We start from the raw sequence: 144,179 nt of genomic DNA on the forward strand, positions 1-144,179 counted from the left end.
ATGTAGTGCAGGTGGCTATGGTTTAGCCAAAACAACCTGGTGGGCCAAATGTACCCAGGGACCAGAGGTTCCCCACCGCAGTTGTAAACATTCAGATCTAAAGCGAGTGGAAGCGAGTCCTGCTGAGTTCAAAAAAAGTCCTGTGGCCTTAGGCTGCCTCCTATCCTATCATTGGTTGCAACTTAATGAATTGTTTCCAACTTAACCTGCATAGGATTGTTCTGTAAGGCTGCAGTTTTAGGCATACTGACTTTGCAGTCTCCTGCCAACCTAGCAGTTCGAAAGCACGTCAAAGTGCAAGTAGATAAATAGGTACCGCTCCAGCGGGAAGGTAAACGGCGTTTCCGTGTGCTGCTCTGGTTCGCCAGAAGCGGCTTAGTCATGCTGGCCACATGACCCAGAAGCTGTACACTGGCTCCCTCGGCCAATAATGCGAGATGAGCGCCACAACCCCAGAGTCGGCCACGACTGGACCTAATGGTCAGGGGTCCCTTTACCTTTACTTACTTTGCAGTAGGCTCCATTAAATTCAATTGTTATTTCTGAGAGAGCTAGGATAGGCTTGGATTGCATAGTGCCATATCTACAAATTTTACCATAGAGGGCAAAAGCCTTCACTGCCATCCCCTTCTCCTAGCCATAATTTTCCCCATACTTCATAATTTCCCTTCAAGATATGTCTTCTCTCTTCCCACCCTGAGTTCAGCATGAATAGCCCCACACCTTGCCCAGGGGGGTAGGTACCGACTGTGATGACTTAAGGCTCGTCTATACTGTTGCTTGTCCCATACCTAGAAAGCATGGCCCAAATGAATTTCTGTTTGCTTTGTCATTTTCCCCAGGAAAACTCACTCGAACGCTGAATCTGAGCAAATGTTTGCCCCGATTGATGTTTGCTCTGATTCAGTGGTAAATACCAAGTTTTCCCAGGGGAAAGCAGGACAAGTGGAAGTCTGGATGAGCCCTAAGTGATGTAGTGAGGACACACTGCATCACCCCTTTAATATATTTCTCAGAGTGATAACTGTATACAAATGTCTGCTATGTGAAATAGTTACATACCCTGGTCAGATGGATTCCAATCTCATTTCAAAATATACAGCCCTTTACTGAAAGCACACTCTCTTTCATGGCTTTGTTGTTCTTTTGCTTAACTAATCCTGCTACCCCAAATGCCCATAAAGGAGGATAATTGGAACTGCTAATTTTGTCTTTGAGGTCTCGACTATTGTTTTCCAGTTGCAAGCTTCCAACCAGACAGAGCTGAATGGCAGTGCTGATGTTATTAACAGCAGTTTGAGCTAGAGGCTACAAGCAATCTTCAGACTTTAAATGGGAATAAAGTTCCCCAAGGACAGCAATGCATTACAAGAACTTTTCCTTTGTGACTTTTAATCTCTAACAAACCCTGGTCTAGACAAGACCAGATTGAATCTCCGTATTATCACTCCAGCATGACTGCATTTGTCATCACCTTGGATGTAATACTAGCTCAAAGATTCCAGCCCTCTTGATTTCAAATAATGAATTGAGGTTGCTAAAGCTCTGCTGAGAGCTGTTTGGACTCCATTCAGTGCCTTGTCAACTTCTGGAAAAGCTTCATCTTCCCAGAGTGGGGTGGGGAGAGACGCAACACGCACTATTTCCTGAGCTCTGGTACATTTTGTTGGTAAATGAAAGAATGTCAGTATTTCATTTTCAATCCAGGTTTCTACATAGGAAAGTTCCATAAAGGGAGGGCTTAAATTTCAACAACATTTTTTTTATATAGTCATGTGACTTTGACAGATCAAGTAACGGCATTTGTTCAGGGGCACCGACTTATAAAAAATATTGGGAGGCGGGGGCCCATACTGACTTATAAAAAATATTGGGGGGGCCCAAGACCTCCAAACCGCTGCTGCTGGGGGAACGAAAGGGGCGAGCCCCGGGCTGCCCCGACCTTAAGTGAACCTGTGAGGGCCCGCCCTTTGCGGCAGCCGATTGGCTGCCGCCGTGGGCGGTGAATATTAATGAGCTAGGGGGAATCCCCGCTTCTCGCGGGGCTGACGCCAGCCCCGCGAGATTGTTGATGGGTCGAGAGCCCGCAACCCCACCCCCTCTCTAGATCGGGAGTGGCTTTGTTTTAACTCATTACTGAATGTATTTTAAAAGGTAACTATCGTCAAACAAGGAAAATAAAAAATACCAACATAATTTTGTGATTTTACAAAGCATAATATAACTAATAATTTTTTTTAATTATTGGGGGGGCGGAGCCCCCCCAAACGAATTTTTGAGGGGGCTCGGGCCCCCTCAGGCCCCATGGAGTCGGCGCCTATGCATTTGTTTCAAAAACAGTTCTTTGGTGTCTCTTTTTAGAATCCATACATTGTAAGGGCTTTTGAAATGATCAATCTGTTTTTTTTCTGTTTATTGGAAGATGCTGTCTGGTAAGTTAACTATCAGCCTCTTGCACTGAAATCTAATTCAAGTTCCTGTGTAGAAACAGTGCACAGTTTATGTAATATTGGGTTCGTCTTAAGGGGATGCTTTTGCTGCAACAGACTGCCATAAGAACATAAGAAAAGGCTGCTGGATCAGGCCAGTGGTCCAGCATCCTGTTTTCACAATGGCCAACGAGATGCCTGAGGGAAACCTGAGAACCGGATCCAAGCACAAGAGCACTCTCCCCTCCTGAGGTTTCCAGCAACTATTACTGCCTCCCACTGTGAAGGCTGAGCTGGATGCTCCATGAATTTGTCTAGTCCCCTTTTAAGGTCATTCAACATAGCTGCTTTTCTGGAATTAGGTCTTAAAATAAGTAAGATGGAAAAAAGAGGGAGAGAAAGAGAGAGAATTCTAAGGCCAAGCAACACATTTCATGGGAGATCCTGACATTCTTATTTTGACTCCAGCTTTGACCAGACCAGCAAAACTGGTGGATAAATTTAGTGCCATTTTTATAATATAAATTGCCTCCTGCAATGGAAAAAAAAACCACAGCAGTTTGGGTGGGAGATTGGGGAAATAGCGTTGGGAGTGATGGGTGAGGAGCAGGAGCAATTTAGATTGGGAGAATGGCTTGACCCTCCTGTTGCCCAACACTCAGATCAAAATCACTCATCCCCACCCCCCGGTTAATTTGAACTGAAAATAAAACCTTATTTCGAACCTTATTGGAAATTCAAAACCCAGCCTAACTTGCATTGCCTGATCATATGTGTCAGAAACTATGCCTATATTTGGGTATTTAATGTCTCTGATGGAGAAACAAGACTTTGCCATTTGCAAAATAAATGTGTGGTTTTCCCTAACCATGTGGGTGGAAACTGCAGGCGCTTACCTGGAGTAGAATGGCTCACAAATGCCGGATAGCCATTCTGAATGATGAGGCTTTCTTTCTCTCCTTCTGAATCTATTTACCTGACCGTGTTGTGAGTGAGACAATGCTGGCTGGTGTGCCTAAAAACAGGTTCCATGTTCGTTGCCCATAATAAACCAGAAAACCTGGGGCAGGGGGCAGGCAGAGAAAGGGGAGCTTTTGGTTACTTTGTTTCAAAATTTCAATCAAAATCTAAAGCAGACTTCAAAGGGTGTTTAAAGCTGACAGTATTATTTTCTCAGCAAGGAGGAGGGAAGATGAATAAGTATCAAGGCACATCATTCTCAAAATAATTGCAGACTTGACATATCTAAATTAGTTTCGAAAAGGAAATACTGCGGCAATGGAGCTTATTAATTAGGGGGATATGAGGACTGTAATAGTTCTAGTCCAAGACTGCCCGCAGTCGCAGCTAATAAAATAAAACTCCAGCCATCCTTCATAAACAAGAGTTCCCCAATCCATCCCAAGCATTTTGTGTGTGAATATGTGTAAAAATCTGCTCCTTTTGTTCAATATTTCATAAAGAAAACGCTGCACTTATCTTATCTTATGACAACTTAGAGGTGGTTGTGCACACATTATGGTAAGGAGTGACACTTTTTGCTAGTGAAGTCAGGGAGGCCTGCATCCCACTGCTATTCTGTATTTAAGAAAGTGTTGTGTTTCCCTATATGGTCCAGTATGTGAATTACAAGTACACACTTCTGTCTACTTCAGGTGCATTGTGTTCATGCATTGCAAATATCATTGGCCACTATTTGCCTACAATGATTAACCATCCCATAAAGCTATAAGCAGTGCATGCTGTAAACGTCCTGTGTGACTGTGACACAAAAATGGCATATATAATCAGGATTCCAAGATGGCGGCGCGCATAGACGCTGCGGCTTAGTGCTCTCCCTTTGTTTTTCAGCGTTTTGTTTTTGTTTTTATTATTTTTACTTGTTCTGAGTATGTCTGGTCGGGCAAGAAAGATTACAGCAGGCAGGAACTTCTGAAGGTCGGGTTACAGTGTGAACAAGCTGTAAGAGCTGATTATTTAGATCTATCATCTATCAACTGTCATCAACTGTCAGCCAAGATGGCGGTGCGCACAGACGCTGTGGCTTAGTGCTCTCCCTTTGTTTTTCAGCGTTTTGTTTTTGTTTATTTTTACTTGTTCTGAGTATGTCTGGCCGGGCAAGAAAGATTTACAGCAGGCAGGAACTTCTGAAGGTCGGGTTACAGTGTGAACAAGCTGTAAGAGCTGATTATTTTCGCCCAGATACCGTTCCTGTGGGAGTAGCCAGGCCACCGGGCTCTCCATGGATTACTATGCCTCCAGGGAGGAGGCGAAGGCGGCGTAGAGACAGGAGGCAAAGGAGGGGTTGTCGGGCCGGCGTCCTGGTAAGATTGCAGAGGAGTCCATCTAAACCACCACTCCCTAGCATATTTCTTGCTAATGTGAGATCTCTTGCTAACAAAATGGATGAATTGCGGCTGCAGGCAGCAAAGAACAGCCTTGTAAAAGATTGCTGCGTTTTATTTGTCATTGAAACATGGCTTCAACCGTCCATACCAGACATAGCTATTCAGTTGGAAGGCTGTGCGGTACATCGTCATGACCGAAGCATGGACTTCGGAAAAACCAAAGGAGGGGGGCTGTGTGTATATGTGAACAAGTGCTGGTCTAAAAATTCTAAGACTGTGGGCAGTCACTGTTCACCGGATTTGGAATATGTGGCTGTTAAATGTAGACCAGCCTATCTCCCTAGGGAGTTCACAGCTGTTATGCTAACTGGTGTGTACGTGCCACCAGATGCTAATGCCAACTTGGCTTTGGGATGTCTGCAGAGCCTTATCAGCAGCCAGCAAGACAAGTATCCTGAAGCTGTGCACATCATTGCGGGAGACTTCAACCATGTTGAACTTAAAACAGTGCTCCCAACGCTCTATCAGCATGTGAAATGTCCCACAAGAGGAGACAAGACACTGGATAAAGTTTATTCGAATGTAAATCACGGCTATAGGGCTTTACAGTTGCCACATTTGGGCCAGTCCGACCATATGTCTCTGTTCCTGGTACCAGCATATATCCCACTCAGGAAACGGGCTCCCACAATATCAAGGACTGTTAAAATCTGGCCTGAAGGTGCTATTCACCAGCTGCAGGACTGTTTTGAGAGAACCAATTGGGATATTTTCGATCGTTCAGACCTGGAGGAGCACACGGCGGCAGTTCTGTGCTATATCAATCACTGCACAGACACTGTCACAGTAAATAAATCCATCCGGTTTTACCCCAATCAGAAACCCTGGATGAATAGAGAGGTCCAGTGCCTGTTGCGGGAAAGAAACAGGGCTTTCAGGTCGGGCGAGGTGCAGCTTTACAGTGTGGCAAGAGCAAACTTGAAGAGGGGTATTCGACGGGCGAAACTGGATTATAGACAGAGGATTGAGGATAATTTAAGGAGCAACAACACAAGACAGATGTGGCAGGGGATTCAGCATATTACCAACTACAAACCTAACCTTGGTGCTGTCGACGGTGACCCTTTGCTGGCGGAGGAGCTTAACCTCTTCTTTGCTCGCTTCGAGAGGGAGCCACCTGAGACGTCGGTATTACAGCCACCAGCCCATAGGGGCCCCTCATTCACTGTAGAGGAGCACGAGGTGAGACAGGTATTGAGGATGGTGAATCCGAGGAAGGCTGCTGGACCTGATGGCATCACTGGAAAGGTGTTGAAGGGCTGTGCGGATCAGCTGGCGAGGGTCTTTACTAAGATCTTCAACAAGTCCTTACACCAGTCTATTGTCCCACCCTGCCTGAAGTCGTCAACTATTGTTCCTCTGCCTAAAAAACCCACTATCAGTAGTTTGAATGACTACAGACCAGTTGCACTGACTCCAATCATCATGAAGTGTTTTGAGAAACTGGTGCGCCGTCACATTATTTCCTGTCTTCCACCAATTTTTGACAACTACCAGTTTGCATACAGGGCAAATAGATCCACAGAAGACGCTATCACCACCACTCTCCATGCTGCTCTGTCCCATCTGGAGCAGCCGGGGAGTTATGTGAGGCTGCTGTTTGTGGATTTTAGCTCTGCTTTTAACACTATCCTCCCCCATAGACTGGTGTCCAAGCTAGAGGCGATTGGACTCTCCAACTCCACCTGTCTCTGGGTTTTGGATTTTTTGTCAGAACGTTCTCAGAGGGTTAGAGTAGGGTCACATATGTCCAAAGCCCTTAGCCTTAACACCGGCTCACCACAGGGTTGTGTGTTGAGTCCCCTGCTCTTTACTCTCTACACGTATGACTGTACAGCCATCTATTCCAGCAACAAAATCATCAAGTTTGCTGATGACACTACGGTGGTGGGGCTCATTTCAGGAGGAGATGAGTCCGCCTATCGGGACGAGGTGGAGCGGCTCTGTGTTTGGTGTGGAGAGAACAATCTGGCTCTTAATACAGCTAAGACCAAGGAATTGGTGGTGGATTACAGGACAAAAAAGGCGGTCATTCAGCCCTTGTATATCAACGGGGAACGGGTGGAGAGGGTGGCGGAATTCAGGTTTTTGGGAGTGACTATCGATCAGGGCATGACTTGGAGCGCAAATACCACTGCTCTGGTGAAGAAGGCTCAGCAGAGAATTTATTTCCTCAGACTTTTAAAGAAGAACAATCTGAGTGAGAAACTGCTGGTGTCCTTCTACCGAGGCTCCATAGAGAGCATTCTCACATACTGTATTTGTGCTTGGTTCTCCAGTTGTACAGCTAGGGAGAAGAAGGTGCTCCAGAAGGTCATAACCACAGCCCAAAGGATTATTGGTCATCCTCTCCCATCTTTGGAAGAACTGTACGGTTCCCGTTGTCTTAGGAAAGCAAACAACATCCTGCAGGATTCATCTCACCCGGGATACAGTCTGTTTGCACTACTGCCTTCTGGCAGGAGATATAGAAACATCAAGTCAAGGACAAATAGACTGAAAAATAGTTTCTATCCAAGAGCTGTGGCCTTTTTGAATGCTGTAACTCGATAGTGTGACCTGGAAGTTTGATGGGTGTGGGTGTGGGTGTGGCTGGAATGTGGTTTGTTTGGTTGTTGTTGCTGTTTTGCTTTTGTTGTTTTTTTAAGGGATGGCATCCAATTTCGTTGCACTGTGCAATGTTGCACTTGTGTAATGACAATAAAGAATCTATCTATCTATCTATCTATCTATGCTGTAAACGTCCTGTGTGACTGTGACACAAAAATGGCATATATAATCGGTTGGATTTCTAATGGCTAGTCAGTTTCTAATGCCTAGTCAAGTTAGCCTGACCAAATCCATCTCCTCTAGAGCCCAGTCTTAAGCCTGCTGCTAGGCAGAAGTATCCCTTGCTATAACTGACTCCTTTTTAAGCATATCCTGAAAAGCTGGTCATAAGTCCTCCCTTACATAGCATTTTCCAAAGGTTTCTCAGAAGTTCATTGCCCATGACACCAGGAGAGTTGGCCACACGCTTTGCCAATACTGGTCGTTTCCCTATAAACAGATATAATTCAAGCCTCCCAACCCATTAGGTTCTGTCTCAATCCCTAGCCATTTTCCTGCTTCTGAGGAGCTGCCAAAGCCCATGTAACAGGTGACCACTTTGAAAATGGCTGGAAACAAAGGACTTTGGGAGCCATTTTCGGGACCTTGCCAGGCAGCACAAGAATACTTTTACCTAAAGAGTCACATGTTCTGTTACTCTGCATGCCTTAGAAGTGTTTACAGTGGTACTTCAGGTTACATACGCTTCAGGTTACACACTCCGCTAACCCAGAAATAGTGCTTCAGGTTAAGAACTTTGCTTCAGGATGAGAACAGAAATCGTGCTCCGGCGGCGCGGCAGCAGCAGGAGGCCCCATTAGCTAAAGTGGTGCTTCAGGTTAAGAACAGTTTCACGTTAAGTACGGACCTCCGGAACGAATTAAGTACTTAACCCGAGGTACCACTGTACTTCCTCATGTTGAAGTGCTATGTGAATTCTGTTTTTGGAATCTTACTTTTTGTTGCAATACTATGCCTAGACGTGGGGGAGAGATTTGATTCAGTTTGCTTTCAAAGGCAAACCTTACCCAATTCTCACCTTTTGTAACAATAGATGAACTGAAACACAAGGATTGATTTGCTTTCCCCTCCCTCTTATCAGCAACCCAATTGGAGCCCGAGGTGCTTTAAGCTAATGTTGGCTGGTGGACATCAGTAGGAGAAGACTGGGAGAGAGGAATTCTGATTTAGCGTAATAATAATATAAAAAACAAGCAAACTGCTGTAGTTTAATCCTCTAAATTAACTGGGTGAAGGAAGGGTGGAGTGACTGAGGGAAGAAACAAAACCAAATCAAAAAGATATCCAGCATATTTTCTGCTAAGCTCCATCCAGTTAGTGTGGATGGCAAACAATAGAATTTCAATGAATATGGTGAGTGAAAAAAATGGGAGTGTTAAGACCCTCATGTGCCAATTGCACACACAGAAAAATAAGTTCTGAACAACCCATTTGTGAGATAATGCCCTCATCTGGACACAAGTGAGGATGCAGTCCATTTCAGAATAGATATTCAGAATAGAATTACAATGGTTAACATTTCCTTTTAGGTTTTTTAAATCTCTAAAATATGTGTTATTCCATTTCTGTCCACACTCCTTATTTTTCACATTGTTTAACACTTCCATATTAAAACTAAAAAGGTTATTTTCCATACAGTTGTATGGCTTGTCTGACTCAGCTTTTCAGTTTCATGTGCTATATGCTCCATGCATTCCCCTACCCAGTGCTCCCACTTCTTGTAACTTATAAGGCATTTTTTAAAAACAAAAACAAAAAAACTCCCTGCAGGGACTGACTCTAGTGACTGACTTTGCTACACAGTTGACACCTGTAGAAGAGTCTGTCTGGCAGAGTTCAAAGGACTTGCCAGCTGGAAATGACTTAAGAGAATGACCTCACGTATGAAGAGCTGATGGATGAAGCTTGTAAACAGGTCCTGGTTAACAATTTTCTTCTGATTCTCCAGAAAGGTACAACTTTCTAGTGCCAATGAACCCCAGATATTAGCGATATGAGAAGCAAGCCAGCAGATGTTAGCGAGATAGCCCAGTAATTATGAACGAGATCAGGCAACAGCAGCCTAGAGCCTCTGTCTAGGTCATGCCACTGCAGTTGGTGGAGTGCGGGAAGCAGATTTATTTAACAGCATGCTGCTGCCTACCAAATTATAAAAAAAAGGAATTCCAAAAAAGCTAGAACCAAATTAAATCATTTAAAAATCCACAAAGGCTAGAATTTAGTTTTCTGTGTGAAGGGCTGTATGTGTGTGCATTGAGTGTTCTTCAGCGTAACATCTTCCCCCCGCCAACACACATCTGTTGTCTAAATTGGTGCTGCTCCAGATTTACTTACTGAGGTTTAGGATGTAATGAGTACTCCAAGTAGAAAAAAAAAAGCAGGGAGCAGAGAAGGCAGCAATGTTTCAGAACCTTTCAGGGCCAGGTCACATGTGGGTGTCCCATTTAACTAATCCCGCTATCTAGTGGGAGCTAAACAGGAAAGCCAAGCAAACACGTGTGGGTGTATTGGAGCTGCCTCTGCTCATTTATGACTTATTCCCAGACACATCTTGTTAGCTCGCAAGCGAATCAGGACCCTGTCACGCCACCTCGTATTCTGTCACAGTTGAAGTGATTGATGTTAATGCCATTCTGAAGCTATTCACATAAAAAGGTCAACAGTGAAATCAGATCAGCGGGTATTAACATATTTGTCATGTGCCTCTCATCTTCCACAATGAAGAGCCTCATATGAAAGTCTGCACTTCCTCTTCCTTCTCATGTACTGATGCTTGCTGGGTTATATTAGATGCTTTTAAAGTAAAATAAAATATCATGCTTAATAACATGCATCTGTTTTCAAAAAGACCAGCAAGCTCCTCAGGTGCCAAAGATGTCCAGTCAGGATCTTGTAAGATAACTGTCTTCCTAGCAAGGGAGACAGTCGCCATGGCAACTTCCAGGCTTCACCCATCAACAGCTTTTAGAATTTTGACAATTCCGAAAGGGACTATGAAGGAATTTCAATTAGAGCCAGCACTTATATATTTAAAAGGCAAACTTTTTGAAACAGAAAAAAATAATCTGTTAAGATAATGCTAACCAACGTCACGTTGGAAATTTTAAAAATGTGTTTAGTGATACGAGAGGCATTTTTTTAAAAAGCTGTCAAAATATTAAAAGCAAACACTGAAACTGGTTAAAAAAAAGAGAAAAGAAAGCGAGAGAGAGCAGGAAACAAATAATTTATGCAAGCTTTTGCAATCACTATGTGTGGAAATCTGGCTGAGACAGATGTGCTCAAGCAAAACATGATGAACGTAACACAACACCATTTTAAGAGCAGCTTCTTGGATAATGGATGACTAGGGTTTTGCTCAATACCTCCCCACTTCACCACAAATGTTCTGTGAATATGTACCCCCTGCCAGTATCATACTCCTCCTCATCGCCAATGCCATTGTAGCTTGCTCTCACCACTGAAATACTCTGCACTCACTTGCAGCCAATTCTATGCAAGTTTACTTCAACGTTTGTCCTGCTGAGTTCAGTATGGCTTACACCCTTGTAAGTGGTGTGTGGGGACTTTTTCAGACCAAGGACTGTGTTTCCTCATGGGCACTTTTCCAGAAGCTGCAAGCCAGAGGCTGAATCTTTCAAAACCTTGAGCAGGACTAGGGATAGTGGAGGCATCTACAAACTTGGATTCCAGAAGATCTGATCAGGGCACATCAGGGCCTGCAGCAGATCATGAAGTACAATTTAAAATAGAGGGTTCTGTGGATCACTTTACCAGTCCAAGGCTTGCAGCACTGCCTGCTTCTGCTTGGGAGCAGCTGGAAAAGTTCTGCTAAAGCTTTATAACAGATTTTTTTTTTTTAAATAGATACTGTCTTATAAGTGCTTTTGTTAACATTTGAATTTCTGCACTAAAATCTGCACAGAAATGCAACAGGACGACCTTAGGCTGGGTGGGTCTGTTCATTCCTAAGTAGGACCCATAGTATGGTGAAAATAATACACATAGACAGTCCCAGATTTAGTTCTGGCATCTTCATCTGAAAGGATCTCAGGAAATAGTTTCCCTTGAGATCTTGGAGCAGCTGCCAGTGTGAGTTTATCAGAGTGGGCCTCATTGACTACAGTCTGGCTCATTATGAAGCATTGCTATTTCAAGGTAAATATTGGAAACCTCCAATGGGATCTGGAAACCAGGAGTCTACTTGCCCTGTTGTAACATCTGGAGAAAGTGAAGAAGTGAGGTTGCTATTTCCCCCTCATTTTCTCCCTGTTAACCCTAAGAGTTTTCAGTCAGAGAAAAGGTAAACAAATACTTAGAAAAACAGGAGAGAGAAAAGAAAACTCCCAGGGTTGTTCACAACATTTTTCAGTGTCAGTAAGGATATGCGTATTTATACATTTTGGTTTATCTCAGTTTCTCATTTTTCAATTCAGTTCTACACATAGCCACACCGGTTTGCAATTTTTGTAAGCTTTCGTGAAAATTCATCAGCATTGTATTGCAGATTTCTCCTAACATACACATGTGAGCAAAGCAGTTTCCCTATTGTAATGCACTTGGATACCTTTTTTTTAAAAAAGAGGTATATTTGCATTTATATGCACAATTTAATCTGGTTTATGAATTTTTCTACATTACTTGGCTAGAGAAGTGCATTGCAAAATTCAGAGAAGTGTGAATTTTGAAGGATGGCTGTGTTTCAGTCCCCATCTTGTTTTGGAAAATGTGAATTCAGGAAGTTCACCTGAATAGTGAGCCAGATCGAATTTCTCCCCATCCCTAAAAGGCTCATATTGAAACAGTTGCTTGTGGCACTAGCACAGGAAACAGTCACAAAAGCAAAAGACTTGAACAGTTGAGGTTGCTCACATCAGAATTGCCACTTTCCAGCTTCTCGGGTTGGTGCTTTGAGTTGTGACAAACAGTGATTTCTCCACAGTGGGAAGATTATAACCGGATGCTTCAGTCCCTCTGAAGAAACTACATCTGGAAAAGCCCTTAAATTGCACCATTTCCTGAAACTTAGTTTCTAACAATTATGATCTATCTTCCTCTTAATGAAAACCTGTTTTAAACTAATTATTTTAAAAGAAAAGGGGGGATGTCTTTGATCAGAGGGACTTCTTAAAAAGGGGAAATGTGTTTAATTATTACTTTTCATGCATAGTGCTCAAATACAAAACTGCAGTACATATTCTCTGTGGAAATGATGTACCTCACACAACAATATTTTGTGTCTTTTGAGCAAAGTTATACATTAACGCATTTCTAAAATGATTTCTGAGTAATTTAAATCACAAATAAAACTGCTGGATGCCTTCAACATTTCAAACCTAATAACTTTAGTATGATACTGTAGGGTACCTCATGCTGTGGAACGAAGAACTCTTAGATTGTTCAATCTTAGCTCCTGAATTTCTCCATTTTAACGTCATGTTGTGGTGAAAAGAGTCTTTCTTTTAATGAAATAAATATTTTCTGCTTCATATTTCAGCACTCAGTTTATCAAGTAAGCCTTAAGCTTTTTTACCAATGAATGCTACAGCCCAAATCACACAGATATGTTAGTTCCTGAGGCAGTATATTCATGCCTGTTACAATTTCCAGTCTAAATACTGACTAAGCCTAACTAGGGAATGAGATGATGGCTCCAGTCTAGGAAAAGCAGGGACTCATAAAAATGACAAATATATTATTTTTGGTTTTCTTTTTGTGTTTTTCAAGCAGCAGTTGAAGGATTCACAACTATCAGACATTGCGTACCTCCAGACTGTCACTATTTTTGGGTGGGATTCAATCACGTATCAGCAAATTCAGGTTAAAGCCAACTGGGAGGTTTTGCACAACAAACCCACTTCTGCAAAAAAATGGATTTATTTATTTATTTAGCAATAAGGAAAGTGTTTGGGGAAATGCATAAACTGTGGTAAAACACTTGCTTTGCCTGATCTGAAGGCAGCCCTGTATCAGTAAGTTTTTAATGTCTGCTGTCTCACTGTGTTTTTATATTATAGTATATTATGTATATTATTATTTAACATTGTCTAGCCTCCTTGCAAACAAATCAAGGTGCTCAATAGGTTCTCTGAAAATGTTTGTTCGGAGCATTATTTTACTGTCATATTTACAGCACACTTCTAAGCATATTTACTCATTAGTAAGCCCCAACATGTCCAGTGGGATTTGCTCCCCATTAACTGAATTTAGGATTGTAGCTCTAGTCCCAGATAATGGGAATCCTGATGTGGCAGGAAGTGACATCACATGCACCATGTGATGCTGCACGTCCATGTTGCAGCTGCAGGCTCCCACAATCCTTAGGGCGAGATGGGCACCCCTGGTGGGGTAAAAATAAAACAAGAGCACTTTGAAAATCCAAAGAGCTTTGTGTGCATTCATAAGTAATCCTCACAAAGTTAGTCAATGCAAAATTAGTCACTTTAGACAAGCTAATGACTTGTCTGATGCCACTCAGGGTGTCCATGCTTCATGAGGCCAGAACGTCTTAGTCAACGTGCTTATAAAAAATAACCAAGTCAGAATTAACCTGAATAACCTTATGTATTACATGTTTACCTCAACCTTCCTCCAAGGACTTCAAGGTGAAGTTGGTGGGTTCTTCCTCCTGCCACATTGTGTCCACACTGTGTGGTAGGTTAAGCCGAGAGATGGCAATGGCCCAACCAATGGCTCAATCATTGCGCGTTGTGGCCGCAAAGGAATTTGAACCTAGAGCATCCCACTCCCAGTCTAATAACACTCCAACTGGCTCTCCCCTCCTATGGCCAATTCCCTATACCTTTGAAGGGTGCAACTGGAAGCTATTTTGCACAACCCATGCATGGGTACATATACCACATCTCAAAATATTTCCGACTAAAAACTTGCATTTTAATCCATTTACCAGGCGAGCGGGAAATAGCAGTAACTTGGTTGCAACACAGCCTTGTTTTCCAGCATCAGCTCGCCTTTCTCGGCTTGCCTGGCCTCATTGTGTATGTGTGCCTGAAGCCAATTATCCTGGTGCCAAGGGAAAGTGTGCAAAACCGTATTGGAAGCTAATGCAGGACAAAGGGGTCCTTCATCCCGTTTATGCCTCTGGAATGTGGGGGGGGGGAGTGTGTGTGTGTGGGAATAAGGAGACAACTTGACTCATGGAGCCAAGTGTAAGTGAGTAAAGGTGTTGTGGCAGTGATCAGAAGAACATCTCATAATCTTTAAATGAGGTTTTGTGCAAAGCATTCCCAAGCCAACGAACTAGTCATGTTTATTCCGATAGAGAGCTGTGAGATGTATTTCATCCATACTATGTTTTGCATTAATGTTTTTTAAAACAGAGTGCTGATGGTAAGAGGTTCTGTTTCACATGCTACAGATTCATATTACCGATTCCAAATTCTCATTTTGTGTTGAGCCTAAAACATTGCATTGTGCAACATGCAATGTCTGGCATCCAAACACTTACAAGCCAAAGAATAATGAAAAAAAGCTCTCTGGATCCGAGCTCACAGGCTGCACCATCTGCCATAAATTTTAAGAAGTCAATTAAAAAGTTCTTTAGCCAATATCAGTAATGGGTAATGGGAGCATTTACGTGATTGCTAATGGCTGGATTTACATGATGCCTCAAAGTGTTGGTTATGAGGTTTGGCAGCAGTACAAAATTAGCCCTGTGATTATCACTACAAATTAAGTTTATGTTGATATAATTAGCAGTTGCAGGATAAAGAAATATTTATGCTGATACTAAAAAACAGTAACGTCTTGATGAAAATGTACTTTCAAAAAGACTAAGCAGCCTGTGTAATCTGACTCCAGATGTTTTATTGTCTTTTTCCCCTGTACATAAAACATCTCATAGCAGCCTTGGATGGACACCCTTCAATTCTTACTTTTCAGAAGTGGGGTGGTTGTTGATCCACATCCTTGCCCATGCTCAACTGTCTGATAACATCAGAATCAGGCAGATCATATGGGAGGGTCTAAAGCATGCCATGTGATTTTCCAGAATCACATATTGCCAAAGCGGCCTGGGATGCAACGGAAGACACATCTATCAAAGAATATTAGCCATGACACGCCAAATGGAGCATTCATGATTAGAGCATTACACCTTTCTGTGCTGGATGTTGGGGGTAAATATGCCCCGTCTGTGAGCTTTCCCCAGCATATAACTGGTCACTGCTGGAGTACTGGAATAGACTAACTCTTTATATGTTCTGGCAGGGCAATTATTATATTCCTGGCTGTGTACCTGTTCCCGGTTACTCTGGCTCACCGCCCCCCACTGGTGTTCAACACATGACATTAGCTACAATCCATAGGTATCCTGTAGATTCTTGAGAAGAACTCTTGCTTGTTGTGCTTTCCCTCATATCAACTTCCATCCAATTACAAAAGGAGGCAGCGGTTAAGCTGTGGTGTGTACATTTCAGGCAGCTGTAGCACATGCTCAGAGGACAGTCTTGGTGAATTGGGAGTTCATCGCAAGGAAACAAATCAGGTAATGAGCATCAGGCGAAGATATCCCCGAGGGAAGAGATACACATATTTTGTGCATACCTTTTCAGACGATTCCTTTGCCCAGCATGACATTTCCCCACCAAATAATTCTGAAGACATTTTGAACATAGATTTATTCAAATGCTGGGAAGTGCTTAGGAACATGCAAAAGATGGGGCATTGTTGTATCTTGCCTGCACCTGTGTTTAATTAAGTCGAGCTGAAAGTTCCTGAAACGGAATAGGTTGCTGTTCTGATTTCTGTCACCCCTAGGAATACTTTCTAGTGAACCTGAAATAGTTTCAAGAGCATCCAGGTGGAGAGCCACAACATGTCAATGATATGCGAGCTATTTGTTTTACTTTGGGCTCCCACAGCAGTGGTAGCATCACTTTATACAGGCTTAATTTATCTCTTCCCCACTCCTACCTCTAAGCTAAGTAACAAATGGTGTACAAAGTAAGGCTCTATATGGAGAAATTGGATAAAGAGAAGTTTTTCCTCCTTCTCGCATGACACGAGATCTCGGGGACATCCAGTGAAGCAGAATGGTGGAGGATAAACAGGGCAGACAAAGGGAAATTGCTTTTCATAAAGCACATAGTTGAATTATAGGATTTGCTGCCATGAGAGGCAGGGATGACCGCCATCTTGGATGGCTTTAAAAGACATTTGTAGAGGACAAGGCTATCAGTGGCTACTAACCTTGATGGTTATGTTTTGCTGTTGATGGCAGTATGTTTCTGAATACCAGTTGTTGGGAATCAGAAGTGGTGGTGGTGGGGAGTGCTGTTGCACCCAGGTCCTGCTTGCAGGCTTCCCACAGGCATCTGCAGGATCAGGCCACTGTGAGAACAGGATGCCACTGGCCTGATCCTGCAGACTCATCTTATGTCCTTACGGCTAAAATGTTTTTTCCTCGTCAAGTGTGCAACCCTTTGCTCACTTATTATTTGTTATGCGGCCTAGGACCGAGGTATCTAGGACCGCCTCTCCTGGTATGCCCCATGAAGGACCTTAAGGTCCACAAATAACAACACTTTGGAGGTCCCAAGACGCAAGAAGGTTAGACTGGGTTCAACTAGGGCCAGGGCCTTTTCAGCACTGGTCCCGACGTGGTGGAATGCTCTGTCACAAAAAACTAGGGCCCTGCGGGATTTGACATCTTTCCGCAGGGCCTGCAAGATAGAGCTGTTCCCACCTGGCCTTTGGTTTGGACTCAGTCTGACCCTTATGTTTCCCTTCCCTTATGGTCTTGAATTATCAGCTACTTTAAAATGAGGCTACATTTTAAATTGCATTTTAACCTATATTTTAAATTGCCCCTCCTCTTTCCCCCCTATTATGTTTTTACTGTGATTTTATTGGTGTTAGCCGTCCTGAGCCCCGCTCTGGCCGGGGAGGGCAGGGTATAAATAAAATTATTGATTGATTGATTGATTGATTGGGCTTATTACCTACCCTTCATCATAAAGGCCCTGGGCAGATTACAACAAAACAGTGGTACAGTTGAGAATCAAATAAAAAAAGCCACAAAACAACACAAAAATTTCTATTTAAAACGGAGAATAAAGGTAGAGCCTAAAACATATCTCAGCAGCTAAAAGCAAGGGAGAGGAGTAAGTAAGTCCCATGGAACGCAGTGGAATTTACTTTCAGTCAATTCGCATAGAAATGGGCTGTTAGTGTTAATGCTCTACCCATCCAATTTCACAACTGGTTCCTATTATGTTAACAGTCTTTGCAAATCTCAGGATGGGAAGCATCAGTAGCAGGGGAACTTAAAGGACGTGTTAAATTCTGCAGGAGCAAGAAACACTGTGAATAACAGGTCATTCTCTGTGAGTTGGGCTGAAATGGAGACGGCAAGAAATTGGGCAGCTGCACAAAGTTTTCTTTCTTTCTTTCTTTCTTTCTTTCTTTCTTTCTTTCTTTCTTTCTTTCTTATTTAAAATATGCTATGCCACCTCTGAACAGACTTGTGTGGCTAGCAAATCAATAATTTAGAAAACTCAGTAAAAACAAGTGAAATCCCCCAAACTCACTGTGCATTGGGCCCAGTCAGGAAGGGGGATCACTGTGGGCCTCTTTTCCAAATACCCCCCAACCTGTAGCCAGCAAGATATTCAAGACGCCCAATTCCTAGCTGGTGGAGATTCTGCATGACTCTATAACAGTATTCTGCCATTTATGCCTTAACTTTGTACTATTTTATTATCCTTGCTGAAAGCAATAAAAGCACTATCTGATTCAGACAGAAATTTCTCCACCAAACAAAGCAAAAAGAAAGGAAAAAGGACAGCCCGCTCAGCTGTTTCCGAGGTGCAAGAGCTCTAAAGGGAGCCAAGTCAGACTAGGTTGGCCATTAAAATGGCCAAACTAAACAAGCCACAATTAGAGAAACTGCTTCCAGATAGTCTCCCTCGGATTGCCCTGGTTGTGGAGTTAAGAATCTGAAGGGCTGAGTCATCATAATTGTCTCTTGTTTAACCTGGCCAGTTATAAACACTGGGTTGTATCCTGTGCTGTGCCAACAAGGTTCCACTGGAGCAACAGGGCTTCAGTTTCCTCTCCTCCCTCTACACACTCTCAAGGGGTGCTCCAGAAGATCCCCAAACTAGTGAAACTGGCTTTGAACTGCACCCAGGGCAGCTGGAGGAGACAGCAGAGGGAGAGGAAGTTACATCGCATGTGCAGAAGTTATTTGCGCCAATAGAACTAAAGGCAGAAACAATCATATTTCTCTACGGAAGTTGAGGGGCCAGCACTGTGAAGGCCCTGTCCTATGTAACTGTGGTGGTTGCCTAAAGGGCCACAATAAATATGATAATGTGAACCCCTATAAATCCTTCAGTGTGCTTCTAATAGAGAAGTTATGGTAACTTGTTGCTTTATGAAACTGAAGATTTTGCAAGTTGCTGCCCCCCATTGGGGCAGAAGTACAGCTAACATGTGAATCACAAAGATACAGCTCATAAGCTAGAACATGAATTGATACATGGTGCAAATGGCTACGCGTAACATAGGTTCCCAACATGCATACTAACACAATGTAACAGAAATTAGAAGTTTAACAGAAAGCGCTGGGAATCAGAGCTGAATCAGCAGAAATTGCTAACGCTTATTGCGCATTTGTATTATACATGAAATGAGGTAATGATGTACATGATTGGTGAAAATTGAAATCCTTTGTTTGAAATGTATAAATACCACCACCTTGGGCGGGGTTGCAGTTTTGCGAAACAATTCGACTGTAACCTACTGCCTAGCAATAAACAACAATAGACTCCTAACTCCTCTTGTCTCTGAGTTTTATTGGCGTAAACTGAGAAGATAAGTCATTTTTCTCTCATAACATAAGCACCCTCCTGCAAGCCACACCTTGTAGCAGCTCCGCAAATCCCCCCCATATGCAACCAAGTTTTGAATTTTGTCTTTCTGAAGCTGGGGGTTTCTGAGGGTTGTGATATATATAAAATGTGTAATATCACCCCTATGGTATATGAAGCCAGAGCCCATTTCCAGGTATGTGAAGAAACCAGCCTAAATGCAATATGCAAGAAGCTGTGGGTTACTGAAATCATGGGGTCCTAGCCAATGTTAATCCTACTCAGAGTAAACCCATTAAAATTAGTGGACATGACTAACTTAGGTTTATTAATTGCCATGAGTCTGTTCTAGATACCATTTAGCTGGATACAACCCACGGGCTGTTAATCCTGCTGTTAATTTGGTCCAGTTTAATTACCTGAGCAGTCTTAGTCTACTTAGATCACCTTGCATCAGGCCAGGGAGATGGAAATTGTTCATTTCCCTGGAGCAGCTATGTTTGCAAACAATTTGCTTTCTGCGAGAGAACCTCAACATTTCATTTGTCATGCTTCCAGTAAATATGACAGAGTTGCCAGACCTGCGTATGTAAATCCTAGCAAAGCTGTATTTCCAAATTGAGTGTTTTCAAAGGTGTGTGTGTGTGGGGGGGTGAGTAGGTGGGTGGAAACTGAAAGCACTTTTTAAAAACCTTGTTAACATGGCTCTTATTTAATTCCTTTTTGCAGCAGCGTGTATCTTGTAGACATTTGTATGACAGGATGTAATTAATGTTTTGTGGAATTAAATGATCTTTTTGGGGGGTGGGGGGTGGGGACAGGGAATAGGTTATACATAGGTTTTCAGTTAAATAACAATTAGGCCTCATTAGGAGACTTTCCACTTGCTGGTACTTGTTTTAATCTTGGTTCCAGAAGCCATCATTTGTTGTAAGATGAAAAAGCAGATCCTGTGAACATAAGTGCAAATTGGAAAAGGTGTGTGTGTGTGTGTGTGTGTGTGTGTGTGTGTGTGTGTAAAAAGAGGAGAGAGATAATGAGCAGTTCAATGTTCTACAGAGTCCAAGCACATTTATTCCTTGCAATTCCATATGCTCAAGCTGTTCCTATTTACCTTATTCTAGAAATATACTGTCTAGAATAGGTGGTGAGGTGCTCCTTAAAGATGTCATTAATGTGGGCACTCTGGTGCATGCAGCCCAATGTCTGAGCGGTGAGAGATTTTGGGGTTTCGGCACTTAGCCAGGGTTTCCTTGGAATTAAGGTCACTGCAGACTGTGGTGCCTTTCGGATATATGATTTTATTTACATATCTGTGCAACCTGCACATCATTTTATTTATTTAATTTCTCTACTGCCCACCACCCGAGGATCGCAGGGCGGTTTACAATATAAAAACACAAAAATGCGTAACATAATGACGAAAACAATAACCCACCCCACAGTTTAAAAGGCTGTAGATTGATTAATTAGCCAAAAACCTGGGGAGAAAAGGAATGTATTTGCCTACCGTAAGATTGCCATAGAGGTGCCAACTTGCGAGGGAGACGGGGGGAGGGGGGAGTTGTACAAGCAATGCATGCGATGCCAGGACATTGGGAGGAGCCAGGGGTTGAACCCTGTGAGAGCATGGCTTCGGTGGTTAACGAGAGGCCTTTTCTTGCAAAAATGAGCTCTGTATATGCCCTGGTGCTCCTGAAGAAAGTTGTCCCAGCTGTTAGAGCATTATGAAAACAATAATCAGAGGCAATATTCCAGATTGCAGGTTTGCCTTTTCTGGTTTCGTTCTAGTACATTTAGATTTCAAAGATAAACATGGTAAAACGAGCTGCAGCTGTCTGGAGTGTGTATGTAACACCCATCCTATGGGCTTCTAGGGAACTGTACTCTTTTAAACGGGGAGGTATATTCTGGTAATCAGAGACATCTTGGTACAGTACCTTTGATATATGTTACATACAATATAGGCTCTCCGGGTGTTGTGTGAGAGGCCACTGCAAAATTCCCTGGATTTAACAAAAGCCAAAGTAAGCTCTGTGTGCAGCACAGCAGCTGGGGAAATGCCTGGATCAGTTCCCAGCACCGGGGAAGCGGTGCAAATTATGCCTTTGTGCCAGTAGCAGGATTCTCTTTACACAGGATCCTATGAGCTGGTGTTGTTGAAAAGTAGCTCACAGGATTAAGTCTTAAGGTACAGCCACAGCTTCACTTTTCAGGGGAAAGGAACCTCTTTTCCTTTCCAAGGCACCATTCCTAACTCTGACGACTCAAGGATTAGCAGGAGAAAGAAAGCAGATTGCATAATGACATACATGCTGAGTCACCAGAATGCTATTACATTTTGGAAACAGGACCGGCCAGGCCAGTTTTTAAAGTGCAAATATGCTTATTTCTCTAAACAAGAGGACCGAGCAAAACATAATATCCATGCCTTTCTTTTGTGGTATCTGTTTGTTTTGCTCTGTCCTCTTGCATATATATTTTTTTCATAACTCCAAATGTGAAGCTGAGCTTCCAGGACCACCTAACTAGAGACTGAAATATGTGCCTTAAGTGCTTTTGGCCAAGATTTCAGAAAAAACTGGTAATAAATAACTTGGAGCTGGTGTAGCTAACAAATTTGCTCAGTGTCCTTGTAATTTTGTGTGTGTGTTACCTCTGGCACGGTGGTCCTGTGGTTGCATATTAGTTACAGCAATAAGCCTTTCTTTTGTTTTTCTCTCCCCATACACATTTGACCATTTCCTTTCGCAGAACAGGCCACACTCTTCAGTGTCCACAGGTGCTGTTCAGCAAACCATTACATCCTCTTTTCAATTTTGAAAAGCCAACATTTCTGGTTCAGCATACAAAATAGGCCATATTTAATTACTTTTTCAGTGTTCATACTGAGTTATATTTCAAATGTACTATGTGTATACACAAACACACACACACGCTGCCACTTTATATTTCTCTGGAGTATTTTGTTTGCTTGAATTCAGGATTTATTTTCCCATTCTGCTTATGTAAATTGTTTGTGCATCTGTGCATTCTGAATTCATTTTATTATCATATTCGAGTCATCTTTGTTTATTTGCTTCATGACAGGAGGAGTAAAATATTAAAGACCTATGCTGAAAACAACTGGTTTATCGTACTCCTGCACTTCTAGAGCAGATAAACCAATTATCAGAGCAGTCGCATGGGGCGGTATTTTTGCTAGGCTACACTATTTCAGACTATAGTTGAAGGCCTGCACATTTGAATGCTCTTCCCTGCCTATAATAAAGAACCTTCCTTGGGGAAGGTTGTAGGTGTCTCTCTCAGGGCCGGCTCTACCATTAGACTACGAGGTGGCTACCTCAAATGGCAGCTTCTAATGGCCCAGCCAAGAGCAGCAGCAACCTACTAACTCCTCCAGAACCCACTAAAGTAGTATGCTGCCTTCAGGTGCACTGTAGGCTGATGTTCCTACAGTGATTCAACTGACTGTACTTTTGACTTTTGTATTTTTTGGGGTGGAGGGGCACCTTGTCCTTTGCCTGTATGTGTATAGATATTGTGTATATAAGGGGCCATCAAATTTTCTAGGTCCATGGGCACATAGAGCTGAAAGAAGAAATGGAGAAGATGACCATTCTTTCTGCTGCCTCCTTCAACTCTACTTTTCAAGGGATGAAAGAATCATAGAATTGTATAGTTGGAGGGAACCACAAGGATCTTTTAGTCCAACCCCCTGCAATGCAGGAATCTTTCACCCAAGGTGGGGCTTGAACCCACAACACTGAGATTAGGAATCTCATGCTCTACTGACTGAACTGTCCCTCAGAGTAAGTACCATCACCAGTTCATGACCAAGAGGGCAGTGAGTGGTTGGGCTCATAGGCTTCTTGAGTGCTAGGAGAAGACTTCAATAGTGGCATGGAACTCATGGTACCCCTGCTGTATATCGGTGTGTGTTGGGGAAACCAAGGGGACACTAATCTTCCACTCCTATGCCTGTCACTTGAGACAAATGTCTCATTCCACTTCATTATAGGCTCAGCCCTGCTATTCAGAAGGGAGACTGGTATTGAAGCAGCATTCATCAGTGACAGCCCAGGTCTTGACCATCACTGGAATGAGGAAGGTAAAAAATGTTCTTTAAAGTTGGGAAAGAGCCTGCAAACGCAAAGTTCACAAGACATTGCCAAGTGAATAACCAATTTATTTATTTTTTTTAAAGAGAGTGTTTCAGTACAGCCCATTTTAGCCTTTAAAAACAAATCTTTACACTTTTGTTCAACCAACTGCTGCTACTTGTGTGTCAGGCAAGGTTCACCTCATTTGCAGATGACGTGGATGGGCTTGGCAGCAAGCCAGGACAGAAGTTGCCTCAACATTGTTATCACCATTAAAATGTCCAGAATAAAGTTCAAGTAGGTTTAGCTTGGAGAGCTGATTTCTAGTAACTTTGCAACAAATCTTTTTTATCCTCTTGATTAACAGTCTGTACTCCTCACCCTGCAAAGCAGCCTTTTCCATTTGCCCAAATTTGTTACAGGCACCCTATAGATCTGCTCCAAATTTTGACATTTGAACCATTTCTTAAAAGTGGCTTATGGGATCATTTGAATAAGAGGAATGAAATTACAAAGGATTAAAAAACACCCCCCCCAAAAAACGGCACAGCTCTGCTGGATTGCAGGCAGCACAAAAGGATTTCAAAGTCCCCTCTGCATTTTCTCACCTCATTTCTAATTATCTGACACTCAAACACCAGAAAATCTTCAAATAATTACAAGAGGTCTACAGAAATGTAGAAAGAGGCCAGAGGAGAATGGGCCCAATCCTTTAATAGGAACCTGAATTCTTACAGTGGCTGAAAAAATGCCCTTGGGAAGGCTACAAGCAGAACCTTAGGGCAACAGTGCTTTCCCCACTTGTGGCATCCCATTAACTGGTATTCAGAAGCTTTCTGTCTGTAACACTACAAGTAGAAAAAGAACTAATAGCCATTGATAGCTTTATCCTCCAGGACTTTGTCTAAGCTCCTTTTATAGCCGTCAAAGCTGGTGGCCATTACTATTTGTGGTTGCGAATTCCATAGTGTTATGTGAATAAATACTTCCGTTTGTCTGTCCTGAAACTTCCAACATTCAGTATCATTGGATGGTCTCAGGTCCTAGTATTATGAGAAAGGAAGAAAAACTTCTCTGTATCCACTTTTTCCATGCTTGAATGATTCTGAACAAGAAAGAGACCTTTGCATCCGCAGAGATGCTCGGGATGGGGAGGGGAATAATTATCTTATAGTCCAGATCATGACCATGCCACCATCTTAGATCTGAAAGAGACTTTGATTGATCAACATGTTTTATTAACAGTGGGATATTAATTAAATCAGATTTTAATGGGCTGTTGCGGTTGTGAAAGGACATTCAATGTTCATGATGTGACCTTTGAAAACAGAAAACAAAACAAAACCCTAAGTGCATTTCTTGATTCAGCCCTGTTCCAGAGTTAGGTGCATGTTGCATCAGTGTATAGAAATGGGTGCCCCAAATGGCTCCCTCCAGCCAGAGACATATACATGTCTCTGTATGTATAGGAGTTTTCTGCATACGATCACAACTCCAGGACATGCTATAAAGATGGATGGAAAATGTTCTCTTACTCTGTTGTACATGAATATTTCGCTTCCATTCCTGGTTGTCCTTAACACCTTGTCATTTTGCCCAAACCATCATTTCACTTAGTTTCTCACCAAGCTTTTTAATATCTTTGTTCTTTTACTTCTTCCCATATCTTGTGGGTTTGTTTGTTTGTTTTGTTTTGTTTTGATTCTCAGTCTGCTGCCTTCCAGCATCCTGAAACCAATTCAGAAGCAAGACGGAGCTCTACAGCTTCTATATATCATACGCTAAATTAAGAAAGGCCAAGACCTTCAAAAGCACATTATGGTGCTTGCATATTCTCTCTTTAAAATATATACTCTGAGAAGTTCCTAATTGCTAATTTAAACAGTAGCACTCTCTTTTTTTGTCAGTCTTTTTGCTTCTCCCACGCTCTTTAAATAATTAAATGGCTAATTCCTCTTCTCTCCATCCGCGCACAAAAGGAAAGAAAGAAAGGAAACTTTTTACTATTTATGTTACAAATGTCTTTGGCTGCCAAACAGTTTGCTATTAGGAAAGCACAGAGGGTTTTGCTGATAAAAGCCAGGAATTTCACAGTTCCATCTCACACTTCAGGTTGATAATAATTGGTTTTAATTTGCACCTTTTTATTTCTGTTTGTTGGCACAGCAGTCCCAGCTAAGGTCAGGGTGTCAAGCTAGACTTAAGCAATAACTGTCTCTTTGTTTTTGTGAATTCTTTACTGGAACCACCCAAGAATGAATGAGAATGCATGTTGCATTATTCACTGGGAAGGCTCTTCACCGTGAATGGACGCAACATTGAAAAATAAGCTGAGTGGTATTGATATACTGCACCCATTCCGAAACTGTGTGTCATAATCCATCCTCACAAAAGCAAGCGCTTCCTAGTTTGATGAAAGAACCTATTTCAGTGGTAAACGCTTTCCTGCAGAAGATCCCAAATTCAGTCCCTGGTAATTCCAGGAATGGGGAACCTGAGGCCCTCCATGTTAAGTACGGCAATTTAATTTACTGAAACTGAGAATGCTTACATGCATTACTCTGTGTTTAATTCTGGATTTTTCTCCAGTAACTCTGATGTGATTGGTTAAATTTGGTCACATGGGAGGTATCCTATTCCATTTGTTTCAAGGTTTAAGGAAGAAGCTGTAATCTTCAACTAAGAAAAAATAAGCCCATGCTTGGATAAGGATGTGAATGCAGATACTTTGCATATATTCTTCTTTAGTCATGTTATGCAAGGAAAGGTTTTTTGAATGTTTTAACAAGTGTTTGGACATTGTTTTAATTTCAAGAAGAGTCAGTATTGCACAGGGTGTTGGCTTCCTAGCTGCAATTTAGCTACCCTGCTAATACTTCAGAGGTTGTTGGATTACAGTTCCCATCATACCTGACTGTGGCCATGTTATCTGGGACTGATGGGAGTTGGAGTCCAACTATATCCTGAGAGCCACACATTCCCCAACCCTGAGTTAAAAGAATCAGGAAGGAGGTGATGAGGGGAAGCTGCTGGAGGTTATAATAGACAATACTGGGCTAAGTGGACAACAAATAGTCTAGCCTCAAATAAGGCACCTCTCAATTTAGCACAAGGGATCCAGGGAGGTATAAATGGTTTTCTCCCCCCGCCCTGCCCCACCCCTCATGGAAACTGTGTGAACCAGGCTGCTTCCAATCAGTCTTCAGCAGGGGATAGGATGTTCCTGTATCTGGTGTGAGGACTGGATCATTCACTTGCTTCCAATCCAGATATATATCACAGTAGAGACCCACACAAAACAGTTGGCTCCTCTGTCTGAGGGCAGGTAGTGCATCATTCTGCACACTCTGAGCCTTCAAATGTGCATCTCATGTTAATACAGTGGTACCTCGGGTTACATACGCTTCAGGTTACAGACTCCGCTAACCCAGAAATAGTACCTCTGGTTAAGAACTTTGCTTCAGGATGAGAACAGAAATTGTGCTCCGGCGGTGTGGCAGCAGCGGGAGGCCCCATTAGCTAAAGTGGTACCTCAGGTTAAGAACAATTTCAGGTTAAGAACAGACCTCCGGAACGAATTAAGTACTTAACCCGAGGTACCACTGTATAGGGAAAAGGGTGCATCAGAAGTCTGGGAAACACTTGACATTTCATGACAAACAGTGTTTTCAGGGAATCATATAAGAGTTTGGCAGAACTGTTAAGGCAATGTTGAGCCTGAGGGATTTTTTATTTGCTCTACATAGCCATTTGCTGGATCGAGGTTCACAGTGAACCACTTTGAATGAATGCTTCATCTGCTGACATTCCAATTCACACTGACCCACTTTTTTATTTTCACACAGACACAAACTATAGGTGTGTATGTTAGTCCGAAGGCATGCATTCTGAAATACCTGCTGGTCATTTTTTCATTGAATCAAGACTAACCAATGTTATGTTTATTGATTGCCTTCCAGTTCCTAAGTCCTTGTACGAAGGGCATTTTGCAAATGCAAATGTGATTGATGGACAGAGACATTTATATTCATGAAAGCTAAGCAGGTTAAGGTTATTGTACACTCTGATGTTGTCAATAATAATCAGGAAGAGGAGGGATTAATCAGAAAAAGTGTAAATGAACGAAGCCCTTAATCTGATTGTCTCACTTCAGTTCCACTAAGCAGACAATAAGGAGAAAAAGTTTTGTCCACAGGCAGAAGTAATCTTCTAATTGTTAATTTTACATTTCTTGCCAGAGTAACTCTGCATACAAGGCAGAAACCCTTGTTTGGTCACTGATAATAGGCATCATTTCCTCAGTTCAATTTTTATTAATTACAAAACACTATCAGGAAGAAATGAAAACAAATTGAATTTGCTTTTGTTACCTATTTATCACCCAGACGCTTTTCAGGGGACACTGTAGGTTCTCTTGGTGGCTTCATCCTGGCAACAGTCCTTTTATTTTTCCCAGGAAAGCCCACCACATGATTCAACAGCCTTCTGAAATTAGCTCAGGGGAAGTTAAAAAAAGAAAATGACACCCGTGAATTAATTTTATTTCATAGATGGTTTTATAAAATTTATATATGGAAACAAAAACAAATGTGAGTAATGAAATCAATGTGCTTCTGATGCATGGAGCAGTGAAACAAGCAAGGTCTCTAATAATGAAAATGAAAGTAAATGTGAAACACCCTCCTCCCCCACTTCCATATCCTAATGGTGCAGAAAAGTCATAGTTAGTCAGTGGTGGGGCAAGTGAATTCCACATGTAATCAGAGTCACCTTCTTTACTGTTGTTTCATATGTTCCAGAGTATGTAGTTCCTATGCCCTCCTAGCCAATGTTGTCCACATTGGCTAGCCATGATGGGAGTTGGAGTCCAACAACATCTGGAAGCTCACAGGTTCACCATCCCTATTCTAGAGCCAGACACATCTAGATTATTTTGCCCACCTGGCCAGTAGCATCTCTATGACTGGCAAGGGCTCTCTAGAAGAGAGCAGTGGTGGATTTATTGTCCGCAGAACCCTGCATACAACCTTTATTTTGGGGTCCTATTCATTCACCTAAATAAATGCACCTGTGTCCAAAAATATGACAGAGTGAAATGCATAAGAATGGTTTAGTTAACAACATGGCTTGACTTTTTTAAACATGGCTTATATTATTATTGTTTCTGGCTGGAACCTCCCACCACTCCTCATCGTCCAGCCTGGCCCTGTCACTATGTGGACAAAATATTTCTTCTACGAAGGCACCCTAAATGCTCAACCTGGGATCACCGAATGACAAGGATGGCTCTGCACATCAGGTTGAGCAGCTGAGTTGCCAACTGACCATAAAGAACCCAAACTACAGCCTGTGGATTAAGCTGTTGTTTGAAGCACTGGAGCAAGCTCCGACAAAGAATCTGGCAACCCCATTGAACAGTTACTCCACTACAAATGGAAGTTCTTCCACAGAGAAGAGGTGGAGCATCTGAGGTGCAGCAACAGCCTCTGTGGCTTTGTCTGCCTGAGCTCTTCTGAAGCTGCAGTCATTCTGAACTGTTACATGCCATTAAGGCCCATGTGAATTTCTAGCCCCGCTTCTGAGGAACAGTTTGCTCTAGTCTGGAAGGTGCTGCGTTAGCATTCCCAGGTGCCCTGCCTCATTTCAAGAGGAGCTTGGGGGTAAAAGGAAGGAAGAAGAAAAGGCAGGGAGCTTGGGGGAATAGAGGCTCTTGGCTTTCTTCAAACTCTGGTTCAGATCGGGTTAATTGTTTGTTAAATGAACAATGATACCCCAACCACTTAATTCATTGTTTAAAATTTGTTAACAAAGGAAATTTAACGATATCTTAATTGGGAAGGATTTCTAATTTGCATCAAGGGCATGTTAGACAAACAAGACACAATTCTCCCTTTTGTTTCCCAGCACTGCGGCAAGAAAGATTACATGATATGACACAACATGTTCCACATTTGCCATTTATCATTCTATAGTCTTTACACACTCGTGCTGTATAATTAGTGCCTTGGCTAATTTTACCTGTGTTGTTGTTTGCCCTGTAATTTAGAGAGAATAGGCTGCGCTGACGCTTTGTGATTTAGGCTGGGGCAATCAGCTGGCATTTTGCCACAGGCCTGCTGCTGATATCATGTGACTGCGATGAAGTACATATGCTGCAAAAACGCAGGGAGGCTTTAAGGGCCTTGATTTAGTGAATTACACTGTGCAAGTTGAGTAGCTCCCCTCAGTTTCCTTTTTCCCCCTTTCGCTTTTCACTTCTTTTTTACTAATAAGTGAGAATCTAACCCTCTCAGGCTCAGGCCTATCTCAAAAGCCATTGTACGTCACTGGAATAAAACCCTCACATTATCTATTACTTAATTATTTAAAAGCATCTACTCTGTTTTCATAAATTATCTATGTGTCACAGGCATTGGCATACAAGCATGTCAGGAAGGGGGAGAGAGGGGTGGCTGCAAAATGTCACCAGTCTCTCAAGGGACTCTGTGTGCGCACATGCTAAGAGACCATAATTTAAATCATATATATATATTTTTAAAGCCATTCAGCATTGCAAAGCACAGCCCCAAGCACTGGAAGTTTTCTCCTAGACATCCCACTGACTGAGTTGATACCAGACGTGGAGCACATAGCCCAGGCACCTCATAAAACAGAACTTATTGGGTAATACTGGCAAGAACAGCCTTACTGTGAAGGAACATAGAATCATAGAATTGTAGAGTTGGAAGGGACCACGAAGGTCATCTAGTCCAACCCCCGGCAATGCAGGGCTTGAACCTACAACCCTGAGATTAAGTCTCATGTTCTACCAACTGTGTTATCCTAGCAAACATGAAGCAACAGCTTCAAGCATCAAATACTGAAAGAAAACTCACTAATGTGCCTTCGCTTTCTGGGTGCTTCCAGACAACCTGATTTTTGAGGATTCGTCTAGGTTTGCTTTGCACAGAGGTTAGGCAAGGTTAGCTATTTAATGAGCATTTGTTTGCAGGGAAGCTAGATGACATCATGCCAAACCAAAATGCTTTCCAGAGCATTTCCCCCGTCACTTTTGTTATCACAAAAAGTTCAGTCTTCTTGGTGAAGTGAGTTTGTTGCACAAAACCTCCTATCAACTATAAGCTGAATTTGCAGGGATGTGATTGAATCTCATCCAAAAACAGTGACAGTCCAGAAGTACTCCCTCCCTCTCTCTAGATCCCTCTCCCAAACCCATTTGTGCTCCATTTCAGAGCAGTACTGTGCACTAGTGCTACTTGTGAACCGTCAGGGGAAAACATTTTGACTAAAAGGGTTGGAAGGGCACTTCCTTTAGGCAGGCAAACCCACGTATAGCAACTCAGAGCGGAAGAGAGGTCACTTTACCACAGTGAGCATACAAGCCCACCGGGTACCTGTTATCTATACTGCATGCCCATGCATGCAGTGAAGAAAAGTATACCTCTCTCCTTACCCGTTTCCCTACACATTTATCCCATATGTGGATATGGCCTAGCACTAGTTTTATTAAAATAAAAAAAACCCTGTAGTGCATTATTTTATGAAATGGAAATTTTTGAGGCAATATCTGTCTGCACAATTTGTTCCCTTTCACAGAGACAGAGAAAATTGGTCAGTGCCCATATTGGTAAATAATAGTTAACAACAGTTCATTTCAGTTGGTTAAATGCCTTCCCTTCCTCGGTCTGAGTTCAAGGGTTATAACCTCCTCCCTTTGCTCTCCTTTACAAAGCAGGTCCCAGAGCCTCTCTAGCATTTTCTACTTGTCTCCTCTAGTGTCCTCTTTCTCCTCCCTGGTAGTAGCTTTAAATCTCATGTGGGCTGTCTCAACATTTCATCCTTGGCTCTTTTCCTTCTGTCTGCTCATTTGCTTGCTCTAGGATACCTTTTCACTGCCTAGCCCAAGTAATGATCATGTCACTCATTTAATCTTCGTTCCCAATTCCAAATAGCATCATCAAGCATATAGGGTTCCCTGAGATACATTAGGACTGTCAAGAAGGATTCTTTGCTCTGCTTCTGATGTTACCATTTTCATTCATGGGAATGAGCCCATAAATGATTCCCATGGAGAAAAATGTAATGTTAAACAAACTCTTCCCCTCATGTCTGTTGCCAAGACAGAAAGTATGACTTTGCCTTGTGTTGCCTGTTCTTGGGACATTTACATGGACAATGTTAAATGCCTTCTTGCATATGCCGTTTGGGTGGATATGAGAATGTTTCTCATGCAAGATAAGTCACTCTAAATTTTATCTATTGGTTTTCCATTCAAATTGCAGGTACAAAACTTGTATTGAGCGTTTGGTGTGAAAATTGCACAGGGCCATGGGAAGTTGCCTTATGAAGAGTCAGATATTTGGTTCATCGAGTCCTGTATTGTTTACACTGACCAGAAACAGCTCTCCAAGATTTCAGGCAGGTCTCTCCCCATGCATACCTGGAGATGCCGGGGATTGAACTCCTGAATTTCTGCATGCTGTAGAGGCCCTTCCTCAAATAATAAGCAATAATGACCTTTTATTTATTTGGTACCATCAGCACTTTACAGAGTTTTCTGTGTAAAAGAAAAAAACATAACAATAGCAGACACGTTGCATACCTTCCAACATTTCTCCAATGAAAATAGGGATGTCCTATTCCAGGGGTCAACAACCTTTTCCAGCTGCAGGCCGGTCCACTGTCCCTCGGACCATGTGGTGGGCCGGACTACATTTTGAAGGGGGGGAAAAGAACAAATTCCTATGCCCCACAAATAACCTAGAGATGCATTTTAAATAAAAGGACACATTCTACTCATGTAAAAGCATGCTGATTTCCTGACAGTCCACAGGTCGGATTGAGAAGGCGATTGGGCTGGATCTGGCCCCCAGGCCTTAGGTTGCCTATTCTTGTCCTATTCCATAATAATAATAATTTTATTATTTATACCCCACCCATCTGACTGGCTTGCCCCAGCCACTCTGGGTGGCTTCCAACATATATAAAAACATGACAAAACATTAAAAATAAAAAACGACCCTGAACAGGACTGCTTTCAGATGTTTTCTAGAGGTTGTATAGTTACTTATCTCCTTGGCTTGAGGGTTGTATAACTCCATACCCTCTAACATTTCTCCAATGAAAATAGGGACATTCTAAGGGAAAATGAGACATTCAAGGATCAAATCAGAAACCAGTACAGCTTGTGTAAATCTGGGACTGTCCCTGGAAAATAGGGATACTTGGAGGGTCTGATGTTTCTCTTCTCCCAAGCAATTATGGTGGGTTTAAATTTTAATATAGCCCTGTCCTGGCCCAGATTGGCTCATGGCTCCCAGCTGGTTTAAGACGTGGCACTTACTGGATGAGCTGGGTCACATCCAGAAGAGCAGAGTCACATGTGTTAGAGCAAAGTCAAGACAGGCTATGTCAGATCACAATAGGCAAGGTATGGCACAACAGGCAGGACCAGATCACACCAGACACACCTTGGTATGTCAAGATGCTGAACAGGTGCTGGCTAGAACTCACCCAAGAGACCTGCTGTCTCAGCAGCACACTATGCCTTATGAGGGCTAGGTGGTCTGGACCTGCAGCCTACTCTGATCTCCCTTTAAAGGCCCATTGCCCAGTTCTGCATTTGCACTTTGAACAACATAACAAGCGATTTCCACAGGATCGTTGAACAAGGGGGATCTGCTGTGTGGAGCACTGATGGTTTTTCCTGTGGTGACAGAGCATACCAACTCAGAAGGCATTGTGGAGCAATGCTGGTGGGACAGAAAATAAACAAGAATAAGGACACAACTCTGGAGCAAAAGGGAGCCAAAGGCATGTAGAACATGTGCTGCAATCCAAAAGAGGTGCTTCTTTCCATACATCTGTTCACCAAATGACAGGAATCACTTCAATTTTTGAAATTCCAAAACTTGCATTCAAAACTGAAAGGGAAACAGTTGAAATTAGTGCCCATTTCAAATATTTGCAGGTATTTGCTTCTGGTTGTCTCACATAGTGTTGCCATATTTCAAACTGTTGCCAAAGTTGTTGAGCTTTTTATTCTCTTCCACCCAGACAGTGCTGCAGAGTGCAGTATTCTGGATATTTCTGGGAAAATCCAGACAACCCTATCTTACAAGTGCCCTGCTCTGTTCAAACCAAGTTTCCATGATCGTTCAATGTAGTAAAAGCAAGAACAGAACAGTGTTGTGCTTCTTGAAGCTATATGTAGTCGTATTTTCAGGCCATTGAGCTGTAGCGCAGGTCAGGTTGACCTTCATTGCCGCAGCAACTGTGAAGACATTCCAAGACATCTAGCCAGATACTTCGTTCCAATGGAAGCTGGAACTGAATGAAAGGGAGCAGCGAGTTTACTACCAAAGGACCCAGCCTTCACACTTTTATCAGCTGATGGCTGCTTCTAAATGGAAGCAAGAGGAATTTACCCTTGTAAACTCTTAAGTATCTGCTGCAAGGGAAAATATTGTGCTCTACACACATCCTCACAACTTTTGCCTTCAGAAGAAGAAAAAACTGTTCCTGATGAGGCAGCAAATGTTTTCTATAGGAGAAAGAAAATTATCAGCACTGTTTTGGAGAAAAGCAAGAGTGAAGAAATGCAGAAGAAAAATTGCTGGGGAGATAGTGATAGATAGATGATAGATAGATAGATAGATAGATAGATGATAGATAGATGATAGATAGATGATAGAGATAGAGAGATAGATAGATGATAGATAGATAGATAGATGCCCCCCCGTGTTTTACATGCCAAAAAGGACTGACTGTAAATTGTATTTCTGAGATTCATCCCAGAGCCACTTTAAAAGCAGCCCACAGCCTCATCAGGGAGACAGTAAACGCTAAGTCATAATTACCTCATAAAAGCAGGGAGCCTGTGTTTTCTGAATACACCAAATTTGGTGTCATCTCACTGAAATAAAGTCTGTTAAATCTATTATGTGCTACCCTGGTTTGTTTAAACCCAATTAGTGCTTGTGTTAAAAAGAAATTAAGCCAAGGGTAGGAATATCAAAGCTTCGCTTTTCTAACTTGATTGTCTTTTTAGCAGAGGTATGAAACGATGAACTTCAGCTCTCATTAAAAGGGCCGTTCATTCCAGGACAGCATGTCTTGTGGTAGTGAAGGCTTACACTAACTGTGAACTGTGGAAAAATCTCTCCCCTTTGGCAGCCTGCATTAACGTTTCTCCAGCAAAGGGATTTCTCTTGAACTCAACAGTGCTCTATGAGTTACTGTACAGTAAAAGAAAATATTTTTCAACACGATCTCACCTTGGTTTTAATATCCTACCAGGTGACATCTGACACCGTGCTGGGGAGAATAACGCCTCTCTAGGTAGTCTTTTCAGCATCGCCTGAAAATGAACAGTCTGTGCCATTAATATGGCCAATGTAATTAGCAGAAACAGTGCGAGCCATGTTTAAAAATAAAGATGCTGCCAATGTTTCCTAAAGCATTTCCAGCAGCTAACATTGCATCTCAACCATTGCGGCTGGTCTTATTAGTGGGCCAGAGAGGAAATGGAATGTGATGCGGAGATTTACGGAGTGAGGGGCACAGTCGGAAGAGTCCGTTCCATCTGAGATCTGGCAAAGAATGTTGATTCCTTCAGATGACAGCCCTGGTTTTAAAATCAAGTATTAAGCCCTCATGGTTACTAAGCCCAGCTTTGCAAAAGGAAAGAGCAGGGCTTTGCTTCCCTCTTCTTTTGTTCACAATCTCAAAATCATATACATTTGCCAATACACTCCTATTCCCCCTTCTTTACCTGTACCCTTTCTTATTTGGCTGTACTGACCCTCGATAATCATTTCTGTTTACATTTTTAAGCATACTAACTACTTTACCAATATTACTTCATTTATTTTCACAACCCCCCTTTCAGATAGGCCACTATTCTTCTCATTTTATGGATGAAGCTGTAGGGCTAAAAGAGAATGACTACTAGCCAAAGGTTTGAGTGTTTATGATTTTGAAGCTACCTACCCTGGGATTTAGCTGAACATATTACCTTTAGTCTGCAGTAAGAATCAAGTCATAACAGACTAAGAAATTACAGAAATCGGGTCCTCCCTTAAAGAGGGCACGTTTTGCGGTGAGACCTGGCAAACCAACACCCTGTGTTGTTCGTGGGTATGATTGGTCAGCCACAACACCCGATTGGTAGGTCCCTTGAAGCTGGGTACCATCTGGCCAATGGGACACAGTCCAAATGGTTTAAGGGACCTATTTATGCCCATGCATGTGACCCAGAGCTTCCTCTTTCGGCGCGTGCATTCAGAACACCCGCCCACCTCTCCCTACTTTTAGGGCTTTGTGCTTGACCTTGCTATGTTTTCGTGTGTCGTCTGTCATTGGGACAGGGGCACGGCAGGAATTTTCCCCACGTGGCTGATTGGCTGTTGCCATTTGGGTTTCGCCTGCCGCGTAGCAAATCGTCACAACTTGTAAGGTTGTGGATAGGCTCTGGTTCAGGTGATAGGGATGGGAGAACGCTTTCACCATCCCTATGTGAAGGGTATTCCGTTAAAGGAATCTAGGGACTCAATGGTTTGGTCAACCCCTGAGAGGGGGTTGTGCCCGTGTCTGAGTCCAGGGGGACATTTGGGTGGCGGACTTAACCCGTTCCTGGCTTTCCGCTTATCCAGGTGTTCACCCTTGGCTGACCTATGCTAGAACCCTGGGTCAGCGCTACCTGCATGGCAGGGAGCTAGTCGAACCAGAGCCTATGCAACCAGTCGCTTTCTGTAATCAATAAAGTTGTGGCCTAAATTTTGTCAAAAACCAAACCAAAATTTTGAGTCATGTGTGGATTTATTTAGGGGGGAGGTTTCAGGGTCTGAACACGCAACAACAGTTCTTTTCTTTTCTTTTCTTTTCTTGCAAGCAGATGGAATCACTCGTGAATGTAACATTCAAACAGAAACTCTGGGAGTTCCTGCCATTGTGCATTCCAATCGTAGCAAGTTTGGCCTGAGAACCGACTGTGAATGCACAATATATACAATACAGAATAAGTGGAGAACTCACTTAAAAGGAATTTTGCCAGATTAATTGGCCTGTGCTAGAGCAAGAGTCCCAGCTGCACATAAATACGCATGGAGTCAGAAAACAAGTGCCATAAATTAAGACAAGAAAACTGACATGATGGGACTATTTTGGAGAGTGGCTGTGGACATATTTTTGCCTATAATAGGACTGAATTTGGCAGCGACATAGTGAATTCATTATGGAGCACTGAAAGGAACTAGATTTTGATGACAATTCCCGCATGTGCACTGTGTTTGACCTAGCTTGCTTCTAGCAAAGGGAATCGCCGAGGTCACGGTGCAACGTACAAAGAAAGTCTCTGAAAAAAGCTGGTGCAATCCAGAAGAGATGGTAATTAGTGCTGAAATAGATTTGCACTCGCAGATGTTTCCAGGCTTGGGTGTCAGCTCTCCGACACATATTTGAAATTCAGTATTTGGCATCTGATACCTGATATCCAGTATTTGTTAATCCTGTGAAAGAGGAACCTGCTCCCAACAGCAATGTTACACCACTTTGGGGCAAGCGCAGCCAGGACACCCTTGTTCTGCCTACGAAATGGTACTGCCGTGGAAGTGCTACAATAGCAAAAGCCCTCGAGGCAGGCCTATGTAACCAAGTGGCAATTTTAGGCTGTGTGTTTTGTGAGTGAAGAAGAAGAGTTTGGATTTGATAGCCCGCTTTATCACTACCCTAAGGAGTCTCAAAGCGGCTAACATTCTCCTTTCCCTTCCTCCCCCACAACAAACACTCTGTGAGGTGGGTGGGGCTGAGAGACTTCAAAGAAGTGTGACTGGCCCAAGGTCACCCAGCAGCTGCATGTGGAGCGGAGACACGAACCCAGTTCACCAGATTACGAGTCTACCGCTCTTAACCACCACACCACGCTGACCAGGACTGAAATAACCATTGTGTTGTGTACATAGAGGAGGGCAGGGGAAGGGACTGCAGCCCAGTGGCAGAACATCTGCTTTACACAGAGAAGACTCTGGGTCCAATCCCTGGCATCTCCCAACAAGTCTGGGAAAGGCTCCTGGCTGAAAACCTGGAGAGCCACTGCCAGTTAGCTGGATGGTCCAATGGTACAGTTCTGTACCAAGGAGCCGCCTGTGTTCCCTAACCAAACTGAGTCCCTGGCCTTGTGTGTGTGTTTTTTTCAATCCTCCAGTGGGAAAAGTATGCCTACCATACAACCTTGACCCCAAATTCTTTCAAATTCCTGAAGCTCATAAAATAAGGGTCGCCCACTTATTTTTTTAAAAACCAGGAGAGTGCTGACCACCACACCCCATTCTAGGAGAAAGAGATACTCAGACTCTGTGCCATACCAGACATGATGCTAGTCACATAACCAGCAATTCCATGGTTGTTTGGTTTTTTAAAGTGAACAGCGGGTATTGGGGCCCCAATCCAGACCAGAACCCTAGGAAGTATACAGGTAGGAGGTTTTAACCTTTTGGCCCCTGCTCTGATCCTGATCTGGTTCTCCAACCTCTCCAGCGCTTACTTGCATTGGAAGGGCAGCTTCTACTGGCATGAATGGGAGCTTTCCTTCCAATGCAAACTGGCAAGGCCCCAGTTTGGATTAGGACCCCAACTGAAGACAAGAGGTTGAAAACCTCCTACACCCCTACAGCTGGATTGGGCAACCACTCCACCACTGCTTGCTTTTAAAAAAGGAAGCGTTCACACAATTGCTAATTGCATGAATGGTGTCTAGGGTGGGGTGGACTTCTGCAGGGTAGGACTGCCACCAAAACTCTGAATCCTGCCAGGAGGTGGACTAACCAATGACCATCTGAGACAGTGTCACGATTGCCATGAAAGCCTGAGCTGGCCCTAAGGCAACCAAGGCATAGGTATTGAGGTCAACCAGCATGAGAGTCCTAGGTTCCTCCAAAACCACATCAAAGACAGCCTTGGCCAACTCAGTCGGGGAGGCTGTAGGGCAGCATGGTGAGTGGTGCACCAACAGTACCCTCAACCTGTCTCCATGACCCCATATCAGATGCAGGCCCTGCAGTTCAGGTCATTATCATCAGTTAGCAGCTCCAGTTCTAGCCTTGTGATTAATCAATCAATAGCTGCTTGAGTAGTAGAGGCAACTGGATCACACACACACACACACACACACACGCACACACACACAGAGAGAGAGGGGGAGAGAGAGAGAGAGAGAGCATGTTGCAGTCCAGAGGTTTGCCGAGCAGCTATTGATGTTTATACAATGATCTGTACATGACGTCAGACAAATGAATGAGTTATTCTGTCTCTTAAAAAAGCTACTCAGAAGAACCAATGCCCAACAAAATTTTGAAAAGAACAGGAGTTATAAGCCAGTTTTCCCATTCTAACCTTAGCGCAAACGTTGCTTTACTCTGGCTTGTCTTCCTCTGCAAAGGTGAGAAAGGAACTGGCTTGCTGTTGTTTTCCCCCTTTTGTTTTTTATCTTTGATGCTGCGGTTGTGCAGGCCATTATCCTGTAATGGAGAGTTTAAAGCAAACTCTTAAAGCAAAGGCAGTATTGAATTCTTTAGGAAGAGCCATAATCTCTGTGCAGTAATTGAGGCTCATTCCACGCTAAAGTGACAGTCAATTATGACCTGAAAATGTTGTAAAACAGCCCTGCCAGCAGTCACTGTATGATTGGCTATCAATTCTATAAATGGCCTGTTTACTTGATTTTGGCTGTATACCTTTGCATAATCCTCAAATGAGAGGTTTTTTAATATTTCAGAGCAGCATGTATTTATTTATTTAAAGCATTTCTTACCCACCATTCATTGCCAGAGATCCCAGAGTACAATAAAAACAAACAGTGGCACCTATCAGCACAATAATACCATAAAACAAGAATAGGTTTTTTTTTAAAAAAATCAACCAACAACAATAAATAAAAAATACTATAAAACCTGATCTAGAACATATGACCTACAAATGCATCTGTCAGTTTATTACCATGAGGTGAGTTTTTTTGTCATTATCATTAGGAGCAAGTTCACATATGCATGTCAATCATTTGATGACCGCAACATTGTGATGACTTCTGTGTGTGAATGCTTCATCACAGAAAACTATGAAGACATTTACTCTGGTTGTTCAAGACCAGGTCTTGAAGATCCATAAGAAGCAAAACATCACCAGGATGTGGTAAATATCATATATATTAAAGGAATACCTTTTGTCATGCTAGATAGAAATAGATATGTACGCTAATGCCACATTGCGTACGAAAAATGTCTTCCACATTCATCACTTTCCACTGTCCAATTTAGCAGGAATTTCTTCATTGTTCATCTTGGGACCATCTCTGAAGTAGAGTCTGGCAGACATTTAGGAGGGAGCATGTAAGTGCCTCCGTGTCTGAGGCAGGATGATTTAGAATACCATACACTGGAAGCTGGTCTTGCATTTAGGCCCCACTTGTGGGCTTCACATAGACATCTAGTTAAGAAAATGATGCTTGATTAGACAAGCCATTTACCTGGTCCAGCAGGCTCATCTTATTTTGTGTGGATACTTTGCATGTGGATAGCAACATTTTCTAGCTGTATCTATAAAATGGAGCTTGGTTTTTCCCTGGCCATTGATAAATCCCCAGAAACTTTGCCTAGATAACCACCGTCCAGATAATGGAAGGAATTTAATGTAGTGCTAAGGAAATTGTACCACCAGTGCAACCATGGCAGCTTGCCAGATGGAATTATCTCTCTCTCTCCTCTCCACCCTGTTCTGCTGGTTCCCCAACACACACTCTTAAGCAAATTTGGATGGCACAGGACGGTCAGAAAGCTCCACTGCACCAGTGGAAGATGTTGCGCTGGCTTTCTCTAGTGGGACTCATTAGTTGAATCCAGCCCTAAGTCTCCACACAGAAACATTGCACACACCAGATTGTCCTGCACACTAGCTTTTAAAAGTCTAGTCATGATTCCCAAATATTAGAACAGAAAACGGTCTCTTTTAAAAAAAATAAAAAAAATGAAAGCCCTCGTGAGGTATTAGACTTAAGATTCACATCAACAGAGATAGATGCAAATAACTACTGATTGGACCCAATTTTCTGTACGAGAAGAATCGTGTTATTCCATTCAGTCTGATCATGCAGTATAGCAGGATTCAGTGGGCTTGAGGACTAGGAGAAGGAAGGAGGAATATCAGATTTTTATTGTCACTATTATGGCAGAATTAACTCTAGACAACAGTTGCTTGGATTAGAATATCCATTTCACTCACAAGTATGCGCTGAATAGCAGCCTAGGGCACCACCCTTGGGGGGGGGGGGAAGTTACAGAGTATCTAATTTGCACTAAATCATCTTGAAGTTTTGCTCTTTGGGCTCATCTGCCCTTCGGCTTTCCCCAACCCTTTCTTGATTCCTCCTCCTTCCCCTGTTCCATCATCGAGAGGCCCTTCCCACATTTTTGCAACTGGTTCCATTTTCTTTCTTGAATGCTTCCTGTAGCAAGTTGAATAGGAAACAGCAGTAAATGATGGTACCTTTCATAAATTTATCTTTCTAGTACAGCTAGCTTCGTGACCAGAAATCCATATTGGCTATTGAGCAAGCGGAACAATCTGCTCCATCAAGATGACTGGACATTGTCCATAATTGATGGCACAGAAAAGCATGACAGATGGGAGAGCTGCGAAGCAATAGCTGGCGCTCTGTTGTTCATGCCATCTTCTGTTTATGAATCTACCATCTACTGTTTGGAATATTGCAGGTGTCAGGGTCCTCTAAATAGATTCTGATATAGCCATAGGAAGCAAGGGCCTCATGTGATCCCAAATGGCAACTTAATCTCACCCGTCTGTTAAACGAGATTCTTAATCCTACTTTCTTTCTACTGAGGGATAGCACAAGACGGCTTTGAAGGTCTGCGCCTTCGGCTAACAGAAAATATCTCAAGGTCACCCAAAGGTCATATTATGGACAGCTGTTTTATTAATTGCAAACAAATGGGCCCAGTATTAATGATCCTCGTGTGTTCTGGTAGCAAATATGATGGCATTTTACTGCAGTATTGTAACTACATGAGAACCTCAGCTCAGTTGCTCTCAGGGTTTTTGTATTTGTATTTATGTGTTTGTTTATCTTTTTGATTGTTCATATTGAAGATGTAATCCTGAATAGACAAAAGGCACATACACACCCAGCAAATTAAATATAATCAAACTTTTATCATTCTTCAAAATACATTCTTCAAATGAAGTTGAAATCCTTGGGTGCCTTCACATTATTATTATTTTTTAATGCTAGGCATTAGGCGGTATATTTCTGCTTTCCTCATCTCTGTGTTATCTTTTGATTAAAAACTTCAGTAAAGATCAGGACAGAAACTTCCCCTACAACCCACCAATCCTACATGATTCATCTGTCAAACATTACTGATGCTATGTAGGGTCCAATCACAGGGTACTGGAAACCCACTTTTTATTGGTTATCTACGGATTGGATTGTTGGCTTTCCAGAAAACATAGAATCAGAGATCTGGAAGGGATCTTGGATGTCATCTAGTCTAAGCCTACAATCCAGGATGCAGCTCCAGTATGCCTGACAGATGATTGCCCAGCCTCTGCCTCCAGGGAAGGAGAGTGTATCAGCTCCCAAGATGGTCTGTTTCGCTCTTGCTATTAGAAAGAAACACTTGCCTAATGTTTACCCTAAATCTGCATCCCCACAATTTCTACTCATTTGTTCTAGTCCTGCCGCTGGGGCAACAGAAAAGGGGTTTGCTGCATTTTCTATGTGACTGAAAGCCCTTTCCATATCATACTTCCCCTTAATCTCTTGCCTAGGCAGTTTCTTCCCCATCTGAGCGCTTGCGGTGGAAACCAATGCTTATACAGTTTTGCATACATTGAAAGGGTGCACTTTTTTTTCTGGAGCAGAGATTAATCTCTGTGTGACACATAAGAAACAGATCTTAGCAGATGGATCTTCCACATCTATTAAATTCCTTCCAGTTTAGATTTTGAGCAGCATGCGGGTGATCTCTCCAGGACACACAAGGAAAACTGCCTTCAGCAGGGAAGGACAGGTCAATTGAGCCAGGCATCTTGGGCCCAAACCCATTAAGAAAATCCTGGTTTCCATTTGAATAGAGGAAGGCATTCAACAGAAGGAAGAGACTTCGGTGTTTCCAAAAGGTTTAGGGCCAGGGTGTTAGTTTCAAGGATTCTGCTAACGAGGAGGCTTATTTGAACTTGGCACCAGCATGGATCAAAAGCAAGGAAACAAGCTCTAAGCAGCCGGATGAGAGGCCACTGGAGGATTTGGGCCTGGCAGATTTATGGAAACTTTAGTTCAGCGTGGATCAGTTCTGCTGTCTCCAGGGCTCCTATAGCAGCAATCAATGAAAAGACTACCCGCTCTGGCAGATGTCTGCCTGCTTAAAAAATGTTTTTACATTGAGACTAAGTAAACATATATAGAGGACTCCAGTGGGTTTCTCGCTCACTAGCCACTACAGGATTCAGAGCCCTATACTTGTGGAAGGAATCAAAAGAATAATCTGATTTACTGTGTTATGGAAACAGTGACAATCCCTGCATGAAAATAAAAGGAAAAACATCTGGAAGGAAAGAGAGGAAGGCAGGGGGAGAGCATCATTACTGCTATAGTTCTTTAGTAATACTCAGGCAGATTTACACTGAGGGCGGGAAGTGGGGGCTCTTGCCATCCTGTTTTCTACGTATGTAACAGCTTGCCACAGTACGTCATCATGAGCAAACGTGGCAGAGGTGAGAGCCATTTCTGTGATGGATACTCAGTTTGTAAAAATAATTAGAAAAGTAGATGTAACTAAACATTCCCCTTGCCTCCCTCTTCCAGCCTGACCAGATGTAAACATGGATGAGCTAGATGTCGATCACCGCCATGGCAGATTGGGGGGCATACTTCAATGTTTACTGTGGCTGCAAAAGAGGGAGCAAGGGTGCAGAACAGCTTAGAGTGCAACAGTATTGGGAGAGACGTAGCAAGAGGTCTATAGCAGGGGTGGAGAACCGTTTCAGCCTGTCCGGTCAGACCTTTAGATCACTCATCCCTGGTGGGCCACTTTGACAGGTGGGCAAGGCCTCCCAGCTGTCAATCACCTTCTGTGCCTACCTGTGAAGCAGGCCTGGCCTAGGCCTAGTTTCCACAACTGCCAGCACAAAAATGTCTTAAGGCAACTTACAAAATATTTTAAAATACTAAAAAAGCTTGTCAACCATTGAAAAAAACCAGATACATAGGGTTTTTACTCAAGAGTATATCTATTGAAATTAATGGACCTAACTTAGTCATGTTGATTAACTGCAATGGGTCTATTCTGAATAAAACTTAAACTAGACTTGCCATACGTCAGGAAAATCCCTAACATGCCCTGGTTTTCGGGTGTAAAAATGGCGGCAGGGGGGAATTTTGCCAAAATGGCAAAATGTCGGTGAAAACTCGGATGTATGGCAACGCGATGGAAAAAGCAGCAGAAACAGCTGCTTTTGGTGGTTTCCTTTAAAAAAGCTGAACAATTTTGTGGGTGTCAGGAATTTCACTTTTTGAAATATGGCAACCCTAATTAAACGCACGGGGGGGGGGGGGGGAGGACATTTCTAAAGGTTTTCATCCAACAAGAAGAATGTAAATAGGCCATAAATCATACTGCAGTATGATTTGAGTTAAGAACCAAAAGCCTGGTCAGTTTCAGATTAAGAATGGACCTCCAGAACGAATTAAGTTCTTAACCCGAGGTACCACTGTATCACTAACACCCAGCAATGTGGGTACTTAGAGAGATAAGCAGACAGACATCCAGACAGATAGCTACATGCATGAAACAGGAAGTGAATTAACAATAGAGAAGCCAATTTGTATTTTTGACTACCCTCGCCATTCCGCATATGTTTATGTTTGCATGATAGCTTTGCCTCCATCTAAATCAAATATTTGCAAATAGGGTAGGGGCCTTAAGGGTTCCAAGATAACCCATGTGTAACCAAAATGTATGAGCTTACATGCAAATGTTGTATAAGTAACATATGTTTTACATAATGGCAAGAGCATGGGTTGACCAATCTGAAGCCATTCATTTTCATATGTTGCTCTTTAAATTGCAGACAACCTGCCGTGACTCTTTGAGATGCCCGTGGGCCTGTTATTTAGGCTTGCTGCCGTTGCAAGCAGATCCTTCCCCAAATATATTCTAAAAGCATTTATTATACTCTTCCAAGGCTCTTGACATTTTAAAGTTATTCAGGGCCCGAATGCTAGAGAGCACACCTTACTTATTTCAAAGGAAAATACTACCAAGTAAGTTTAGAATTGCAGACTAGAACTTTGTGCCTAAATGCATACATTCCCTGATCCATTGGATCCATTGGCCCAGAGACACTATGAGCTTATTCGCCCCAGCATGTTGGGCTTCGGGTGGAAGTAGGGTGAAGCCAAACCTCTGCTCCCTCTCTTGAATGGTTCATATTGTAATGGTCTTTGGCCAATAGAGTAGTGTTTTGTTTTTACGAAAGAAGCTCCACGCACAAAGCGCTGTCTCATGATTTGGAGAAGGGAGCCATCTGAGCAGCACCTGACATTTGAGCACCTGCTCAAAAAGTCTGATGTCCAGATAGGAATGACATGCACGAAAGTCGGATGTCATATGCATAGTGCACCTCAAAGGATCAAGCGGATACACTTGCAAGGGGGTGAGTGGGAATATCTGTCAGTTTCTCATTTTTCCAGTCTTAAATTCAGTTTTCAATGTTTCCACAGCAATTTGAAATTTCTTTTCTTTTCTTAATCCTCATGAAAATTCGTCAACATTTTAGTTTGCTTTTCTCCATTTTAGTGTGGTTTTTTTTATATGCAATTTTGAGTAATATGAATATTTTACAAGCAGTTTTCTCTATTATAATGCATTTTGAACGTAATCTTCACTGATGACCATTTTTATGAACTCTCCCTTCCACAGTATATGCATTTTTGGTCATACTGTTTGGTTGGAGAACTGTATTGCAGAATTCGGAGAAATGAAAATTTCAAAGAATAGCTGGGTTTGCGTTTGCCTATTGGTTTGAGATGTCTGAATTAGGTAGTTCTCATTAAAATGCAAGCAAAATCAAATTTCTCCTCCATCCCTACCTGCAAGTAAAATACCCTGAGCTAGTTTAAACATATTCACTGGTCCACACCTAAGGGCTTGGCCACACTTATGACCCATGCATGAGAAGTAGCAGTTCTTCTGCAGAATCTTCCACACAAGTTGATCCAATTGTGTACAATGTTAGTGTACATTAGCACCAATTACCTCTGAAGGACAATCATATGCGACTGCTTCCTCATTATCAACATCATAAAGTGCTTAAGCGTCCTAGAGACTTGTACAAAGATTTAAAAACAAATCAGCCCTTCACTGCAGGCTTACAATCTAATAGACATGATACACAAGGAAAATGGCATGAAGAGGGAACAGGAAAAGATGCACACTGAGCCCCCAGTTTTTCAACTGTTGAATGACCAGGTGGAACTTGCATTGAACAAAATATACACACAAAAAGTCATATTTTTTTAGCTCCCTCTTGAATCATGCAGAGGACATGGTGAGAATCCAAAGACTGTGGCAGAGGGCAAAGCCTAGGCAAATGGCATTCAAGGCCATGCTGGGCAAGAAGACTTTATAAAGGTTTGATAAAGGAATATCCAGGTTTTCCATACCGGCTGCTGTCTTTGCATGTGAATTGGTCCCCCTGAACTACCGCAATCTCCTGGATGACTGTGGAGGAGAGGATGGGGTGTGGAATCCATGAGGTTATTATCAACACCCTCAGAACAGGCCAGTTCTCAAAAAGCATAAGAGAATAGTCCTCAAGGCCTCTGTGCACAATATCGTTTACTTAACCATGAACACATTTGCCAGAAAGGAAAATCATGTCCCAACGTGGGAAGGCCACATGAATGTCAGTGAGTCAGCCAGATGGCCAAATGTATTTTAGGAGAGTCAGTATTCACTTGGGCTTCCTGCAGTCTTTGTGGCTTGCTATACTAATGTTGAGGGGAAAACCAACATGTCTGAAGCAAACCCTTCCTTGGGAGTGTTTTGTGGTGACTGAGATGGGTACTCAGGGTTAAAAATGTGCTTTTTGCAAAAAAAATTTCTGAGGGTGAAGTCTATTCTTATTTCGCCTGGCTGACAGGGTCACAATAGTTTAGCCTCTGTGGAAATTCATTTCCTGTGGGTAGAGAACTCCTTTAATCAAAAAACAAAAAAACACAACCCATGGAGTGTTAAACCCACATGAGGTTCATCTAGGTAGCCACAACCAGTATAACACAGTTTCTCCCTATTTTCTTTTCTGGTTGTGTCTCAGATGTAGCCTCATGAGCCCAAGGCACTAGGTAAGCAGAGAGCCTCTCTTTCTGTTCTTATTTCACAATACAAGTTCAGTGGGCCATAAAGTCTCCGCCATTCACACTTTAATAATAGATGATCCTCTCTTCTTCCTCCCCCATCCCTTGCTTTGCATGTGTAACCAAGCTGTGGTCAGATAATGCAGCTGGCCCTTTGTTTGACACATTTGGGGAAGAATGACCTCGGGGACGGGATGGAGCAGTGTGCAAAGCTCTGTTACTTTCAAGCGCATTTCAGATACGCGGGGATTAGAGTTGCCAACTGACCTGGTTTTGTAAGGCAGAACAAAATGAAATAAATTTCCATTATGTCCTGAATCAGAAAGCCATTTCTTTCAGGACCAGGAAAGTTATTGTGCTTATAAGGTGTATGCAGAAGAAGATGTGACATAGTGGCTGAATTCCTTAAAAACCCAAGGTTCTGGGTGCTACCAGCATCCGGCTGGCAGCTGAACACTAAAGTTAGCTGTTAAATTTTTGGATCTCTGCCATTTCCGCAAGACATGGGAGCAGCAACAGAGGCTGCATGGGACACACATCCTCTTTCCATGCTTTAAGAAGGCTTGCTTACCCGTTGCACATCACACATTACACTGGTCAAAAGTAATAAAAAGAGTATGCACATTTTGATTTATGCAGTTCAGGTTTTCTGTACACAGACTCTTCCCTCATTTAATAATTGTATGAGTATAGAGCTCATCAATTTGTGTACACAGACTACAGACCAAGGCTTCCCAAACTTGGGTCTCCAGTTCCCACCATCTAAAATTCTACATCATCCCTGACCACTGGTCCTGCTAGCTAGGGACGATGGGAGTTGTAGTCCAACAGCAGCTGGAGACCCAAGTTTGGGGGACTCTGCTGCAGATTCACTGAATGTACCTCACTCTGGGATCAACATCTGGAGAAGGTCATCACTCTCATTCTCTCCTTGTGACCAGCCAATCATCTTGCTGGAAACTAGACTAGATAGCTATCGGTCTGATCCAGTAAGGCATGACCAAATAACTTGATCTGCATTCAATATCACCATAGGCACTTATTCAGTATAAATAGGCTTTAGACCAAAATTGTTAGCAAACACCCAGGTTAGCTGTTGGAAGAAATGTCTTAGCATGGAGTTTTCAGTTGCTTCTAAGCAAGAACAAGATGAGTAGAAATGGTAAGAGGCCAGGGAAAACAGCCGCCGCCGCATCCACTCGATTCTATTTGCACTTGAGAAAGTGGCTGTCGCTTTCTGCATTGTAGCAAATGCTCCCCAAAGAGTCTTCCACCCATAAGGTCTAGACAGAAATCTTTCTTGAGCTCCTTGCCCTTTGTCATTCTAACCCCCGGAGCTTCAACGTGCAATGAAAGCTATTAGGTGAAAATGGAAGAGTACAAAGTGCAGCCTTCCACTGCCCACCCGCTGCTGTTTGCGCTGCTTTTGGGAAAAAATACCCAGGCATCTTATCATTGGATATCAAAGAAAGGGTTAGTGCTGCTCCCCCTCCCTCCCACCCCCCCCTTGCCCCCGCCCTGCCCGTTCTCCTGGGACATGGCATATGGCGATGTGCAGAAATCATTGCACTGGAAGAATCTGCATACTGAATGCATCAAGAAGCAAAGTTAATGAGAGAGACCGCAGCTATAGACTGAAGCACTTGTGGGGGTGGGGGGAGATTGCTTAATAACAATAATGTGAACATTACCAACAACATTCTTTTCAGGAGCTGCCATATTTTAAAGACTGGAATATGTGCTTAGATATCAGCATGTTGTTTTCCAGTGATATGCTTGGATTCAGAGGAGCAGCAAAATCACCTGGTTTAAAATCATTTCCTGTACGTAAAATAACAACCTGTTACGTCCTTTCGTTAGGCAAAGGTTTAAAACTCTGCCCAAACTGTCCGATTTTATAGATAGCCTGGTGTGACTTCCAAGACTGGCTAGGTGCAGATCAACCATTAGATCATCCCAATGCCTCACTTTCTCAAAACAATGTCCGACACCAAAGAAGGTACCCAGCATTATCCTCCACAACTGATTAAGGCAGCTGTGTGTGGGGCTTCGCCTCCTCCCAATGTTCTCAGGACATTAAAGACTGTTCTCACACACATGAGGGAGAAAGGTTGTTTTCTGCTGCTCCAGAGAAGCGGACATGGAGCAATGGTTCCAAACTACAAGAAAGAAGATTCCACCTAAACATTAGGAAGAACTTCCTGACAGTAAGAGCTGTTCGACAGTGGAATTTGCTGCCAAGGAGTGTGGTGGAGTCTCCTTCTTTGGATGTCTTTAAGCAGAGGCTTGACAACCATATGTCAGGAGTGCTCTGATGGTGTTTCCTGCTTGGCAGGGGGTTGGACTCGATGGCCCTTGTGGTCTCTTCCAACTCTATGATTCTATGATTCACACCATCAAAAAACTTAACAAGAGCAAGGGAGGGGGAAGGAACAGAGGCAGAATGGGTAACCTTGTCAGATCACTAACTCCTCCATACATTTTGGTCTTCTGGGTGCATTTCCCATACAAGCTCCTCCTCCTCCTCCTCCACACAGCCAGCGAGGCACCCTCTTCCGGGGGGGGGGGGCTTTCGGACTCTGAGGCTGACTCTGCCTCTGTGTTTGAGCCCCACCGGAAAAGGGTGCCTCACTGACTGGCTGCGGATGGTGGAGCTGAACTGCTTCTCTCTTGGAGGCAGTGGGGCTGCCACCTGCCAGCTTTGCTGATTGACTTTGGGGATGCCTGGCCCCCACAATAATATTACTGTGGTTGCCCAAGCACCCATGGCCCCCTGGAGTTGGCTCCAACAGCCTTGTAGAGTTGGAAGAGACCCTAAGGATCATCTCACCCAACCCCCTGCAATGCAGGAATATGCAGCTGTGCCATCAAACCTGCAACCCTGGCGTGATCAGCGCCATGCTCTAAGCAGCTGAGCTATCCGGGTTCTCATATGTGAGCACACCCACTACACTAGAAGCATCACAACGCAACCCTGAACAGCGATGAGTTGCAAGTGACAGAGGTGGGTCCATGTAGTTAAACGCAATCTGTAGCCATCATGTGTAAAGCGGAATGGGTTGCAAATTAAAATAGGTGCATGTATGGGAGATTTTTCACCTTCCTCCCTATTTTTCTCCCTCTCCCTCCCTCTCCTCAGCTGCCTTTCTCTCAGCTGAGCTATCTTTTGCTATGTGTCTTAGATTGAGGAAGATTGACCCTCCACCCATCCATTTTAAATCACACCTCCACCTCCACCCCAGTCCACACAATTCAAGACACAATCCCACCACTATCACTTGTAGTTTGGCTGTGAATTCAGTGGAATTTTTCAGCACAGCAGGAGCTCACTGTTAAACAGAACAAAATTTTAAAAAACTAACTTGCATTTTAAAAAAGGAAGCCTTACTAAATTAATCACTGACCTAATTCTTTAATATCGTTCCCCCTCCCCATCTCCTTTGAAGAGCTGTGGAATTTTGGCACCTGAGCAGAAGAAGCTGATTGCGCTTCAGATACACAGACGCTGGCACCAAACTGTCCAGCCTGTGCACAAAAGGAACATGAAAAGGCAGGCACGTGCGCGTTCCAAATATAGTTTCTCCCAGTAGGTTGGCATTGGAATTTAAAAGCTGTTGCTAGCAACAAGTCCTTCCCAAAGTGTGCGAGCGGCATGCCTGGAACGGCAAACAAGCCATGAGTACACTGGCAAGGGGAAAAATAAGAAGATGCTGAAGATGTGGGGAATATGAAGTCTTGGGGAGTGAGGGAGATAATGGCCATCTGTCAGGGCCCCGAGGGGGGGGGGAAGAGTGGTAAACATCCAGGAACTCCCCCACCCCACCCCAAAAAACCTTTACAACAGAAAACACAAGTTCACAAGGCATGGTGCTATACCAGCTGCACTGGCTCCCAGTGGAGTACAGGATCAGGTTTAAGGTGCTGGTTTTAACCTTTAAAGCCCTATACGGCCTAGGACCCTCGTACCTACGGGACCGCCTCTCCTGGTATGTCCCACAGAGGAACTTACGGTCTTCAAACAAAAACTTCTTGAAGGTCCCAGGCCACAGAGAGGTTAGGCCGGCCTCAACTAGAGCCAGGGCTTTTTCGGCTGTGGCTCCGATCTGGTGGAACGCTCTGCCACAAGAAACTAGGACCCTGCAGGACTTGACATTTTTCCGCAGGGCCTGCAAGACAGAGCTGTTCCACCAGGCCTTTGGCCAGGGCACAGCCTGACTCCCTCCTTTGGCAATCTTCACAGAACTCTAGCCCAATGGTTGCCATCAATTTGATTTGAATTAATTTTATAATGAAATGATTTTAGAATGTTGTATTAGTTATTGTTGTTAGCCGCCCTGAGCCCGGCTTCGGCTGGGGAGGGTGGGATATAAATAAAATTTATTATTATTTTATTATTATTATTATTATTATTATTATTATTATTATTATTATTATATGTTCTTCAAACCTAAGAGATGCTTCTGTGCTGTATATCAAACATCAATACATCTGTTCAAGGCTGATGTCCCCCTCTTTCTCAGCATCCCTCTCTGAATCTTTATTCAAATATCACCTTCCTGGAGCAGTAGCTGTCGTGATCATTCTCTGTGTGCTTGTTTTCATTCGTAGGGTAGCTTGCGAACCTTGAATTTAGTTTAGTCTAGGCACTTCCAGGTTGTTGCTGTTTAGGAGCTGGATTCAATTGCAAGTTCAGGTTGCACACTTACAGTTGACTGTCTTGTGCAACACACCTGCTTCCCCGAAAGGTGGGGATAAACATAAAGTGATAAGGAAAGGGATGGGGAAAATGCACACTAGAAAGTACACAATGACCCTTTGACACAACGTCATCTAATCGCCTTGCAAACAAATCAGGATGAATGCCCAATGAACAGGTTGTCTGGAAGGGTCCTACTGTGCAGGGACAAAATAGCCATCACAGGCTAGTCTCATCTTGCTTTACAGTAGTCTGTTTCAGGGAATCTCAGTGAATGTCTGCACTGCTCTGTTGTGGATAAGTCCTCAACCATCACCATTCTGATATTCTCATTGCTTCTGCTGCCAAGGTAGGTTGATAGTAGGGATGAGTGAATCTGTCAGTTTTGGTCTTTCTCAGTTTCTCTCTCCCGCCAGTCTTCAGCTCAGCTCTCCACATCAATTTGCTTTTTTTAATGTTCTCGTGAAAATTCGCCAGCATTTTAGTGCGAATTTCTCCTAATAGATACATTTTCACAAAGCAATTTCCCATAACATGTGTTTTTGTATGTTATTTTCACTCATATATGCATTTATATGCACATGTTACCCTTTTTGTAGACTTTGCCTGGCTAGAGAACTGCACTGAAAAATTCCAAACAATGGTTGTATTTTGGTTGGCATATTGTTTCTGAAAGTGTGGATTAGGTAGGTTTACCTTTAAATACAAACTGAATAAAATTTCTCTCCCATCACTAGTTGAGAATTTCAGCTGTGGAACAGAAATATGCCTCAACCACCACCTGTATACCCTTTTCTGCATAAAGATTAAGGGCCAACTGCATATGACATTAGTCAATTATATAAACAAGTGTGCTTATCTTGGCTGCTTTTATTTTGGAGGGAAAACTCCCACAGGCCCCTGGCTGGAACATGCACCCCAGTCTTGATTCAGGTCCTAAGTCTGTTTTTTCCTGAAATATTCCCTAGCTGATTGCTATTTGCTACAGAAGGTGCTATTTAGACCAGACAGCACTTTCAGAGTTAAAACAGCAGCAGCAGCCAGAAGAGAGTGATTTTCAGCAGATAACCAGTACAGGGCTCTGTTCCAATTTTAGTTTTAGTTTATTTAGTTTTTATCTGATTTCAATGTCTTTTGTGTTTTATTTTTAATGTGTAAACCACACTGAGACACTAGAGCTCAAAAATGCTGCTAAGGTTATATACACACCCCTCTTTGCTCTCACTGCTGGTTTGGGAAGTGCCATACACACTTTAGCTACAATCCATATTTATCCTGTCATTTCTTATGAGATGCTGCATTTTGGTGCCCTTTTCACCAAACCAGCTTTGATCCGAATCGAGGAAAAGAACAACCTAGCTGTATTTTAAGCTGGCAACGTGTACACAGCCCAATATATTTAATCAATAATCAATAATCCAAATCAAAAGTGCACTGCAGATTGGGGCCCCGCAGCTACCTTTCCTCCAAAATAAATCCACTCAGATTATGCACATTTGCTTAAAAATGTCACGAATGTCATCTGCAAGTTTGGCCCAGACACTGAAAAATTCTCTGTGTTGACACTGAACTGTCATCTTCATTTTTAAAAAAGGGGAGGGTACCGATTGCTAGCACCTTCCCTTCCACAGCACATGAGCTTGTGACATTTTCTGCACTCTTTTTTTTATTATTTAGTCCACCTTATTGTTTCTCTGTTATCTTGAATTGCTTGGGAGAACACATTTCTTCTTCACTTGATCTCTGGGTGTCCTCCGGGCGTTGCTACTCTCGGAACATGTTTATTAACTTGAGTGGCATTTGTAAAATTGCAACCCCATTAACACAGCAAGTTATCCAATACACAAAGCTGCTCATCCATCGTTTAATTGGGACATGTCGCTCCCCTCCCAGATGTTCCCTTTCAGCAGATACTATTGTGCATCTCAAAAATTTGGGTAATTATAGGCCCTATAAATGTAGTGCTGTAGATTGGCTGGCTTCAGCCAGCACCTCCTCTCTCTTTCTGTAATGGCTTCATTGTACAATAAATCACTCAGTTCACAGTAGGAAGGAACTAATGTCAAGCAGGAAACTTTAGAGTCACTTCCCACTATTGGCTTAGTAGTAGACGCACTTATGATAGTCCAGCATAGCAACATTTAGCCTGTTTTAGCCTGTATTCCCAACAACAACAACAACAACAACAACAACACACACACACACACACACACACACACACACCATTCTTCAATAGAAATAATATCTGAAATATATTGACTAAATAGTGGATTTATAGTGTTAAACAGATTCAAAACACATATCTACATTCTACATGGCCGAGTAGGCTTGTCCAAACAAAAACATTTTCAGCAGGGCCCAAAAAGAGTACAGTGAAAGTGCCTGCCTCGTGTCAAGTGGCAGGAAGTTTCAAAGTGTAGGTGCTGCCATATTGAATGATCGATTTCTAACAGCTGTCTAATGCCAACAATAAAATACTGTACACATCGTTTCCCATTCCCTCGTACTGGCACGAAAGCCATCTGCTGCTGCCCTATCACAGAAGGCACAGCTGACCTGCTCCACCAGGGGTGAGGAATGTGCACATCCTTCCAGATGTTGCAAGACTCCATTCACTAATGGAAGCTGGAGTGACACTACATCTGGAGGACCCCAAGTTCCCCACCCCTGCGCTAAACTGTAGCAAAGGAGCGCAATCACCATTGCACCAAGTGCATGAGCTCAATTAGGGCTGCCATACGTCCGGATTTTCTGAAAGGCGGTGCTGAAAAGCCATGTTTTGGGGGTCTTCCTATAAAAAGCTCAACAAATTTAGGGGTGTCCTGGTTTTTATTTTTTTAAATATAGCAACCCTATATGCCTTGTCCTTTGCGCTGATGCTCTAGCACAGAAGTGCTGTTTAGACAGGACAGAGCTTCCTGGTCCTTCACTGTTGGGTGGCTTTCTGCCTTTATTTGAGAAGGCCTTGCTATGCATTGTGCAACACATTTCAAAAACAAACAAGTCCCTACCAGCAATCTGAAATCGGCCAACAGGATAGGAAGGTGTAAGAAAGTGAAAAAAGGGGAGTTGGAAGATATGAGAGGGAACACAGAACTATTAGATTCCAGGTTAAGATTTCTGTCATGGAAGCAAGTGAGTCTCAAAGCAGGACATATGGTTCCGATTAAAATGCTAGTAGTATATTTTAAAACACTATCTAATCCTGTCTGAGGATTTTAGCAGTGACTAGTGGCTGTGCATGGATCGGATAGCGAACGAGGGATATGCACTGCTCCACAGTTTGGTCTTTGTGAGGCACTCTTGGAAAAGGTCGTACATATCCAATCCATTTGTAACCAGTGGGGAGGGGGATACACTAGACTCCATACCTAGTGGAAGACTTTCATCTTAAGTCTGGATGATATACACTTCAGCACACAAGGAGGGAGGGCACTCAGCCTCTCAAGGAGGGAGTCACATGGAGCTGAAACTCACTAGTCAGGCAAGGTCTGAAGAATTAACCTCAGCAGTGAGTTCAACCATACACTCTCAAGGCAAAGTATGAAAGCATGCAGCTGCAGGATTATATTGAGAAGAGGCTTCTCCACCCATGCACACATGAGTTTTTAAAAATGATGTGGGCATGGCGGGGGGAGGAGGAGGAGATGTGCCTCTCAACATCAGTATTACAGGCACTCATTAAATGCATCCAACCTCATCCCAGACCAGATCATACCTTCATACCTTCCCCACTAATATAGTGTATGTCTTCAGAATTATATGTACAGGTATCTCCCCATTCACGTGTGTGTGTGTGTGTGACATTTCTGGGTACCGCGCATATACTGTTAGATGGGGAAAGCCTGCGCCCTTTTGTCTGCCAAACTCCACCACAAATGATCCCACCAAACCTCCTTTCTCAAACTCCAACTCTCCACAGGCTTCAGAGGTCGGTGCAAAGGCTCATGGGATTGCAGTTGCAAATCCTCCTGGGGTTGCTAGCTGTTTCCCCACTCTTTTGGGGCCTTTTTTTGCCCTTTTCACACATTTTTGCAGTTGAAATAGATTTATTTAATTATTTCCCACACGTGAGTTGGACGTGTATAAGCAGAGAAGCACCTATACACAGAAGTATACCTTCTTTAATTACTGTTGGGGATTTAAGCTGAGATTTTAATATCTTTGCAAGATTTATTGACCCCTTAATGTGCATATCTGTTGCAATTTGAATGGATTCAATTCTGTGGCTTTGCTTAAGGGGCAGAAATGGTAGCAACTGACTGGGCAGGGCAGGACGGGGTGGGGCAGGGCAGCTTCGCTGGCTTCCCAATGCTGGGGTTGCTTCTAGTTACCAAGATGGAGGCCATGGGAAGGTTGGTGCAGTGCTGGTACAGTGGTGGAGCTGATCTAATGCTCCTGCCACTGCTCCAACACCGCACCTACCTCTTCTCATAACTACCAGTGACTCAAGCATTGGGAAGCCAGGAAGGCAGTGAAGTCCAACCCCACCCTACCCCATGACTGCTACCAGACAGAAGTCATGGTTTATCATTAAATGAAATCTGAACCAACAGAAGCTCATTGTCCCTTTCTGACATTTTTTCCCACTTCTAGTGGAACACTTTCATTCTGCAAGGGGGACACAAAGACCTCATCATCCACTCCACGGGCCTCTGCTGAGCCAATATATGTAAATAACCTATCCAAATCAATCTTTAAATTACCATTTAAAATTATTAAATGTAGCATGTTTACTAGCTAACGCAATTGTAAACCAGAATTGTTTGTTTTATAATCCTATGAGATCCAATTACTCATCTGATCGTCTTCTTCCAAAAGAAACTTCTCCATATCAATTAAGGTAACTAGATCCATGCTCATATCAATATGAACGTTAGACTCTCCTATTAACACAGAATTTGCGGCGTAATATTCACATTGGGATATTCGCAGGCTTCGTAAGTAATCTTCCAACGATCCCAAGGTATGGGATTATGTCTAAGGGAATGCTAGGGTTTGGATAGCACCCCAAACTGTAAAGTTGCCATTAGCTGGGGAAAGGCATCTAATTTGAAAGCTGCAAAATGCTGCTGCTTGAGCCGTGATAAACCCCAAGCAGAAATACTTCCTTTGCTGTGTTAGCGCTGTGGAGCCTACAACCAAATGAGAAGCATCTTGAATATAAGCTGCTTGTCTGAAAAGGTCCAGATTCTAATCCAATGAAATAAATGCCATCTTGTATTCATTCCTGCTGTATTGCCTGCATATTCCTATACAGCTTTTTGGGGGGGGGGTGTCATTGGGCAAAGACCCTCAGTTCATGCTCTCTCCTTGTGACTCCCAGTCTTGCATTTATAAGCCCTGTTCTAGAATGAGCACACAGCTTTGCCACAAAAAGGGCACTTCATAAATGAAATATTCATTTCAATAGGAATCAGACCAACCACAGAAGAAGTGATAGTAAAATAGGTTATGCTTCCGTTTTCGAATGTACTGTAGGTTCAAACAATTTCAGTTCAACTTTTTCCAGATCAGCCTCAAGCCACAGTGCTTTCAAACTGTGTCCCAAGTATTTCACAGATGAGGTTCCTTACAAGTGCCTTGGGATGCCTTACTTAACAGTAGCTAACTAAAAGGAAAATCAAATAAAGAAATACTAAGCTTGCTCATTGTAAGCTTTAATGATGGTTTTCCCTGAAAGGCATACATTTCAGAATGCTTTTGTTATATCCACATTTTACACACATAAGCCTCTGGGTTTTATTCCTTCTCAAGTCATACTCCCTGACCAACTCTATGGGTGCTACCAGCCTGGCGTTTATCAGCCACATTCACATCATATATTTAAAACAACATGATACCACTTTAAACTGTCATGTGTGACAGCGCGACGGCACTTTTCCCCCTGGTGACGTTGGGCCCGCCCTCACTTAAATACAGTGCACCCACCTGACAGAACACCAATGCCATGAATTCCTACAAACTACCCAAGATAGTAGGGGGGCTTGTGTGAGGGACAACTTAATAATTTGGAGTCTCAGGCAGGATTTGATCAAATTAACAATAAAGATTTTATTAAACAAAGGAAGTTTATGACACAAGTGGGTAAAATATAGGATACTTCAGATTATAATGCTATTTCACTTCAGTTCTTTCTCAGTTGTTGCACAGCTGCTGCCATTTAATACTTTGGTTCTTAAATAAGGTGGTACTTCCTGTCAGTTACACATCCCTTAGACAATCCTACTCCTGAGGTAGGATTGCTGGCAGGGAAAAATAAAAATAAAACACTTGGGGACCCAACCTGTCCAGCAAAACAAACTTTTCCATCACATCATGGCTTCCCTCAAAGAATTCTGGGAGCTGTCGTTTGTTAAGGGTTCTGAGAGTAGATACCTATTCCCTTCCCAAAGCTACAATTCTCAGTTCCTCATGGAAAAGGCTTGGTTGTTACACCACTCTGGGAATCATAGCTCTGTGAGGGGAATAGGGGTATGCTAACAACTCTCACCACCCTTAAAAAAACTATAGTTCCCAGGATTCCTTGGGGCATGACTGTGCTTTAAATGCAACATGCATACTCAGCCTATAAGTCTGCCCTAATGTGAAACAAAACCTTCCTACTTCCTTCGCCCGCTCTTTCATAATTCTAACACTGAATGTCCTTTTGGCATCAGGTGTGCTGCAGAAATGAGAAAGAACTGGATGTGCCTTAAAAATATATTTTAAAATCCCTCATCATTCTCTGCCTAGGTGAGCTGGCTGTCCAAGGCAGGATTCTGCAACAGGCAGTACATTGGCTGTGCATGGAATCACTTTCCCTTCTGTCTTACCACATTTCCAGATGTTAAGTTACATTGTGCAATAAACACACGGATTTTGTTCATTTGTTGTGCATGAGCCAAACCTTCTTTCTCAAAGCGGGCACTTCTGCTTCAGCAACTCAACATTTCCCCCTAAATATTTTGACAGAAAATATGATGGTTCCTCTGGCCTCGCTCTTTAACTTTTTAAGCTGTCTCAGCGGCTGCATGTTCCCATCCTTAAGACCTTGATCCTATACACACTTACTTGGGAGTAAGCCCCAGAAACCTCCATGACGGGACTTACTTTTGAGTAGGCAAGTCTGGGAATTCTGCTGCTAGTCATAGAAGCTGAACAGCACTCACACAATGTTCCATACAAAAGAGCACAACTGAAAGACAAGATCGCGCTCTTGAAGGGCACTGCTGTTGGGATGGTTGCATTGTTTGAACGGCTACAGGCATCTTTAGTCCCAGAGACTGAAAGAGATAAATTAGACAAGGTCACACCTTTTATTGTGGCAATTTCTGCCTACAAGAGACGGGAAGCTTTCGAACAAACAAAGAAATTGCAGCGTAGGAAATAACCCTGAAAGGGATGATGGAGGAGGACTGTCCTCAGTTAACAACCATTCTGCAGATCCAACAAGTGATAGCATCTTTGGAATTTCTCAAGGGCTTCATTAATGAGATGCCACCAACGTGGGCACACTGTTTTTCAGGCAGCCCATGGGCTTATCCACACCAGAGCTTGCTTCTGCATGTAAAGTCATGTGCTTTGAACTCCTCTGAACCAGGGCAGCAAGGTTGTCACGAGGAGCGGAAGACTTCACGTATGAAAAGAAAGGCTTGCTACAGTTATGTAACAGTGTCATTGTTGATCGGCCTGTAGGAAAAGATAAATCCTCATTTTTCCAATTATACTTCCAGCCCCATTTCTGCATCCATTTGCAAAATTTGCACACTTCTCCTAATATGTACATTATTGTATGCAATTGTTTAGTGCTTTTTTCTAAATAAAAAAAAATTGCTTAGGGGTACTCTCATTTTGACTTGAGAAAATCATCATTTTATAGTTCAAATCGGGGAAAATAAATACAGTAAATGGACAAAAGGCCACCATCGGAGGTAGCAACGGAACTGATGATTCCCCGTGCTAGAGAAGAAACTATTTTTTAAAAATAGTTTCTTCTCCCATCAGATTCACAAAATGTTTAGGGGTATACATACCCCTGCGTCTCCCCCCCAAAAAAACCACTGCAATTGTTGCTGAATACAGGCATTTTTGCAACTAAATAAAAGCATCTTTCTGTATTCTTGTCACTAATGTATGCATTTTTGCATGCACTTTTCACTAATAAACTCATCCTCATATGCATTCCTTGGCTGGAGAACAGCATTGCAAAGGTCAGAGAAGTGCAAATTCCAAAAAAAAGAGGGTGCTGTTTTGATTTGCCAATTGTGATTTTGACAGGTAAAGCAAACAAATTTCTTTCCCATTCCTATCTGCCTGCATGTGTGTATACTGTCAATTTTTTTTAAAAAGCATGATTTATTGGTCAAAGATGTCTGAAGCACACAAATATGGCTTAGCATGAAAACCACCAGGTTTGTCTAATTTGGGGTGCTCAGCGAGTTTCTCTGGTGCTTATCATGAAAGCATCGTTAGGGCTGACTGAAATAACTCCACCCAAGCCTTGCCTGGATGAGTAGTGCTATTTGTTTCCTTCAGGTGACATTTTGGTAGTTTGCGCCTTCAAAGGGTACATGCTTCTGCAGCCTCTGTCAGGAAACTGTGCTGAGCATAAAAGCATAAGCTCTAGGCAGGGACCGTTTAGCCCTCACGCGCCTGGCAACCAAAGGACTCCGATATTCTCATCTCATTTCACAAATATCTGACTGTTTGTTCTCTCTCTCTCTCTCTCTCTCTCTCTCTCTCTCTCTCTCTCTCTCTCCAGGCATGTGCATGTGTTGAGAGATACTATCAAGAGGAAAGTGTGGTCAAATTATTTATAGCTATTGTGGTTTCCAAGATAGTATATGGTAACTGAATTATGTGAAACCAAGAAATGTTCTCCACTGAAGAATGCGTGTCAGATTCTGTTCTTCCCCCCATGCTTCTCTTGAAAAAATATATAGACAAGGAACTAACTGACATGAATAAAAAGGAAAAACGTCTCCTCCTCCTTGGTTAGGTAAAATTATGATTTTAGGTTAATTGCCAGGGCAGAGTTTCAAACAAATATCAGTTCTCCAAAGCCTACATTTCCAGAATGTCTCAGTGACGTCTATGCTGGCTTGGTCATGTCCACAGAATGGAAGATAGCGGGGTTGCCAGGGACGTGCTCTAAGGGGAGCTGGCTTCAGGCACCAGGCCCATTGGCAGACTAACTCTATATTACAAAGGTGTCTGCAAACATGACATGAAGTCTGGCAACATCAACTCTGCTGTGTGGGAATCCCTTGCGGACGACAGCAGTGCCTGGAGGTAGACAGTGACCAGAGGAGGAATGACTGCTGGGAGGAGCACAGAGAGAAGAAATGCCGTGGTGCACCTGTAGCAGCACAACAGGATGCCTTCATCTGCCCCAGCTGCAACAAAACATGTCTCTCCCATATTGGTCACTACAGCTACTGTAACTCTCCAATGGTTTGAATTTACCCTGAAGGCACACTCTCCTGTTGTCTCCCAAGGCTGATGGATGACAACTGCTCTTCTGCAGTAAAACAGGCACATTTCTTTAAAGATTACTTAACTTTAAAAGGTAATATTAACAAGCGGAACTTGCATAGACTGTTACTGTGTGGAGTGCTTCTGTTCAGGGTTCTAGCCGGTAAACCATACCCTGTTCCAAGAAATCCAGTCCATTCCTCTTTCTTTCTTGTTTTCCCATGTTTTTCTCCTCCATCTGTCAGCCAGCATTCCATGGCCACTGAGCATGATCACTCTCATTTCCAAAACATCACCTTCTTAGCTTGCACATGTTCTGGCTATTGCTTTACGTAGTGGTTGCCATCTTTTAAAATTTCTTAGTTTGAATACAGCTTAAACTTAAGGTTTGCTAAGCAAGACACAACATTATGTTGGCATTGCAGCAATAGTATTCCAGCCAAAGGAAGCGGCTCCGGTGTAAATGCTTTAGGAACAGAGGGTCACACAAGGACTGAGGAACATATAACAGTCCAAGCAATGCATTTAAACAGAAGTTACTTACAGGTGGTTTAAACCAATGAAGGTCTCCCTGGTGAGTTCATGCCTGAAGATATGAAATTTCAATGGTTTGTCTTGGTTTAGAGTGATTTGAATACTGTGCACTCAGTTTGCCTCTGACAAGATTACATTTTGCTACACGTTATATATTTATAGCAAATGAGAAATGTAGACACCTTTTCTGTATATTAAAACCAGCATACCACGAGGGAAGCTGATTCAGTGCTATTTTTCTAGAAAAAGAGGTGCTGGAACTCAGTTCCAGAGAGTTCCAGCTGAAAAAAAGCCCTGGGTGTAGTGTTATGGTTAAGAGAATAAGGCTGCCATCCCAAGCCCCTTTGTGCGATGTAGGGGATGTTTCCATTGGGCAGAATTATCCCTCTGCCCAGTTCTGCTGGGCTCTGCCGGTGGCACCACAAACATTCTACCACCATGGAACTCCCCATTCTCCCTGTCAAAAACGCAGGTGGACAACAACCCACAGAAAGCCCTGAAAATGGAGCATTCTGCAGACAGAGAGGGGCTGAAATGGCTCGGGACCTGCTGGATCCTGAGCCAGTACAGTGATTTGCCTGGCGCCTCCTTCCACTCCAGCCAGTGAAAGGGCTGCAGAGCTGCTGAGAGTACCGTATTTTTCGCACCATAGGGCGCACTGGACCATAGGGCGCACCCAGTTTTTAGGGGGGGAAATCAAGGAAAAAAATATTTTTCCACCCCAGCCCCAAAGAGCAGCGTACAGGCTGCACACAACCTCTCCTTGCCAGAGAGGTTGCGTGCAGCTATGGAGGAAGGCAAGGCAGTGAGCGGGATGGATCCCGCTCACTGCTTTGGCTTCCCCTTTAGCCCCGTGCAGCCTCTCCCTGTCGGAGGGGTTGCGCGCGGCTATGGCAGAAGCCTGCATTCGCTCCATAGGACGCACACACATTTCCCCTCAATTTTTGCAGGGGAAAAACTGCGTCCAATAGAGCGAAAAATAAGGTATAACTCAAATTCAGGCATAAACTCATCAGGGGAACCTTAGGCAAGCCACCATCTCTACCACCTGCAATCTGTAATATGGAACTAATGGCCCCGGCTTACCTAACAATGTTTTCTTGAAAGCATCATTGAAATAATATTATATAAATCACTTAAGAGCACTCAGAAAAAGAGCTCTAGAAATATAACAAGTATCATCACTAGGCACAATGCAGCAAAGTAGTAAAGCATTATTTGATGCCAAATTTATTTTATTTGGAGAGCTAACCATTTCCTAAACTGCCTGCTATTGAAAGCAAGGAAATTTCAAAAGCCTTTATATTGGCTGGCATATGTCTTACCGAATGAAGAGATTTTTGGCTCTGAAGCTTTAATCTTTGCATAATGTTCATGGTGGGGGAAATAGGGGGAATCTTGAGCAAGGACAGGCCTGAGTTTTCTGCTAGACAAAGAAGTTTTATGGTTGTTGAGGGACCCTTGATTTGCTTACATTACCACAAATAAAAACCGTATTTGGGGATTCATCTAAGGCAGGGGTCGGCAAGGCTTACCAGGCATGGGCCAGATCACTCCCGTGGAGATTGTCACAGAAGCGATTTTCAGCGTCTGGGCATGCGCAGAAGCGATTTCCGGAGCCACGGAAGAGACTCCCCACACCACGCTGCGCCAATTTAGTGCTGTGCATGGGGACTCACCAAGTGGGTGCGGCTTGCTTTGGGGGCAGCTCGTGGGCCAGTTAAGCGATCCTCATTTGACCCCAGAGGTCAAATGTGGCCCTTCAGTTCTCTGTATGTGGCCCCCAGGAGTCAAGCTAAGTCATACACCTCATTGACCCTGCTCCATATTCTCCTGAAGTGCTTTTGCCTGGGTGGAATGTGTCTTTGAACTCCCATAATGCCTCTAGCTTGCCTGGAAGGGTGTGTGTGTGTGTGTGTGTGTGTGTGTGTGTGTGTGTGTGTGTACAGAACCCTCTGAATTTTGTGTGGCTGAAATGTTGTACGTGAGGGTGACACATCCATTGCTCCACCTACTTTTCCTTCTGGTGCTTTTCCATACTCCATTAGCCATGTGGAATAGTTTCTACCATTCCTTCTTGAAAGGGAAAAGGCAGCTGAGAGCTTGCCCATAAGAGGGAAAATTATGCATATAATTTAACTAAAACTTCTGTAATACTCAGCTAATGTGAAAGGAGATATATTTTTCTAGTAAGTCGTGTCCTCTGTGGTGGTGGTGGGAATTCTTTTGCCATTGGCAGGGACCCCAGAAATTCCTGGCAAATCGCAGAGTTTAGGGGGTTATGAGCATAAAAGCATTTTTCACACATCCAATAATTCTCCCCCCCCCACGCGCCCAGCACATCCTCAGTGGCCACTCCAAATTGTAAATGAAAAGGAAACAGACATTCTGCCATTTGAATGTACTGGCACAATTCAGTTGGCTTTCAAGTTTGCTTTTTCAGGAGCTTAAAGGAAATAATACTAATAAAGACCAAATCTGCTCTCCCCAATGAATATGACCCTTTTAAAGAAAGGTATTTGGGGAGGGGATAGATCTATCTTGGCTGGCTTACATGTTATCCTCTTATGAGGATAAGCTCTCCTTTCACTTATTTTTATTTTGTCCCTCTCCAGCTGTGAGTAGCAGCACAGGCGGCAGCAGCTGGAGAACAAGTCCCTGTCCCTTCCTTGGCCCTGCACTCTAGGTAAGAAGGGAGCCGCTGCTCCTTACACACACTCAGTCCCAGCTAGGTCAATTTGCCCATTTTGGTTTCTCCCAGTTTCTTACCTTCCTAATTTTAAGGTTGGTTCCCCATGTCTCCACTCTGCGGATTTTTAGAGGGTGGCATCTCCCTGAAAATTTATCAGCATTTTCGTGTGAAGTTTGTCATCTTAAGAAAGTTTGTCCCAACAGCTGATCTTTTATAACCATCAAAGTTGCCTGTAAATGAACTGGCTTCCAGCTGTTTTATGAACTGCTTGGGTTGTTTCTTTTTAAGTGAGTTTCGTTGGATATCTCGTGTCGTACGTTTTGTTTGTCTGCCATCTGGAATGCTTGACAGACTCACAACATTTCTTAAGGAAAGACAAAGGGATCACTGTGAACTAACTCTCAGCACTGAGTGCATCACATGTCTAGGGGCTTAATTCAGTGGTGGGGAGTCTGCATTCCAGGCATGCCTCCCCATCTGGCCCACCAAGCCATTTCAATGACGCCTACCTGGCCTCCACCTGATTTCTTACATGGTGTGCCTTTGACGTATGCTGTGTTATGATCTGCAAGTGCTGACAGTCAGCTGATTGTTGGCTGTTTTGACTGCTGGGTCTTGGCGCTTGCAAATTGAGATGCCCGCACAATACAATGAGAACATCCACTGCACCTAGTATACATGGAGAATATGTGATCAGCCACATTTTACCATTCTCCCACTTGCAGAGTGTTCTTTTTAACGTTGAAAGGCATACAAAGGCCACAGTGTCTTCCTATCCAACACAGCAGAGGTATTTAAAGAGCTTAATATCAAATCCAGGGGATTCCACAGAGGGAGAAACCGAGTAGATAAACCTGGGGGAGGGGAGACTGCTTTAACTTTGGCTGCATTCAGATGTGAGGTTTATTGCAGGCATGTCCAACAGGTAGATCGTGATCTATTGGTAGATCACTGGATGTCTGCAGTAGATCACTGGTAGATCATTGACTCCCCCCAAAGAAGCTGAACAAATGTGGGTCCCCTAAAAAAACTCAGCAAGAAAGCTCCCTTCCCTGAAAAAACTCAACAACTTTGACCCAACCCCAACCCCCAAATGGGCTTCCTCCTTCCTAAAGAAAGCTCAACAACTTTAACCTGAAATCCAAAAAAGGGGATCTATCACTGTCAGTCTTTAACTCTGTGAGTAGATCACAGTCTCTTGGGAGTTGGCCACCCCTGGTTTATTGCATTAATTTCACTGGTTCCTTTTTCATTGCAGTACCTGTTGCATTGGGACGCGGGTGGCACTGTGGGTTAAACCACAGAGCCTAGGACTTGCTGATCAGAAGGTCGGCGGTTCGAATCCCTGCAATGGGGTGAGCTCCCGCTGCTCGGTCCCTGCTCCTGCCAACCTAGCAATTCGAAAGCACGTCAAAGTGCAAGTAGATAAATAGGTACCACTCTGGGGGGAGGGTAAAAAGTGTTTCCATGCGCTGCTCTGGTTCGCCAGAAGCGGCTTAGTCATGCTGGCCACATGACCTGGAAGCTGTACGCCGGCTCCCTCGGCCAATAGAGCGAGATGAGCGCTGCAATCCCATAGTCGGCCACGACTGGACCTAATGGTCAGGGATCCATTTACCTTTACCTTACCTGTTGCATGGGGGAACTGTAGCTTTTCACTCATGTTAGTGGATTGGTGTGATGCAACAACAAACTCCCTCGCCCTTTCTGGACATGCACAGTTCTGTTCCCCCATGGTTCACTAGGAGGTATGCCAAACTATAGCCCCAAAATTTGTTACATAAGCAAACCTGCCCCCAATATTCTGAATTTCCAGGGTTGCAAACAATTTTTTTCTCCAAACAACTAACATGGAAATGAGCACTAAATTGCCACTAGATTCCAAGAAATGGATTTTACATCATGAGAAAGATCACATAAAATGTGAAAATTAACAGGTACAGAAATGCCAGGAAGAGGAAATAAAGCACTGCCTGAACACAGCCTTTGTAGTATAACTGTAAAACAAAGAGAGAGAAGCTCTGTTTGCTGCTGAGTTGTCACTCGGACCTGCTAGCATTTGTTAACATCCCAAGTCTGCCTGCCTAAGCCCTCACTTCATTATCTCCGTCCTCCTTGTGCATGACAAATTGCAGAGCCACTCCTTAATCTCTGCAGAAGGAAAGCAGTAATAATAATGTAGAAAGTTCAGCCTCTATTGTCTGCTCCCACATGAGTCAATATGACACGTTTCGCATTCATCTGTTGATTTACTGTTCACCATCAGCACAGGCCAGCAGTAAACTTTTAACAGGTTTCTGTAATAGCCATGGTGGCAACATTTGGGCGCAATTAAGCAGGCAAGATTTTCCCTTGCGTGATCTTTTGAGGGGATGCACACTTTTACAAAGGGCCGAGGGGGGTCACAGATGCTTTTGTGAATTCTTTAGGGGCGCCCAGTCAGGTTAAAGAGGTGGGAGTGGTGTGAGAGAAGGGAACCTTGGAGGTCTTTTTTGTTTATCTGGAAAAGGCTCTTCTCTCCCCCTTCACCCCTCCTGCCCTTTGCTCTCTTTGCTGAGATAAGACTTTTTAAGACACTGCACAGAGCGATGGATTTCCCCTTACATTTCCACAAAGCACTGGTTTTGGGGAGGGCTGCTTTATTTAGCCCAACTTCTTTTTAAAAAAGAAGTTAGCAGCGCATCAATCACCCCATGCTTATTTGCAAAGCGTGTGTAAGATGAGATAAAGGCAAGACAGTTTGACAAACTGCTAGCATAAGGGGGAAAGGAGCAGTTTTTTCTTATAACAGTTGAGAGGGAAGGGAAAAGGGGAGGAAGGAGGAAGAGCCACGGAAGGGAGAGGAGAACGATATATGAAGTGTGGCCTTCTTCAAATGATGTCATAGGTTGTACAGAGTAGAACAGCATCAAAATACATATATTCCTAAACTTCCCCCTCCCCTTCCAGGTCTGATTACTGCTACATGCACTGAGTGCCTAATGCAGCACATGTAATAAATGTCCCAGTCATGGAGAGCATTGCGTCAGTTTGGGACAGCAGCCAGAAAATCTCTCTAGCCAGGAGATGAACTCAGACTCTAAAATATTTACATGATAGATGGCCAAGCCCAGGAGGAAGGCCCTGTTATTACAGAATTTATAGTCTTCCCACAGTGAGCTGCCTTTTCTGCTCCACAGTCCCCATGTGGTCGGCTTTGCATACATAGACAGTGATGCTGCTTTGCACAGGAACTAAAGCAACTGGTGCCATTAGTTGTCTGCTTTTAGTCCACACAGCAGGGTGGGGTCCTTGGGCCAGGAAAAAAGCCATGACATGCTAAAAGACTGATTCACACCTACCCCAATTCAAATTGAATTAGGCTTGGTGCACAGCCACTTCAGCCACAGGCTGCCATTTTCAATGGAAGATCGATATAGTTCCATCTTACGTATGTTTACTTTTTGCAAGTCATTTTCAGAGCTCTAGATTGAAAGCAGCATGTTGAGGCTGAACACGAATGATTCTGGATTGAGAAGAAAACTATGTTTTTGTGGTACAAGCAGGTGAGTTGCCTGCATAGCCTGGTTCTGGACAGTTCCCCTCCTTTGATTTTCAGGAGTGGCTTTTCAGAGAAAGGGGCAGCAGTAGGACCAGGGACAGGGAACTTATCTGCTCTCTTCATGCCGGCTATGCATTACAGACTGAGATATTTGCAGATGCAAGTTTTGGAGGTGACACTACAGACAGGAAAAGTACGTCTGGAGTTTGCTACGTGTACAATCAGGGTCTTTTTGATTGGTCATGCAAGAAGCAAACAAACAGTTAGCTTAAGTACTTGTGAAGCTGAACTGAATGCACTGTCTTATTCACTTAAAGATTGTGAATGGTTGTTACAATTGTGCAAAGACATGAAAATTCCTGTCAAATGCCCAATCCAGGTTTACCAGGACAACAAAGCATGTTTGGCTTTGCTGAATTCTGAAGGTTGTAAGCAAAGCACGAAGCACTTGCAATTGAAGTTGCAACATGCTAGGGAGCGTGTTCAGAAGGGACTCATAACAGTGTCCTACATGCCAGGTAATGAAATTCCTGCTGATGTATTGTCCAAGATTGTATCAAGGGATCAACACTGTACCTATGTGCAGAAGTTGGGTTTGTACTGATATTGTACGAACATGCTGCCCAGTGATGTTCACAGAAAGGGGAAGGATGTTGGTTTCTATTTCCCTCACTGAGCAGCAACTGCAGTCACAAGACATTGTTTTGCATTCCACAGTCAGAGTTACTGTTGGATTCGCACGGGAATGGGAGACTGGATGTGACGTACACTGGTTTCCTGTTTTTCACTGTTCTCTCAGTTTCTTTGTTAGAGAGACGGTTGCTTCTCTGCTCTCACAGAGGCAAGATGCATGTTTGTATTCTCTCAGCATAGAGTGGAAATAAAGTTAAAGAATGTAGCACATACTGCTTATCCTTCTGCTGTGTGGACTACTCTGCTTGGGCTCAAGATAAGACGAGCCTGTATCAGCTTCAGATGGGCCGAAGCTGGTCAAAATCTCACAATTACTGGGTATTAGCAACCACAAAAGCGTTTGACGCTGTAGAGCAGAGCGGAATGGAAGTTGTCATTTTGATAGGAAGCGCCAGAGCACTAAAACTTTATTTGAATTAATTGATCTTCCTGCAAAGAACATGAATATATATTAGGCCTTGCAAATCTTATCTTGCATATCATAGCCTTTTGAAAGACATAAATGCTTAGTAAGACTTCAGATTTTAAAAGCAATCCAGGCAAAAGCAAACTTACAGGTATCATATAGAAAAATGGATCAGAGTAGATGGTGGCAAACTGTTTGAACTGTTCAAAATTGGCTGGTTAGGTTTGAATGAACAATACCTATATTCCACCAGAGCTATTTGTTCCCTTGCAACTGGTAACATTGGCTGTCACTGTATACATGCATGAGCTCTGTAAGACGCAGCATCTTAGCTTATCTCATCATCTGACAGCCTGGTTCATTGGCCAGTGTGCTCTGTGAAGTTGTTGCCAATCTCTTATCAGCTTCAGGAAAGAAAGCACCAACATCACTCATGATCATCTTGTCAAATACACGTTGAATGGCTTAAGAACAAAAGTGATGGATGATTCTGTTTTGAGTTTTAACATGCTTAGCTGTTAGTGGTGTCTGCCTCAGAAATGAAGAATGAACTATAATTGAGGGCTGAACATGAAGGGGAAAATCTTTGATAAATGATAGTATAATTATAGGGATGTTCATTGGCTGCATGTTTTGCCTGATGAATTATCTAGGTGAATCTGTTTGCCTTGAAAAGGAAGAGTTTGTGGGTATTGAAGTTGGAATTTGGGATAATCTCTGCTCATTCCCAAATGAAATGCAAGCTTTCCATGGTTGTTTTTAAAGTTGCCAACTATTTTACTGCCCCCCCTGCTATCATTGCACCATGCAACTTTTGCCTACTGATTTCTGCAGAACAAGCTACAGTTATGCAGCAACTAGAACAGACCAGGCTGGATTTTTTGCTGGTCAGTTAGAAACCCTAGCGGGTTCCTATTGTTAACAGCAAGCAAACTAGAAAACCATGTTTTCTGTTGAGAGTTACTATGCTTAAGAACATAGCTTAAGAAGAGCCTGCTGGATCAGGCCAGTGGTCCATCTCACAGTGAGCTGTTCTCACAGCAGTTGCCCAGATGCTATTGGGGCTTGAAGTCATTGATAGCCTTCTTCTCCATGAATTAGTCCATTCCTCTTTCAAAGCCATCAGAGTTCATGGCCATTACTGCCTCCTGTGAAAGCAAGTTCCATAATATAAGTCTGTGCAGCGTGAAGAAGTACCTTACCTTATCTGTCCTGAATCATTCAGCTTCATTGCATTCTGTGAAATACGGAGAGTAAAATCCAGAGTAGAGAGGACTGAGAGGTCACATTGCTGACAGATAAATTCTCTAGGATTTCTAGAAAGACAAGGATATTCAGGATACAATCCATCAGGGCTTTTTTCAGCTGGAACTTGCCAGAACTCAGCTCTGGTATCTCTTAGGTGGGTGCCGTTGCCATAATAAGAGAACGAGGGAGGTGTTCATGGTGAGTTCTGGCACCTCTTTTTCTATAAAAATAGCACTGCAATCCATCCATCATGTTACCTGATCCCACTGAGTTATATGGGACTCAGTCTTGAGTGAGCTTCCACAGGAGTCAGGACTGCAGCTTTAAAGTCTCACTGATTTCAGTGGGGAAAAGTTAAATGCATGCTTATATTTTCATTGAAAACAATGGTAATTTAGGATGGATTGTGTCCTCAAATCACAACTTATATTTTCTACATCCCTTTCTTGCTCACTGAAGTCTTTCTCTCCTTTCTCTCCTGGCTATCTCTATTACAGATACCAATATCAGCCACTACAGTGCTACCTCGGTTTACAGACGCTTCAGGTTACAGACTCTGCTAACCCAGAAATAGTACCTCGGGTTGAGAACAGAAATTGCGCGGCGGCGGCAACAGGAGGCCCCATTAGCTAAAGTGGTACCTCGGGTTAAGAACAATTTCAGGTTAAGAACAGACCTCCAGAACGAATTAAGTTCTTAACCCAAGGTACCACTGTATTAAAGGTAAAGGGACCCCCGACCGTTAGGTCAAGTCGTGGTCGACTCTGGGGTTGCAGCGCTCATCTCGCTTTATTGGCCGAGGGGGCCGGCGTACAGCTTCCGGGTCATATGGCCAGCATGACTAAGCCGCTTCTGGCGAACCAAAGCAGCGCACGGAAATGCTGTTTACCTTCCCGCCGGAGCGGTACCTATTTATCTACTTGTACTTTGAGGTGCTTTTGAACTGCTAAGTTGGCAGGAGCAGGGACCGAGCAACGGGAGCTCACCCCATTGCAGGGATTCGAACCGTCGACCTTCTGATCAGCAAGTCCTAGGCTCTGTAGTTTAACCCACAGCGCCACCCGTGTCCCTACCACTGTATTACTTTGTGCTTATCTGTTTCATTCTGGGTTTATTTAAAGCCATTCAGGTGCATTTTTTAATGTTCTGTGTCTGTTCATGACACAGTCCTGGGATCCTTGGATAAATTTAGCTTAATTTAGATACCAGGTTCTTGGGAGTTGCTGCAGTTAAAATACCTCCCTACATCAGCCTCAGTTTTGACAGGCTTTTAAAAAAATGTGTAAAAGTTTCCAAGTCTCCACCTTGGCATCAACAGCAACCATTAATTTTGTCTGGATCAGAAGATGTATTCCTTTTGAGCCAGCCTTGTCTATTTATCTCTCCTGCTCACTGAAGGATCTCAAACTGTGATCCACGGACCATCTGTGGTCTGCAAGCTAAAATCAGGTGATCTACAACATGCCTCTGAATTTGTGGCTGAAGATGGGAGAGGCACATCCATTGCATTAAATATTTATATTGATTTTAATTGTATTTTTATTGCTTCTTTTATTTCTCATATGGGATGGAATTCAATGTTGAGCTATTACGAAGACTCAATCTGTGCACGCATATCAGCTTGTAACACCCAACGAACCCTCCCTACCCTGTGTGCTGCTCTGGGAGCTTTAGGGACGCGGGTGGCACTGTTGTCTAACCCACTGAGCCTCTTGGGCTTGCCGATTGGAAGGTCGGTAGTTCGAATCTGAGTGATGGGGTGAGCTCCCGTTGCTCTGTCCCAGCTTCTGCCAACCTAGCAGTTCAAAAGCACACCAGTGCAAGTAGATAAATAGGTACCACTGCGGTAGGAAGGTAATCGGCATTTCCGTGCACTCTGGCACTCGTCACAGTCCTCTGTGCATCAGTAGCGGTTTAGTCATGCTAGTCACATGACCTGGAAAACTGTCTGTGGACAAACACTGGTGAAGCGATATGTGGGGGGATGATTTAGACTGAATCCTGACATATTTTAATCTGGCTCAATTTAACTTCTTGTGTATAGGATTGCCTTGTAAATCTGTTCAGGGGTCCATTTATTGTCATATATACCATTTGCACTGCAGTGCTCTTTGAGCAATTTACATGTCACTTTAATTTATCTTTTTAAGTCAATTGTCCCATTACCCACATAATTTCTGTCTCATATTTATCATTTGCTAATACAAAAGAAAAAAGAAAATTACCTCCAAATATTTTGATCAGGGTTCTTTTCCTTCTTCAAGGGATCTGACAGCTCCTTTAAAAATAATAATCTTTTTTAAAAAAACAAACGCTTATTAACTCTGAGAGCAGAAATACAGCAGTATGGCAAGAGAATCTATTGGAAGGACTGGAAAAATATAGATCGTTTAAAGATGCTAGTGTTTAAACATGCATAAGAACAACACCAGTTTGGTGAGATTGAAAACAATGACAATAACAAAAAACAACAACACAGAGACACTAATCAGAAATGTTACAAACCATAAAATAAAAAATGCCTGTGAAATTCCTGTGAGAGGCACTAACAGTGAGATTAAGTGGATTAGTCTACTGTACAGGAATCTGTGGAATGTTGCTTGCATGTGCTTTTGTTGTGGATTACGCAGAAGCAATGTTATGGTTTTACATCTCCCAGGAACATATGGATGAGAGGGTGGTTTTGTGTGTGTGTTTTTCCAAGTAGCAGCAGGTAAAAGGTTAAAAGGTAAAGGACCCCTGGATGGTTAAGTCCAGTCAAAGGCAACTATGGGATTGTGGCGCTTATCTCGCTTTCAGGCTGAGGGAGCCGGCGTTTCTCCACAGGCAGCTTTCCGGGTCATGTGGCCAGCATGACTAAGCCGCTTCTTGTGCAACAGAACACTGTGATGGAGGCCAGAGCACATGGAAACACTGTTTACCTTTCCACCACAGTGGCACCTATTTATCTACTTGCACTGGCGTGCTTTTGAACTGCTAGGTTGGCAGAGGCTGGCACAGAGCAATGAGAGCTCACCCCATTGCTCTTGTTTAGACCACAGCGCCACCTGCTCCCACACCAAGTAGCCGCAATTCCCCAGCAAGTCATCCCACTATTCCAAGGCTACTGATTTCAGCAGATACAGAGCTGTGTTGTAGCTGAAAGGAAAACACCCTCCCCCTCTGCATTCTAACACACTGGACCATCAAAGGCTATTGAGAACTCTGGCTTTTACTATGGTGTGTATGTGCCTGACTCAATTTTTTAAAGCTATTAATGATACAAGTTGAGGAAGATGCTCCCTCACCACCACAAACACTCCTCTACACTTTTTACATGAAGTTTGGTTAACTTAGAAAAAAGGTGACCATTTATTTGTAGTTTAATCAACATTATACTGTTTATTATCATTACATTCACATCCCACCTTCGCTCCAAGGAACTCAAGGTCCTCTCCTTGTTATCCTCACAACAACCCTGTAAAGTAGGTTAGAAGCATCCCCTGGCTATAACAACCAAAACTGGACTAGAAAGACCAATGACACAACTGCATAAATAAAGCATGTTCATGTGCCACTCAGTACACATGTCTTATTTGGAGGTGGACAAAATTCACTTCTTATTCTCTCAAGTTTCTTATTTTCCCCAAACTGAAATTCTGTGCTCCACATTTCAACCACATCATTCCCCCCCCCAGTAAACATATTTTTGACATTTTTGAAGTATTTTCGTGTAAGTTATTTTCTGTAATATATGCACTTTTATGAAAGCTTCACCTTGGTATATGCATTACTTGGCTAGAGAATTGCAGTGCATAATTCATAGAAGCTGGAATTTCAAAGGATGCCTGGGCATCAATTCCTGCATTGTTTTTGAAAAGTATGGTTTTTGTAGGATTGCCTTTAATTTTTTTAAAAAAAATTTTTTTTATTAAGAGTTTTGTTGATACAGTAGAGAAAAGACAGAATAAACAGATAATAGACAGAAAAAAGAACAAACATAAAATTTAACATCTTATAATACCCATCTTTTCTTCATCTTTTGGACTTCCTCACATCTCCCGCTCTTGCATTCCAAATTATAAAACTTTAGCCAGCAACTTGTCACCTTGTTTCAATTCTTATTATACACATTTCCAATGTTTTGTCCCTAACTTTGAATATTTTTATCTAAGTCTTAGATACCTAATTTTAACACAATGTTTATTCAAAATTTCTTTTTTCTCGTAAAATTCACTCATTCTCATAATCTTATCAACTAACTTTATGGGCCCTGTTATTTTCAAATCTCTCATCCTTCTTAGCACTCATATAGTTTACAATGTTTTTGTAGATAGTCCTTGAATTTCTTCCAGTCCTCTTCCACGGTTTCCTCTCCCAGGTCTTGGATTCTGCCGGTCATTTCTGCTAGCTCCATGTAGTCCATCAGTTGCATCTGCCATTCTTCCAGCGTGGGCAAATCTTGAGTTTTCCAATACTTAGCGACGAGTATCCTTGCTGCTGTTGTTGCATACATAAATAATGTTCGATCATTCTTTAACACCCTCTGGCCAATAATGCCCAAAAGGAAGGCCTCTGGTTTCTTGGGAAAGGTATACTTAAATACCTTTTTCAGCTCATTATATATCATTTCCCAGAAGGCCTTAACCTTAGGGCAAGTCCACCAGAGATGAAAGAACGTTCCTTCAGTTTCCTTACATTTCCAACCCTTATTATCTGACAGGTGATATATTTTTGCTAGCTTGACTGGGGTCATGTACCACCTATATATCATTTTCATAATATTTTCTTTCAAGGCATTACATGCCGTAAACTTCATACCATAACTTTTCCCAGTCAGCAAACATGATATTATACCCAATGTCCTGTGCCCACTTTATCATAGCTGATTTAACCGTTTCATCCTGTGTATTCCACCTCAGCAGCAAGTTATACATTCTTGAAAGTAATTTAGTCTTAGGTTCTAACAGTTCTGTTTCCAATTTCGATTTTTCCACCTGGAATCCTAACTTTTTATCCAATTTAAAAGCCTCTTTAATCTGAGCGTAATGTAGCCAATCTCGCACTTTATCTTTTAGTTTCTCCAAACTCTGCAATCTCCAATTGTCTCCATCTCTTTCTAATATTTCCCAAAACTTTGGCCATTTGACCTCCATATTGGGTCTTTTCACTGCTTTAGCTTCCATAGGTGATAACCACCTCGGGGTCTTTTGTAGGATTGCCTTTAAATGTGAACTGAATCAAATTTCTCTTCCTCCCTTAATCTCATTCTATATTTAGAAGGTGACCTCATTGTTTCTCCTGTTGCTTCTACTTAGTTCAAAAGAGTACAAGCAATTAGGAAGCATAGGAGTTTTTCCATTCCTATGAGTGATTCCCATCCCTATTCCAAACTCTTATATTTTTAGAATCTACTCTTGGCTGCAGGCAATAAATGAATTTTGCTCCGCTGCAAGTTATAATCCTATACAAACTGACATGGGAGTAAGTCCCACTGAATCCAATTGGGCTTATTTCTGAGGAGACAGGTATAAGATTGTATAGTTAGGTACTTGCATCTGCTTAGTGTTGTTTTTAGAATTATTGAGAGTAGGCTATTATCATGATTTAATAACACAAAAATTGGAGTGATTTCTCCCCTCCATCTGGGAACTCAATTGAGAAAAATGGGGAGAAAACAAATTGTGTTTTATATTTAAACGGCGCACTGAAGATGTCTATATTACTATTTCTGAGAAAGGAAAATCGGGCTGAGTAAAAAAATATATACAGTAGTGCCTCAAAGAACTACCGATTTCAGGCCAGAATTAACAGTTTGTATTAGGAGTAGTAATAAATTAATACAGCCCTAGGAAAATTTAATGCCACTGCCACAGTATCGCTCATTTGGTTCTAAATGGAACTCCAGATAACCTACTTTGAGTAGTAATGTGTTCTCAGCATGTGGGAATTAGCTGCTCAGTATAATAAGTACTATTGACTGTCCCATTGCTGTACAGAGAAAGAGCAACTGTCACTAATAAAAAGAAGGGAAGAAGGAAGGGAAGGAAACAACAACACCCCAGCAGTAACAGTAACAAAATGTGTGTATGGTTTCTTTAAAAGTAAACAAACCTGCTTTTCATTACATCCTTTAAATGTTATAGGTTAAAATAATCTTAAAGGGCTTAAAAATAGCAATTAAATCTTTCCATGCCTGCTTTCCAAGACTACAGCTGAGAAAAACGAAAGCAGGCCTAAGTGCCACACCGTGCTAGTCTCGTTAATAACTCTCTGTGAAAAATCTCATTAATTCAGTCTGGCTCCTCAGATCAGCCGCTAAGGCCTTGTATTGTCAGTCATCCTCTGGCCTTTTCAGAATTTCCATAGCCTAACTAGCAGTGTCTCCATGGAAACCAAGCAGCTATGCTTTGCACATCCTTGGAACTTTTTTGTTCTTGACAAAGCTTGAAAAATCATATGCAGCAAGGAGAGTTTAACATAGTGAACTAGATCCTGACCTGCACTTATAAAATGATAAACCCCAGCATTCCAGCTTTATTAGAAATGATTTCCTTACAAGATACTTGGTTAAGCTGGCAAACGCTGTAACCAGACAACATCTCGGGAACGCAGCTCTAGGCTAGAGAGAGGGGATGTAAGTAAGCAAATCAAGAAAGGGAAGGCACACCACTGGAAACTCAAACTTCTGGCTTTGACAAAGATGCCGAAGCACAGAGGAGAGCGAGTGAAAATGTGTACAGCCACATTTTCCTGGAAGTGCCATCCTTTTACAGATCCCACTGTAAATCTCCTAAACTGCACGAGATGCCAGTTTTTGTATCTGGAATGCAGGCCCTCCTTCCCCTGCCAAGCCTGGCAGGCAGTAAAAGCAAGTAGAAGGGTCAGCCACTGATTTCATGCCATGCACAATCCATTTCCAAGGCCTGGCAAGATGGCACATTGCTGTCTGACTGGAGAGTTGCTCTTCAGAAATCTAAAGCCATTGGCTACACCTTGTTGAACATCTATCCTATATGGTGGTGAAATAACCATAGCTGAAATACCACCCTCATGTTAAACACCTTCATGGAAAACAAAACAAAAACATGTTTGTTTGTTTGTTTGTTTGTTTGTTTGTTTGTTTGTTTGTTTGTTTGACAAAAAACCTGAAAACTGTCATAGCTCAGCCTCTTCCTTATATATAAAATGGATTATGAATAGCAGGCGCTGGAAGCTACGGCCGTGGCCCATGTGTTGCGGCAGAGCTTCCCTCCCCAAAGCAGCATGGCTTCAGCTTACATGGATGGGTGTCATGGACTGGCTGGAGGCAGAGGAATGGTGGGAGGAACCAGGTGGTGGACCCCCAAGGGAAGAAGGCTCAGAGCCAGGGGATTGGTGGTGGGACAGTAATGAGTGGTTGGAGGGACAAGAGGGAAAAGGCTGGGAAGCAGAGGTGCCAGAAGCTGAAGAGATAACAGGGCTTAGTGAGCTGGGAGAGTCTGTGGCAGACAGAAGTACAGAATCAGAGGTAGAAGCTGAAGCAGGAAATGAGGGAGGCCAAGAGGTGAGAGACTTCATCAGGCAAGGCCTTCTTGCACCTGCCTTGCCCCACCCTCCGGTTTCTGCTTCTCAGTTTGTATTGTATTATTTTATGCACTGTGAGTTTTTATTGATTATAGTTTAGAAATTATTTATTATAGTTGTTTAAGAGTGGATTTCTGTTTAATTTTTATATGCTGATATTTAATATTATTCTATACTATTCTAATAGATCAGGCATAGGCAAACTCGGCCCTCCAGATGTTTTGAGACTACAATTCCCATCATCCCTGCACTGGTCCTGTTAGCTAGGGGTGATGGGAGTTGTAGTCCCAAAACACCTGGAGGGCCGAGTTTGCCTATGCCCGTAATGGATTGTTGAATATTACTTTATTTAATATAAGTTGCTTATTTTAAAGTTATGTTTTATTTTCACATTTTTGTATTGGATTAGATTGTTATAAGGTGTACATTCTTTGTTTCTTCAGCTTGTAAACTGCTTTGGGTATTGTAAAATAGAAAGACGGTATACAAATTAAAAGTGAAATGAAAAAATGAAGAGGCAAAGATGAGTCAGACTGATGAAGAGTCACAGGTGTCTCCCCTTGCTGCTGCAATAAGCTCCCCTACTCCCTGGTTTCCCAGGACCAGGAGGCATGAAGTGGGAGGAGCAAAGCCAGGCACGCAAGTGCAAGTCTCTGATTGCTTGGGGAAAACCCTGGAGAGGAGGGGACTTAGTCAGCTGCTTCATGGGGGCAAGACCTGCCGGAGATGAGTTGCTGTGCTTATTAGGCCTGACACTCCTGTGCAGATCATGATCTTGATAATAAAGAGTTAACTCCAACTTGCTCGGTGTGATTTATGCCTGGCTCACACCTGACAATGGGCATGAGGCAGGGCAGCGGAACAGTCAGAGCTGTGTAGGCACGCCAGTGGTAGCATCAGACAGACCATTGGATTGGCTCTGCTGGTATGCTCATGAAGCCCTAACCTTACCACTGTCCCACCATGCTCCAGCTCTATCCAGATCAGTTGCAGTGATGCAAGTCAGCCTCTGCATTCATCTACCCCAGTATTTTCTATCCTGACTAGCAGCGGCTCTCCAGGGTTTCAGGACGAGGTCTTGCCCCATCATATGCTTCTTGGTCCTTCTCACTGGAGATTCCAATGGGAGCAGCCTTGGGACACAATCTGCCTGCAGAGCATGTGTGTTATCGGTGTTAGCAAGGGTAAGAGGAGAACCCATCTATAGATGGTCAACACACAGTCCTGTTTTGAAGCCAGCAGCTTGTTTTTCAGAATTTGACCCTCCATAAATTTGTTTTGTTATTTATGGGTGGAAACAATTCCTCCTGATAGATTTTCACACTTGGGAACTTCCTTTAATCACCAATAACAGCCCCGACTATAGCTATCTTTTCTACAAAAAGATTTCCTCAAGAACAATCTCATTTCGCCTCTCCTTTTTACAGTGGTACTTTGGGTTACAGACGCTTCAGGTTACAGACCCTTCAGGTTACAGACTCCGCTAACCCAGAAATAGTACCTCGGGTTAAGAACTTTGCTTCAGGATGAGAACAGAAATCGCGTTGTGGCGGTGTGGTGGCAGCGGGAGGCCCCATTAGCTAAAGTGGTGCTTCAGGTTAAGAGCAGTTTCAGGTTAAGAACAGACCTCCAGAACAATTAAGTTCTTAACCCGAGGTACCACTGTACTCACTTCAGCTGCAGGCATATTTTACTTGATCCCCCATTTCTGCCTTCAACCAGTTGTTCACTTAATGCTCTCCATACTCCTGTTAGTAAGCCCTTGGGGGCTGTTGCCTTTACCCCCAACTCAACCACTGTTTTCACCTGGGTCTCTAAGTCCAGTTTCTTACAGATATAGGAAAGCTGCATCTTGACAATTCTACTCAGGCATAAAAAATATCACCCCTTAGATAGCCTCCTGCAGAGACATCTTATCAGGAGGAATTGCGCCTTTAGTATATTGGCACCTCCCCTTTGGAATTCCCTATCCTTGAATATTAGACAGACGCCATCTCTATTATCATTTTGGTGCCTACTGAAGCCCTCCCTCATTCAACAAGCCTTTTAAGTTGAACTCTTTCCTAGAATGCATCTGAAGATGTTTCAAACTCTTGCCAAAACTCTCATTGATAGGTGTACAATTATGTGAACAACGAAGCCAGGTGCAATGTAGTTGATTACTGTTAAACTCTTTACCCTTGCTGAAATTCTAGTTGATTAATGTGAAACTACATGGACTACAAAGCCGGCTGCTTTGTAGGCAGATGTGCATAAGTTCTTTAATGTTAAGTTCTCGCTCCAGCTGAAACTCCCCTTAATTGCCGTGAACCATGAGACCAGATCACCGGATCAAGCAGCCTTTTATCTGGCAAGTATTCTCTCTATTGGGGTCAATAGTCTTGATTGCCTCTTGCAAACCTCTTATACGGTTGCTGCCCCTCATCCAGATCCGAAACCTCTCTTTTGTTCCTTTGTATGTTTGTTCAGAGGGGTGGTGGTGGAATTTCCAATCAACTCTCCACTGTTGGATGCTACAAGCTAAACTTTGCAGGGGGTAGTGTGATAAAATGCATTTGTGTGCATTTTGGTGTGCAAAAAAAATAATCACTAGAATTCAAAGAAATATATATTTTTCCAATCATTCTGCTGATGTTCATAAACATTGACCAAATTCTGAATGCAGCTGAGAGGACTGGAGTTTGCCCCTTACAATATATTTCTCCAATATTAAGAATATGAAGGAGGGAGGGAGGGGGAGAGGGCAAGATTGTTAGTGTTCAGCTGAAGGAGCCAGGCCAGAGTAAGCGTCTCAGCAGTGCTTGATGAGACTCTATTGGCATCTTCTGTCACTTTTTACTACAGTACTGGGAGTTGCAGTACCGTACTTTGGCCATCTGCAGTGATGCTGCTGCAGCACAGCCAAGATGAGGCCAGAAAATCTGTCTGTTAGTAAGGGGTTATGGTGGCGTAAGGGGTAGGATGCCTGGGCCCCACGACCACAGTATGTGGTTTGATATCCTGCTATTAAAAGGAGGTGTCCTGATTTAAGCTTAAATAATGGCATTATGACACAGGATCTTGAGACTAAGTGGGTGAAAGAATTGCTGATGATCGTGGTGACAGCAGCAGAAGGGAGCATGGTAAAATACTGAAGCTACTTATAGGGTTTTGAGCGGAGGAAGAAGGGGTTTTTAATTATTTTTTTTTTAATCCATTCTGTATGTGTCACACATAAAAACAGATTTCTTATAAATTTCAGCATGGTATTCTTTCCAAGGCACTGTAGACATGTTTGTGCCTAGAAATCAAAACACAGCTGGCAGATCTAATTTTAGGCCTACCAGATCTGGCAGTGTCCATTTAGCAACTCCAGTGTGTATGATTTCCAAGAGGTAAAATCCTACAACAGTAACATACAATCAGGTAGTGTTGGCTGGAAGCCAGGGGAGAGTTGCGTGGTTATTATTGATCACATTTATCCCATGCTTACTCCAGTGTGATGGCCACTCACACACTGCCAAAAAAAGAGGAAACACACCCACAAAAAAGAGCACAAAAGGGTACAGATTTGTATATGCTAATTCAGAGGTAGGTAGGTAGAGCCGGGAATCCCAGGCAATGTTTCCAGCATCTGATTGCTGCTGAGAGCTCTGCTTAAGAAGGTTGAAGCCAGCTGGTTCTCATCAGTGTCTTCTCCTCTGAGTCCTTGAAGGCAGATCAGCTGCAGGGGAGTCATTCCGCCTTTGTCCCCTTCAGGCTGCTGTTCAACAGGTGAAGCTGATTCCTGACCCATGACACTCAGTCTTCCCCGCCCCCCCGGTGGTCTTCATTCTCTAGCCACTGAGCATCCTAAATCATCATTGGGCCATTTGGGTTTGTTTGTTTTCCCTTTCTCCTTTTCATGCTTGGTGCCATTTTGGCTACAAAAAGGCTGGCAGTCTAAGACAGAGTCTGCTGGTTAGTACATATATATAATTTATTACACAGCTGAAAACCAGGATACTTCATTTAATACAACAAATACCAGTACAGAAAAAATAAAGTAAAATAAAATGGTAAGCCAAATTGAAGACCTGGTAATTGAAAAGAGAGATAAACGCATTGCAGGGAGTTGAACCAGATGACCCTCAGGGTCCCTTCCAACTTTTACAATTCTATGATTCTATGACAAATGGGTCTATGTGGATCCAATCAGTAAGAGAAACTGATGTATTTTGTACATGTAATATAAAGAGGCTGCAACTACAGTATTTATTTTCATATTGAAAACTATGGATTGTGTCCAGTGCTGTGAGAGCAAAACTCACACAATGGGACTTCTCCTTACTCTCCCCTTCTTATGCCTTCTCCAGTACACCCACCCCGTATTTTTCCATCTATAAGATGCCCCCATGTATAAGACGCCCCCTCTTATTGGGGACTTCAAATTGAGAAAATGGGGAAAAATTGTCCCCTATGTATAAGACGACCCCCATTTTTAAGCTTAATTTTTCAAGAAAATAACCTAGTCTTATACACAGAAAAATACGGTATTTTCCAGAGGGTCCCTCAACTCTCTGGAGCAGAGCAGATATTCATTGTGTGCAGGGGGCTGAAGGGGTGGGGAGAGGAAGAAGAAAGCTCCATTGCACAAGTGGAAGCCTGTTTCCCGAGTGGGACAGCATTGGCTACAACGCCTCACCTGTATGCTATGCTGTGGACAACATGAGTGGGTCTTGCGTGTAACTTTGCAGGCTATGTCTGACTTGCCTTAAACGTGTGTAACAGATGCTTTTCTTGCCAGTACTTAGCCTGCCAGTTGACGACTTGCACGACCCTAGAGATAATCACTAATATATCACTCCCCTTTTGTTTTCTTGATCACTGGAGTCATCCGATTGAATCACACATGTGAGAAACAGTCTGGGTAATTTATGGAAATAAAAATATCTACAGCGCTGAAATAAAAGACGTCGATGTGTGGCAACAGTAATGAAAGAAATTCATTTTCTGTCAGCACGTTGGCATTCTTCAGTTGTTTTTTAACCAAGACATCCTGAGTGCGTAAAAACATTAATTCTGCACACTAAAAGCAAATAAACCAAGAACACATGTACCCAGGCTCACCCAGATATTCCTGGAAGATTTCAAGGTCAAGTCATGTCTCTAGTCTATGAAACATAATGTTTTGTAATTCAGTTCTGTCCCGTACAGTTATTTCATATAACACAGTGAGTCAGCGGGCAAAACAATACCTAATAATTTGCTGGGGTTTGTTGCATTTCAGCTTTTTTCAGCATACATAAATAAAAAATGCCTAGAAATGATTTAATACTCCTTTTCAGCAGCTGTGGTTGTAAAACTTAAAAATCTGCCAGCCAACAGCTAGTAATGAAAAAATATTTCTTATTCTTTCTATTTCCCCCAAGGAGCCATCTCCCAAGCCTGACACAGCTTGTTGAAATCTATAAACAGTGGTGGTTCAGAAAGATGACTGGGGCAGGGTTGAGATGTAAGTTGTTTAGGCCTATTAATAGGGCAATTAAGGGTGGGTTTTTTTTTAAGCTGTTCTTTGTCTCACACATGCAGGAATTAATGAAGAATGCAAATATACAAAGGCACCAATATTTTCACAGTTAAGAGCAGCTGTTTGTCAAAGGCTGGGCACTGTAGGTTTAGAATAGTATAAAGCCAAGCTGATGAAGTTTACCTGGGAGGAAAGTGGAAGCTAGCCATATTAGCAAACGAATTTTCGCACAGTTGCAGAAGAAAATGTGAACTGCATTAGAAACATGGCCTTAAATTTGGCCGTGGGTTTTGAGCACATAATGATACATTTGCTTTTAATTGGGAACATTTACTTCTGAATGTTAACTTGTCGGTTCACAGTGATGCAATGTCACCAAGACGGGGCTTGCAGTAAAGGAGCATGCTGGGAACTGCCGCTATACAGCTGTGTGCCTGGCTACATACAGTGCAGCTTCCATTGCTGGTACTGTCCAATTATCCAACTTCGTTTGCCAGTATACCTGATCTGGCAGCTATCTAAATAGTTTGTAATGATTTGGAGGGTACCAAAGGGAACGGATGTCTCCTTAACATATGTGGGCCAGAGCCCCTATATTCATCCACCAGGAGGCCAGTCTTGTATGTATAATAACTTTATCAGGGAGCGAAGATGTGTGTGGGAGGGGGGTTGCTCTCTCCTGCCTGTACCTACCTGTTTATTTGGTGTAGTACCACAGTAGGCTGTAGGATTAGGGAAGGGTGATGGCTATGGTTTATAGGAATTTTGGTCCATCTCCAGGCTTCCCATCCAGACTCCAGCTGTGTACGAAACTGGGATGCTTGTACCTTGCATTGTGCAAACAGGACAGATTGTGGATCAGTGGCACCCATACTTTGTTTTGGGCTTTTGTGCATTTGCGGGCAGGATTTCTCAATTTAGTTTGATTGTATGCAATCCAGGGCTGCAAGGGCGCACTGGACGGAGCAGCAGATTGACTTTGTTGGCGCACCCATTCAGCTCCAACCTTGCCAATGCTCTACACCATCCCAGTATATGACAATGACACCAGCATCAATAGGCGTGCTTGGTGGCCCTGCTGCACCGTGCTGGCCACTCCTGCTTTTCAAGTTAGCAAAGGAGAGGAATACATACCTCTAAGCATTATACCCATTGGCTAAATCCATCCTGTTCACAGTACAATGAGAACTATGTGTTGGCTGTATACCTTCCCTCCCTTCACAGTGACCAGTGGTATGTGGTCAGAGGACATAGGTAAGTTCCCTGGGTAGAAAGATGAAAGCATTCTTGGCTATGAAGTCTTTGCATGCAGGTAAGCAGCCATCATGCACAAGGGAGGAGGTTATGAAGTTGCTGCACAATTTATTTTTTTTGCAAATTAAATTTTTATTGATTTTCATTACACATACATACATTCATAAATTACACATATATAGGTTACATATTTAACTTAGGCTCTATCATGCCTCTGACTTCCCTCCATTTCTTAGGTAAGTATCAAATAAAGTTCTAATATCACGTACTCTATATATCTTATTATCAACTACATGCTGTAAGAGTTATTCCAACCCTGCCAGTGTCTTCAAAGATTTACAATTGTTTCTTATACGCATCAAATATTTACTCCAATTTTCTTGAAACTTCTGCTCGTCCTGATGTCTTAATTTTCCTGATAGTCTGGCCAGTTCTGCGTAGTCCATCATTTTAACCTGCCAGTCCATTATATTCGGTATTATGTCTGTTTTCCAATTCTGAGCTAACATATTTCTGGCTGCTGTCGTGGCATATAAAAAGAGGTTTTTATCTTTTTTTTCAATTTCCTTTCCAATCAATCCCAGTAGAAAAGCTTCAGGTCTTTTTGGGAAAGTATATTTAAATATTTTTTTTAGTTCGTTATAGATTAGTTCCCAAAAGCCCTTCACTTTACTACAGGTCCACCACATATGGTAGAGGTCACCCTCTACCTCTCCACACTTCCAACATTTCTTATTTTTTGTTCTATACATCCTTGCTAGCTTTACCGGCGTTAGATGCCATCTGTAGATCATTTTCCACAAATTCTCCTTTAAGGCAGTGCAAGCCGTAAATTTCATGTTTACATTCCATAGTTCTTGCCACGCATCAAAATCGATATTATGGCCGAAATCAATAGCGCATTTAACCATAGCTTCCTTTATCTCTTCGTCTTTCATATACCAATCCAATAATAATTTGTATGTTTTTGATAGTAATTTATTTTTACCTTCTAGAATATCAATATTGAATTTAGATTTCTTATCCTCAAATCCCTTTTTCCTTTTATCTTCTTTTAGTAGATCATTAACTTGGTGATACTGTAACCACCCTGTAAATAAATTCTCTACCTCCTCATACGGTTTGAGTTTTATATCTTGATCTGTCTTTTTGATTAGTTCTTCATAAGTAGGTTTTCCCCTTCCATATTGACTTTTTGGATAGTTAAAACTTCTGTTGGTGAAATCCACCAAGGGGTTTTCCTTTCCAATAGGTCTTTGTTTCTTTCCCAAACTTGAAATATTGATCCTCTGATTATATGGTTTAGAAAACCCCTGTGAACTTTCACCTTCTCATACCATAGGTACGAGTGCCACCCGTACCTATTGTCAAAACCTTCTAAGTCTAAGAGATCGGTGTTTTCTAATTTTATCCAGTCTTTCACCCACGTTAAACACGCCGCTTCGTAGTATAGACTCAGTTCTGGCAGGGAAAAGCCTCCTCTTTCTTTTTTATCCACCAAGATTTTCATTTTTATTCTCGGTTTTTTTTTTCCTGCCAGACGAATCTTACTAATGTTTTTTGCCATTCTTTAAGTTGTTTTAGCCCTTTAATTACTGGAATAGTTTGGAATTCTGGGCAAAACATTCGTTTTAATCACGGATATTCTCCCCAAGAATGACAGCTTTAATCTATCCCATATTTCTAGGTCCTTTTTAATACCCCTCCATGTTGCCTCATAATTGTCTTTGTACAAGTTTATATTTTTTGCTGTAATCCATACTCCTAAATATTTAACTTTCTTAACTGCTGTAATTCCAGATCTTTGTTGTAGTTCCTCTATCTCTTCCTTGGTCATGTTCTTTGTCAGCATTTTGGTCTTATTCTTGTTAAGTTTGAGTCCCGCCACCTTGCCGAATTCTTCTAGTCTCTGTAAGGCTTCTTGTAAACTCTTCTTTGGCTCTTCTAATGTTAACTGCACAATTTAGGCTATACATTAAATAGACTACAGGAGACGTAAACAACAACAACAACAACAACAGTGGCAGGACTCTCCCTTGGAGAATGGAAATAGATGTATGTGTAGAAGCCTCTGACTTTAGCATGGCAGGATTGCATCCTACTCTACAAAGATACAGGTTATTTTTGGTCATTGGTCCAACTTATTTGGCCTCTGGCCCTGTTCACCACTGGCATGTTGCCCTCCAGAAAGTTGCCCTATGGGGCAATTTGGTCCTTGATCTGCAAAAGGTTTTTCACCCTTGCTTTGATTCGTTTCTTGTTTACCTTCCTCTGACTACACCTTCTTAATGTGTCTTCTCTTTGCCATCTCTAGAACAAGTAGTTTTTGTAGTGAGATATATAGATGAGACTGACTTTGACCACTGTTCCAGCAATGCAAGCATCAAAGAAAGATACATTTCTGCTATTTATCGGGCAATCGCATTGCTTTGCTGTTGTAGCAGTCACTGCTTTCCATTCGCAGAGGATCACACTGCTAAAATTACATCATTCATTGCTGTACTGGGATAATCTAAAAGGGGTGGGGAGGAGAGAACAAATGCAGAAACCCCCTTAGAGATATTGGGTTTATCCCTTTTATCAACTTCACTCTGCAGAGCCAGCCTTTCTCATTTGCAGAACAATCAGGAACTGCAACATGAAGAATCCATGTGGCTATGTGTTATATAGTAGGGGGAAGAGAATTCCTGTCTATAAATCTCCCCCCCCCCATGCCAATCCTCCTTTCTGTTCTGATGTTAACAAGGCAGGAATCTGAACAGATGCATACAAGTTGTCTGTCTGTCTGTCCATCTGCCTGCCTGTCTGCCTGTCTTGAGTTGGCAATCTTGATAAGAGGTTCATTATAACCCAACACTGTCAGAAATCATTCTGGGATGCTCAGCAAAGAGGGAAACATCATTGATGGTTTCAGGAGGGGTGTGTGTGTGTGTGTGTGTGTGTGTGTGTGTGTGTGCGTGTTAATTAAATGGGAAAAGTGTCAAGAAACTTTCTTCAAAGGTGCTAGGCAACTGTTTCTTCTGAGGCATGTTCATTCCCCTTTTTCTTTTCTCTCTTTAAGGCCTTGAATCTTTTGATAACAGCCCTCTAAGTGCTTTCCAGGTTAGGAGGATGAGAGAGAATAGATGGCAATCATGATGCCGCTGGATGATAAAGGCAGAGCGCAGACTAAACCCTCAGATCAATAGGAATGCAGACAGCTGTAACCATAGACTGCCTGGTGTCTGCTCCAATTTGACTCCCTCTTTTGGGCTGCGTGCAATAACATCAGGCTTTTGAGCCACAGGAAGTTTCTGCATGTCCTACAGCTAAGTGCCAGAGAGGGTCTGTGGAGGAAGTCTGCTACTTAAACCAATGTTGTCATTGGTGTTCTCCCTCCCCCCATGAGGAAACTGGAGGAAGGGGGGCAGAGACACCCAGTCACATCAATGCAGTATTTTAGTTCTCTAGATTTTTTCAAAGAGCACTTTGACGCTGAAGAAAGCAGCATTTCGAAACAGTGATTGACACTCAATATGGCCAGAATGGAAGTACAGGCATATATATATATATATATATATATATATATATATATAGCCTTAAACAAAAACAACTAAAGCTCTTTCCACTGCTGAGATAAACTACTGCTCAGTTTTAAAAGATAAACTGTTATTTCAGCAATGGCAATTCCTGCAGTTAAAATACCAGGCAAACCTACAGATGCACCTCTTTTCCAAATGTGCATTTGATTTGATTTGTTTATCATTTAATCATATTCAGCTCTTCAGCGGCTGCATGGATGGAGGTAAGATACATGCTCTAAGCTACCCAGGAAGCTTCATAGCCACTGCTCTGGTCAAATTTGGAGCCCTTTGCATTGCATTAAAATGAAAACAAAAATCAACGAATGATCCAATCATGGACTCTCATGTAATATGCAGTCTGAATAATGGCCAAGGAACGATTGTTAATGAGATGAGCCAAGGAGCAATGGGTGTAGACTACACAAAGATCTACTTAGAAAAAAAACCTTCCAAATCTGTAGGAAAAACAAAAGCAATGTAGCAATATGTTTCTGGAGGTTCTATGGTCTTGTTCTTTTCAGTGAAGGATAATAGCATCTGACAGAAAAGCTTAGGGATGAGATAGAGGAGCCCAACTCTGGTTCAGAAGATGCTTATAGCCTCAGGCAACCAGAGCCATTTTCATCTTGTACTATGTGTGAAAACATCTGACAGTTGTTAATGTGGAAGAAAGTTGTTTGCCAAGCAAATGAGCATTCTGATTAGTAATGTGTGCCTTACATTCCTACTGCAAGCTAACTCCAGCAAGAACTGTTTTATGAGTGAAAATGCCCCCCCCCCCAATTGCCTGCTGGGCATTTTTTAAAATGTGAGCTTGTGACTTGGGGCTTGTCTACACCAGTCTTTATTGTGTGTTGGCAGCTGTTTGCATTTCCATTTAATGAACACCAATCCCAATGCTTTCTTCCTGTAAATTTGGGTTTACCCAATACAGGGATAATCTGATAAATTTGGGGAAATCAGGCTTCAAAACCACTCCACTCAAGATCACAAATGGGTGGATCAATAGTAACTGCTTGCTATTCCCCTTTCCATACCCACTACTTCCTCAATGCTTTCATTTATTTTCCGGCTGTGCTCATAACTATTTCCGGTGCAGTCATGAATGGAAGATTCTTTTTCCCTTTAGATTCCTCAGATTTGCACAAAACCAGAAAACTGCACAAGGAAATTTACGATTGTCTGTGTGCTTTCATACACTTCTTAAGTAGGGACTTAATTAAAAAAAACACTCACAAAAAAACCAAGGTGTGTGCAGAGCTCTCTATCGGCAAGCCATATTATTGTGCCAATTAACAAATTAGAATACAGCTGCCTCAATACAGCTGCACACTTCCTTTGCTGGGCTCCAATGAAAATGGCTTCTCCATGCAAACCAGGAAGTGGACAATGGAACTACTCTTCTTATCTCTGTGGCTGTGATCTCCCGAGTGACATGGACACTGTTAGGCAGTTGAATGTGCATGTATACTCCTCCCTCCCACTTACCCATCCACATGGCCCTGGGCACTGGCAACCCACACTACGCCACTGACTACTCTGGCCTAATTCAGATGTGGGGGAAGTGGATTAACAGCTAACAAGCACATGGACCTGCCTTTGACTACCCTCCATCCTCTCTTCCACTCACATGCTTGGACAAATGAGTCTGAATAGAGAGAAACTGATTGACACCTCGAGTGATGGTCCCCTAGAGTAGGGCATTTCCATGGGATCAGTGTCCAGAACTGAAAAGCAAAAATAAGTTAGCTGAAGGTGTGTGAAACAAGGTACAAATGGAATTTGTTGACAGAATTGAGAAAGTGGTACTCAGAAATGAGTACTGAATACTCTGCTTATGCAAGTCTGAACACATGCATTTTTTAGAAGGCTTAATACAGGGTTGGGTAGCTAGAGGCTGCTAGGCTGGACCTGGTCTGCTAAGCCTCAGGAAATGGCCAACAGAATGGCTTTTGCTCCTGATCTGATCTTTAGAGGAGGATTTCTAAGAGAAGACAGAGCGTTTTATCTCCCAGTTGGGGAGATGATTATTATTTTTATTCTTATTATTTAAATCATTTCTATACCACTTGATATTGCCAAAGGAATCTCTCAGTGGTTTACAACCTGTTTGTAGGACATTACAAAATCTCAAAACAAAACGTCACAAATGGGAATCGGGTAGAAATGCAATAATGCTTCACATTTAAAGCAACATAATTAGCAGGAAAGCAAGATATACTCTTAAATAACCCCATTAGAAATAAAAAAACTATGTATAAACATAGTTAATGACTAAACAAAACAGATGAAGTGGAAGTTGTTCCCACCGTTCAACCCCTCTCCACTCCACAAAGTCCCCAGTAGTATTAAACATAATTTACAACCAACACATTTGGAAATCTGGCCCATTCTGTGTGTTGCAGTTTGACAACACCTGGAATCCTCTGGTATGAAACCAGTTCACATCCTTGCAGAGCCATATGAGAGCATGAACTACTGCCTCTGGCTGCCTCCGCTCTGTTGCATTAAAAATGCTAATACTGTATTTTCCCCTTCCCCGTGTCCATAACACAGGGATAATTAATATTGTGCATGTCTCTCTCCATGCAGCTGCTCTGTGTGCTCATTTTTTATTTTTATTTTTGCAAAACTCTCCAGCTGCTTTCAAGCTGTTCCTTTGAATCGGCCACAATACTGGCATTCCCTTCCCCCATGACAGATTTGTTTCTTAGGCTGCATACACTCTCTTTCTTTGGGGAGAGGAGAGGAGAGGAGAGTGGGCTAGAGGGACTTCCTTCTTCCTGCTCATCAGCACTATATTTTTATTATTTTGTTATTTATTAAATTTGTATTCTGCCCTATACCCTGTAGGTCTCAGGGCAGTTCACAGGATAAAGCCCTGATTCTACCAAGAGGAAGAAGATAATTTGGTGCCCAATCTTTTTACAGCTTCCTTCCCCCCTGTTTAAAAAAATATGGAATAAAAACTAGGCCTAAATACAGTGATGCTAAGCAGCACTCACTGGTGCCACTTCCCTCTCCATGAGGGCACAAAGGAGCTTCCTGGGAATAAAGTGGGATTTCCTCCATCTTGAGATGCAGTTGTTTATCTTGTGATGGATGACCTGAGCAAACCTCACTTATGGTTTCCCTGTCTCCTGATGAAGAAAATATTATCTTTGGCTGTCTACCCAGAAGTGAGTCCCACTGAGTTCAGTAGGACTTATTTCCAGGTAGGTGGCTATAGGATTCCAACCTTAGATTTCCATCCATTCCTCATATCAAGAAGCTGTCAATGAGCCACGTCAACCACAGGGAAGACACACACACAGCAGGCAGGGAATGCAAATTAGCTCTTTATTAACAGAAAATAACAACACAGCAGAGTCCTCTGGTTCACCTTAATCCAGCTGAGACGTGGTTGAAACTGACCACTGGCCCCACCCTTCCCCCTCTAGTCTTTCACTCCGGATCCCTTCCAAGCCTACAAAAGGGGTATCGAGAGGGCTGAGCTCCTCCTCTGGGCCTGTCTGACCTGTTGCTCAGCAATGTGCAGGACTCTCCTTGATCAAGGTGGTAGAGGGGGAGGCAAGCCAGTAGGACTGGGACTGTCCTGCTGCCATGTAGCAGGGGCAACTTCTAACTCCTCTCTGAGTCTGTGATTGTACTGTGACTCTCAGTCTCTAACCCTGTCCTGGAAGGGCCTTCTTCTCCTGACAACTCCCCCATCACTCAAACTCCTCGCTTCTAGCACCTCCCAGCTCGTCCCTTCTGCAGACTGCTCTTCAGCGTCCCACCACCAGGATCTGGGATTGTCTTCTCCTGTGCCCTCCCTGGGGGGTTCTTGAGCTGGCAGCTACTACCACTCTTCCTAATCCTATACACCTCAGTAGCTTATAAGGAACCCTGAGGCCCCCAAACCAATGGGAGAATGAAAGCGACCCAACACCTTTCCCATTGGGCTTCTCTCTGTTGTAGAGTGGACACTATTCCTAGGGATGCACGAGGGCTAGCTTAATAGTCAGCTTCATCACCCATGGTTTGGCTTATTTGAATCTGATCAGTGTTTGTTTCAATTTAGAATTTCTGGTTTGTACATAAAGAGATTCAGAGAAGCGGAAAGTAATATTGGCAACTCTCTTCCTTCTAGCCATGCAGAAGGAGGGGAGGGAAAGACACATGAGTCCAGCACTTCAGTGAGGCTTGTTGGGGGTCATCTATGTAGCACTTAACCCTGGTTTAGCATTGCATGCAAGTACAGCCATAGTCCTCCTGATGTTATGATGCATAGACTTTTCAGGCTTTATAAATCCAGAATGCTGAAAAGGCCAACTTTAACCAAAGAGCCAGTCCTATAGCTAGAGACTATTCGGAATCTATTCAGAATATTTTATTTCAAAACATTTTATATCTGATGGTTATTCATATTGCAGTGGATTCTTTATTTGTCATTGCACTGTTGTTCTGTACTTCCTCCAAGGAGCTCAAGATGACATATATGGTTGTCCTCTGCTTTTATCCTGACAACAACCCTGTATAGCTGCTTAAGATGGCAGGCAGATGGCTGACCCAAAACTACCCAAGTAAGTTTCATGTCTGAGCAAGAATTTGAACCCCAAGAATTTGAGCATGAATGGCTGAAGTCCCGCTCTTTGTCCACTACTCTCTATATTCACTCTCTTCTAGACCCATTCCGTGCTTATAATTTTAGGAATGTATACTTTGCATAGGTTTTGTGAATGCAAATTGGCTGAAATGATATTTGAGAGAGCTTATTAAAAGCAATGGATCATTTCGCTCTTACTGGAATGTGTCCTTTTTGCTCCAGTACAGCTCACCACAACTCATTGTGATGGGTAACATGGATGAGCGCTGTGAGCAAGATATTTTGAAAGTTATTGATTATCCGCTATGAAAATGTCAATAAATAAACTGCCCATGGACTCTGCATGTGTTGGAGTCAGAATATTAACGAGGGCAAGATAAAGGTGCAGCTTGATCCATAGACAGGAAAAATTAATTTTTGTTGTGCAGACAACACTACACAAAAACTAATGGAAAGGGTAGAGAAGGGTAGAGGTCTTCTTCTTTGTCTGTTCTCTATTATTTACACAGGGTACAAACATATTGCCACGCCGGTCAACTTGCATTTTGTTTCTGTTCCTTCTCTCCCCATTAAGTTATAGACCTTCTAAGGCTAGCTATACATTGAAGATGGTGGTGATGCTGGTGTAACATGAACATATGACTGGACTTGCCAACAACCCTTGGGGTTTTGTGAGCATACTCACTGAGCGCCTGAAAAATCCCATGAGGTTTTACAGATGCTTGCAGGACATGGTGATAGAATGCAAGGAGAGCCCTCCTAGGTCAGGTCAAAGACCCATCTTGTCCACTATTCTGTTCTCATAGTGGCCAAACATGTGCATATGAGAAGCCCGTAAGCAGGATCTGAATGCGCCAGTGCTGTCACCACTTGTGATTCCCAGCAAAGCCTTTTCCTGTTCCCCGGGAGATGTCGTTGTGGGCTGGGAGCAAGCCCTCCCCATGCGTGCAGGGCGGGATCACCCCTGCACCACTGAATGGTCCTCGGCCACATCACCCTTAGGCTGTCCAATTCAGACAGTCCGGGGGCGTGGCGTGGGCTATTTAAACTGCCCATGGCCAAGGACTCGCCCATGGTTTTCTCCCTGCTTGGCCAGTTCTCCCCCCTCCCTTAGGTTAGGCTCTTTTATTTCTTGACCTTGCTATGGAACTCGGTTGGTTGCCTTGGTTGTCCAAGGCGCCTGGTAGGTATTTTTCCACTTGTCAAATTGGCACTGGCCATTTGGGTTTTTTTGCCTACCTTGTAGCAAATCGTCACAACTTTGTAAGGTTTGGCGGTTAGGCATTGGAGTACAGTAGTGCCCCGCAAGACGAATGCCTCACAAGACAAAAAACTCGCTAGACGAAAGGTTTTTTCGCCCGCGATTTGCCTCGCAAGACGAATTCCCCTATGGGCTTGCTTCGCAAAACGAAAACGTCTCGCGACTTTGTTTCCTTTGTGTAAAAACCATTAAAACCAAGGGTGCTTAGCTTGAGCAGCTGCAGTTGCGACTTGACTTCGAGGAGCAACTGTTAGCACGTGGTTTGGTAGCCTTTTCTCAGACTTTGCTCACTTTTGAAGATTTTCCAAAACTTTTCCAGAACTTTTCCAGAACTTCTCTTTCATCCATTTGGTAAGTTAAACTTTTAAAACTTTTTTGGGGGGTTTTGGATTTTGGGTTGGGGTGTTTGGGATTCAAGGACTTGGTGTTGGGAAGGGGTTTGCGATAATCTGGGGGCTTGTGGGCCTTTTTTGGGAATTTTTATGATTTTCTGTGACCACTGGGCCAGGTTGATTTTTTTTGAAAAATTTTCTGAGTTTGAATTTCTGAGTGCTGGCCATGTTGTTATTTTTTGAAATTTTTTTTTGTCTGGGTGGGGAAGCAGTTGGGGAGGGGTTTGCAGCAGTTGGGGAGGGGCTGGGGGAGCAGTTGGGGAGGGGTTTGCAATTTCTGTGTTGTGGGTGGGTTGGTGCGTGTCTGTGGGAGCAGTTGAGGTTTTTGAAGACATTGGTGATTTTTGAAGCTTTTCTTAAACTTATTTTGCAGCGATTTGAGGTTTCTGAGGACGTCGGTGGTTGATTGTTGAAGCTTTTCCAGAACTTCTCTTTCATCCATTTGGTAAGCTAAACTTTTAAAACTTTTTTGGGGGTTTTTGGATTTTGGATTTGGGGTTGGGGTGCTTGGGATTCAAGGCCTTGGTTCTGGGTTTTAATTTCTGTGTGGTGGGTGGCTGGCTGCTTTTGTATTTTTTGGGTTTGAAGCACATCACTGATTTTTTTTTCTGTTTCTGAGTTTACGAAGGTAGGAGCTGTGCTGCCATGGGACCCAAGAAGACTGCTGCTGCGGTGGCCGGCGAGAGGAAGAAGGAGAAGGTGATGCTGGAAATGAAGAAGGAGATCATCTGGAAGCACGACGGCGGAATGCGTGTGACGGACATCGCCAGGGAGTACGGCAGGAACCCATCGACCATCGGGACCATCCTGAAGATGAGGGAGAAGATCCTGGCGACTGATGCAGCCAAGGGAGTCACCAGGATCGTGAAGAACCGCCCAGCTGTCCTGGAGGAGGTCGAGAAGTTGCTGTTCATCTGGATAGAAGAGAAGCGGCGTGCAGGGGACACAGTGTCTGAGGCCGTCATTTGTGAGAAGGCCAAGGCCTTGCACGCTGACCTCATCCGGGAACAGCCAGGAACCTCAGCCGAGCCAGAAGTCTTCAAGGCTAGCAGAGGTTGGTTTGACCGGTTCAAGACAAGATCTGGCATCCACAGTGTGGTCAGGCATGGAGAGGCTGCCAGTTCTGATGTTCCTGCGGCTGAAGACTTTGCAGCGGAGTTCCTGGAGGTTGTGACGACGGAGGGCTACATTCTGCAGGCAGAGGCTGCGCAGGAGCAGGCCTCACTGGAAGAGGAGGAAGCAACTGAGGAACGGCTGTCCTCCGAAAGACTGAGGGACATTTGCCAGAAGTGGAAGGAGGTGCAGACTTTTGCAGATCTACACCACCATGAGAAGCACGTGGCACATGACGCTGGGAACTTTTATGATACGAGGGTCATGTCGTCTTTCAGGGAGCTGCTGAAAAGGCGGATAAAGCAGCAGACTATGGACAGGTTCTTGACCAAGAAGCAAAGAGTGGAAGAGGAGCCTTCTTCGAGTGGTCCCCCAGAGTCTTAGAAAATGTACTGTACACTTTGTTGATTTTTAAATGTTTTTCTGTCATGTTTATAAAGTTAATTTATTTTCCCTTCAATTTTTGAACTGCTCTTTACAGTATGTGTGACTTTAAAGAGCAGTTAATAAACTGTTGTTGTACCAAATTTGGCTTTGTTTGGACTTTTTTTGACCATAGGAACGCATTAATTGATTTTCAATGCATTCCTATGGGATTTCGTGCTTCGCAAGACGAAAAATTCGCTAGACGACAAAAATTGCGGAACGAATTAATTTCGTCTTGTGGGGGCACCACTGTATTAGGTTGAAGGGGAGGGGAGGTAGTGGCCATCACCTACCCCTCCTAATTCAAGGGTATTCCGTTAAAGGAATCCAGGGAGCATGGGCCATGGCACGGACCCCTAGCAGTGACCTTGGGGGACAAATGACCTTGATGTGCATCAGCAGGGCTCCCCCTACTGGTGGTTAACCCTTCCAAGACTCCTGCAGATGGGCAGGAGTCAGATATAGTCATGTGATTTCCAATGCCTAAGCCAATACCACTCACATTCTGAAACCAATAAAGTTGTGGCCTTTTTCACCCATTAACCAAAAATACTGTTTCATGTGTCTTTATTCCACTTCCTGGGAGGGTGACAGAGACATACTGCCTCCAGGAGAACATCATCATTGTGACTAGTAGCCACTGTGTTAGCCTTATCCTCCAGGAATTTGCCTAATGCTCTTTTAAAGCCAGTCAAGTTTGTGGTTACCACAACTGGTGTTTGTGAGCCTTCCCTTCCTCTTCCTCTTCCTCTCCCTGTTCCCCCTTCACAGTTAAAAGGGGCAGAAGGTAGTGCAGCTCCCATTTTTGCTACTTCCTTCCCCAAGGATGACAACCAAGTATTATCTGGGAAAAGTGGGAATACAGCAACCACAAGAAGTTCCAGAAAGTGTCCAGTGGGTACCAAAGGCTGTAAAGGGTGTCTCTTCCCCACTCATGAGACGCATGACCATAGAGAGACTTGCGGAGAGGAATGAGGAGGGCCTGCTGGGGCAAGACACTGTGCCACCCCTCTAGGACTTGCACTTTAACATTCAAAGAGAGATTTTTTTCCTCGTCCAGCGGTGAGAAAACTATGGCCCTCCAGACTACAGCTCCCCTCATCCCCTACCACTGGCCATTCTTGCTAGTGTTGATGGGAGCTGGAGTCCACCAATATTTGGAGGGCCACAGGATTCCCACCCCTGGACTAGTCTGTGGTGCAAGGTGGCCACTTAGGCATCACCAAAGAAGGCGGCACAGATTGGCATATATGCTGCAAATGGCAATTGATATGTTCGGATGGAAGTTTGAAGTAATTACTGTGATTTAAACAGAAAAATATCTCACTATAGTGGAGTAGACTGTGACCATGTGGCCTGTCCAGTTCCTAAATGTTGGCAGGCAAATTCATGTCCTCTGCTTGTCTTTCTTAGGGCTCACTGTCTTTAAATCAGACGTGGAACGGACAGTCCTCCAGACAGAGGATGCCTTCAGACAGAGAATTGTCCTCCGGCAGCCCTTTCGACAGAGCACTGTGAAGTAGGACACCCTGCTACTGCCTATGCATGACAACCCATTCACACATGCCAGCTATCTCCAGATTCTGTATTCAGGTAAACATGCCTGTGTGAACTTGCCATACATTGCCATTCCAACATTGCAAAGGCACAGATCTTCAGCTATTCAGGAACACTTACGTTATCTGGCTAGCTAGACAGAGAGCAGCTCTTTCCCCATCCAATAGACTTCATGATTAGCTGATACCCCACAATGCACATGCCTCCAACCTAGCATTCCTTTAACACAGATAGCACATTGCCTCCCGTATGCCAAATAGCTGCTGGATCCTGGGCTGCTCTGCAAGGCAAGATTCCAATCATAATGCCACAGCATGACTCGTAGCATGAGATTTTGCAGAGCTTTCACACAACAGCAATCTTGCCACGAGCTCTCTCCCACCAATCAGTTTTGCAATCCTAGTTGTTGTTGTTGTTGTTGTTTTTAAATCCTCCACAGGCTGTTGTTTCCCTTCTGCTTTTTTAGTTCTGTGTTGTTGTTGTTTTCCCCCTTTCCCCTGCCAGCAGTGTCTTTTGTATATTAGCAGCTATTAATCCCACTGCATCAGGCCGCTTAATTGGGTTCTGCCAGCCCTGATTTCCAACCTCTCTTCTCCTGCCCTCCCTTTCTCCTGCCCTCCTTTCTCCCCATGACGTTTATAGGGATGTACCAAATCCATGGCATTTCTGCATTTGAATGGAGAAGATAAAAGCTACTGCTTCAGGTTTGGTTAATTGGAAAGGGCTTGTGATTTTGAACTAAGGGGCAAGCCTAATCAGGGATAAGGAGGGGAACAGTGGGGAGAGGGGGATTCTTTTCTTTATGTAAAATGTGGACCTCCCCACAGTAATTCCTCCTCAGCTGCTGCCTCACAGATGGACCTTTTAATTGAATTTTCTTACAGGCCTGAGGGAGGGAGTTCAGTTCAGGTCAGGTGAGACAACTGAAGTGAATCTAATGGCTGTAGTTTCTTTTCAGCCAGGAGGTGGGGGGGCGGGTGTGAGTTGGGGGGGGGAGTGTGTTGTTTTGTTTGGCCCCTTTCTATTGTGCCGGGGAAAATCAATTAAAATAAAAATAAACACACGCAAGTGCAGTGATTTCTAAGCGTCCATGTTGTCCTCCTTTCCTGCATACAGGACATCAAGGTCATTTGATGGAGAGATACTAATCGGTTTGCATGTTCCCTGCTGCTGGTCTTCCTGGACACAAGCAAGGGTGCCAGATATGTACATTCATCAACATTGAGCTGTGAACAAATCTGGACGTTGGCTGAAGCTTCTTAAGCTGAGGCTGTGCGGGGATTGTCAAGGTTTTAAGGCTTGTGGGGCCATTTGGATTTATGAGTGAGTGTCATGGGTATCACCTGTTCAGTTTCCCCACCCAGAGAGAGAGAGTGCATGCATATACACCCACTTTGCTTTCCCAAGGGATCTAGGTAAAAGCTGACTCTGGAAGAATTGATCTGAGCCTTGGAAGTGACCATATTAAGCAACAAAGATGACTAGGGGCTAGTTCACACGTAGACTCATAGAATCATATAACTGTAGAGTTTGAAAGGATCTTGAGGGTCATCTAGTCCAACCCCCTGCAATGTATTGGTTTCTCATCCCTTGATTGTTCAAGTCTAGTTGGCTCACAGCTGAACTTGTGAACTGACTTCATTGAAAAATACTGAAATGGAGCCAATTTGGATGGCTCTCACCATTTGCCCAATTGACTATATAATTTTAGGTGACACACTGGCAAATGCCACAGGAAGGAAAAGCAGCTTTGCAGACTCATGTTCTAAAGAAGTGAATTTAAATTCTCTACAGATTTAATCCTGTCAAGGCACTGTGACCTCCTTTCTAGGTGAAGGCAGAGCCCCATTTTGACAACGTTTTCTACATGTAGATTTAATCCAAAAAACAAGAGTAGCACAATAACTTTATTACAACCAACTGAATTATCATAAGACTGTGAGCATTCTCCCCCCCCCCCCAGTTCCCAACCCCTCCTCATTAGGCAGGATGTAAATAAAAGAAAAAGAAAAGGGAGGGGGAGAGAGGATGCAGGGTTTCATGATGGAAAAGCCTAGACTGTGGTTTGTAATGCTCTTAAAACAGAATAGAGAAGGTGATTGAGGATTTAGCTCAGATTGTGCCTTGTGCAAAATGTTTTAGGGTAACAGCAGTGCATTTTGGATTGCCAATTTGTTTCCAGGCCCAATTGTTTCCAGGCCCAATTAGCCCCAGATATCTGAAAGATTTCCTTCACCCCTACAGACCAAAGACAGCCAACATGGTGCCCTCCAGGTGATATAGACTACAATTCCCATCACTCCTGTCCATTTGCCATGCTGGATGTAGTCCAAAACACTTTGACGGCACCATGCTACAGACCCTCACTGTGAGCCTATCCTCCCTCACCTATACCACACAATAGGCAGGGTGTCTGTCTTAGCTCTTCCTTCAAGCAGAAACAGATGAAACATCCCCAACAGACAGCTGTTTAGTATCTGCTTGAAGACCTCTAGCAGAAAGGAACCCACCACCCCTCTAGATAATTGGTTCCATTGTCTAATTGCTCCTACCATCAATAGCAATTTGAGGCCTCTCTTAATGTTCATCCAAACTCTAGTCTCCTGTAACTGAAGCCCACTAGATACAGTCCTGCCCTATGTTGCAGAAGAAATCAAGCATTTGCCCTATTTTATGTGAAGCCCTTGCGATATTTGAACAGTGCTATCATCATGACCCTCAGTTCCTTTTGCCCATACTTCCTTTAAAAAGTAGAGTCACATTGACAAGGCAATCCAGTAGTAGCGGGTTGCCCAAGCCACGTGGTCCAGGTCCAATCCCAAATCCAAGGGGTCCGCGAGGAGTCAGTCCAGCAGGGCCAAGGCAGGAAACCAGGCAAGGTCCTAGCAAACAGCAATGTTGCTCCCGCAACCTGGGGGTGGGGTCCGACAGCCTTTTATCTTTGTTGGGGTAACGGCCCATCCTGATCCCCCAGTGACTCATCTCCCTGTCTCGCCCAAAGGCGAGCACTCCTCCTGCAAGTACTCAGGTCTCTCCTTCTCTCAGACCTTAGTCTCTGCAGCTCGGGAGATGTTGGTGGGTTACTAGACCCAGAGGCTGCCTCAGCCTCTCCTGACCCAACTGGTAGTGGAGCAGCTGTAAGTGATTGCCCAGCTGAAAGCAACCAGGTAATCCCCGTATCTGGAGCCAGGGCAGGCTCAGGCACTTGACTCGGCCCACCTGGTGCTTGTTGCAGGGGAACCTGTGCAGACTGGGGTTCTTCAGAATCAAGCCCCAGACTTGGTTCAGATACCGCCTGAGGCAAAAGATCCAGTGTGGCCCGAGATTCCTCTGGTTCCGAATCTGAGCCCGAGTCCCAGGCCATCACAGCCAATCATACACCATCACCTCTCCCCTGGCCTTGATCCTAGGGAGAACTGTACCCATGTTTACATATGGTGATGAGTACCCTGCTAAGCAGCCTAACCAACCAGAGCCACATTCCTTCCGCCACTAATTTATGATGGATACTTCCAAATCTTAGGTTGAAAAACCCACCATGACTCTTTCCTTGGTTCATCAAACACATTCAGTTTCCAGGCGTATTTTCAACTTGCCAGAACGCCAGTAAGCAATACTACCAAAATAGTTTTGTGGGCAGAGTTGTACACCTGTGGAGAGAACCTTTTAATTGGTTTTATCTGCTTCAGTGAAAGGGCTGCGGAGGATGCTCTTTAGCTCTCCTTTTATGACTGCCGCCTTTGTTCACCCACTTTTTAGAGATCCAGATAGAAACAAACAAAGGTAACAAGCCGTTGGCCTCCTGCTGTGAGCCCAAAGAACTGGCTGCCTGGAGGGTCTGGCGTCAGATGCATCCAGTCATCCATGGCAAGGGGACTGATGGGCAGATGCTGCCCTGTGGAAGGAGGGGCAAAGGGTATCTGACCTGAAAATTTCATCAGAGAGATATTCTGTTTGAGAGCAGAAACATATATTCCACACCATACTCTTTCAAAGCACGAGAAATAAATAACTGGAGAAATCTGAAGACACCCTTCTATAAAACTGGTGAGGATAATGCTCAGCATTCTAAGTTCTTATTAGGTAAAGGAAACTGTTATTTTTTTTCTTTTTTGTTGATTTCAGGATGCCGCCTTTGAGTATCATCAAAACATGCAATAGCAAGCCCAGGTTCTGATCCAAAATTGCATAGAGTAGACCCACTAAAATCAATGTGACTTACGTTAGTCATGAGTCCTACTGGTTTCCATGGATCTACTGTAAGCATAACTAAGTCAAGATCCAACCCAACAGGAATATGAATTATGTACTTGAGTGCAATTCTGGAGTCAATATTCCACATTTTAATTTTTGTATTCTTAGAAAATGTTTATTTAATAAACAAACAAAAAAGATACCCTCTAGTGCCACTGTGTGGGTCAGAAAAAAATGCTTACCAGCTTTCACTTACATGACAGGAGTGATAATAAAGCAGGATTACATGTCATCCATGAAAAAACTGTATTTATGTGTCATTGTAATCCATTCATTGGTTTATGGATCAAGAGTCCCAGAGGGAGTGTCAGAAATCCCAACAATGTCTCCAAGCACTGATTTTGCATTTGGAATGCTGCTGTAGTTGACAGATGTGCAAAATCCCTTTGCATCATGGCAGCTCCCCTGAAACCAGACAGCTGAGGCTGTAAAACAGCAACTTTTCCACAGCTAAGTTAAGAGACAGATATACTACTGTCGCATCCCCATTCTGCAGTAATATGCTGCTCAGCAACAATGTTTTCGAGTGGTTTTCAGTTAGCAATCATCGTACCTCGGATTAACTTGGCTACAATGGTTTCCGGGCATAATTCAAAGTGTTGGTGCTGACCTTTAGAGCCCTAAACGGCCTCGGCCCAGTATACCTGAAGGAGTGTCTCCACTCCCATTGTTCAGCCCGGACACTGAGGTCCAGCGTCGAGGGCCTTCTGGCAGTTCCCTCACTGTGAGAAGTGAGGTTACAGGGAACCAGGCAGAGGACCTTTTTAGTAGTGGTGCCCACCCTGTGGAACGCCCCCCCCATCAGATATCAAGGAAATAAACAGCTACCTGACTTTTAGAAAACATCTGAAGGCAGCCCTGTTTAGGGAAGTTTTTAATGTTCGATGTTTTATCGTGTTTTTAATATTCAATTGGGAGCCTCCCAGGTTGGCTGAGAAAACCCAGCCAGATGGGCAGGGTATAAATAATAAATTAATAGTGTTGTTGTTGTTGTTGTTGTTGTTGTTGTTGTTGTTGTTGTTGTTGTTGTTGTTACTGTGCAGCATATACTGAATATGCTGTCTTAGTACCGGTGGCAAACCTTCCCATAAATGGAGGCCAAGTCAGTATGATACTGAAGGAAGTGACGAGGTTACGATTTGGTTGCCTCACCATACCAGGCAAGGTGCAGAGACTCATGTCATGTGGAGGGATGCCCCAGTTATTTTCACACCTGAAGCCCTGCATTCCACTCATCATGGAATCCAGCACCCAAGGCCCCCACATAGTGACGTCATACCTGTACGTGTGGAAGAGCTTGTATGCAGACCCCTCCCATACAAGAAAATAGGATTCTGCCCTAAGACTCTACACAACGTTTGGATTCTCCAGGATTATAAAAGCAACCTTTCACATTAACATACTTTGTGAGATGTTTTGAAAATTTATTCCATGAAAGAGAGACCTAGGTTCAATTGCTTACCTGGCCATGACATTCAGTGAGTGACTCTGGGATTTCCTAGCTTTGATTTTATTACATGGTTCTTGGGAAGATGTAATGGGATAACTTCCAACTCTACAATTCTATGATCTCTATTAACTTTTTGGAGGAAGGGCAGGATACAAGCTAGATAAATGAACAAACAGCATCTAGTGATTTGATGGCATCTAATCTTATGACACTTAAATATTCATTGATTTTGAAAGTTATGCCCCACTTTTCTCGATGTGTTTTAAGTATTTTATGATTTTATATATTGTAAGCCACTTTGAGTTTAAGTGGCTTACAATATATAAAATCATAAAATACTCAAAACAAATCAAATGCTTAAACAAAACGGATGTTTTTAAAAATGAGAGCTGAGATTCTCACGATTCCAAGAATAAGTTATGGGCTGCCAAATAACTTAATGTGTGTATATCTGACAGTCCCTGGACAGTCCCTAGTGAACACTAAATCTTCCACTTTGGGATGATAGCCTTCCAAACTGTATGACAAATAGTAATTCCAATTGCCAGCCAAGTTTCAACCATGCAGTCTTCTTCAGTGGCATAAACATTGCAAATAGAGACTTCTTAGGAGAAATCCTCCTCTCCTCAAACATTCAAAATCTGAGTAAAAGAGGTCTAGCTGCAATTACAAATGGTCATGTGCAAGTAGGGATGACTGAGGAGCTTGATTTCTATGATGGCCAAGGCAGGCGGGCTTGATCTGTACCTCCTCAACTGATGTGCAAACTGGAACATAATTATCCTTTGAATTCTGCACTTCTCTGAATATTATGATATAGGTCTCACCTCAAAAAAACTACCAACAGGCATTAAAATGTGTGTTTTAGGATAAGATGTGTTTATAAATGCGTATGTTGAGATAAAACACATTTCTAAACTCAATTTTTAATAAAGTGGGTGTCCAAATAGAAATTTTCAAGCAGACTTCTTTTTTTAAAAATTGCAGATTGATGCAGAAATAGGACAGATTTATGAATGGACACATACAAATAATTGACACAGACCAGAAGCAAACTGATCTGTCTATCAGATTACAGATCAAACAAGTGGTTTTTCTTATGCCTCATGTGCACAGCATAGTAGGTATGTGTGGCCTTTACGCTGTTGTGTCATTTTTTTAGAAGGATAACGCACACAAATATACACAATCTTTGTATGGCAAATTCTACTCATAGCTAAGAAGATTGCTTAGAAGAGTGGTGTGGAATGGAGCCTTGATGCCATTTCCCTCAGCTCTGCAGAAGGTGAACACTGTCACAATCTCACAACTGTTCATGACCTTTGCAGAATAATCTGCTGTTTTTATGTCCCCCTCCTGGGGTTTGAAGTTTTCATGTTGGCCTTGTCAAGTATGTTCAGCCAATAAAAGCTTATCCGTTTACTTTCTTTGTGTTTCTTTTCCTACCCTGGCTTCCTAGAAGTTAAAAGTACGTATCATAAAACAAAGCTGACACAATTGACATCTTAAAATGTTTTTTCCTTAAGCCAGAAAAAGTTCTCTTTACTCACCGCACCTGTACTGAGACTCTAGGCATACATGTTAATAATTTTAATGGCTGAAACCACACAATCAATGGGGAGGGGTTTCAAGGGGTGGGCTTTTCAGTGTTGTTTCAACACATTCACTTTTAATTCTTTAACATGTAAGAACAATGGAACATTGTACACAATCGGCACAATGAGCAGGAGGCCAAATGGCCCCACAGGCCGGGTATTTAAGCTTCCCCTGGGTGCGGTGCCAAGCGCTGCTACTGGCCAGTTGGCACTGCGTCAAGTGGAACTCCCTCTAAATTCCTGCCGCCACTGGCCACTTTGGTAGCAGGAAGACGATCCAGCCTGCTAGATGTCAGTTCACAGGAAGGACCTGGGGCCCACCCGCAAACCGCACGCCCGAGGAAGGCAAACGGACTTGTTAAAAGTCTTCTTCCAAAGAGCAGGAATGCAGTGCTAAAGAAAAATGGTGGGAATTCGCCATGGATTGAAAATGAATGACATACCCGCCAACATTTCTCTGATCAAAATAGGGACGTCCTTAGGAAAAGCGGGACATTCCTGATGAAATCAGAAACCAAGACAGCCTTTGTAAATCCGAGACTGTCACCGGGAAATAAGGACACTTGGAGGGTCTGTGATTGTTGATGAGAAGATCCATGAGGAAGGCCACCTGATTACGTGGAACAGGACCACATCAACTATCACCTCAGAAGCAAACAAGAAGCCATTTACAATGCCGCAGCCCTTGAGTGAGCCCCATTTTGTGGAAGCAATTTTCCGTGGCAATTTTGCCACATAGGAAGCAAAGACCCCTTTGTGGGGTTTGAGCGCTCCTCTTTAGAATCCACTTCCAGTTCCTTAGAATTACGCCACACCAATTCACCGAAAGTCCACACTGCTTTTCTTTCATCAGCAACCAATCAGCAGAACTGGAATAACGGCATTTGCTTTGCCTGCCTTGTCTAATCACTGTGACACGTACTTCAGTGCTCCGATGCCTGAACATGAATGAACCACAAAGGCCAGCCAGTGGCCTTTAAAGCTTCTCCTTGTACTAATGAGCAACGCAAGACGCTTCCTGCTAAACAGAACTCCCAGTCCCTGCTGTCCTGAGAACAGGAAATCAAGCCCAAAGCTCAGTTCCTTGACATAACAATAAGAGCAGCTCCTTCTATTTCAGTCCAGCTCTACATTTAGTAGAGTCCAGCTCTACATCCAGTAGTCCATATTTTAGGGGCCTCCACTGATACTGTTCTCACTCTGGTTTGCTGTAAAATGGTTTCTCTTAAAGAATACACATTACAGTGGCAATGTTTATGTCTCCTGCAAGGATCCTTCAAATCAGGATCAGCACAAGAGCTTGGATAACATGAGGCAGGTGAACCACCCTACTTCCTCCTTCTCCTCCCCCAACTGCCACCTCCTTCTCCTCCTTCCTTAATGCCTTTGTTTCGCTGCTCTTGCTTGAAGAGTGGGCAGTGTTTGCAGTCAGCTGACCCACCCAGAAAGCTTTTATGATCAGCTTCTGAGTCCGAATTAGCATTTGGGTGATCTCTCCTTAAAAAAAAATATATCAGCAGATACAAGAAAGCAACAACATAATTCAAACTAGAGTATCTTTGACATCTCCGTAATGGTATTTTTAAAAATGATGTGAATGGAAGAGTCAGTGGGCTCTAGCGTGGGAACAGCATCTGTTCTTTAAAATGAACAATAGAAGATGTGGACTTCCTCTCATGCACACATATAAGTTTTACAGTTGCATGAGATCAGATGATACAAAGGGAGAGGAATCACTGGAAGACGGGGAAAGCAGCTGGAGAAACTGAAATAACCAATGCTTTACCCTCAGCTCCAGTCCCATGTCCTGATTTGTTATAAGTCAGTTTCCTACCTCCCTATGACTAGATAGGTCTTGGTCTAATTCAGGAATAGGGACTCTGTGAGGAATTTAACATCATGCAAATTCAATCATTCCATCAGCACACTTTCCAGACAGAAATTTTTCCCCTCTGCTCTCTGAATCCCCCAGAGCACATTTTGGGGTAGGTATGAGGGAGGGGAGCAGGATGGCTCTGTTGTCCTTGTGGGAGTCCTTGCACTGGCTTCTACTAGCTTACTGGGTTAGCTGAATCCAGCCCTGTGGCTCTCCAGATGTTTGACTCTAGCTCCTGTCTGCCCCCCAACAACAAGGCCAATGGTCAGGGATGATGGGAATTGTAGTTCAACAGAACCTGAAGGATTGGCGGTTCCCACCCCTGGAATTCTTCTATTCTTAAACTGGGGTAATATGAGACACACCATAACCTTCATAATATAAGCACAAAACAAACTTTCACAGAAGAAAGGCTGCTTTGCTGTTATTCAGATTCCCCATAACAGTCTAAAATCAGTCTAGCCCTTTTGTATAAACAGGGCAGGTGAAGTATGTATAGGGATGTTGCAAGGGTGATTAGATTTTCAATTAAGCTTAGGGGAAATTCTTAAAGACTTCATCATGAAAGAAGATTCAGAGTCGCTCATGCCAGAATCTGACAAGTGGGCAGATCAGGCTGGTATGACTATCAGAGCAGAAACGAACAAGGACAGGGAAGTTCAGTAGGCTGACTCATGTGTGGGTCTGGAGGGAAGGATGAGAGTCCTGCGTTGATTACAGATGGAGATTGATTTGGACAGACTCAAGGATGAGGGAGGCAGAACGCTAGGCACAGAAGACAGCCATGGCAACAGTCAGGTTTCCAGGTGGGCATGGGGCAAAGGTGGAGTGCAGAACATCCCCAAGGGCTCTGTGGGTCTTTCCAGATGACCCTTTTGTTCAGCATTCATCCTGATTTCTTTGCAAGGAAACTAGGAGAATTTGGCCATTTGAGAGCATTTGGTCTGATTTGTTTGCAATGGGACTACATGACATTGCATCAAAGCACACTTTCTGCTGCATTTCCCTGTCACCTAATTTATTTTAAAAAGAGCCTGATATTTGGGGAATGCCTGCGCAAGACTGCCTAATCCAACTCTAATTGCGCAACCTGGATTTTCTGGTATGCAATTGAATACCATCCAAAACTAATGACAGTGCAGAGGCACCTTTTAAGTCAAGATGAGAAGCTGACAAAGTCCTCAAGGCAGGTTTTACTTTCATGGATTGGCTGAGGGGGGGGGGGGGCGTGATTTGGTGGAAGAAGGAGGAAGCTCAGGCCGTGCTGCTGAAATTTAAAACTTACAAACAACCACCATGAACTTTACTAAATGAAATTTCATCCTCTAAAATCGAGACAAAAGTGTATCACTAAGCATACAATTTAAAATATACAACTAAATGCAAAAAACCAACATAACCAAAGCAAAACTAATAACTACATAATAGGAAAATAACTTTTTTTTACCATGCAAGTCTTGTTAATTAATTGAGGCAGGGGAAGGAGGAAGAGAGAATGTCAATTATGCTAACCTTAACAGGTTTAAAATATGCACCTTTCTATTTTAGGAAGTGAACCCTCACTTGGGGGGAAAGTTTTTATAAATGTGTTTGTGGGAGGTGGGTTATTGGTTTGTTTTTGTTTTCATTTTATTATGTATTCTGTATTCTCATTTTGTATTTTTCTGTTGTCAGCCCTGGGATCTTCAGATGAAGGGTGATATACAAATTTAATAAATAATACTAATAAATAATAATAATTGGCCTTGTGCTGATATGCAGAGTGTGGGTTTCCTACCCTGCCTAACTTGAACTGACATCTGTAAAACCAGCACTCCTGGCATGCCAACGCCTTTTGGGTCCAAATGGGGCCACTAAAAGACAAGATGGAGCTTACAACATGCTTGATGAATCTCTAGGCATGCACAGGTACAAATTCCTCAAAAGGGGCTTTGTCTAAAACTGCCCATGTAGTATGTAGTATAGCAAACAGAGCAGACTAAACCCCTTCTCCCTTAGCTTTTCATTCTGTTCTGATGAGGGTTCCTGTGGGATGCTTTCAGAATCCATTGCAAGTCTTGAAGAGGGGGAGGAGGCCACGAGAGGAGCTGGCCTGAAGGCAGCAGGAGGACAAAGTGCTTGGGCTGAGAATGAGGCTGTGGGTGCTTCCTGGGCTGACTCACCACTCACAGCTCCATAGACATCAACAAGAAACAACTCTAACATGAATGAGAGGGGGTTGTTTTTGTTTGTTTCTGCTCAGAACTGTTTTCTGCGCTTGAATGCCTTAACTTTTTTTTTGTTTTATTTGCTTTTATATGTTTTTCATAATGTTGTTGTTTCATTGGCTTTAGCTTGTATTTTGGTTTTTAATGATATTGTATGGTTTTTTTAATTGCACATTTTTTAAAAACACTAAGCGGTTTATAAATGCTCTTAAATAAATATTGCACCAAAATCAGAAGGATGCAAAATGTGTCTTCATTGCCCCTTATGATAGCTGTAGTTACCACAGTGGAATAAATGGGAAATGGATTGAGCTCTCCTCTCCCCATTTACACCTTCTTATTGCATCCTTGCCTCATGCCACTCCTTCCTGCTATATGTCCCATCCTGACCCCTACCAGCTGTAGATTTCTCACACTGTTATTGCAATAACTTCTACATGGCCATGTTTCTTTATGTCTCACCATCTGCCACCACAGCGGCATGACAGCCTTTGCTTTTGCTCCGCCACATTCATTCCCACTTGATCAATGCCTTCTCCAGGCCTTAATTTTTCCTCTTTCCTTCTCCCTCCCTCATCCCCCCACCCTCTCAGTGTCTCTCTTATATGCCCGGGTGCTTGAAAAAGAAACAGAAAATGTGGTTGCAACAAGTGCAATGCACTTTCACATCTTTCTACCTCCTATCCATCTTCAGGTGTCTCAGATGACTTTTGAATCTCCTACAGAGGCTGCTTAAATTTCAGAACTCTGCTGTTGTACAATTATCACTTGAGAGCAAACCGTCAGCCAGTGGGTATGGTAGGCGTCGCTTACCAGAAACAAAATTGTCATTGTTGTTGTCACTGTGGTAGTTGCTAATGGAGTGAATAAATAAATAAATTTGTATACAGTGGTACCTCGGGTTACAGACCTGAACCAGAAATAGTACCTCGGGTTAAGAACTTTACCTCAGGATGAGAACAGAAATTGCATGGCGGCCGCATGACGGCAGAAGGAGGCCCCATTAGCTAAAGTGGTACCTCAGGTTAAGAACAGTTTCAGGTTAAGAATGGAGCTCCAGGAAGAATTAAGTTCTTAACCCGAGGTACTACTGTACTGCCCTTCATCCAAAGATCCCAGGGCAGTTCACAACAGAAAAATACAAAATGAGAATACAAAATACAAAACAAACCAATACCCCGTCACACAAAAACACATTTTAAATTCTGTAGAACGTTAATCAGCTGATCATTTGGTTGAAGAGACACACTTTCACCTGGTGCCTAAAGAGATGTAATGAAAGTGCCAGGTGAGTCTCCCTGGGGAGAGCATTCCACACATGGGGAGCCACCGCAGAAAAGGCCTGTTCTCGTGTTGCCACCCTCCAGACCTCTCGTGGAGGAAGCACATGAAGAAGGGCCTCAGATGACGATCTGCTCCAGTGGGTGTAGCCCACTGTGCTGGGGGCAGGACAAAAGGCCCTGCTCTGTGGCAGCACCTCGTGTATCTTTGGGGTTGTGCGTGACACTGTCACAACCCAGCTTTTGGCACCACTTTAAAAAGCACCTCTTCACCCAGGCCTTTGGGGGGAAACTGATGCAGCAAACTGATGCAGCAATGATTGCTGTGTTTATTATTGTTTGCTATTCTAATTGGTTTTTAATATGGGCTGTTGGGGTCTTATTATTTTAATGTAATTGTTGGAAACCGTTCTGGGATCTTAATGGATGAAGGGCAGTTTAGAAACTGACTGAACAAATAATAAAAATGAATTCACAATGAACATACATTTTTGGTGGCAGCAGGATATTGTGTTATTTCAAGGCAGCAGTGTTTGATAAACACACTGGGTGGGACAATGATGGCAGAATGTTGCTGCTGCTTCTGCTGCCACAGCTAATAAAATGCTATCAAAAATAAAGGACCACGTGCTTGTCAATCATTCAAAAGCTTCAGTAGTCTCTGGCCAGACCACTGAAAGACTCCTTCTTTTTTTAAAAATGGGGAAGGGGCCTGCACAGACCTCCACAGGCCCGGCCCACCTAAGCAGAGTCCTATTTGTGGGTATCTGTCTGTGGAAAGCACTGGGGCCATGTGTCTTTTATCCAGTGCTCCTCTGAAATGTCTCCATTTTTGTTATGTGTGCCAGGGGGCGCTGTGAGTCAAAGTGAATGCTTTGGGGACTCTTGTTCTTCTTCTTGCTGCAGTGACTCATAGGTAGAGTTTATTTCAGACCTCCGAGGTAGCAATCAAGTGCCTTTGTGCTGCACTTGAAAAGGCCCGCTTGATCTCCACCTGTTCTGCTATCCAGCGCAGTGGAAGAGAACATGGCTGACGCAGCCTTCTCACATGCAGCAGGGGAGACAATTCCACACAATTTTTCTACCAGCTAGCTCATCTGTTTCTCATAAACACACTACGTCAGTGGCTCCCAAACTTATTTTCCTCCACCTGAAAACTTCAGAAGGTCTTGGTGAACGACCTAATTGTTTTATCTGCCTGTTGCAGCAATTGTAAGGTGCTGTGATATGTCACTGTATGGTTTTTAGTTGTATTTTTATTGGTTCTCTTGTTTCTTATATTGGAATTTTATTGTATGGCCATTGGTACCTAACAGACGTCAGAATACAAAAAATAGTTCGAAGTCACTGAATATTTAATGCGGACAACGGGAATTAAGCTCACGGGCCACTGGTGGTTTACAGACCACAGTCTGGGACCACTGCACTCCATTGTTGCTCTTCTACCTTGCATTGTTATGTCCAGCGCTCTTTCCCTTCAGATGTAAATAAATAATTTGAATTGGCAACAATCCTGTTTATCAGTAACAAAATCAAGAGCTGGAACTCCTCCACTGTAATTGTTGATGAAAACATTCACTTGGCCTTGTAACTCAGCCACCCCCATCTTTTCCTCAAAAAAGTAAATTGTTCACATTAGTGACTAATCATTTCCATCATGTAGGTTTCAAACAAGAGCAGTTTTGATTTTCTGGTTGCTTTTTTTAAATAATCAGGTCTACCAGCTTGCTTTTGACGTTCTTAAATGCGCATTTTGCAAAAATTAAAAGGTCCTCATTTTTGCTAGGGGAGAAAGCTTGCTTTTAAGTTGAGAAATTTTCACAGCAAAGTTCCAACCCAATCCATTAAAAAAAGAAAAAGTCTGTTTCAAAGCTTTCCCAGACGGTTGTTATCAAATGCCATGGTATGATGCATTTTATTATGGCAGCACCAGCCCTGTGTTTTAAAGGTCATCTTACCCTCTGTCGCAGAGATGGAGATAGGTAGAAGCATGGCTTTATAAGTTCAGATCAATTTATTTGTTTAAAACCAATATACATCAAAAGGGAAACAGCAGCCCAGTAAACACCTTGGACGTGAAACAGTATTAAAATAACCTAGTAGCAGATGGCTGAGACCTCAGTTACCTTTCTTCTCCTCCGCCACTCTTTTCCATTATGCCGCCTCTGCAGTTTTGAAAGCAAGCCAGCTTATATAATCAGCAGAATCACCACACAGCACAGGACATTTCCACAGTTCCAGCTTTAAGTAGGAAACAATATGTAATATCTGCGTGACCACATATCCTTTTCCTAACGGGGCAAACAAGAACTTCTGAAAGGAAATTATACATATGGGCAGTGCTATTTTTCCAGAGAAAGAGGTGCTGGAACTCACCATGAATGCCTTGTTCTCTTATAATGGCACATGGATCCTGATATGCATTTCACTGAAGTTCCAGAATTGAGATCCAGTGAGTTCTGGCTGAAAAAAAAGCCCTGGATATGGGGAAGGAAGACTAAACTCCACTCTCACTTCACACTAGGATCCCAATTCAGATCAACACACACACATCCATTAGCTGTCCGAAAGCAGTACAGTGGTACCTCGGGTTAAGTACTTAATTCATTCTGGAGGTCCGTTCTTAACTTGAAGCTGTTCTTAACCTGAAGCACCACTTTAGCTAATGGGGCCTCCTGCTGCCGCCGCGCCGCAGCTGCACGATTTCTGTTCTCATCCTGAAGCAAAGTTCTTAACCTGAGGTAATATTTCTGGGTTAGCAGAGTCTGTAACCTGAAGCGTATGTAACCCGAGGTACCACTGTAATCCAAAGGAGTTGTTGGCTGGCTAGCAGAGATCTACCAGTGTACAGGGAAGAGAAGAGACAAACAAGCAGGGGGCACAAGCAGAAAGGCAGTGAAGTGCAAGGAGGTTTTATTAGAGTGGTGACTTTCATTTCACCCAAAAAATAGGACACAAATTTTGCATTAAATGTGGATGGGACTAGATGCCAATTTAGAAATAGTGAGCTGGATACAACAGGACTTTCCCTCTCTTCTCCTCTGTGCCCCTCCCCCAAATTGGCTCAGGGGTGGGTGGGTTAGGAGAACAGGGGGGAAGCATCTGGCAAGCTGAAATGCTTGTGGTAACAGAACAATTCTAACAGCTCAAGGTTGCATTCCACCCATAAACTATACATTAAACAGAAATACAGTACAGAGACTGTGACCAGATGACCTGGGTGCCTCTGCTCTCCTTTCTTATGGTTTTCTAATACTAACTGGACTTGAAGTGAGAGCTGGACCATAAAGAAGGCTGATCGCCAAAGAATTGATGCTTTTGAATTATGGTGCTGGAGGAGACTCTTGAGAGTCCCATGGACTGCAAGAAGATCAAACGTATCCATTCTTAAAGGAAATCAGCCCTGAGTGCTCACTGGAAGGACAGACCTTGAAGCTGAGGCTCCAATACTTTGGCCACCTCATGAGAAGAGAAGACTCCCTGGAAAAGACCCTGATGTTGGGAAAGATGGAGGGCACAAAGAGAAGGAGACGACAGAGGACGAGATGGTTGGACAGTGTTCTCGAAGCTACTAACATGAGTTTGATCAAGCTGTGGGAGGCAGAGGAAGACAGGAATGCCTGGCACGCTCTCATCCATGGGGTCATGAAGAGTCAGACACGACTAAACGACTAAACAACAACAACAATAACAACAAACTGGACTTGGAATGGACAGCCCTTCAAATAGAGGACTCTAAAGTAGGACATGTGGCCAACCGGGAAGCGTTATAGATTATCAAGACTTGAACAAAGGGATGGAATAAAGTTCGACTCCACACAGCTTGAAGTCCCAGCATTGAAATGAAAGTCAGGATTGCCCATGGAAGTCATGTGGCATTGATCTGCCCCACCCCATGTCAACTCTATGGTGAAAGCTGTATAGACTTTGTAGTGGAAAACAGAGTAGAAAAGTAGTTTGGTTTTGTACTTAAGATGCCAGTAAGAGCAGTGCTAGGATTCTACTGCCTTGGGCCTCAGCCTCCCTTCCTGGGCAAAGAAACAAATCTGGCCTAGAAGCATTTAGCGATGCTGGACTTTACCCACCTCAAAACCCTACATAGCCTAGAGTCGCTCTTCACAAGACCCATTCAGAGCCTACCTGATCCTGATATGCATCTCACTTACAGTGCTGCAAGTCACCATTTGTACCATCTAGCTATTCAACTTTGCATATTGTCTCAGTCTTAAGTACTAAAGCAATTGTTTTCCTTGTCTCAGTCTTAAGTTATTATGTAATAAAGCAATTATTTCCCTTCACTCAGCCTCATGGCTCTTCAGTGATCACCTCCCTTTCCAGAGTACAGTATCTATAAGTCTTAGAGTGGGGAGAAGAGGCCCCATCTCTAGTGTCAACACATGTGCAAAGGCAGCAGGCAGTGCATAGTCTGCCAATTCACAAGGTACAAGTGGTCAGGTTGTACCATCATCATATCATCATATCATATCATATCATATCATATCATATCATATCATATCATATCATATATCATGCATGATTGACAACAGATTTGAAACAACTATGCTTCTCTGGTGCATCTTTACCATTTTTGATGGTGCCAGTGCTGACCTTGTTGTCGTTTAGTCTTTTAGTCGTGTCTGACTCTTTGTGACCCCATGGATCAGAGCATGCCAGGCACTCCTGTCTTCCACTGCCTCCCACAGTTTGGTCAAACTCATGCTACCTTTTGAGCAATTAATTCAATATCTGTTGATTGCTTCATGTCTAGTGATCTCTCAAGGGTGGAACAGAATAATAGAATTGTAGAGTTGGAAGGGATTGTGAGAGTCATCTAGTCCAATCCCTGTAACACAGGATTTTTTTGCCCAAGGTGGGGCTCAAACCCACAACCCTGAATCTCATGCTATACTGAGCTATCCCAGGACACATCTTTTTATTCTACAAATTTGTGGTTTAACCAAGTCATGTTCATTGCCTTTTCTGAAAAATGGACTCATAAAATAGTATGTTCTGCCAGGGATGATGCAGACCCCTCCAACTTTGCTTCTGCTTAGGGGCCATTTGTGATTTATATGACTAAACAATCTCATGGTTGGCACACTCTCACTAAATGTGAGTTTAACATTCATGAATATTTGATATGTTTCGTATAAATAGGAACCACTATGGGAAATATTTTGTCATTCGTTCTTTTTAAGCTTGCTATGATTATTATTTTATTATCTTGTAATTTTATTCTTCCTGATTTTTAAGTACAGGGAGAGTAAACCTAATGAATTGGCAGCTTGCTGTAATCAGCTGTTTGGAAGTTTCTTCTCTATTAAGGCCGCTTACTTTTAAGGAAAGAGATGGTGCTGTGATGTTTTTATTGTAAGAATCTGTATGTGATATGTGTATATATTGTATACGTGTGTGTCTGCGTGCGCGTGCGCACACACAAGTATATATTTTTATTGTTTCAAAATAATAATAATGATAATAAACCATAACATACAAAAAAAAGGTATGGGGAGGATGTGACCTATGAGTTCTTGTGAGGATAGAATGTGTGGGACAGACACCCAAGAACTGACCCCATAGGCTTGTAAATGAGGCGACCCCAGTTACTACTTCCCCATAGTTTTGACAAGTCTGTTGACATTATTTATTTATGACACACCAGCATTAAATAAGACCAGCTCTCCCCCAGTTTACCCAAACTTTCCTGTCTAGTTTCCTGGAGACAACTCCTCTCGCCACAGGTGCCTAGGTGTGTGTCTATGAGCAAGCCTGAACCTGAAGACTTTGAGCACCAGCAAGCAAATCGAAGCTTTATGCCACAAACTGCAGTTTTCATGAGAAACACATTTTCAGATACACCTTTTTATATGTACCGGACTAGCTGAGGATATTAATTCAGGGTTTTTTTCCTAACTCAATAAACCATCAAAAACACGTTTCATCAGAGGTGTTTCCCCCTCACCCTCTCCCTGCCTTCTTGAGGGATTCTCAGGTCACCTTTGTTTACAGTGAGCTTTGCATTCTTCCCACCTGTATATACCAGAGATAAAACTTGCCTCCTGTTTATAATGATCACTTCTTTTAAGAAGAAAGAGAGGTCAGTCAAGAGCCCTGGTTTTACCAAAGATTCTTCTTGCCCCTTTCAGCTTACTTTGACCTCTGATCCTTTTATTGAACGTATAAACAAATCAGAAGCTGAAGCTAATCAAGTGGTTGCTATTCCAGAATAATAGCCAACCACATAGGAAAATGCTGTTTGAGGTCACCTTAAAAACGAGGGAATGAACACAGCATTTTCCTTTCAAACACAGTCTGTGTATGCAGAGATTTCATCAGCATGTTTTGTTAGCAAAACCACACCTGAATTCTCCCCCCCCCCATAAAGAAATATTTTTGGTGGTTTTTTTAAGTGTACTGCTGAATTGTATCCCACCTACCCCAACGGCATAATAATAATAATAATAATAATAATAATAATAGTTTTTATTTATACCCCGCCCTGCCCAGCCAAGGCTGGGCTCAGGGCGGCTAACAAGCAATAATAAATACCAGTTGAATGAATACAACTTAAAAACAAAATTAAAATACAACATTAAAATACAGAAACGTTAAAATATTAAAATGTAGCCTCATCGCAGGAGGAGAAAGGAAAAGAAAAAAGAAAGAGGGGGAGGGAATCAAATTGGCTCCAAGCCAAAGGCCAGGCGGAACAACTCTGTCTTACAGGCCCTGCGGAAGGAAGTAAGTGGTAATAAGAATAATAATAATAAGAAGAAGAAGCAGTAATAAATCCCATATGGCCTTGCCTATGCAACCCACCGTTCCTTATCTGCATGATAGTCATCCAAGCAACACAACTGGAGTTACAGATCCCCGGATGAACCTGATAGGTGCTCAATCTATTTTAATTGCAGACTGGACATGTCTGATACACCAACAGAAGAGAAAGAAACATGGAATCTACGTATATTTTTAGACAACTGCCCTGATCCAGCAAGACTATCCACATGGAGCCGCAGGGTTAGCATTGGATAGCTCAGTTCATTAGAGCATGGTTCTAATAACACCAAGGTTACAGGTTCATTTCTTGTATGGGACAGCTGCATATTCCTGCATTGCAGGGGGTTGAACTAGATTTGGATCGGCAAACTCTGGCCCACGGGCCGGATACAGCCTGAGGGGGGCGTTAAATCGGCCCCCAGCCCTTGCCACCCACTCAGTCAGTCCCCGCTCGCAGCTAAACCGGCGTGCCAGTTTAGCTCCGCACGGGGACTGACTTCTGGGATGCAGCCACGGCTTCCTATTGGCTGCAGGAAGCTCCTGCAACCAATAGGAAGCCACAGACACCTCCCCCTCGCCATGGCTCCAAAAGCCAGCGGGGAAAGAGTGGCGGGCATGTGTGCATGTGCATGGGTGTGCATGCTCCCGCGCGCGGGCGATCTGGCCTGCCGGCGGGAAAGTTTGCTGACCCCTGAACTAGATGGACCTCCAGATCCCTTCCAACTCTACAATTCTATGATTCTATGATTACCAATGGCCCTGTATTGTTTCTGAGCCTGGCCAGGTTGCTTTGCACAGGCTAGCTCAAGAATTCCTCTGCAGCTTGTATTTCTCCCTTCATCTCCCAAATAGTAAAAATCCTTCCGTTTATTAATTTCTAGGGTTTAGGGTGTCCTGTTTTAAATTATAACAATAATTTAAAACAGGACACAGAAATCTAAATGGAAAGAACACAGACCTAGCACTGGGCAAGTGCCAACAATCAGAGTTTAAAATTTGGTTAATCTCTGGGACTTTCAGTGGGTGACAGAGAACTCAGACTGTACCTTTTTTACAGTCATTCCTCTGTCCATCGATCGAGCTACAGATGGGACTTCACTGTGATTCTAAGTGCTAACGTCTAATTATGACTGACACATCCGCCGGCCACCCGGCCATTGTTACGTATGGCTGAAATACAGCAATTCCTGGTGACACTTTGATTGTGCAGTGCAGTCAGCTCCCATCATCCTTTTGTGTCTCATATGTCTGACATGTGGATCAAACCCTCTCCATTGTGCTTCGCTTTTCTAAAGAGAACAAAGAGAAAATGACAATGAAGTGGCTGCCAGCCCATTGCCATAGTCCATATATCTACCCACCTGTCATTACATAATCAAAGCAGCCCTGCTAGCCGAAGGGAATATAAATGGCCCATCTGAGATGTGAGCGATTTTACTTATATATAAAAAAAGTTTCCTTTTTTATTATATCTGCAAGCGCATATACAGAAACTCAATAGCTGCAGGAGGCTTTCAAATGCACTTTGTAACCAAAGTCTGGAGGAAATTCCCTTAACAAGAACAATCCTGAGTAGGCACTTAACCCTTCACCCGGAAGAGAGGGGGAAAGCATGCAGCACAACCACTGAACAAACGTATTCATTTATTAAATTATAAAAGGCAGATATCCTGCTATGGGCCAACAAAATACATTGCGGGGCGGGGGGGGGGAGAGCAGAGAGAGAATCTAGATCACACACAGAAAGAGACACCAAAAGAAAACGAACTGAACATTCTGTTAATTGTGAGAGGGAAATACGTGGTCTCTGGTATCTCAGAGGGCATGGGGAGCATCAGTTCTTCCTCTTTGAGGGTGGAGAGAGAAGTCCAGCCTTGGAGAGAGAGAGCCGGTGTCAGGTGCCCGCTCCTCCCTGCTGAATAAATTTCCAAGGACCTTGCCCTTCTGATTTTGGAAGCCCTATGCCAGTGGGAATGAAAAGGCTGTGTGACAGGGGTCGTTTACTTTAGGTGACGTAAAATCTCGCTTTTTGATGCACGTGTTGCTTTTCCATGCATACACGTTCCACGCATATTATAGGAAGTGCGCTCCCCATCTATTGCCACAACTGCAGATGTGGACAAGGTGTTCTAATACCTTCTTGTTCCTTCAGCATTTCGACCAAGAAGTTCCCACAATTGATTGGGACAAACTTTAAGCACCAGAAATAATAATAATAATAATAATAATAATAATAATAATAATAATAATAATAATTATTATTATTATTATTATTATTATTATTATTATTACCCCACCCATCTGGCAGGGCTTCTCCAGCCACTCTGGTCATACATCAAATATTAAAAGCTTCCCTAAACAGGGCTGCCTTCAGATGTCTTCTAAAAGTCTGAAGTGGGCAGATAGATCTTCCTTAACTTCATCTTAACTTCATCCATCACCCGCCGGCCTTCTCCAATCCTTCTCCAAAAATGGGTCTTTAAGAATGGTAAATCAGATTTTAGTTCTGTTTATTGAAATGACAATAAAAACTTTTTTTATATAAAAAAAGTTCTGGACTTAACAGCACAATCATAGTCATGATGGCACCCGTGGTGAACCACAAAATGGCTCCCCCCCACACACACACACTGCCAGGGAAGAAGGGGTGAGTGAAGACCTACACTGGGAAGAATTGGGGGGGGGGAGGCATCAATTCAACCTTACCTGATAGTTGAAGAGGGAATCAAAAGGCATTGGAAGGGGTGGGGGGAAGAGGCCACTGTAAAGGCTGAGGAGGAGGCAGATCCAGCCACCAAGGAAGAAGAAGAAGAAGAAGAAGAGTTTGGATTTGATATCCCGCTTTATCACTACCCGAAGGAGTCTCAAAGCGGCTAACATTCTCCTTTCCCTTCCTCCCCCACAACAAACACTCTGTGAGGTGAGTGGGGCTGAGAGACTTCAGAGAAGTGTGACTGGCCCAAGGTCACCCAGCAGCTGCATGTGGAGGAGCGGGGACGCGAACCCGGTTCCCCAGATTACGAGACTACCGCTCTTAACCACTACACCACACTGGCTCCCGCCAAGGAGCATGTCACAGCTGTCACTGCCACCCCCACAGCAGCAGTGGTTGATGCATTCCTTGGGGAATGGATTTGGTATCCCTGTGGATTCTGCCACCTAAGGCGGTTGCCTCATCTTGCCTCATGGGTGGGCTGGCCCTGCTCAGAAATGCAGATGCTACAATGTGATTTTATGAATGTTTGTTAAAAGAAACCAGTAAAGATGAACTGCAAGAAGAAGAAGAAGAAGAAGAAGAAGAAGAAGAAGAAGAAGAAGAAATGGAGATGAAAGGATCTGTCCATTTCAGTTCTCTCCATTTCCCCCCAATCTTAAATTGAGTTCTCCAAATTCCTGCAGTAATTTTTGAATGTTTTCTTTCTTTAATCTTCATGAAAATTCATCAGCATTTTAGTGTGAACTTCACCTAAAAGGCACATTTCTGTATGCAGTTTTGGCAAATGTCCACTTATTTACAAGCGATTTCTCCTATTATAATGCATTTTTATGTTATTTTCATTAATATATTCATTTCTATGCACACGTGTCCCTAATATATGCATCTTAGTAAACACTGGGGGTTGGAGAACTGCATCACAACATTTGGATAAGTGTGAATTTCCAAAGGTGTTTCAGCTCACATATTATTTTGGACAGTGCAAATTTGATAAATTCAACCTCTAAATGCAAACTGAGTCAAATTTCTCCCTCATCTCTACTCAGAAGTAAGTCCAAGTGAGTTAAATGGGGCTCACCCACATGCAATTGGGTATAGGATTGCAGCCTGAATCTTTGATTTAGAACCAATAGTCAAGAAATTGTGTTTTTTTTGTACTGTTATCATCCCGGCTGTGGTGTTGCAGCAGATTGTGTCAATTTTGTAGATAACAAAACCCTTTTGTAATTCTAATGCTTCAAAACAATGCATTGCCTAGCAAGGAGGGGGGTCATAGATAATTTATCATCTCTTATTGCCAGGGAGCAATATTACAAAAAAAAAACCTGTAATAAAAAATTAAAATATCTACAAAAGCAAATGTTGCCACAAATCACAAAGGAGCTTTCCCTTTTTTCCTATATTGTCAAAGGTATGAAGGGGAGAGACAGATGGCGAACTGGAATCAGAAAACCAAATCTTGAACTTTTTCAATTATGACTCTTAACCCACAGCTGGTAAAAGTGCTGCTTTGTGGCAGACCTTTTGGTGGCTAGATCAAACCTAAAACACTGAAACAACAGTATGAGCCACACTGGGGGTGGGGGATATATTATTTCCTAATAAAACTACAAAGAGATGAATGATAACTTTGCAATGCTGACACGTATTGATGCCTTGCATCAAAATCTCTTTATAAAGCTGTTTGAAGAACAGAGCTGCTCAGTTCTTTGAAAGCCCTTGTTCAAAGAACTTTACAAACAGCTCTCACCATTGATAAGAGAGTGGAAGGGGGGACAAAGGAGGCTGAAACACAGGGGAAAATGATTTGCAAATACATTCCTTCGTACTACCCCCACATTATTTCTCAAGAATTCTTTTTTTCTGGAAAGAACACAAAACCAGTCGCAACCCACTATATGTTTGAATACCAATTTAAAGCAATCTGTATAATATTGGTATTCCTTGATATTCCTCCATCAACCTCCCCAAAGAAATGGTCTTAAGTATTTCCTCTGGTGATTGATCCCAATGCACTGCTACACCACTTTTGCAGTGAAGTCTGCATGGGAGAACTTTCAGATCACCACTTCACCACACTCACTTTCAATCTATCCTGACACAAAATCAGCACAAACCGATAAAAATCCTGCAAAGATGATAGGGTCGTGATTTGCTTGCATAAATAAATTCTGCCTTTGCTCAGAACCCACTTGCTGTCTCATCCCATGCCCTGGGAGTCCTGGGAGTTGCACTGGCCTGGTCCATATGCCAAATCATGATATAGTGAGCTCCCAGGGGGCTCCTTCCCCATCCCTCCACCATCTTATGCCCTTCTCTGCTTTACTGCTTTACTGATTTGTTCAAGCCATAGTTTGCTGGGCCATCCAAATCAAATAAACTATGGTTAGTGCTGACCAGAAACTGTGCTTTGAAGTGGGTGGGTTTAAGTATCATAGTTGGGGAGTTTCCTAGTTAAAACTAGTTGCCTGGTTCTGATGTTTCAGCAAACTATGATCTGAATTAATCAAGGAAAAGAAAGAAGGAATCGGCTTGTAAGAAGGGAGAAAGAATGGGGAGAGACCATGTCAGCCTGTGATACTATCACAAAACCATAGTTTGGCCATTACATTTTAACTGGGTCACCATTTTTACCATCCACTGTCACTCTTTGATGTGCAAGAGCAGTCTGTAGTTACTCTGAAAGGTGGCCATGAGATCCTGTGCATGATCAAAGACTCTTTGTTCTTTATGACTACTTTGCATTCCAGTGCTCAGTTGACCTCAACACATCCTTTCCCAAGAAGGCTATCAGTGAGATCCTGCTCAGATCATTTTGCTCACCACTGGAAAATCTAAAGGTTTCTGACAGTAGATATGGCAAATTTATCACAGGCGTTCTGTTTAGGGTTCTGCTACCTTTCTCTCCATCTACCACTCAAAGCTCTCAATGTAATTGCCATTCGACTGCAAGTCAGGCTTGTCCACAACAGAGTATGGTTGCACCCCACCCCAATCTCCGAGTGGCAAGAGATTATCGAGAATGTTTCCTTCTGGAATGAGGCACAGTGGAGTCTGTAGTGTCTTTATGAGATATGGTTTATTTACACATATATACAACCTGAGCCTATGACGGAGGGGTTCACAGCATTAACATCCCAAAAGGGTCTTGTTTCTCCCATAGCAGCCTTGGATTCAGACACCCAACACTGCTCTGTCTTTCTCTTGGATCTGAGTTTCCTGCTTTGCTTCTAGCCCACATCCCTCCAACTCTCTGCTCTAAACTCTGGCTCTGTTTTTCTAATTAACCACAAGTTGAGGGAGCCAACTCCTAGGGGCTTCGGCCCCCACAATAAAATATTTGAGGGGGCTGGGCCCCCATAAAGTTGCTAGGCTTTGTGTGTGCAGTGCATCATGTGATCATTTATGTGGGGTGGGGCTTACCTGGGCCCCCACAATATTTTATTCAAGCACTGAAGCCTTGCTGGATCCAGGGAGTAGAAGGGTCTCAGCATACAGCCTAACACCATGAACGCATAATAACAGTATAATGTAGATTCAACATTGCTTGTGTTTTCATTAATTTTGCATTGTCCACATGATGTCCACTGTAAAGAACCGTGATCTTGCCCACTCTGGGCAGTGGCTGCTCTGCACCGGGGGGAGGGATTTCCTGTAGGTAGATAAACCCTTGGCTCATGTTACTACCCTTTTCATGCCCTGTTCTTTCCCCTACATTCATTTCTTTTCCAGCGGTGCTTATGTTTACTTCCAGAAGCCTCCCCTCAGTTGCGAGCACTTGGATTATTGTGATTGTTTTATTAAAATAACATTCAGATGTGTGCAAATAGGAGCATTTAAAAATAAAAATAAAATTGCCTTTGCGAGTATAGGAAGCAGGAAAGGGAAAGAAGTGGAAACCTTTTATGGGAGCGACTCCAAATACTTGCCTAGCCTAAAACATTTTTAGTTTTTGACTACTCTTTCATGCAAATCTGGAATATCAGAAAACTAGTATTTAAAAACTGATTTTAGAAAATATATAAAGTTGTACATGCCCAGGTAAACAAATCTCTACATGCATGTCCACAATAAACCTCAGGTTCCTTGGCTTGGACACACACACATTTCTAATTACTATTATTTAGAACTCTTTTTGCCAATTTGGTACATTGGAAAACATGGGTAAAAAGAAAAATTAAGGTTCCCCATGCAGCTAAACAAATACCTGTGTACATGCCCACAGCTCATCCTCAGGTTTTTGAAATTTATGGTGGATGGGGAAGTCCTAAGCGAGGGGAGAACAACACACAGTGTGGGCATCCCTCCAAGCACCACCCACTAGTGTAGACAGAGAATATCAGCATAGATTTTGGAGACATTAAATTGAAAGTGTTCATGTGTGGATGAAGGCACACAACTGCACACATGAAAACAGTGACCCACATATCCATGGGTGTTGTCCTTTCTGGTTTGTGACATATACATGGTTAGACAGACACAGTGAATGGTGCTGGTTTTATGATCAGGACTGTCTGGTGCAATACACATTTAATGTGTGCCCTTTCCCATCAGGGTTCAACCAAGGACTGGCCTGAAGATGAAAGACTGTTCAGTTCTCCCTGCGCAAGCCATTTTGCTCTTCATTCCTCCTCTCAATTTTCATTCCCCCCTCCACGCACACCTCCTCTTCTGCTGGGGCATTTTATGTCCAATTATTTTTTGCAGCTCAGCTTCCCTTTTGCAGCCGTTTGAAAGCATCACTAATGAATTGATGCAAATGAAAGTTCATTGGTATCTGAACCGAGCATGTGTTTCAACTTTACAGCTGTGTCTGGCTATCAAAGGTATCTTTTTTTGTCAGGTAGGAGATGCTCCGGCTTCCTTGCAGCTGGGCAAAAGAGATAGAGCTGGGTTTTTGAAGAGAGACACAACAAGAGACAAGTTGGGGGCGGGGGAGGGAGAGAAAGGCCTGTTCCTGAAGAACAGACGTTGGCGACTGGAATATTGCTAACGCCAATGCAAAAGGGGAGGGGGGGGGACAGAGAAAGCAATATCATGCCCAGCGTCTACATGCTGGCACAGCAGCATGACAGACCTTGTCAATGAAAATTAAAAAGGGATGTATTTTCTTCTTTCTGCAATTAGAAACGGCCCCCTTAAAAATCAAAGAAACTCAAAAACTAAGTTCCTTGGGATGGTCTTGCACATTTCATCATGCTGTTCTCATGTTTCTTTTTGCTGCTAACAAAATCCACGAGAAAACACACACATTCTCTCATTTTACATTCCATAAGCCAGAATGTTTCCCCCTGATAACAGCATCCAAATCATATTGTCTACCTTTTCTTCCATTTCTCAGTTTTGTACGTGGGCAGAATAAGCCAGATACCAATGCATGTGTGTGGAGGGGGGTCGAGATGGTGGTAGTATCATTTAATTTCTATCTGATTCCAGAGCACAGAATGGTTGCCCAAAGGGTTGGGGGAATCTCCAGCCCAGGAGCCAGATGTGGCCCTTCAGGCATCACTGTCTGGCCCTTGGTCCTCTCCTGGGACATGCCAGTGACTGGCAGGGCTCTGAGGAGCATGTGGCAGAGGCATGGAAGTGCATGCTTTTGTCAATAAAGAATTAGCTACCAGAAGTATGCCTTACTTGGCTGGGGGTGCCTAAGACAGGACACACCCTTCACTGGCCCTGTTTTGCAAATTCCTTTAAGGTTTTTGCCCAACTGGAATGTGTCCTTGATCTTCGCTAACTGCTCTTGCCTTCCTGGGTGGAGGTTAGAGAAGGGTTGTATGGATGTATATAGAAGCCATCCTACTGTATACAGGCAAATGTCACCATCATTGCCCACCACTTTTGCCCCTGGCCCCATCCACCACTGCCATGTGGCCCCTGGAAGGTTAACCAGAAGTGAATGTGACCCTCAGCCTGAAAAAGTATCCTCACTGCTATTGGCTTCCAGACCAACCAATGGGCCCCACCTTAGCAAAATTAGTTTATTTGGAAGAAGAGCTAGAGATCTGGAGTGCGGTTATTTTTTAAATTATTAAAAAACAACACCTTCTTGCTAAAGTACATGCAGAAAAATATTTAGAGAAGGATGTAGTAACAAACCTAAGCAGCACAGGTTCCAAAATGGAAGAGCTTATGAAGTGCGGGGCCTAAATATTTTGGAATAGTTCAAGCCCCAGATTTTGTAAGTTCTGAGCACCTAAGAAAAAGCCTCTGCAGACCTCTCTCTCGAATTCCACTCAGCCAGCAAACAGTCTCCCTTGCCTGAGTTGCCACATCTCCCAAGTCAATATGACTTCCAGAGCAATATATGAATTTCAGAATAGAAGCACAGCCAGCTGAATGAAGAAATGACTGGGTTGGTCAGTAATGTACATATATATTTAAAGATAACATTAATTATATGAAAAGGAATATTTTTTCCCCCTAGCTCACTAAATATATATGGCTTTTTCATGCAGGGTATTCAGAGAAGGAAGATGCCCTTACACAGAATTGCCCACAAATACCGTATTTTTCCGCCTATAAGATGCCCCTTGTATAAGACGCCCCCTATTTTGGGGGCCTCAAAATTTAGAAAATAGGGGGATTGAGCTTTTGGGGAGGATTATTTGGGGGGAATGCAGAAAATCGCTCACCCGGCAGAATGCAGCACACAACCGCTCGCGCAACTTACCATCTCAGGCTTGGGTGAGCAATTTTCAGCATCTCCCCACCCCCCACCCCAACAATCAAGCGGCCATTTGCCGCTTAAAAACTCAGGCTCGCACTTCGTTCTGGTGGATGAGCGATTTTCGGCATTGGCCGCTTGATTTTTTTTTGGGGGGGGGGGATACCGAAAATCACTCACCTGCCAGAATGTAGCACACAGTCGCTTGCGCTGCAGCTGCCTGATCGCCACCACTGATCACGCTGGCGGCAATCGGGGAACTGATAGGTGCTTTCTGCCTGAAGGGACACATGATTTTCTTCTTCTCACTTTCTGAGAGAGAATTGCCCAAGATAATGCATGTGCTCAGAATACATATATGATCCATGGCTTGAGATTCATCTACTGACATTGTTGGCATCGTATTTACATTATCTGTAGGGACCTGTACATATACTTGGCTACATCAAAATGAAAAATAATAGGAACTGGATCTTGATGCGAAAAGCTATATGTCAGAAAAATAATTAGGAGCATTAAATTATGGTGACGAAGGAGACTCAAGCTAATTTTACAAATTAAGGCCTAATAAATGTTGTCTACTTCCTACATATCTCTTTTTTAAAAAAATGTAATGGAGGAGGGTGAGTGAGATAATATATGGGTTTATGGCATGAATCAACCAGAGAAATGAAAATGTACTGCACCATTAAAGAGTAATTTATTGTAAAAAGGAAAAGAAAAAAAAGTAAATTATGAAAAGCCATGCTAAAGTAACACATTATTTTCTAGAAAGTGTTCAGCTACCATGGAACAACACTCTTTGGTATCTTACTTTAGATAACATCAACATATAGAGAGAGAGCTCTGTCAGCCTGAAATTTGAAGGAGGACAACCATGCTCATTTCTTAATTTCTACAATTATTTTTATTTATTTACATAGTACTGGGGAGTATCTGGCACTGCCTGAGGTTTTTTTTAGAAACCCCAAAATATTGGTTTTTTTTTAATGGATAGTATAATTTGTGAGTTTGAGCCCAGCAAACCAAAAATCAGGTGAAGTCACACCAGTCACATTCGGTTCCACCATCTTGATTCAAAATAGCAGGCAGCAGACAAACATCAAGAAGAGCTCTGCCCCCACAACAGGAACTCTTGTTCCAAGTTTGATGATCTCTCATGAGACATCTGAATGTTTAGAGAGCAGACAGACAGACAACCCACTCTCCAAAATATATAGTAGGTTATTATTACATTTACATTTTTATCCTGACCTTTTTTCAAAGTTTAAGGTGGCCTCTATAGACTTTTCCTTCCCTCTTTTTATTCTCATATCCATTCTGTGAGATAGGCCAAGCTGAGAGACAGTGATTGGTTCAAGGTCACCCAATGAGCTTTCTAGATGAGCAGAGACTGGAATTTGGGTCTTATGGCAATACTTTAATCACTGCACCACCTTAGCTAATTTGAACTTGTTTATTGAACACATGATGACTGGTGATATCTGAATAAGTAACTTAGATCCAACAAAAAGGATCACGTATGAGGTGACAACAGGTCTCTGCTGTCTCACATCTGTGGCAGCCTACTCGCACATGCAAGATATCTCTTGGCACTGCAGCTATCAAGAGATTATTACCTATTCATGAACGAACCAGATCTTAGAGCATAGAAGAACCAATGAAGTTGTCGTATGCCAGGTCAGACTGTCTGCCAAATTAGCTCAGTACTGTCTGCTCATACTGGCAGCAGTAAGAGGGTCTGAGCCAGTGGCCTTTCACATGACCTGCTACTTGATCCTTTTACTTGAAGATGCCAGAGATTGAACTTCTGTCTTTCTGCATGCAGAGCATGTACTCTACCATGCCCTTCTAAAAAAATAAAAAAGCTAATATCATTCAGCAGATAGCACTAACCTTCTTAGAGCAAAGACAAGTTTGCACATGCAAATATAGAATTTGATTTATCTCTGATGATGAGCAGCTGAGTGTGTGCACAGTGCGTACTGAATAGCACTGCGTTTACAGTGATATCAGTTATGTATACCATTGCTATTTACACATGTTGCAAGCCAGTGCATGATCTTACAAGTAGCACATAAGAATGAGGGGGGGGGGTCCAATTCAGTTTGATTTAAAGAAAAATATGCCTAATCTGCACATTCTGAAACAAAATGAGAACTGAAAGGCAGAAGTCCTTCAAAATTCGTGCATCTCCAAATTTCGCAATGCAATTCTCGAGCCATGTAATGTGCAAAACAATGCATATTCTGGAGTGATGTGTGCCTTAAAATGTATATCAGTGAAAATAACGTACTAAAATGCATTATATTAGGCAAAATTGCATACAAAACATGAATGTTAAGAGGAATTCACACTAAAATGCTTATGAATTTTCATGAGCCCCCCCCCCCTTTAATTGCAAACTGATGTGCAAATGTGAATTTACATTTGGAGGGGGGGAAGAAACTTGAGTGAAAAATGAAATGGACAGATGCACCCATTTCTATTAGCGGTTACCCAAGTTTCTAATCTTTGGTCAACCAATGGAAGGTTCAATATGGGTTCAACAAGGTTAAGGCAAGTAAATCTCCTGCAGTCTTTGGATCCTGCTATGTAACAGGGGAATGACGGACAGACAGAGAGCTGCATTGTCATGAGGACTAACTGGTCAAGATTCTGAAGAGCAGTTTGCACATTTCCAATTGCTACATTAATAATCATGGCTAGCTTTTAGCCATCTAATAAACATTTGCAGTGTCAGTTGCTTTACAGGAGGCAGTACCATCTTCAGAAAAACAGAAAGTGGGAACAAAAGCACACCGGGAAGTATGTCTGAACTAAGAAAGTGAAAGGGAGGGGGGATTCTGAGAAGACCATCATAGGAAGGATTAGGGGAAGAAGAGGGATTAAAGGAGAAGGAGAAAAGTGATTGATGCACAAAAGACATGCCAGCTATTGCACACACAGGAGATAGCAGCTTTCCCCATCCTGGTGCCCTCCAGATGTTTTAGACTCCAACTCCCATCAACCCGAGCCAGTGATTCCTTTGTTACGTCATTGTCTGGACATAATGTATTAAAAGAATACTGATGGCAGAGGCAGAATTGGGCTGAAGGCCATCAATATGCACTGGGATGGATTTAATTGGGTGCAGGGATACCGGGGGTGGACTTTGGTAATCTTTGGTAGTGTGGCACCAAAATCTGGCACCCCCAAACAAATCTTCTCAGTTATGGATCTTCTCAGTGCCTTGTGAGGGGGAACTGCCCTAAATCTGATGTTGGGACTACAGCCTAGTATGAAAACAAAACAAAGATAAAAACAAATGGACAATTACCTAATCCTAATGGGATCTGGGATTATTATTATAATTACAAATTTTAATCATTGTTTTATGATCTTTGGATCATATTTTAAGAATGCCTGTAGGATACCCTGAACTGCAGCAGAAAGAAGGGTGGGGTAGAAGAAAAATAAAGAAATAGAATAAAAATAACACAGAAAACAGCTGCACTGCTTAGAAAACCCTAGTTAATATTAATAAAATGATGGTGTGCTTCATATTGTCAGCTTGATCGAGTTTTGGAAGCAGATGTCACTTTCAGTAGATTCCTCTGCTTTCCTTGCAATGTTAATTGAGGGAATTGTTTGCATTTTAATAACTAGTGAATTAGTTCATGCGAGGACAGCTGGCCATCACTGAGAGAAATCGGAAAATCATGCCAGACATGGTTGATGTTAAGATGTCTCCCCTCAGTGTTGTGCATCAAAGGAGAATGCTTATTAGAAATTGTGCCTGCTCCAAAGCTTTGCCAGTGACGAACAGAGCCACTGTTTGGAGGACTCACCTCTCCAAAGAAAAAGTGGTCTTTTTATTTTGTTTATAAGGAAGGGTTAGTGCTCTGGAGATATTCTCAAAAGCTTGGATGGCTTAGGAAAGACCTTGTGCTTCCTATGTTCCAATTGCCCCTATCTCCTTAAATGAGCCTTGTACATTAAATGCTGACCTCATTTTGGAAGGCAGGCTGAGCATGGGCTGGAAAGCTCTCAGCCAAGAGAAAAGCCCCTGGGCCAGCTTCCATGTACAGATGATCAGGGTGTCTCGGGACAAATGAAGAGTACTGCGTGCTGGATGCCGACTAACTGCTTCCTCGGAAAAGAACACTCTGTAATCTCTGCGCCTGCAGCCAGCTAGGGTTGTGTAAAAGGCACTGAACCCACTTTCATAATATCGACAATGCCGCTTGTATTTTTAGTTTCTGCCCAAGGGTATCTACTGAAAGGCTGTGTGGTACAGTACAGGAATCACATTTTTCAAGTTAAAAAAAGCAGCAGCAAAGAGTGAGAGGCGCATAAGACTCCAGTATTTTCTCTCTGAATTTTTTTTAGTAGCAAATGTACATGAAAGGTATGTTGGCTACTTAGCTAGTCAGCCTTATCCCAAAACAATAGGAAGTCATCTGCTTCAGGTGCCAGATTCTTCCTCTGCATATCATTACAAAAATGAGCTCAAGGTGGGGTTGTAGGTCACATGGAATTTTTGCTTCGGGTTGAAAAATGTCAAAAGCTATCAAGAGTTTAGCCTTGATCCAGGTAGGAGCACGTATGATGCAGGGCCTTGTCTGCATATGTGTCCCCTACTCTGTGAACATGATGCAGTACAGTATATAATGCAGCCTGTACACTGCTATGCGCAATGACGCAATGACGCAATGACGCCACCTTGCAAGAAAAGCAGAAGTTGAGGATACCCGCGTGACTGTCCCCAGGTCCACACTGTATGACGTGATGGTCAAAAGGGTCAGATTCAGCACCAGTTTAATCTGGCTGAATCGGGGTCAGCTGTCTTGGTGCACAGGTTGATCACATTTCCCATGTTATAAAAAAAATGCAAGGGTGATATAGTCAGAGAATGGGGTAGTAAGATTTGAACATGCACAGTAAGTTAATGAAATGCTAACACTGCAAATAAAGTGAGTGGTAATTTATCCAGTTGTGTCAATCTGCTCCTGAAAGGCTGTTTGCTGCAGCGGTGGGCATCTGTGAACAGAATGGAGAGGGAGGCAACTTTGGGGGGGGCATGTGAATGCTCCCTTTCTCCTCCAGTTCCTTGCACGACCTTTTATGCTGTTCCAAAGAGCAACAAACCCAGGAGTTGATGTGTGTGTGTGTGTGTGTGTGTGTGTGTGTGTGTGTGTGCAGGAACTGAAGCAGAAAGGGAGAATCAGCAAAAATCACACACACACCATGCTTCCATTCACAGAAGCCTCCATTGGACGCTTCTGCGAGCAGAGCAACAAAACGGGGGACAACCCAGGATTTTTATTTGTTTTTGTTTTAATTAAGCACCTTTGGTTAAAAGTTTCCGAAATCAGGGCAACCCATTCCTATTCTAGGGAGTTTTCATATTGAGTATTTCCAAAAGCTTTCTCTATAAGGATAGCAAACTGGAGCGAATTACACCCATCGTTTAAAAGACCTAGCGCATTATCTTCAATCTGCAGCTATTAACAAAGTAGGTCAGCTATGCGCAGGGCTCACAGGTGTCTATAGCAATGTAGCACAGTTTCTACGCAGGCCTTTTTGCTGAGAACATGAGGACAGAGAGATTGGACCCCAAGAAACACATTTAAGACTACTAAGGCCTATTAGGCGAAGGAGGAAATTCTTCAAAATTCTGATGAGCACTCTAGTAGTGCGGGTATTCATTGAGCAGCTCATTAATGCTATGCTTTTATTGCAGAATGGTACTGAAGTTTCAACAAAACACTGAGAGGCCCAACATTATCTCTAACCTATTCCTGAGCATTTTATGTTTCCATGCTCCTTATTCTCGCTTTCTGCCAGTAGTATCTTTCTTTGGTCAACTGGTGTTTTCTCTCTTCTTTTTGACCAAGGTCTCAAGAGGAGATGATCCAATCCCACTAATGTTAAATGAGCGACAACAGGGGGAGCCTGTAAAATCTCAGTTTCGGCTTGCGCAAAGAAACGGAAAGATGTGGGGAGAGGGAGCAAGAGATTTGGGAGGGTGGTGGTTGGCACAAAGGAAAAAAGCAGGAGCAGGGAGAGAATAATGAAAAAGCGAGGACCTTCCAAGAAAGCCACCATATTTAAAGTTGCGGGAGGAAGGAGAGGAGAAACAGGGTATGGAACCTAACTGTGCCAGTTTGGTCATAAGTCCTTTTTCAAGAACATAAGCAAATGGAAGAGCAAATTCACCCCAACTTGCTTGAGTTGCAGGAAATAAAAATTGCTGCCAAACTTTCAAATTATGTTTCTGGTTTCAAGGAAACCATATCTACATCTATATTTCTCTATACCAGATCCATGGACCTTGCAAGAAATGAGCCTGTCTTAATGATAACTGCAGATCACTGAAGAGCTCAGGATAACATTTTTTGTTAGAGCATTTTTGTAAAACTTTGTGATAGACACTGCAAATAGAAAAACCCCCAAACAAACAAACAAACAAACAAACAAACAGAGTCCACAGTCTGCTTGCGTCCACATTCTATTTAACATTCACAATAGCAATGGCAGCACTGAACATTTTCCCACCACTATATTGTGCTTTGAGGCTGGGGGATTGTCCTATCACCACAGTGTAAGTGCTAACCAGAAGGTAGATACCTAGACCCCTTACAGTACCAATTTTACATTGATTGTGGAGACCCAACCAAATGACCTTGAAGTTATCATATTCCACTCTATTTGAAGTGTTGCTTCATTTCCCTAAAATGGTACAGCCACAAACCTGTCTAATGTTTTTAGCAACTGTAAAAAACAATCAAATGTTAGCTCCTTTAATAACTAGTTATTCTTTCCCTCTCTCTTTTTTAACTGCCTAAGGCCAGGATGAACCTGGCGAGTTCCAAAGAGTAATTAGCAAGGGAAGCCTTTTCCAATCATTTGTTTAAACAGAACACACAGAGAGAGAGAAACCAGAAGCAGAATGAGCATAAACTCTTGTCATAACTATTTGAACAAGATAAAAGGTTAGATCAAGTGCCTCTTGGTCAAATGGCCATAAAGAGGGATCATAACCCAGTGAATCCACCTCCTTCTTCTTCCTGCTGCTGCTGCTGCTGCTACTACTTTGTTCCTGGCTTTTTCCTGGCTGCCACTTTTCATGTGGTTAGCCACAGCCACACAGAAAGCTGTCTTATTTTTTATGCCCTTCTTGATTTGCAACAGAAACAACCATAAATCAAACCTCCTGCTTTTTAGTACTTGGGAGACCAAATTCGTAGTTTAGTTTTGTTTAAAAGTTCAGCTGTACAGAGCAAAGCAACAAATACTGGGGTGGGTGGGAATAATGTTTTCCAAGCTATCAGATATTTCTTCCAGGACAAGAGTACTCCTTGTCTTACTGCTCTCAATCTAAAAACAAAACTGGGAAGCCACTGAAAGAACTCCACCACTTTTCCTTTTAGAATGTCAAATGTCAGTGTGTTAAGCAGGTTAGAGAATTGCACTGAGCCAATTGGCTTATTTGTTAGGATCTTCGTATGGGGTCAAATTCAATTTAGTTGTGTCAGCTAGTTTCTGAGAATATGCTGTGCTTTAGAGTACGTTTTGCAGCACAAACAAGGAGCTCAGGAGGACCAGCCATAAACATTGCTATTGTTAAGCATTTAAGCATCTGAAGACCCACCAAAACAATTGGTGGAGTGTTACCGATCCAGTAACAAAGAAGGAAAACTCTGATTCTAAACCATCACTGCCTTGCTACTACAGTGGAACCTCGGGTTGCGAACATGATCCGTGCAGGAGGCACGTTCATAACCCGCAGTGTTCACAACCCGCAGTGCCACGTCTGCACATGTGCGGGTCGCAATTCGGCACTTCTGCGCATGCACAAAGCGTGATTTAGTAGTTCTGCGCATGCATGAGCGCCAAAACCCGGAAGTAACCTGTTCCAGTACTTCCAGGTTCAGCGCAGTGCACAACCTGAAAACGCGTAACCTGAAGCGTCTATAACCCGAGGTATCACTGTATACTCATTTGTGAGAAAGGCTTCGGGAGTAAACCCCAAGGAAAAATCTGTACCCACTGCCTTGGGGGACATCTTCAGGAACAGAAAAGGCCAAGGAATAAACCCTACACATATCCAGAGTGGAGTACCTAAGACGGTTGGATGGTGACTTGTACACCTCCTTCTGGCATCTCCTACAGCCAAGCTGGTGCCACATGTATTGCTCTGCTTTCCTTTGGACCACATCAGCAAGGTCAAGGGAGGGGTGTGTGTCTTGTCATCTGTGCAGCCTAGGACCTCCATAACAGGTTTGTGCCCCAGAGAGGTAACTTTGGTGCTGCTATCACAGCAAAAAAATGCACAGGAGGCAGCAGTTAGGAGTTACCAGTCTCTACAGCCACAGCAGGTGCTGTGATTCTCCAACAGTTTGACTTCACCCCCAGAGGCATATATGTCCTGCAAGCCTCAGTTCAGGTACTGCTACCCAGAGCTCCAGCCTGACTCTGACACACAAGCCCTAAAGTAGGAACAACACTGTGGATATCCTAAGGAGCTTGCTGCATTTCAAAGAGATCATCTGTTCCATTTGTCTTCAATTGCTGGCCTGGGTCACAGTAGCAGCAGCCACACCATACAAATCTATGGTTATATAATTAAGAAATGGGTCCCTTCTTAAGTGTTTGGACTAAAAAGTGTATCCCATGAGTGGGCAACTTGTAACCCACTAAGCCTAGTCAATTGTTTGGTGAGCAATTATAACACTTCTGAATCTAGAAACACTTGCAGTGTGCCCTGTTAATGCTCTTTCTTGAAACTACTCGCAGATCTTCCAGTGCAAACTCCCTGCAGAGGAAGCGGGGGAGACTTGCAGCAGTAAATCGCCAGTAAAGTACAAGTGTGCATGGCACTATAATATGCGTCTTTTGTAGCAGAATTAGTTTTCAAGTTTAAATCATTGTTATTACACAATTAAAGTTAACCTGCATTCCAAGACAATAATATTCTTTTTAAAAATGTAATTACCTTCTCATTTTCCAATAAACGGCAACAATTGCCTAAGGCCAAATAGAAATGTTAAATAATTCCCTTTTCAAGGGTTCTTCCCATTGGTTATTGTTCATGGGGAATGAACAATTGTAATTCATGTAATGAGTGAACTATGGGAAAGGGAAAAGGCTTTGTTGTTTAATGCATCTGTTAAATAATTTGTTGTATGTGGAAATTCTTTTGTACCCATCAAATTATATTAGTTCATCCCACTGAAAGCATTTTCCATTTACAGTGTTTAGCACTAAGTTCCGTCATACTTCCACTATGTACTATTTTCTTAAGTGTAAAAAACCTGTATCATGGACAGCATTCATCAAAACCTTGATGACCTTGTATCTTTTCACTGATGCTACACTGATGATCCATTCAGTAAATATGGGAAATGTAGAGCTACACTAAACCAGAGAGACAAGAAACAGCATAGCTAGCCAATTAATAGAAACAAACCATTCTATGACAAAACACACATGCACACCAAAATGTGGGCATAAATCCCAGGGAAATGAATGGGCTCCTTCACAATGCCAGTGTATTTCAATGTGTCTCACAAAGAATTCCCAGAGGACTGAGCCCAAACTGAAATATGAAAAAATCTGTAGCTCTAGGGGCAAGTTGTATGTGGAAATATGAACACATTATATCTGTGGTTCTGTGGACAGTGTGTTTGAATTATATCCCTACTACTCTGCCAAAGCCCGTGGTCTGTTGATTTGTGTTCCGTCACAGAGGAGCATTAACATTTCCCCCACTCACTGCTGTTTCGCTGGTGACCCTGCAGGTATGCAAACAGAAGATGACTTATGCCTGTGATCACAGAAACACACAAATGGGAATGTGTTTCCTACATACCAATCAGTTTCGCTCTTGTCAACAGACAAGGTGTTGAAATTTTCCTAACTCTCATTTTCACTTACGTTGCCAAGTAAGGTTTTTATCCTGTTTGCATCCATGCCCCCCATGCCCCAGCTTCAGTGAGTATCTTGATCAAATTGCAGATATATATAGATGTGTGTGTGTGTGTGTGTATGCATCTATGTATTTTCACTTCCCCGATACGGTTTAGCTTAGCTTTCTGTTGCCTAAGGAGAAGCTCACTAGGATCAAGAGAATTTGGATGTGTAAGTTAGGGAGCCAAACCATAGACAGAAAACATATATGTATCTGTATTTAATTGGAATGTGAGCAGAAGCTTGAAGAATTTCCTTGAATAAAGGGTTAACTGGTGCTGTGTCATTTATTGCTTTACTGCTCCTGACACCCGCTCCTGACATTGACAGGTGGAGCTAACTAATTCTAATTTTGTCCCTATCCTCTTGCGCACTCCATTCTTCAAAAGGCAATGCTGAGACTAAGTAGGAGACCTTGCCACCCCTGGGCTGGCTGTTAAGTAAGAAGGCAGGCAGATGGTGGCTGGTTGGGGGTAGACTGATGTTGGTGGGGCAGTACTCTGTTTGCCCTAATGAACCATCCTCTACTACCTAGAACTCATTGCCTCCTCAGACAAATGTAGTTCTTCTGTCATATCTGGGTGGCTGCCCTCCCCCATGCAAGCCTGAAAATCCTTATTAGCTGTGGGGATGAAGTACACATGCAGGCATCATTGTCTTTCATATGCTTCCCCCATTTAACTGGTGTGGTTTAACTAAGCCGGATTGGGTGGTATACATGGGTGGAAGCCTAACTTTGGGGTTCGTAGATATCTGAGTGCAAGTTACGATAAATCGGGTCCTCCTCACAGAGGGCACGTGTTGTGGTGAGATCAGGACTGACCTCATTGTTGGGTGGGTGGGTGGGTGGGAGCGACTGGATAGCCACAAAAACCTGATTGGAGGTCCCTTGCTTGTTGGGCAAATCTGGCCAATGAGAATTTTGTGTATTAACCGAGGGACCTTTATATACTGCTGCACATTGTGTTGAGCTTCTTCTTTGCACTTCGTGCACCAGATCACCCGCCCACCCTTCCCTATATTTAGGGTCTTGCTTTGACCTTGCTATGCCGTCGTGGGTCGTCTGCTGTTGGGGCAGGGGCCCGGTAGGAATTTTCCCATTTGGCTGATTGGCTGGTGGGTTTCGCCTGCTGCATACCAAATCGTCACAGTTTTGTAAGGTTTGGCTGTTAGGCATTGGTTAAATGGTGGTGTGGAGGGGAGGTTGGAGAACCTGGCCCCTCCAGTGGCAAGAGGTATTCCGTTAAAGGAATCCAGGAACTCGCCATGCTTTTGTCGACCCCTTTTGGGGGGTAGGACTACGCAAGAGTCCCTGCACTGACGATATGATGCGGCCCAGTTGTCTACCTGCACTGACGACATGGTGTGGCCCAGTTGTCAGTGCTACGTCCTGCTGAGGTCAGGCGCAGCCTAGTCAAACCAACACCTAAACAAACCACTCACTATCTGTAATCAATAAAATTGTGGCCAAAATTATGCCAATAACCTAAAACTAAATTCTGTGTCATGTGTGTAATTATTTATGGGGTAGCTCCTGGGGTCTTCACACACAAAGACAAACTTGAATGTGAATTCAGTCAAAACTAACACTTGTTCAATTAAATTGTAGAAACAAATGTACAAGTCTAGTCCTTGGAGATTGTTTTATTGAATTTTATGTACCGTATTTTGTATTTTATTGTTGAAAAATTGCTTTGGGGTGTTTCTGGATGTGTGAAGTGATATATAAATCTAAGTAATAAACCGACTTAGCCTCTGCCAAGAATTATCCCCACAACATTCATTAAGATATTCATATTTCAAAAAGAAGTCTTGTCCTTTTCAGAGGAAGATTATCAGCATCCAACACCAAGCATTTTTTAAGTTAGTACTTTAACCAATCCTCATTTCAGCATCGCAAGAGGTTGAAGAACAGGTCGTTTCCTTTATTATGAGAAAGGACTGAAGAATTCTTAAACTTGATGAAGCCAATAATGTTGTAAAGAATTAAGCTTTCTTTACAAATGCCTATACTAACCTATAATGAGTAGGATCCTTAGTTAAGAATTCTTAAACAGTTCTCTATAGAATTCTGGGTTGAATACAAACACAGGTTGGCTTAAAATCTATGGAAACACTTTTGTCCTTTGTCCAATTCAGTAATTCCAAAACAATTCCATGCTGGCTCCTGGCTCATTAGTGCACCTTTTGTGTGAAGGCATATACACTCATGCCACACACATATACAGACCTGGAGAAATAGGGTACAACAAGTGTTCAGTTTTAGCATTCCTTCCCACAATTCACAAAGCTTTATAGCATCATGAGACAAGACAATAAGAAGGCATAATTAATGTGTTGCAGATCTGTTCCTGACATCAATTTTGGTGTTGTTCAGTGTAATGTTTATAAAATGGGGGCGGGGGCAGGATTTTGCTTATATATAGAATTACAAATTAGTCCATCCCAGGTATTACAGGAAATATGGGGATAACAAGCCAATCACATTCAGGGGAATCTGACAGTTTGACTCTATTGTATTACAGCTTTACACAGTTTTAACAGTCATTATTACAAATGGTCAGCTTTACTCTAATTGAAAGTTGGGTGATTAAGGAATTAACTTACAATTACAACCTAATTATAGTCACCACTTTGTACTGCTGTACAAAACCCCCCATAAATTTGAAATAAGTGATGTTTTATAGGATAGTTGCAAATGCTTAGAAGAGGGAAAGGCAATGAAGTGAGAGAGATTGAATAAACCAGCTAAATAATTATTATTATTATTATTATTATTATTATTATTATTATTATTATTTAAAAGGATTTGGAAGATGAGCTATTTGAAATTTCAGGAACCATGAAAGGACAATGGCTTAAGAAATCACTGAAACCCAGCACTTGGAATTTCTAGCACGTGGAAGCGCAAACAAGGGACATTCATAGCAATAAAATCACTGGGCTGTAGCTCATGTAAATGTACTACAGCAGCTTGTCTGACCATATGAGAGTCACTTGAATAGATTGGAATTTGGTTTTATAGAGTTCCTTTGATAATCTGGGCATCTCACGGCACTTACAGAACAATGGGTTGAGCAAGCTGATCCTATTATGCACTTAGGGATAGCACCCAGGCAAATCTGAATAGTTAAGAATGTGGATTTCATCAAGAACTGATGGGCAGGGCTATGTCCTGTCTCAGTCTTAAAGACCGCTGGTTAAAAGCCCATCAGGGGACTCTTGAGGCTTTGACAAAACAACTTAGGACCAGTTAATGCAATACATTTTTCATCTGCGCAAGCAGCCCCAGCAGTCAAAAGGTTGACGTTTGCTCGGGCAATGTAATCTATCAACTGAGTGGTCAGCAACAATCTGCAATCACAATGAAAGTCTACACACACACTGCCACCCAATTATGGTCTCAGGTATTGTTGCTGACCATATCTGTGACTACCAATTCTGCAAGGATGTACTTGGGAAACGTCTGGATGAATCACACAAATGAGACGTTTATTTTAAAATTAGCCCTCTATGAGAAGGGTATAATTCTTCTTACACAGTTATGAGTCCGTATACCATATCTGTGGCCAAATGAATTTGCCTCCTGATGCCAGAGAACTAACACAAGTTATATGAGCTGGACAGTCCGCTCCCTGGCATAAGTCCAGGGCAAATGTATCTGCCTTTACTTAGTATACCATCTGCAGTCCTTTTTAAGGTGGCCATGTACCCCACTTTAGAGAGGACAGTCCTCTATTTAGAGAAGGCTTCTATTTGAAGGGCTGCCCAGTCCATTTTTTTAAAAAAATATGTTTTTATTAAAGATTTCTTAGTTTACAAAAATACGTGCATTGTCTCTTTTTTTCAAGTTGTGTTTTCTACAGATCACTTCCATTTGTTGTGAGACATTAGTGTTACATACAGTGTTAGGTTAGGAAGAATAGAGGGGGAAAGAGGGAGAGGGGGAACAGTGCGTGGGGTGGGGTCAGGAGGCAATGCTTCTATTCTACTTAGTGTATATGTGGGGTATTGTGTCAGCATCACTCTTACTATTCGCTTGTTGTATTTCCTTGGTGGTGAAATAGGTTGGGGGTGGCCTAGGGTGTGGTTGGTTGTCTTTGGTTGCCTGTACAGTGATACCTCAGGTTACATACGCTTCAGGTTACATACGCTTCAGGTTACACACTCCACTAACCCAGAAATAGTGCTTCAGGTTAAGAACTTTGCTTCAGGATGAGAACAGAAATCGGGCTCTGGCGGCGCGGCAGCAGCGGGAGGCCCCATTAGCTAAAGTGGTGCTTCAGGTTAAGAACAGTTTCAGGTTAAATATGGACCTCCGGAACGAATTAAGTACTTAACCTGAGGTACCACTGTAGTGAGATTTGTTTTTGTGTGTGAGTGGGGTATGCGTGTGTGGTTTTTTTGGATCAGGTTGGCCAGATTGATTTGTATGCTGTTGGCGGATTCTTGTTGTCTTGTTGGGCTGTGTAGGTGATAAAGGGGAACCATACAGGGGTGAAGGCATCTTCTTCTATTTGTCCCCATGTGAGTTTCAGTTTATTGGTTAGTTTTTCTAATAAGGCTGTTTCCCATACCATTGATCCATGCTTACTCCTGACCAATCTCTACAAAGTCTGGCTATGATGCTTCTGGCTGCTGAGAGTAGGTGGGTTATGAGCTCTTTATGGTGTGAGTGGGCATTATTATGTTGGAAGATGCTGGGCCGTCTTAAGCATGTCTGGCGCCATGGTGCAAAGCTCCCTCCAGCAGCCCAGCCCCCCCACCCCCATTGTCCACCTTTTTTTAGGGAGGACAGCGCTGCCGGTGGGGTTGGAGGAGGCGGGCAGCGGCTGGAGGGCAGCTCCTCCGGCAGGGAAGAGGCAGAGGCTGGACACGGTGCCTCCTGGCTCAGCTGGCTGCTTCGTGCCGTGGTGGCCATGGCAGATGGAGGCTCTGGGTACAGCGCTGCTTTGGCGGCGAGCCAATGGGCGGCGAGCTGATGCCAGGAGGTGCCGCGTCCAGCCTCCGCCTCTTCCCTGGCGCCCTCCAGAACTTGGCTCCCTGGCGCCCTGTGCCACTTGCCTCTATGGGTAAGACGCCCCTGGGAAGATGTTTAGTAGGGCCAGTTCTGGGGTGACTTCTAATACTTGCTTAGTTATTTTGCATATTTATTGTATGATTGATGTTTAGAAGAGTTGGATTTTGGGACATTCCCACCGCATGTGGAGGTATGTACCTGTGGAGGTGAATCCTCTCCAGCATTTTGGTGAGGTTCCTCGGTGTATTAGTGCTTTTTTCCGTGGTGTTAGGTAACATCTGTAAGTGAGTTTCAGAGTGAGTTCTTTTCTTTTCACTGATATGGATTTAAAGAGAGGTTCTGACCACATTCTGGTCCATTGGGTGGGGTTAATCTCATAGCCTATGTTGTCCTCCCATTGTTTTTTGAGTCCATTTAAAGGTAAAAAGGGAGAGTAGGAGACCTGAAATTGCCTATCAACAGGAGGCTTAGCAGATCCCCAGTTCGCTTTATCTCAGTTTCCACTACAATGAGATGTGTAGCATTTCTATGTAATTATTGTCTTTATTTCTAAATGTTCAGCTATGCAAGGTAGAATATGCAAATTGTATGCAAATTTCTGCACTCTTTTATACCCCTCCCTTCTTGGTAATGCATAAGTGGCCCACTCGTATGGCTGGGAATGCCTATGAAATAGCTGGGAATGCCTATAAAATGCAGATTGACAAGCTGTCCCCATCTATCCCATTTAGAGTCACGTAACAGTTTCTGACCATGCTGTTCATGGTGTATCTGACGAAAGTAGCTGTTCCCAAAGTGATGTGACAATAGTTCACCCTGGTCAGATAGCACCTGATTCTAGGGCTCTTAACAAAGCTGGTGCCATGCCATTGAGTGTGCATTACCAGCACACTGGACAAAGAATCAGGTCATAAGTAAAGTGCCTCAGATGTGATATGTATGAAATAAAATAAAACAGATCTCAGCTACTTCATATGAGAAACAGACACAATGCAATAGGGCTATTTTTAGTGCGATATATGCTAGTGCCAGAACTTTTTGGACTAATTCCAGACTAGATAATTATAGTTTGCTGGCCTAAATTCCTCCTTCAGTTTCTAAATTTGGATACAGAATTTCCTCCCACTGGTACTGCACACTGAATCATTCACCAGTTTAGAGGATTTTCACAAGATCATTAATTTGCATGAGCCGATAAACTTCCTTCCCATCCTCCTCACCTTTTTCTTCTTCTAATTTTTATCCACCAAAATTAGGGGGATTACAAAGTGATGAGATGTGTATACCCCCCGTCACGCAAAAGGCATCTTAGGAGCAACATGGCTAGTCTCATTCATGTCAACGATACATTGCGGTTAATACAGACATCCTCCCCATTGCACACGTTCATGCGCAGAAGTTGCCTTAAGCTTATTTTTGGGATGCAGGAGCATATAGACTTCTGCTCCTTATTTATCCTGCTTGTGTAGTGTTGTGTCAAGTAAAGAACTGGGAATTAGAAATAAGGAACTTGTTTATTTATTTAATTTGTACACTGCCCTTCATCTGTAGATCTCAGAGTGGTTCCAATTCCTTACTTGGAGTGTGCTCAAGTATTTGGTTTATTAACACATACCCTTGATCTCAAACTAGCTGAAGACCTGGCAGGTTTGGCTGGAGAGAGAAGGAAGGAAAGTCCATCTCCCTCCCTAACTCCCTCCCCAGTTATACATCACAGAGGCCAGAGCCTCTGACACCAATGAAGAGACATTGGCTGTACACATCCAGTGTGCTCCCATTGCTGATTCTGAAGTGATGTACACACAGCATCACCCACAATCCATATGCATCCTGCATCTGCCCTGTTGTTTCTTATGAAACGCTTTTTATTCAAACCTGCTTTGATCCAAATTGAGAAAAAGAACCAGATGTCTTTTGAGCCGGCAAGGTATACATCGCCATTAAGAACCAAATCAGCCCTGCCCCCTGTTCCAGTTCTTAGGCTCCATCTGCACTATACATTTGAAGTAGCATCTTTACCACTTTAAATAGTCATGGCTTCCCCCAAAGAATTATGGAAGCTCTAGTTCGATAAGGGTGCTGAGAGTTTTAGGAGGCCCCTATTCCCCTCACAGAGCTATGAATGCTGGTAAAACAACAACAACCTCAAAGCAGTACACAGCCGTCATGGACTAGTTTCCATTGATAGCCTTGTCCTCCATAAATTTATCTAATCTCCTTTTAAAGGGCACCCAAGTTTGTGGACCTCACTGCTTCCTGTGGAAGCGAGTTCCAAAGTTTAACTATGTGCACTCAGATAGTTAGAAGGACAAAACCTGAGTTTGAGGACAGAGATTGTGCTTCAGGTGCCAAAACGGGACTGGCCACCCCTGCTGACTGAGAAAGAGTCCCAAGAGCTGGGGGGGATGGACTGGAGGGTCACATCGGACCCCTGGCTTCAGATTCCCCCCCCCCCACTGTACACAGTGCTGGGATTGTGGAGAGGGGTGGAATATTTGAAACTGTCAAAATGTTATTTGCATTGGGTTTTGTCTCCACCAAGTCAATTTTGCAAAGGAAAAATGTTTTCATTCAGGATAACACATAAATAGCTATAAATTTATTTGTGTCATGCAGGCTTAGGAATCTATTGCTGTGCTAGCTTTTTTGTATGTCTTTCTGTTCATGCTCTCTCCTTTTTAATGTCATCACGTGGCTTGCAAAGACTACATTGCTTCATCACATCCAGCTCTACTAAAACTTTTATGGCTCCCCACGCTCATGAAAATGTGAATTGAAGTGCACTCGTGTTCAACCACTTTCTTGGTACTGTATATATAGAGAGAGAGAAAACCTGCACTGGAACAGATTATTTTAGGCTCTTTCATGCTATTTGTCTGCAGACAGGCTTTGCTGGGTTATGCTGAGCACTCTTTATTTCCCCACCCCCTTTGCAAAATGGGTCATCAAAACAGCTTTTCAATTTGTCAGCAGATGCTGTGCATGTTTCATAACCAATGGACTGTACCCTTGGGAAGATAAGATCAGATTCTCTAGTTTATAAATGGACCTGTCTTGTAAACTCACACGAACAGAATCACACTGATTATCCTACAGGCTGCAAACATGTTTATTGCTT

The 144,179-nt window shown here is 42.9% G+C and overlaps 1 protein-coding gene and 2 long non-coding RNA genes across 5 annotated transcripts; 2 read left to right on the forward strand and 1 right to left on the reverse strand.

Annotated features, from left to right (window-relative positions):
• Positions 1-11,564: 11,564 nt before the first annotated feature.
• On the forward strand, positions 11,565-60,282 carry LOC309348387. Its single transcript, XR_014159380.1, has 3 exons — positions 11,565-11,605; positions 23,303-23,392; positions 60,249-60,282. It is a non-coding gene; the product is annotated as an uncharacterized lncRNA (long non-coding RNA).
• On the reverse strand, positions 30,878-70,258 carry LOC309348364. 3 transcript variants are annotated; one of them, XR_014159352.1, is made up of 5 exons: positions 70,030-70,258; positions 58,598-58,770; positions 38,775-38,899; positions 34,661-34,743; positions 30,878-33,927 (listed from the first exon to the last, which is right to left on the reverse strand). It is a non-coding gene; the product is annotated as an uncharacterized lncRNA (long non-coding RNA). The 3 variants fall into 3 exon arrangements; XR_014159354.1 differs by lacking the exon at positions 70,030-70,258 and adding an exon at positions 67,529-67,647; XR_014159353.1 differs by lacking the exons at positions 58,598-58,770; positions 70,030-70,258 and adding an exon at positions 67,529-67,647.
• Positions 70,259-94,561: 24,303 nt separating this feature from the next.
• On the forward strand, positions 94,562-95,739 carry LOC309348232 (putative CENPB DNA-binding domain-containing protein 1). The gene is made up of 2 exons (XM_081873275.1): positions 94,562-95,294; positions 95,370-95,739. Exons 1-2 carry the CDS (start codon positions 94,812-94,814, stop codon positions 95,661-95,663), a joined length of 777 nt encoding a protein of 258 aa, XP_081729401.1. The 5' UTR covers positions 94,562-94,811; the 3' UTR covers positions 95,664-95,739.
• Positions 95,740-144,179: the final 48,440 nt, after the last annotated feature.

Source organism: Podarcis erhardii (genome assembly GCF_964252035.2).
Source record: "Podarcis erhardii genome assembly, chromosome: 8".
Lineage (NCBI taxonomy): Eukaryota > Metazoa > Chordata > Lepidosauria > Squamata > Lacertidae > Podarcis > Podarcis erhardii.

Bases quoted from the DNA above. Each gene is read 5' to 3' on its own strand.
- LOC309348232 (XM_081873275.1), top strand. From the start codon at position 94,812: ATGGGACCCAAGAAGACTGCTGCTGCGGTGGCCGGCGAGAGGAAGAAG. The intron at 95,295-95,369 runs GTTCCTGCGGCT...CTGCAGGCAGAG, and splicing joins GAGAGGCTGCCAGTTCTGAT to GCTGCGCAGGAGCAGGCCTC.